Source organism: Gracilinanus agilis, chromosome 3 (genome assembly GCF_016433145.1).
Source record: "Gracilinanus agilis isolate LMUSP501 chromosome 3, AgileGrace, whole genome shotgun sequence".
Classification (NCBI taxonomy): domain Eukaryota; kingdom Metazoa; phylum Chordata; class Mammalia; order Didelphimorphia; family Didelphidae; genus Gracilinanus; species Gracilinanus agilis.
In genome coordinates this window covers 163305242-163435894 of record NC_058132.1, presented here as the reverse complement: position 1 = coordinate 163435894, position 130653 = coordinate 163305242, and the positions used below count along the sequence as shown (strand labels likewise).

The 130653-nt window shown below is 38.6% G+C and overlaps 4 protein-coding genes and 1 non-coding gene across 5 annotated transcripts; 3 read left to right on the top strand and 2 right to left on the bottom strand.

Annotated features, from left to right (window-relative positions):
- The first annotated feature begins 30813 nt into the window (after positions 1-30813).
- LOC123243332 lies at positions 30814-30920 on the top strand. The gene has a single exon (XR_006505880.1). It is a non-coding gene; the product is annotated as a U6 spliceosomal RNA (small nuclear RNA).
- Positions 30921-61381: 30461 nt separating this feature from the next.
- On the bottom strand, positions 61382-65599 carry LOC123238924 (40S ribosomal protein S4). The gene is made up of 3 exons (XM_044666179.1): positions 65570-65599; positions 65259-65355; positions 61382-62577 (listed from the first exon to the last, which is right to left on the bottom strand). Exon 3 carries the CDS (start codon positions 62562-62564, stop codon positions 61773-61775), a length of 792 nt encoding a protein of 263 aa, XP_044522114.1. The 5' UTR covers positions 62565-62577; positions 65259-65355; positions 65570-65599; the 3' UTR covers positions 61382-61772.
- A 285-nt stretch (positions 65600-65884) lies between these two features.
- HYLS1 (HYLS1 centriolar and ciliogenesis associated) lies at positions 65885-83802 on the top strand. The gene is made up of 3 exons (XM_044668350.1): positions 65885-65923; positions 80618-80801; positions 81914-83802. Exons 2-3 carry the CDS (start codon positions 80788-80790, stop codon positions 83040-83042), a joined length of 1143 nt encoding a protein of 380 aa, XP_044524285.1. The 5' UTR covers positions 65885-65923; positions 80618-80787; the 3' UTR covers positions 83043-83802.
- Positions 76364-79838, bottom strand: PUS3 (pseudouridine synthase 3). Its single transcript, XM_044668349.1, has 4 exons — positions 79435-79838; positions 78755-79320; positions 77643-77833; positions 76364-77523 (listed from the first exon to the last, which is right to left on the bottom strand). Exons 1-4 carry the CDS (start codon positions 79822-79824, stop codon positions 77228-77230), a joined length of 1443 nt encoding a protein of 480 aa, XP_044524284.1. The 5' UTR covers positions 79825-79838; the 3' UTR covers positions 76364-77227.
- Positions 83803-88233: 4431 nt separating the features above from the next.
- On the top strand, positions 88234-118617 carry DDX25 (DEAD-box helicase 25). The gene is made up of 12 exons (XM_044666178.1): positions 88234-88296; positions 89090-89153; positions 101257-101301; positions 101845-101980; positions 103464-103556; positions 103643-103745; positions 106918-107032; positions 107385-107562; positions 109912-110149; positions 115217-115379; positions 115841-116029; positions 118556-118617. Exons 1-12 carry the CDS (start codon positions 88234-88236, stop codon positions 118615-118617), a joined length of 1449 nt encoding a protein of 482 aa, XP_044522113.1.
- The last annotated feature ends 12036 nt before the right edge of the window (positions 118618-130653 follow it).

Here is a 130653-nt window from a genome sequence, read left to right as displayed (position 1 = left end):
CACAGTTTCATTCACATTCATCAATAAAGCTGTTGAAGAGGATGGGGTCAAGAACAGATCCCTATTGCAACATAATAGGAAATGTTCTCCAGGTTGACAGAAACTGAAATGCTTTGTGTCTCACATTTCTATACCTAAATATGCTGTACAATATATCACATGCTATCTCATCTTCAAGAATAAAATAAGAGAACATGACACTGCTATGTCTCTGACCTGTGGTTTGTGATATGGAGACCAATTGGGTATAATTCATAGGATCTTAGCTTTAAAGCTAGAAGAGACCTTAGAGGTGATCTAGTACAATCTCTTTTTTCTTGCAGACAAGGAAAATGAGACTCAGAGAGGCTAAGGGAGCTGCCCAGCATCCCAGAACTAGTAAGTGTTCAAGATGGGATTGAAAACTGGTGTTCTTGACTTTCAAATTCAGTATTTTATACCACATACTCTGAAATGATAATACCACTCTGAGAGAGAAGGATGCATTCTGGAGGTGACAGTGTGTGAACTGAGCTGGAGAAAGCATTACTTTTCAAGTGTGGATGGGCTTCTTGGAAAAAGTGACAAAAAAGTCCCTAAGTAGACCCTTAAACCGCTCCCTGACTCTAGGCTTCTAGACAAATTCTCTGAGAAGATAGATGAACTCCAGATATTTCTTGTTCACATCCAACTCTATCTAAGCTTATAACTTTGTGAAATCACAGGAAGACTAGAAGAATGTGAACTTTCTCTTGGCAAACCACTTGGGATAGGCTGCACAAGGAACCAGCTTCTATGGCTAAATACAATCTTTTGGAGAGGTGACTCAGACTGACTTGACTTCCTTCCCACAGAAATTTTGGCATGCATTAGTAGCACTCTAGAAAAATCTCTGGGCCTAACTTTTCTCCATATGCTATTTCTGACCTAGAAATACTATCTCCTCCTGCTTTTGATGCCTTGGCCACGCACTTCTCTAAAACACCACTCTTTCCTATATATCTGAAATTCTCCAGAGAAATTTCACATGTCCTTCCATACAACTTCTTTGAATGGTGGCTGTTTAACTTGTGACATGGGAGGTGGAGGGAGGGGGAAAAGGAAGGAGGAAATAAACCAATATGACTGCGTGAGACCTCATTGCCACTAACTATAAAACTCCTCACTTCCACATTTCAGTGTAAACTTTTTGTATAGGATGGCCCTTGTGCCTCTCACCAGAGGTCTGGAGAAGTGAAGGAAGGCTTGATATAACCTAGATGCCAGAGGAGTTGTCTTATTGATAGCCTTCATCCTGCATTGGTCTAAAGATTATTACCCCCAAGGCTAGGACACTGTGTATCCAACTCCTCCAGAGATGTGGCAATAATGAACACAGCATATCATTGCCATCTCTTTCCTAATCTCCATCCCCATCTACTCTACCTCCACCTGTTAAATACTTTCTCTCGTATGAGGTAAGATGTATCCATAATAAAGGCAATAGTTTCACATCTTAGTCAATTTTTGCTTCTTCTCTGGAAATTTCTAACTCCTCAAAAGTAGCTGAAGCAAATTGAGCCAGTATTAAATAATTGCCCTAGGGCTAAATCATCCATCTTATTAGTCAGGATCAAAGAGGGAACTATCAATAATATGGAATTAGGTCTTGATCAATGATACATGTAAAACCCAGTGGAATTGTGCGTCAGCTAAGGAGGGCTAGGGGGGTTTGGGGGAGAGGGAAAGAACATGAAATATGTAACTAGGGGAAAATATTCAAAATAAAAAAATTTTTTAAATAATAATAATTGCCCTAGGGCTAAATCATCCATCTTCTTAGTCAGGATCAGGGAGGGAATTTACAATCAATTGAGCAGTTCCAAAACTTAGCATGGAGTAGTATGACTAGTCCTCAGTAGCCATGGGAAAACCAATGGATACCATACATGAAAAATGTCTCGGTCACTTCCCAGGTGGAAATAGCAACCACTATCCCCAAATTCATCAAGCAGTTTTACCATCAATTTACTCCCTTTGCCACTAAGAGTAATTGCCTTGAACAAAAGGAACTTATTTTTTTTAACCCCTTACCTTCCATTTTGGAATCAATATGGTGTAATGGTTCTAAGGCAAACAAGCAGTAAGGGCTAAGCAATGAGGGTTAAGTGACTTGCCCAGGGTCACACACCTAGGAAGTATCTGAGGCCAGTTTAGAACCCAAGACTTCCTGTATCTAGGCCTGACTCTCAATCCACTGAGCCACCCAGCTGCCCCCATGAGGAACTTATGAATATCAAAGATCTGAACCTGCCTGAACTTTATGACACAGGAATTTGGGGTGAACATTTCAGTCCTTTCCCCCTGATTCCTAACTTTTTACTCCATATTCCAAGACCTCCATAAAACTTTTTTTATTAATGAATTTATTTCCAGGTATCTCAGCCTTTCCCTTCCTTCCCATACTATAGAAGGCATTATCCAGCAAACAGATATATATGTGTAGACTATGTTTCATGTTTCCATTTTTCAGTTCATTCTCTGGGGATGACATTCACAACATTCAAATATTAAATCTGTATTTTTATATACAGTTCTCTTGGTTCCACTCATTTCACACTTTATTATCTTAATGTAGTTTTTTCCAAGTTTTTTTTTAATTGATCTGCTCATTGTTTTTTATGGCACAGCAGTATTCCATCACAATCATATACCACAATTTGTTTGGCCACTCCCCAGTTAATGGACTTCCCCTTCATTTCCAGTTCTTTGCCATTACAAAAACTGTTGCTATAAATGTTTTGGAATATATGGATTACTATTCTTTTTCCCTGATCTCCTTGGGAAATAGACCCAGCAGTGGTATTGCTGACCCTAAGGGTATATACAGTTTTATATTTCTCTGGACTTAATTCCAAATTGCTCTCCAAAATGGTTAGATTGGTNTTCAACATCACACTATCTAGAAAAATATAGGTTTAAAATCATGTTTAATGTAAAATTCATATAATGAATTCTCCTCCCTACTACTACTACTCCAATCTCCTTTCCTCCTGTCTTGTCCCTTGACAAATAATCTTCAAGGTTTCTCAGGAGCTGATCTTTTTACATGGAGCATGAGCCTCTGAAAAAAGGAACCAAGATTGTACCTGCAATTACTTTTCCCAACCCCCTGATCTTCATAAATGCACATAAACATATATGCATATAGGTATCTTGAGCCCAGGTCTCAAACTCCATATGCTAATTTTTCTGTCCCACAGCTCTCCGATGCAACCACTGTGAACCCAAAATGCCATGTATCACTTCAGTCAATAGCTGCCTGGCTGGCCCTAAACAAGTCTGCAAGACAGTAAAGATTCATTTCAACAGTAAGTGGGGCTGGATTCATGCCAGAGAGACTATCCAAAGCAACTGCATCACCATATCCTACCAGCTGTTTTAGACATGTACTGTGGACATGACCAATTCAACTTACTCCCAGTCAGAGAACCCTTAGAGGGCACAAAACAGAAAATATCGATAGTCACAAACTCTTCTTAGTCTTGGGATCAAGTGAGAGGACATGGACTCACAGAAAGGCATGGAGTATGTCCTAGGACCATGCTGGAGAATCTATGGCATGCATGCTGGAGGAGGCTGCTCCCTTCCCCCTCTCCACACATGCCTGAGGACAATTCTCATATCACCCACCCCTCTGCCCAGCAGCCCAGTGGGAGTGCTTCCTCCCGCCCCTGTCTGGGGTAAGGTAGGGAGCTCACATGTAGCATGAGGGTTGCAGTTTGGGCACTCAGTCTCTAAAAGATCCACCATCATTGAGATCTCACCAACTTCAGGTTCAATACTGAAACATCAGAGAGAAATAGTATCACTCAGGGTTCAGAAACTAGTTACCAATAAAGGGACTGACTTAACTCATTTTCTCTCCTTCCCAGAGGTTTATGTTCATGTGAAAGATCCTTGATAAACTAACTGATATATGACAACAACAACATTCACACAGAACCAAAAGATCTTAGAGTTGGAAATATCTCAAGAGATCATTTGATACAACCCATACTTCAGCAGGAATTCTCTCTATAAGATTCCTGATAAGTGCCAGACTCCTACAGTCTCTTCCAACATTAAGATTTAATGTTTTTTCTTTACTTCCCCTTCCCCCTCCCCCTTAAAGAATGGAATCACACCACCATGCTGACCTGTGCTGATGAATGCAAGCCAAGACTCACGGCCACCAATACCTTTCAAGTACACGTCAAGTGCTGTGAAAATGAAGACTACTGTAATGTGGACTAGAGGGACCAATGGTCATATTCTGCTCTCTCAGAAGAACTCCTAGTCCTACTTTCCCCTATTGCATGATCCCAGCTCTGGAAGGCTACCCCCTCCTCTACCAGAATCCCTTATGCTCTCTTCTCTTCTCCCCTAAACCTTCCCAGGATCTGACCCCTCCACTCCCAAACTCTCTTTTGTGATTTTCTGGTTTTGTTTCCCCACTAAGAATGTCTAGGTGGTCATGTTGAGGTAGAATTTTCCTTTTATAAATGCCTCTTTCATCAAAATAAAGTGCCATTTACATTGCATATGCATTATGTCTTTAATGAAAAAAGACGTTCTGCTTTCACTCTTATCACCAAAGGTACATCTTCTTTCTTCTCTGTTATCCTTTTGCTCCAACTCTTCAGTTCTTGTTCAGCATTGGAGAGACCCAAATTCAGGAACCTTGGAGACACTTTCAGCCTCTGACTGTAGGCTGGGGAGATGGAGTGCTGCTGAGGAATGATAGTCCCTGCCACAAAGTTGACTAAGAATTACCTTTCACATGAAGCTTAATAGCTCCAGGAAAGTAGCCAGAACTTCTTCAGGACCTCCATAGGCTTCAGTTCCCTGAATATGTGAGGAAACAGTTACTTAGCAGGTCTGGAGCTGATCAAAAAGTTGACTTTCCACATTCTGTCATCCTGGGCCTGTCTTAGATATAGTAACACACCTGATGAGCTCATACTAGCAGCAGAGAAAAGAAGAGGAATACAATATATCCCCAGAAACTCCTGTCTTCCAAAAAAGAGTCTATAGTCAATAATAAATAAACATTTTATAAGTACCTAGTATGGGACAGGCACCATGCTAAGCACTGGGTATATAAATACAAAAAGAAAGCCAAGGAACTTATATCTAATGGGGGAAGATAACTTTCAAAAGGAAGTGGAAAAGAGTAGGAATGAGTAAGGCATATAGGGCATATAGAAAAGTCAAAGAAGTCCAAAAGTAGTGCAACCACATGAGAAATAAGGAGATATTCTCAACTGAGCTCCCTCCTTAAATTAGTATTTTTGTGTTCATAACCCCACATTCCAGTCAACAAGGCAGAGAGTAGTGAAGAGGTGGAGGACCAAAGCTAATGAGGTTTGCCCAATAATGAACCTCCTGAGACATGGTGGTGTTATAAGAGAAGTAGGGAAAGTTTAGCAATAGACATAAGTTAACTGGATGGCTGACAGGCAAGTGCTGGAATGTTTTAAGCATGGAATGGTGGGGTGAAAGAGATTTTTTTTTTCTGAGACACTCTGGATGCAACTGATGGCAGTTCGAGGTTTCCTTAGCTGCTGGAGGTGAAGAGCCCAGAAAAATAACTGTCTCCTATAAAAGCATCTACCCTGGGAAAGATCAAGTTGAGCAGTGAATCAGGTTTGATTGGCAGACATATCAAACCAGTTCAGCTCCTTGACTTTACCCCTTTTGTGGATTTACTTGCTGTGACTCCTGGTGACTATGAAAATTGCTAGAACAGAAGCGGACCCCTGCAGTGAGACTCACATTCCCTCCTAACCTTATAGGCTGGACCTGTCAGCCTGAACTTAGAGCTAGTTTAGTTTTGTCCCACCTCCTAGTCCTTGAACTTACCCATTAGATAAGTAGTTTTATTTTGTCCAATCCCTCTATACCTAATCCTTAAGCTCTTAATAAACAATTTTACTTTACTTCCTGTACCTTTCTCTACCGGAAGAAAAGAGCCCACTGTTAGATATCTTCCAAAACTTGAGTTTCCCTGGCTAGGCTGGTGACCAGTAAACTGTCAACTGTCATTCACCAACCAATGTGTTATTACTCATCTCACACATCCCTTGTGTAGGTTCTCAGTTATCTTGTATATCCTGTCACTTGTGGGTGTGTGGGTGTATCCTGGTTGTGTGTGTGTTACCCTTGGGTTATACTGTGAAGACAGTTACCCATTTCAGTGGAAAACTCAGAGAAGTCTCAGAGTAGTTTGGGTCACAGTGAGAAGGAAATTGAGAGGGTGAAGTGCCTAGAAACTTCAATAAAATTCTTATCACTCCATCTTAGGATTTATTCTCCAAGAAGAAAGTTAACCAAAAGGTTAACCATTTGCTTAGGCTCAACCAAAGCAGGTTAAAGATTTGGTCTGAGTGGGTCTCTGTTGAGTAGGAGTGGTGAATGAATGGGGATGACCTGAAATGGACACTAGAACAATGATCATTCTATACTAACTACCCACTTAATAACCTTTCAATTGTGGCAAATACCAATGAGGGCTCACAGAATAAAAAGCATTTGTGCTTGGGAAGTAGGAAGGAGCTAGAATAAGTCATATTTCCCCACTCTTTTCCTGCCTACATAAGTCCTGACTACACCAACCCAAAGCTCTGTGTCTCAATTAAGTCAAGGCAGGATGAGAAGTCATAATTCAAGTTATGACCATACAACAGACCTGCTAATAGACGTGCTGGAACCAGGCATGAGAATCATTCCCTCTATGATCCACTAAAAGAGAGGCAGTAGTATGAGAGAAGTTTATAGCTCTTTTCTAATTCTCATAATTTGAGTGTTACCAGTATATAAAACTTCCTCACATGGAGGATTGGATGACAAGTAAGCAAATTTGCTTGTGACACATAATCTAACTCCAAAAAAATGTTGTCTCATTTAAGTTGGGGATAGTTGAACACAAAAAATCTTAACAATGTTCCTTCATGGCCTGCTATGGTCCCCAGTATCACCACCTCCACTCCTAAACATCCTAGAAAAAAAAGCCCCAATGTCTAAGGGAATAAGAAATTCCCACCAAATCTCAAAGAGTTAGGAGGCTACAAATGAGAAAGATGACACATGGCTATTCTCCCAGAGACACTTCAGCTTTGACCTTCTTAGGAGCTGCTCAGTAATTCACATAATTTATTTGGTCTCTTCTCCTCTCATTTCTTACATATCTCTCCTCACATATATTCTTTCATTCTTATGAATGTGGGAAATGGACCCAGATATCATTAATTCCTAGCCTATGAGAACTTACCTAATGCCAGCACTATTCATCCCCCTGAGAGTACCCAGCCAGCTGTAATGAGTAATTTATGGGGTAAAATAGAAATTTAAGATAAATAGCAGGCAAGTTAAGGTAAAACCTTGGCTGTCAGCCATGGACATTCTGAATGAAACTCAGGTGTAGAGAGAGGAGAGAGTGAACTGACAGACCTGGAGTAAGGAGGGTTTGGAGCTGTTGTCCAGCCTGCTGTGACTCTATGAGCTATGGATATTTGGGAGCTTAAAGAAGATTAGAGATACCATCTATCAAGGCAAATCTAGGTAGAGAGAAGTGTCTGCACCTGGTGGACAGCCTGCAGACAGACTTCCCTCCCTACTGTTCATTTGATTACTGGCTCAGCAAGGATTTGGTTCCTGTACCCTGAAGTCATCAAAGGATCAGCCTGGACCAGCTGTGAGAATCCCAATAGCCTAGCCCTCTCTAGCATTCAACCAAGGTTTTCTGCCTGACTGAAGCTAGTTTAGCAGAGAAGCTGATAGTCATCCCAATCCGTAGGATTCTATTTGTCAGTTAGCTGAGTTTTAGATATACCTCACCCACTTCCCTTACCCAGAAACTATTAACCATTAAACTGTGTTTGGATATTACCCAGAAACTATTAACCATTAAACTGTGTTTTGGAGAGCCCACTGTTAGATATGTTCCTAAACATGAATTTCCCTGGCTAGGTTAGTGACCAGTACAACTGTCAACTGTCATTTTAACAACTAGTATGTTTTACCTAATCCCACATTCCTTGTGCAGGTCCCCAGTTAACCTGTGTCACTTCTGTCACTTGTGGCTGTGTCACACTAGGGGAGTGTGCCCTAGTTGTGAATATCACCCTGTTCTGGCAGTTTATTCTATTGCACAGCCCACTCTGAACTCTTTCCTTATTGTTTTGTCTTAGAAGGAACTGTTCTTGGCCATAATCTAAAGTACCTAAGGGGGAGACATCCCCTGCAGGGGCACAGTGATAATCCTTCCAGGGGTCCTGGAAGATTAAAAATCATATAGCTTGCCAGAGTCCAAGGAACAGGACCCAAAAGGAGATTCCAGTTAATATATAGGGTTTGCTTGGGTTCAAGCCTACTCCATAACACCCTGCCACTTCCTATTAACCTATTTAAGGAAGTTAATGTGCAGGAACAACTCAAGGCCAAAGGGTATATAATTGGAAATTGTAATTGTGTTTATAAAAAGTTCACAAAATGAAAGGATGAATTAACTAATAAACAATAAGATACATTGTTAGATGCTTTACTATATTCACAACTATGTTAATCACTAGGGATAAAAATAGAGAAGCAAGACAGACCCAGCTCCCAAGAAGCTCATATTCCAATAAAAAGAGACATCACAAGCAAAAGGTATCAGCAAACAAAGAGATTGAAGGGCTCAGGGGCCTTTAGCCTTTAGTGTGCAAAAGCAAAGCAGATCAAAATTCACCTTCTAATGTCATTTTCATTGGTAAGATCATTCCCATTTCTAATGAATTAACAGTACCAAGGACTTTGATTGGAACTTTTCTTTTCAGGCCTCAGTAGCCCTGGTTTGCAGAGGCAAGTTTCTTTGTATTGTATCCTACTCATTGTATTGTCTGATTAGGAATAATGTCCTGCAGCTTTCAGCCCCCCCCCCCCAATCTGGCCCACTGCCTGCACTTTGCCCATCACTGGTCTAATATGATATTAAGATGCAAAAGCAATTAACTTGATTAAGATGAGAATAAAGAGACAATAAAGAAGAACGAGAAAAATTGCTAAGACTTCTGGAAGCAAAGCCAAGATGATAGAGTAGAGAAAGCACTCAGCAAAACTCTCCCAACATTCCCTTTCAAACAACTTTAAAAAATTTTCTTCCAATCAACCCTGGTGTTGCAAAAGTCAACAAAAGGTCAGTGAGACATTTCCCCATCTAAACATAACTTGGGGGTTTGAAGGAATTAATCCTTCCAATCTTTTAAGTAGTATTGCCTAGTCAAAGGTCCATGGGAAAGAAATATCAGTGGCAGGACTACATGGTAGTAACAGAAGCAACAGCAATTGCAGGAGATTTCAAATCAGAGATGATAACAGGAACAACCAACTACTCAAAAGAATCTTGAACTCAGTATTAATGTGGCAAAGGTTCTTTTATTTTATTCTCGCATGGGTACTCATGGGTCAGTTTTACAGATATTACAGCCAGCAAGCAAGTACAAGGAATGGGAGCACACTTGCTCCTTTTTATTAACATGAATCAGTCCCTCCCCTCACTCACCATTAACTGGTTTCTAGAGTTATAATCTAGTCACATGAGCCAGCTGATTGGAATGCAATTTATAATTTCCATTATTCCTATTAAAGAAAAGCAATGTCACCTGTTAGCTTAAAGGAGGCTAACCTATCACGACTTGCTGATGTGTTTTATCATTTCTTGATGTTTCATGAAGTAGTTAGCTTGTTTGCCCAATTCTAATTTTTAAAGAATAATTGTCTTCCATGACTTTTGAACCTCCTTTTCCATTTGGTCCATTCTACTTTTCATGATACTCTTTTCTTCATTAGATTTTTGTGCCTCTTTTTCCATTTGACAAATTTTGTTTTTTAAGCTGTTATTTTCTTTTCCCATTGCTTTCATTTCTTTTTTCCATTTCCTTTCCCCTTCTCTTGCTTGACTTTTCAATGATTTTTGGGTTCTTCCCTGAACCTGAGACCAATTCCCATTTTTCTTTGAAGTTTTGCATGTGGCTGCTTTGATCTCACTGTCCTCTGCTGAGTCTGTGCCTTACTCTGTGTCTCCATAGAAATTTTCTTTCACTATTCACTCATTTTCCCAGGCTTATTTTTTTTTTTTTACTTTTACTTTTATCTTAAAGGTGGACTCAGTTTTCAGGGTAGAGGTGGCATTCTTTCCTTGCTGTTACTCTCAGCTCTAGTTCCAGTATTTTATAACATTTAGTTCCTCCAAGGGGTTATGAAGGCCTGTGAGCTGAGAATTCTGAAAACCATCTCCCTCCACTGAATCAATTTCCTCTAGGGACTACTAATGGCTTGCAGTACTCAGAGTACTGTGAGGTATTTTGCCCTGGGGCTAGAGACTTACCCAGGGACTTAGAGTCTCAATGCAGGCTTGTTCTAGGACCTGGAACTTCAAGGGGTAGGCATGGGTGCTCTATTATTGGGCACAGTCCTATGTTGGTTTATGCAAAAGTTCAGAGTCTAGCGCACTCAGTGAGGAGTGCGTGGCCTGTATTCCTCTGTGTGTGTGTGTTTTTCTTTACTTCCAGTTTTTTTTTCCAGTTTTACTTCCAATTCTCCTATATCCTGTGAAAATGTACCCTTTCTGCCCACCTTTCAAGTTGTTTTCTACAGGAGAGTTACTTCACTCCATTCCCTTTTGGTTCTGTGACTCCACTCATTTTGAGCTGCTATTTTAAGATTGTTTTGAGAGGATTCTTAGAGCAGTCCCAGCTTTCACTGCTGCTAATCTGCCACTTTGGCTTTGCGCCCCCATTAGAGGAATTTTGAAATGCAGATAGAAACAAACAAAATTGGGTAGATTTCTAATGATGATAAGGGACAAAAGAGAAGAAGAAAGAACTCCAGAAGGGCAATATCCTCTCCTGGACAACAACATTTCTCCTCCCCACCATCCTCTTAAGCAATAAACTCCTCTCAATACAGACAGGTAAAGTTAAGTTTAAATTATTGTACTTAACCTAATTTTTGTTTTTTATTCATTTGTGTGTATTAATAATGTTTATTTAGTAAAATATAACTCCATTCATACATATAATGTCCTATAAAGTGCCACTGTTTTTAAAGTACCTTAAGTATTTCTTGTATCATAGTTTTTTTTCTTTTTTTTCTTTTTTAAGCATTTATTAATATTTGTTTTTAACATGGTTACATGATTCATGCTCCTACTTTCCTCTTCACCCCCCCCCGCACCCCCCACACCCATGCCGACACCCATTTCCACTGCTTTTACATTGTGTCATAGTTTTTGTAAGTCATTTTCAAGTTGTTTTCCACTGCAGAGTGGAATGTAGGAATGAGATTAGTTTAACCTCATTGAGTTCCTTAAATTTTCTCTTTTTTGTTTTTTTTTTATGCTTCTCTTGAGAGTCTAATTTGATTACTGAATTTTCTTTTCAGCTCTGTTTTTGTTGCCAGGAATCTCTGGAAGTCATCTATTTCATTAAATGTAAATTTCTTCCCCTGGAGTACTATGGAGTATTTGCTGGGTATATGATTCTTGGTTGTAGTCCTAAATCCTTTACTTTGCAGAATATCATATTTCACACTTTCAGGTCCTTTAATATTGCTGTGTAATATCTAAGCACAGGAATTTAAAAAATTGGGAAACTAAGTCTCCTATCCAAAAAGATATAGGTTTATTGGGAGAAGATCAGTATCATAATAAAGCTGAACTTCTGGTCAAGAAAAGACCCAGAGCACTGTGAGAGATTTTCTTTTATACCCAAAGAATATCACAATTTATATACCAGTACAAAAATAATCCAGGACAGTGATAAAAATAGAGAGATGGGCCCTTCCTAAAAATAAGAAATAGTATATACTTAAAACCATCAGCAAGCATCATCTGCAAGGGGGATAAGTTAGAAGCCTTCCCAATAAGATTAGAAGTGAAGCATTATCACCTCTATTATTTAACAGTGTACTAGACATGCTAGCAATAGCAATTAGAGAAGAAAAAGAAATTGAAGGGATTAAAGTAGGTAATGAAGAGACTAAACTATCACTCTTTGCAGATGATATGATGATCTACTTAAAGAATCCTAGAGAATGTAAAGATGAGATTAACTCTTCCCTGCCCATTTTTAGATTTAATCACCAAAAGTATACACACCCCACTTATCCTTACGTATGGGGAGGTCTGTGACCCACATATGCAATAGTGGGTGAAGAATTAGAACCCACTTACTGCCCCCTGGCAGTCCTAAGCAAAACTTTAGCTGTAATTAGTCCATGTAAAAGTGGAAGAAAGGCACAGGAAGTGACAAAATTAATGGTCTTTAAAAGAAGCCAGAGCTTCCTTTGATGATGGCTTTTACCTTCAACTTGACCCTTGTATTAGGTAACTAGACTGAAGCAGATTTTGCAAGCAGGCTAGAGGAAAAACCTTGACTGTCAGCCATGGACATTCTAAATGGAATGAAGGGAAGAAAACTGTTTGCCCTTGAAGACTCTGGTCAAGCTGGGAAAGGGAGAGGGTGTGGATGCCTTTAGCTGCCCAGTGAGGAGGCCAAGGTGTGTGGAGTTACCACTGAGAAGGAAGACCTGCCAGGAAAGATCAAGTGAGCAAGAAGATCTAGCGGGGGTGGTGGACATCCTAGTCTGAGACAAGCTCCTTGATTAGCATTTCTTGGACTTACCTTCCTGTGGACCCATTTCCTATGCCATCAAGAGGAGCTGAATTGTACATGACTTTGTGAGAGACCCATTTCTCTTTTAGTCTGTAATAGTCTGATTAGTGCAGTGTAGGCATTAACCCATTCTCCCTGTTCCTGTGTGGTCTTTAGTGATTTGATTCAGTGTGACCCCTCCCCATTATCCCTGACCCTCAATTATTATTAAAACCCCTGTTTATAAAACCTTTTGTCAGTCTACTCACTTATTAGTTTCACAGACTCCCTGGCTAGGTGGATCAGTGAGGCAATTAAGACCCAACTGTCACTCCTGTTAGTTGCCCAAACCATTCATTGAACTGTATTTCCCCAGCTTGTTAGGTCCCAACCTATTGTCTATTCCTGTCTCCTACTCACCCTTCTGAACCCAGATAAAAATATGTTAGCCCCAGTTTTTACCTTAAGAACCTGGAGGAGCTCCAGCTGAGCATCTTGGACTGCTTTCTGTTTTCTATTAGGAATATCACATGGGTGAGTGAAAAGGGCTAACTCCCTTCCTTAGCTTGTTCTGGACATACTAGCCTCTGAAGAGGCCCCTTGTCTGGGAGGAAGCCTTGTAGCTAAAACTCTTGTTTAATTGACCCCTAGGCCCTACAACTGGGGCTTCTGGACCTGTGCTGGAGTAAGCCAGGGCTTGAGCAAATAGTCTATTAAGCTAGATTTCTTACTCTGCCCTCTTTCTCATTTCTCTACTTTCACTCTTTCCCCCATTTTATAAATAAATTGCTAAAAAATCATTTGGAATTGATTAATTCCTGGTGACCACACTCTGATAAATTTAGACCAACCTTTTTATTTTTACCCCTTATATTTTTGGCCTGTATAAGAATCAACTAAAAAGCTAGTGGAAATAATCAATAACTTTAGCAAAGTTGCAAGATACAAAATAAACCCACATAAATCATAAGCATTTCTATATATTTCCAATACATCTCAGCAGCAAGAGTTAGAAAGAGAAATTCCATTTAAAATCACCCTAGATTTATTTAGGAATCTATTTGCCAAGACAAACATAGGAATTATATGAACACAACTACAAAACATTTTCACACAATTAAAACTAGATCCAAATATTGGAAAAACATTAATTGCTGATAGGTAGGATGAGATAATATAATAAAATTGACAATACTACCCAAATTAATTTATTTATTTAGTGCCATACCTATCAAACTATCAAGAAACTTTTTTATTGAATTAGAAAAATTATAACAAAGTTCATTTGGAAGAACAAAAAATAGATATATCAAGAATATCAAGGGAACTAATGAAAAGAATGTGAAAGATTGGGGCCTAGCAATACCAGATGTTAAACTGTAATATAAAGCAGTGTTCATCAAAACAATATGGTATTGGACGGGAGGTCCTAGGTTCAAATCCAGCCTCAAACACTTCCCAGCTGTGTGACCCTGGGCAAGTCACTTGACCCCCATTGCCTACCCTTACCAATCTTCCACCTATAAGTCAATACACAGAAGTTAAGGGTTTAAAAAATTAAAAAAAAAAAAACAATATGGTATTTGCTAAGAGAAAGAAGGGAGGATCCGTGGAATAAACTTAGGGTAAATGTCCTCAGCAAGATACTGTATGATGAACTGAAAGATCCCAGCTTTTGGGACAAAAACCCACTATTTTACAAAAACTGCTGGGAAAATTGGAAAACTATATGGGAGAAATTAGTTTTAAGTCAACATCTCATACCCTATACCAAGATAAATTCAGAATGGGTAAATGGCTTAAATATAAAAAAGGAAACTATAAATAAATTAGGTGAACATAGAATAGCATATCTGTCAGATCTATGGGAAAGGAAAGAATTTAAGACCAAACAAGAGATAGAGAATATTATAAAATGTAAAATGAATAATTTTGATTACATTAGATTAAAAAGGGTTTGTACAAACAAAACCAATGCAACCAAAATTAGAAAGGAAGCAACAAATTGGGAAAAAATCTTTATAACAAAAACCTCTGATGAAGGTCTAATTTCTCAAATCTATAAGAAGTACAATTATATAAAAAAAACAAGCCATTCCCCAAATGATGAATGGTCAAGTGACATGAATAGGCAGTTTTCAGATAAAGAAATCAAAACTATCAATAATGTTATAAAGAAATAAAGGGGTACTAGGGGATATGTGGATATTAGTGAGGGAAGCTGTGTCTTTGTATTCCTCTAGATTACTGGTGAATGAGGAAACACCAACCCAATCACCTTTGCTTGATGGTATAATTATTCCTTTTTCTAACTAACAGTGCCCAGGTAGGACCCTAAATGGTCAGGTGGATGTGTAACCCATCAGGTCCCACCTGAGGTTGGATCAATTATTAATGCTGGGCTCTGATTAGCCTTGGATCATGTTGTTTATCTGACTGCGTTTGCTCCCTCCCCAAGAGTCATGATATATTGACCACTCAGGAAGGTACTTATTAAATATTTTATCTTTGATCTTAATTAGGAAAAAGGATTATCAGGATATGGATTGGGGATTGGAAACCCTGTCAAACTAATATCTATAGACTATAATCCCTTAGGACTGGAGGCTTATTGATTTATAAAGCTGGAGCTATTGTTCTTCACAACCCCCTCTGATTCAGCTTGGCCACTGCCAAACTAGAGTGAGTTTGTTCTGCTGGATGCAGCTGATGATTTCTCTCTCAGCTTCCTATTTTCAGTTTGTGATGTGTTAGCCTTCACAGCCTTCAGGAAGTAACCACCCTTAAGGAAACCACCCTCTTCTTCTCAGACCTCCTTCCTCCCGAACAACACCCGGACCCAGAGATCTAAATAGCTATGATAATTCAGATCTAGGGATATTCAGAAAGAACCAATGACCAACGGTCAGAGACCCACAGAGACTGATACACCGTGGCACAATCGAAAGTAATGGACTTTTCTACTAGCAGCAATGCAATGATCCAGGACAATTCTGAGGGACTTGTGAGAAAGAACACTATCCACATCCAGAGAAAGAACTGTAGAAATAGAAATGCAGAAGAAAAATATATGACCAATCACGTGGTTTGATGGGGATATGATTGGGGATTTTGGCTTTAAATGGTCACCCTGTTGCAAATATTAATAATATGGAAATGGATTTTGAACAATGATACATGTAAAACCCAGTGGAATTGCTCATCAGCTCTGGGAGAGGGGAGGGAAGAATGGAAGGAAAGAACATGAATCATGTAACCATGGGAAAATATTCTAAATAAATATTTTTTAAAGGTATTTCTTTTGACAGTGCTGTCTGGAATGAAGAATATGTCCTCACGAGGTAAGGTGAATATAATGAGAACATCTCTAGATTTAAGGACACAGATATGGATTTTATCCCTCAACCTATAAGAGTCAGTCACCTGAAGGGAAGTAAAGAAGCTGTAGGCTGGTTGGGTGAGGAGGCTTGAGGGTCTAGAATGAAGATTAAAATGTTTCTGTTTAATTGTACACAGAGACTGATAACATGGCACAATTGAATGTAACAGACTTTTCTACTAGCAGCAATGCAAAGATCCAGGACAATTCTGAGGGACTTATAAGAAAGAAGGCTATCCACATCCAGAGAAAGACCTATGGCAATAGAAACACAGAAGAAAAACATGATTGCACTGTTTGATGGAATATGATTGGGGATGTTGACTTAAAATGATCACTCTATTGCAAATAGTAATAATAAGGAAATAGGTTTTGAACAATGATAAATGTAAAACCCAGTAGAATTGCTCATCAACTCCAGGAGGAGGGAGGAAGGAGGGAAAGAAAAGAACATGAATCATGTAACCATGGAAAAATATTCTTAATGAATTAATTAATGAAAAAATGAAAAAAATATTTCTGTTTAGAAGTTCTGGAGGAGTCCTGGACTGGAAACAGCAAGAGATGGATAGAATTGAGGCATCAATCTCAGGCAGATCTCCATTCTCTTTGGCAGGATAAAATTGCATCTTACACTCCAAAGTCTAGAATTCCAAATGAGTGTGGAGGAATCATCTACCATCTCTATCTGCACCTTGAATTCCTCCATTCCTTAAATTTACAGAATTTAGAGTTTAAAGGGACCTTAGAGATTATACAATCCAATCTCCTCATTTCATAGATGGAAAAACTAAAATTTTTAAAGTAAAATGAATAGCACAAGATCAAATCCACAACTTCTGAGTCTAAATCCAGTGCTCTTTACACTATACCTTTCTGCCTTCTCACCACCTTCCTTCCCTTCTTCCACATATAGATTAACTCCCCTTTGCCTGTTACTCCTTGACAGCAATGAAACTCCAAACTTCATTCCAGTAGGTCTCATTCTGATGACTCCAGCTTATTTCCTTGAGTAGGGAAATTATACCAGTGGAGTAAGGGAGGAGGGGAATTATACCAGTGGAGTCCCACTTTTTATCTCTTATACATCCAGAAGCAGACTCTTGAGTGTCTAGTTTGCTACTTCTAGCCTTCAAGGGAGCATTGCAGAAAAGGTAAAGGCACCTGTATAATAAGAATCAATGAGTCTTGCATGACTATACAGCTTTTCTTTGGTAGAATGAAATAAATAGAGGCAGGATGCTAGAGGACACAACAACAACCCCTAAAATGCTGATCACCCATTATCAATGGGTATCAGTCTGAGACTCTCACTAGAGAATGCAGCAGGTGCCAGGCCCCAGTGACAGGAAGTGCAGGTTAGCCCCCAAACTAGGGAAAGCCCCAGGAGAAGGAGATCCAAACTGGTCCAGGGCACCTGAAATCTTTCTCTACCTTGCCTCATGGTTCTATTGCCCCATGCTGGCACATTCAAGTAATGTGCTGAGGATTTCTTGTGTTTCAAGACCTCTTCTAGGAATCTACGTGACTTCTTGTATATATATATACATCAATTCCTTCAGGAACACAAAAACAGGCTAAGTTCAATATCTAGTTTATTATTAATAATTACTGATTTTAATTTTAATAATATTCCATATTAATGATAAATATTAATGATTAATGATAATTGATTTAAATAAATAGTTATCAGGTTTATGTTTCCTTCTTCCAACAGTCAAACCCCAGATGAGTTCCACCCTAACTCTAACCTATCCTTATTCCCTCCCCATGAAGCCTCTTACTACCTCCTGGTCTTCACCTATAGAGACGATAATTCTGCTATCTCTACTTGGTCATAAAGAAATCTTGTGTGTTAGGAGGCACATATAATATCTAGCTGCTACTCACCTGAATTTGATTTAAGACTTGACTCAAGGATAAATTTCGAGCTGCTTGACCCATAGTTAAACATCTAAGAATCAAGTACACTGAGAAGTATTTTTGTTTGTTTGTTTGGGGTGTTTTTTCTTGTTAAAGATACCAATCTGTGTTTGCCTATATTCACTCAAATTTTAAAAACCAATTCTCTTAAGACAAAGATCAAATCCTGAGATATACAATACCTTGAGATGTAATAGACCTAATAGCCTAAATGAATAGTTTCATGCCTATGAATGGCAGGTAAATAGGAAGAAATGGGGGAGAAACCCATGCTAAGTTTTGTTATATTCAATAATCTGGGAAGAGACAGATGCCACCTTGACTGACAGGGATGGCAGTTGAAAGACTCAGAATGTTCCCAGGTGCCATGAGCCAGGGGCAAACGTCGGTTGACCTCACCCTATAAATACCCCTTATAGCCATTTTGAGGGAAGTCTCTGGACTGAAAAGTCTCTGGAGGTCTCTGCACTCAGAGGCTGAGAACTTGAGATCACAGATCTCTGCCAATCTCTGTGGTTCAATCTGGGCAGTGGGTGGCTGGAAGTGTGGTTTGAAGGGTGGTTGAAGGGTTCCTGGGTGGTGTAAGAAGAGGGTAGGAATAAACCTGAATCTATTTCCTGATAGACTGTGAGAGCTAGTGAATCACCAACACTGGTGATAAGAGAGCTGAGAGAATAAAGACCATCAATACATCTGCAGCAATAGCCTCCCTATTCTCTGGCTTGGCTGTGGTCAGGTCTAGCCGGAGATAGAGGAGAGGTGAAATCTCCAGCCTCCACTTGATCGATAGCCTCCAGTCCTGATTGTTAATTAGTCTATAGATAATAGATCAATAGTTTCCAATCCCCAATCTTTGACCCTGTTATCCTTTCCCTATTTATAGATAAAAGAGTGTTCAACAACAAGTACCTTCCTAAGTGGTCTTTCTATCAAGGCCCTTGAGAAGGGAGTCAAAGGCAGTCAGATCCTGAACATTATCCAAGGCAGATCAATAGCCCAATACTAGTTTATCCAACCCCAGGTTGGACCTGGAAAGGTTACTCATCTATCTAACCTCTCAAGGGTCCTTACTTGGGCAGCTGTTAGAAAGAAGGGGATAACTTACAGCAGCAGTCAGGGTGACAGGAGTAGGTGTTCCTCCCACCAACTGTAGCTAAGGAGATCATAATTAGATACATATCATCACCATCATTATACATCTATATCTCTCTTGCACCCCATATTCCTATAATAGTTTCTAACTGGTCATCTGAAGGAATCTCCTAGAGTGTTATCCTGACTACCATTGTGATACCCATAATTCTTCAACAATTTCCCAAATGAAAGTCAGAAAAGATTCTCAATTGTCACTGCGATTGGAGACATAAATAGATATTGTGATTCTGAGCATCTCCCTGGGTATCGGATCTCATTCTCACCGCTGGTACAAATGAGAGGTAAGAAGGTTGTTCTATCAGCTGGTGACAAAAAAAAAAGTAATCTTTTAAATCCTGAACTCTTCATATACATAAATTTGGCCTATATAACTCCTCCATTCTCCCTCTTCCCTCCTCCCACTCCAACAAAGCCTTTTGTGATTTCTTTATTTTTATTGCTTCTGTAGGGATTAAATTTATGGTTGGACTAAATATAAGAGAATGTGGTCACCGATTTAAAAAAATTAATACAGCTCAAGTCAAAATGACTTTTTAGCAGCTTTATTTACAAAAAGAAGGAAAGAGTGAAAATAGAGAAATGTAAAAGAGGGTAGAGAAAATATCTCACCTAACACACTAAATATTTGCTCTGGGGCCTGGCTCAACTTCAGCAGGGACACAGAAACCCCAGCCAGAGGACCAAGTAGTGAATTAAGCAAGAGTTTCATCCACGTGGCCTCCTCCAAGAGAGAGGCCTCTCCGGGTACTAATATCTCCAGAAGCCAGGAAAGGAGGGTCAGCTTTGTTCACTCACCCAATCTGTAATCCAAAGGGAGAAGATCAGAGAAGTCTTACCAGAAGCAGTTCAAGAGTCAGAATCCCAGTCCAAGCCAAAGTCCCAAACCAGAGCTCCCCCCAAGGCAAAGTCCAAAGGAGAAAAGTGTGTTTGGACAGGAAATTCAGGACTTTTATAATCCTTTTTCCACATCACTTCCTGTCCGTAGCTCTACTTTATGGGGACCAATTGCAGTCTTTTAATTTGTTTAGCATTGACCAGGGGCAGTCAGTTGCTTCTGGAGGTATAAACCACTTTAGTAAGTAGTTTATGAACCTCCCCTACTTATGGCTAAGTAGGGGTGCCTTCCCTTTTGGATGATTAAATTTAAAAGTAGGCAAGAGGAGAGTCAATCCCATCTTCATAGTCTAACACCTATCATAGTCTTTTACACACAATACACACTTAATAATTGAATTGAGTTTTTCAAGACTTATTTCTCCTTCAATTTCCCCTTGAAGATCATTTCTTTTCACCTGATTTTGAAATGGGAATAAGTGGAGGAGCACTCAGATTTCCCCTGATGGTCAATGAGAATGGCCTTTTTGGCAGGAACTTCCATCTATATTTCTCTTGAGGTCCATTATTTTCCACCTATGTCCCTCATTCTCCTCTCTGAAAAGTATCTTCTTTCCCCTGGGAAAATAAAGACAAGGAACAAGGTGTCCAGCTCTCTAAGCACATATCACACATACTAAGGCCCAGGTGCCCATTTCTCCAAATAAATATTAGTGCCACAGCCATGAATGTGTGAGTAGCAATGTTCTAAGTTGAAACTATCTCAATCTGAGTACCCACCTCAGGGAGTCACACAAGAGTAAAGAACAATCAGTCTCCTCAAGAAGCCCCAAGTAGATGGCCTCACTGCAGAACTGAGGACTCACCATAGGAGTGCTCTGTGTTCCTACTGATTTGAGGAGAGAAGTGCCATTAAGGAGTCATTGTCTCATTCTATAATGTGGTTTTATAACCATACTCTTCAGCTCTATCCTCTCATCTTAAGGACAATAAGGAGAGTTTAATTTCTAGAAAAAAAGAGGTACGGGATAAAGGAGAGAAAGGTGGAAAGAGAGGAGATCTCAATATTTGGACAATGCACCACAATCAAATGACACCAAACAAACTGTATACAGACCAGCAAGCTGGAGCCCCAAACTTGTCTGAGGTCTTTTATGTATTTAGGAAGATGGGTGAAGGAAAATCTTCAGGAAACAAAGGAGTAGAGCAAGAAACAAAAGAAGAAAGGAAAGGAAAGGAAAGGAAAGGAAAGGAAAGGAAAGAAATTGCTTCAAAACAAAAGAAAGCAGAAGGGACACATCTCACTTGGGTGAGAAAAGAGAGTGGCCCAGGGAGTGCAGTACCAATAGGAACCAGCAGAATGCAGACCAGCCTAAGTCCTGCTATGCACCAGAAGCAACAAAGCTACAAAGCCAAGGAACAGCCGAATATAAACTACTTGGCCCAAGGCAGCAAAGAAGCAAAGCAGGAACCAGTCCAGCTCATAAGGTAACAAGGGAATGCACAGGGAGTGGAGTCTAGCTAAATAAAACAGCAGAAAGCCTTCCCACAGCAAACAAAGGGCATCCTGGAGGATCCAAAGGTAGCCAGTCCTACCTAAGTGCCAGAAAAGACTATACTTCAGGCTTAAAACAGTGCTCCTTTTATTCCAGGTGGAGAGCAAAACTTCAACAGATAAGTATGGTTAAAAAAAAAGGGGAGGGGGGATGAGTAAAAGACAAAGAAAAAAACCTGACCTTAGAAAGTTACTTCAGTGAAAGGGAAAATCATAAAATGGACAGCCTGGGCATAGAAGGACAATATTGCCAAAAAAGAAAATATGTGAAATCTCAGAGAAAAATGTAAATAGATGTCAGATCCCAAAGGACTCCTGAAAGAACTTGACAAGAAGTTTTAAAACATCAAATAAAAAGGGAATTAACAGAAAAAACTAACAGCTTGAAAATGGAAACACAAACATACCCTGAAGAAAACTCCCTTAATACTAGAATGAGCCAAATGGATATGAAGGCCAAAACACTGCTGGAGCACAACACTTTAAAGAGTAGAACTGGCCAAATGGAAAAGGAAATACAAAAGCTCAAGGAAGAAAATAACTTCCTAAAACTTAGAATTGGGAAACAATAACACAAAACGAAAAGAATGAAAAAAATAGAAGAAAAGCTGAAATACCTCACTAGAAAATAGTTGCAGGAGAATCTCTAAGAATCATTAGAATACCTGAAAGCTACGATTAAAAAAGATAGATAGATAGATAGATAGATAGATAGATAGATAGATAGATACCATATTACAAGAAATGATCAGGGAAAACTGCCTTGAAATCTTTGGAAATGAGGGGGAAATAGTGCCTAGGCCTAGAGTCCAGAGAATCTGGGTCTAAACCTGGCCTCAGACACTTCCTAGCTATGTGACTCTGGGCAAGTCACCTAACTGTGTTTCCCTAGCCATTGCCCTTCTGTCTTAGAGTTGTTACTAAGAAACATTACTAAAAAACAATTTTAAACAATAAGAGGGAGATTAGAACTGGATACCTGTACTGAGAATCATCTGCATATCAATAAGTGAAACAGAGAGACAACCAGGAGAAGAGAAACAGGCTGAGCTGTGACTCTTGCATGACTTTATAAGTCTTTGATGATAAGTTGAAGAATGGTGAAGTGAAATATATAAGAACTATTCAGGTGTTCATCTCACACAAAAGCCAGGCCTGGATGCACAATGGAAACTGGAAGAAAGGCAGAAATGATTCCCATCCTTTTCAGTAGGCAGGAGACAATCTGGAGAAATAGGATAGAATGAAAAAAAGGGGAATATATCATCTCAATACAGCTAAGAATGAATATGTCAGTGAACTCAGGAATAGAGGCATGACCTACAAATATGTCTCTGCAGGAAAGAGGCCAGGAAATCATGGATATTACATATTCTCTATTTCACACCACCAAGGCACAAAAGAGGATGCCAAATTGAGTCCTTGCATGAAGGCCTCAGCCATGTTGCTTATTCTTCTCTGTTTCTGCTAGCTCTACATGATTCTCTAGATTTAGCATATTTAGAGTTCTCATCATCCCTCATACCCAGTCTATTAGAATAGCATCCAAACTGGTCTTTCTGTCTCAAGTCTCTGCCCTCTCCAATCCATCCTCTTAAAACCTACAAAATGACATTAATAAAACACAAGCCAAACCATTTCATTCCCCTACTCAACAAACCTCAGTGGCTCCTTATTACTTCTAGAAAAATTACAAATTCCTCTCATCTAAAAAAGTTTGGGACTTAAATCTCTTTAAAACCTGATTCCAAATTACCTTTCCAGACTTATCCACCATGCACACTTCATTCATCCAAACTGATGCTCTTGCTATTCTTTACATTTCATTGATATCTCCTTGTCTTTCCGCAGACTTTTCCCTTGCCTAACATAAATTCTTGATTCAACTCCCTCTGAGAACCCTAGTCTCCTCTAGTGTTCAACTAAAACATTACTTATTTCAAAAAGACTTTCCTAATCAATACTCCTTACTGTTGGTGTCCAACTCCTAAATTACTATATATTTATTGTGTACATTTCTCCTGCCTTATGTGTTGTCCTGAAGTGAGGTAAACTAAGTCATTGTCCAGAAAACCTGTTTTTCCCTGGGGAAAAGTAGAAACCAGAAATGAGCTTTTTCTGTGAAGGTCAGTTAGCTCAAAATAACAGTCAGAATCCATGAGAAAATAATTCTCTTTACTGCCTCACATAGTCCAGGATAAGATATACGATGGAAAGTCCCAGATTCCATGCTACTACCAAAATAGCTTCCAGATGATAAGGTTTGCCTGATGCTTCCTCAAGGTTATGTCTCAATTATGAACATTTGCTTTGGATCTGCACCCTATAAAAACTGCATTGTAATTTCAATCTAGTACAGCCTTCACTAGAAACAGCCCTGGCCAGTTAGGCATGTTTATTAATCAATAAATTGAAAAATAAATATTGGTTCCACTAATTTGAACTTCTGGATGTCTGGACTCACTTTCTAAGGTAACTCACTTCAGTCCTACCTCTAAGAAATTTAAGATTCTTGAAGGCAAATACTCCTTCGCTTTTGTCTTTGAATCCCCAGTACCTAACAAAGAGGCTTCATAAATGCTTCTTAGTCGATTAAATAAAGATCTATAAAGAGAGTAAAACTGAAGGGGCAGCTAAATGGCACAGCAGATAGAGCACCAGGCCTGGATTTGAGAGGTCCTGGGTTCAAATTTGGCCTCAAAAACTTCCTAGCTGTGTGACTCTGGACAAGTCACTTAATTCCATTTGCCTAGCCTTTGCCTTTCTGTCTTAGAGTTTGTACTAAGAAAGTAAATGTTTTTAAAAAATAAGAGAGAGAGAGAGAGATTAAAACTGGATGTATGGATTATGAATCACATACCAGAGAGTACCAGGAAAGGAGGAGAAGCAGGCTGAGTTTTGAGGGACAACTACATTTGGGAAACAGAAGATGGATGATGATTCCACATAATCTGAAAAGGAATGGTCAGGGAAATGGGAAAATAAACAGAGTTCAAGGGAGAATACAGTATCCATAAGAATGGTGTGGTCAAAGGCTAAAAAGAAATCAAAGAATGAAGAGTGAGAAAAGGATATGAGGTTGATTAGTGAAAATATCATAGCAAAATTTGAGAAAGTAATTTCAGTAGAGTGGTGAGATCAGGAGCCAGATAACTAGTGGTTAAAAATAAGAGAAGCAGAAGAAGAGGAATACAGACAACTCTTTCAGGAAGCTCTACAGTATATGTTAAAAGAAAAGGAATTGGGCAAAGATCTGAGTCATGAAAGCCATGGTCTACAGACGCCTAAATATGTTCTATAACCCTGAGTTCTAGAAGATAGAGATATTTATAACATAAGTATAAGCACAGGCAGTGCTGAGATAAGCATGTTTAAAGCCAACTATTCTTGGGGGGAGGGCCACTATGGGGATTTCTTTTGCATACCAGCTGGTTAGTAAACCATAGGGCAGGCACCCTATACCTCTCCTACCTGAGAGTTCAAGGTGAAAAATACACAGAGAATTAAACTTACTTTAATTACTGACAAAACACACTTTATCTATGATTATTTCTTAATAGTTCTTTTTTTAAAACCCTTACCTTCTGGGGCAGCTGGGTAGCTCAGTGGATTGAGAGCCAGGCCTAGAGACGGGAGGTCCTAGGTTCAAATCCGGCCTCAGACACTTCCCAGCTGTGTGACCCTGGGCAAGTCACTTGACCCCCATTGCCTACCCTTACCACTCTTCCACCTATAAGTCAATACACAGAAGTTAAGGGTTTAAAATAAAAAAAAAAAATTAAAAAACAAAAACCCTTACCTTCCATCTTAAAATCAATACTGTTTTTTGGTTCCAAGGCAAAAATCTGGTAAGGCTAGGCAATGGGGGTTAAGTGACTTGCCCAGGGACACAGCTAGGAAGTGTCTGAGGCCAGATTTGAACCTAGGACCTCCTGTCTCTAGGCCTGACTCTCAATCCACTGACCTACCCACCTGCCCTCATTTCTTGATTATTCTTACTGATTATTATCTCTTAAACACAATTATTCAATGAACTAATAATTGGGACCATCTCTCACTATAAATCACACAGTTAACAAATTGATCCAACCATTCTGGAAGGCAATTTGGAATTATACCCAAAGGGCTTTAAAAGATTGTATGCTCTTTGATCCAACTATACCATTACTTACTGGATTTGTACCCCAAAGAGATAAAAAAAAAAAAGTTTGCACAAAAATATTTATAGCTATTGTAAAAATAAAAGGGAGTCCCCCAGGAATGGATGTTGGTAGATGGGAGAGTGAAAGAGAGAGGGTCTGTGTGGTGACTCTCTCCTCCAGCACTCCCCTGGGGCCAAATATACACTGGGTTGTGCTGTCCTAAGAGTTGGGGGCAAAGCTTCCCTGCAAGAGGAGGTATGTGGCACCACAATCCAATCCTGAATAAAGACGGGATTCACTCAAGCTTCCTCCCAAGTCAGTTATTTTCACAGCAGATGGTCTGGCTCAAAGATGGAGGCTGCCAGACCAAGCTGTGGTTCCCCTCTCCCTTGTTGTCTCTCAGGCACACCGCTATCTGACTGTTAAGTGGCTTTTATTATTCACAAATCAGGGATTGAGGAAAGGTGTGAAGGGCAGAGGGATTTTGGAGGTTCCCTCTTCACTATTCCTATGGGGTCCGTGACTTAGGCAGGAACCCTAGCGGTTCCAACTCGTAAGCTTCTCCCCGCCCTTCCCCTTCTATTTCTATTTTCTATTCTATCCTCTCCTATAATTGTAAGCCTTGGCTGAAAAGGGTCTCTCAGCAAGGATGGATAATGATTGAGGGAGACTAAGAGTTTACTCCCAATGGAGTCCAAAATCTTAGTTGACTAGTTGGTTGTAGTCATGAAGGATGAGTTGTGTTGAAATGGTTGTGATCATGGAATCAGGGTTTCAATTTCCAAGAGAAAGATCCTCAAGAAGGCCTCCGGACCGATCAGAGCTGGGTTTTCTGCCTCCTTCTCCTCCCAGCTCCTCTTCTCCTCCGCCCGGGAAAAAACTGCCAGCAAATGCCAGCAACTGCCTTCTCCTCCTTTGGTTCCATCTCCTCTGCACAAAAAATCCATCCTTACACTATGCTTTTTGTAGTGGCAAAAAATTGGAAAAGGAAGGGGTGTCCATCAATTGGGGAATAGCTAAACAAATTGTAGTATCTGATGGTGATGGAATACTATTGTGCTATAAGGAATGATGAACCAGATGATTTCTATAAAAACTGGGAAGACCTTCATGAACTGATGTGGAATGAAATGAGCAGAATCAGGAGAACACTATACACAGAAAGTGAAACATCATGGGACAATCAAATGTAATAGACTCTGCTACTAATAGAAATGCAGTGATTGGGGCAGTTGGGTAGCTCAATGGATTGAGAGCCAGACCTAGAGACAGGAGGTCCTAGGTTCAAATCCGGCCTCAGACACTTCCCAGCTGTGTGACCCTGGGCAAGTCACTTGACCCCCATTGCCTACCCTTACCAATCTTCCACCTATAAGTCAATACATAGAAGTTAAGGATTTAAAATTTAAAAAAAAAAAAAAGAAAAAGAAAAAAAGAAATGCAGTGATCAAGAAAAATTCTGTGGAATTTATGAAAAAAAAAATGCTATCCACATCTAGAGAAAGAACTGCAAAAGAAAGATACATGATTTATCACTTGGTATATAACCCATATAGGGTATATGATTTGGGGTTGTGGTTTTTAAAAGATTACTCTATTACAAATATGAATAATATGGAATTAGGTTTTGAGTAATAAGACATGTATAAACCAGTGGAATTGCTTGTCAGTTCTGGGAGGGTGGGAGGGAAGAGGGAAGGGAGATTAGAATGCTGAGAAGCTGAACTTGATTGTCATGGACCGTTGGTTGGAGGAGAGCAAGGCATCATGGGAAGGAAGAATCCTGAACTGGTAGCTTTTGCTTCGGGATCTTGGGGTGAGAGAAGGAACTTAGCTGGCTGGTGACTAATCAAGAGCCAGCCCAAAGGGTTTCCTTGGGTTATCTATACCTCAAAGCCTGGTGTTCCTGTCAGCTTCTACTACTCATCTGAGACTGAGGTCTCTTTATTGTGGGGTCTGTGGACTCTGGGAGCCCTGGAGCAGACCCAGAAGAATCTTGACCCATATCTGCCTTGCATAAAAACCCTATCAGATTTCCAGTAGTATAGATTTTTAGATAGGATAAGAAGAGAGGAAGGAAAGGTGAATGTCTAGTTTCAGCCATTTTGACTGGCTCGACAGAAGGACCTTGTGGGATTAGAAATTAGGGAATCCTGAAAAACCTCTACCCTCTCTCCACCTTCAGCTCCCTTAATCTTACCACAATAAATCATTTAATTCGCAGTCAGATAAGGAAATTTATTCAGGGACACAGAGGGATCAAAGGGGTTTGAGAAGTTGGGAAGCTCAAGTCAACCCCCATCTGAGCCAGACCCCTGATATGCGACTTTACTCAGGGGGAAGGCTTGTGTGTGAAGAGAATCTAAGCTTCCCCAGTCAAGGGAAATTCCAACATTATTTACTAGTAGAGACCCTTCTCAAGCTACCCTCACTGGCCATTCTCTGGGGATTCATCTTTACCAGAGAATTTCCCTCTTCGTCCCAGTAATACTTATATATGAAGCGGGGATGCCTGACAGACACATCTAGCCAAGTCTGTCATTTCCCTTTACCTTCCAAACCCTCTCAGAAATACATCATTATTACAGAGAGGACATGAATCATGTAACCATGGGAAAATATTCTTGAAAAAATAAAACAATGTAGAAAAAAATAGATAAAATTTAGTTCAACATTAAAATAAATAAATCACACAGTTACAACTTAACATATTAATTAACAAAATTATTATAAGCCAATTAATTAAATTTCTCTTTACACTCCCCTCTTTGGACCAAAGTTGGACATGTCCCATAACAGGCCAATACTAAACACATAGAGGACACTCCTCTGTGGGTATTTCCACTACTGGGACACACAGATGACAGTTGAAGGGGAAGAAAAGAAAGGGAAAACTTATAACAATTAAATTTTTTAAAAATATAGGTAAGGCAAAGATTTACAAGATCTTCAGAATGAAAGCTGTGACATCCCAGGTATATTCTTTTTTTTTTTAAACCCTTACTGTGTTGTGGCTCCAAGGCAGAAGAGTGGTAAGGTCTAAGCCAATGATTCCCAAAGTGGGCGCCACCACTCCCTGATGGGTGCTGCAGCGATCCAGGAGAGCAGTGATGGCCACAGATGCATTTATCTTTCCTATTAATTGCTATTAAAAATTTAAAACAATTAATTTCCAGGGGCACTAAGTAGTATTTTTTCTGGAAAGGGGGTGGTAGGCCAAAAAAGTTTGGGAACCACTGGTCTAGGCAATGGGGGTTAAGTGACTTGCCCAAGGTCACACAGCTAGGAAGTGTCTGAGGCCAGATTTGAACCTAGGACCTCCTGTCTTGAGCCACCCAGCTGCCCCCAATCCCAGGTATATTCTAATCTTGAAAGTATTAATATTGTAACCTATGTGCTCATGTACCAAACTCATGGTCATATTATTTCTTGATCAATGTATTTAATTGGTACTCTATTAATTCTGACCACTCTCCAGACCTACAGTCCAAAGGTCAAGAGAATTCCTGGGCAGGATATTAGCTGCCTCAGGGTCCTAGCTCCTACCTTAACAGACCAGATTCCCTATCAGGTCATATGTTTGATTAACCTCCTCCTCCTCTTTGATCTTGTGGTTGTCAATTAAGCCAATGTCAAATCATATGCCATGTCACACGATCATTAACTTCCTCCCATTCCCCATTCCTTGATTCTCCAATAAAAGATCGGGGACATGTATAGCTCGCTCTCTCTTTTTCCACCATCAGAGGAGCATGCATGCTGGAGCCCATGTTGTTGAACCCTTCATCTCTGAGTCTTTCTTCCTTTATTCTGTTCCCCACCTCTCTCTCTCTATCCCCTTCACCCATTTCCCTCAGTTTCTAACTTCCCTTCTCAGGTGTCAACACATGAATATATTAATTTGTGGCTGCAGGTAGCTACAAAAGTAGTCACATAAATACAAAATAAGGAAAAAAGTCAGAAGGCTTAAGAAAAATATGAGAGCTTATTTCAAAAGAAATTAAAATCATTTACCTCTTATGGTTAAAAAACTTGGTAGAGATATAAATTTTCATTGTAAGATCACAACCATCAAATAGATGCACATCTGACACTGGCAAGCTTCCTCCTGGGGAAGAGGTAGTATACATAATGTGAGCTGTCCTATGAACAGACAGCAACTGCTGTGAGGAACCAGCAGAAGCTGGAGCTGAGTTGGAAGAAGGGGAAGGCTGTCTCTGTTGGTGGCCCAAAGTAGCAGAGAGAGCCAGGAGAAGCTTCCAAGCACATTGTCAAGTACTCAAAGACAAGTAGAAATTATTCAACAAATACTAACTGCATACATTCAGAGCACTGTGGACTATACACAACATGTAGATAAGACAATATCTCAAATTTCTTTTGTATTTCTTTTATGTTCTAAGACAATGTTGATCAAAGAATACTAAATAAACTTGGTGATTTATATAAGTAACTGGGGATAAGAACTGGATCTATGATTTCATTAACTTAGGGAACTCCCAGGTGAAAAAATTCCCTCTACAAAGGAAAGCACCCAAGCTATGTTCTCTGGAACTTATTATCTAAGAGAGTTGCTTAGGGCACTGAGAAATGACTTTACCAAGATCACATTGCCAGTACATATTAGAGGTGAAACAAACCTATGACTTCAAGACCAGTTCTCTATCCAACACACCACCTACTTTTTAATGATTTATGTAAAAGAAATGGAAAACAAGACATCTGGTCTCTCTTTATATGCCCACAAATAGGAAAAGATGACTAGGCAATATGCTTGGTCTTTATAGAAAGCCCATCTAGAACAAAAGAAAAAAGAAATTTTTGTTTCTCTAGAAATGACATTTCACTTTTCTATACCAGCTATCCCTAAAGAGGTTAATAAAATTGTTAACTTTTCTTAATTTGTTCATTAAAGCTAAGCTATGCTGAGAATGAACTGAGGAAGACATTTAGCAGGAGTAAACTTTCAGAAAAGGGCAATGATAGTACTATGACTTCCCATAATACTTCCAAGAAGTCCCAGGGTGTTAAAATTAATTTCAGGAATGTCAATTCTAGTCATGCAATGTTAATAACCTCCTATACTCCAGTTAGTGAACAGTTGGCCAGTTCTTGCCAAGTGACCCGCTATGTATGTAAAGTCTATAAGAGATAAGATAAAGGAGGGGAACTATATAAAAAAATAGAAGATAAATGCTCATTTCAGCAGCACATATACTAAAATTGAAAGGACACAGAGAAGATTAGCATGGCCCCTGCTCAAGAATGACATGCAAATTTGTGAAATATTCCATATTTCTATTTGGGTATGTGTTTGGGGTTTTGTTTTTATAGATTATTCACATATAAAAATGAAATGTTTTACATGATAATACATGTATAGTCCAGAAAAAAATAATTTTAAAAGAAACAGAAGATAAAGATCTTATCCTTGAAATATTTCCAATGGAACTAGGACCAAAGGCTATGAATTTCTCTTAACAGGACTTTTAAAATTCTGAGAAAAGAAAACCTGATGACACATTTACAACTCTATTGAACCCATCTGCAAGAAATTAAAACTTTCTGGAGCAAAAGCTTTACCATAGTAGGCCAACCACCCTTGACATTCATCCAGAAAGAAGAAAAATGAATGGCTCACTAAAGTTTCCCATATTTGCCCAAAAGGAATCCAGTAGAGAAAATAATCTTCACTCCAGCCTAGTGACTCCAAAACCGAATTTCTTTCCCAAGGAAAAGTCTGATACTAACATTCCTAAAAGGAGAGAAAAAAAAAAAAAAGAGAGAGATCATAAACCCTCTGAAGCCAATCCCCAATACCCCTTCCTTAGATAGCTTGACTGCAAGAAACTAATCACATCTAGTAATTCATAAGAGAAGTCTACCCTTTGGCTCCAAATGAAGTTAGCTCTCCTCTACTGTTAGGACATGATAAGGGATACAAAATGAACTAGAGAGCTGAGCCTTTCAGATTGTGTTCTCCACCCTCTTCTATAAGCCCCAGGGATGTTTCCTTGCCTCCTACTAAGGTATCAGTTGATCAGTCACAGTCCTGCCACACTGATCACAAGCACCTTCCTATTGGTGGAAAGAAGAAGCTACCCATGGGGCATCTGACATTAGAGAGGCTCTCAGTTCCCTTCAAGGTCTACTCCAAGTAATATCCAAAGCCACTGCCCCCTCCAAGTCGGCCAGCTCCAGGACTGAGGACACTGATAGAAGATGGACAAGCTTCTCTTAGGCATTTCTCTTCTCTGCTTCACATGGACTGGGTCTTGGGAATCAAATGTAAAGGATTCAAGTAAATATGCTAAGTCTGGTAAGGAGTGACTACAAGGAACTATTTTCTTCTCTCTAGATACTAATGCCCTTCTCCACACCCATTTGAGGACTACTAAGTCTTTCCTCCCAGACTGTGCTAGTTTTGAGGAGTCTGGAACTGAGGCTGGGCTTACTGCCCTTGGAACTAACAAGGAAGCCATTGGTAGAGAATGGGAGTTGTGCCTTCTTCTACTGTGAGTCTTCTTCAGTCATCTCCTGTCCTCCTCTCTGCTTGTCCCTTCCCATGGTTTCAGCAAGGAAGAAAAATTCTGGGAAAGGACAGACTAGTGTGGTCATAGGTAAGGTTGGTTGCAGAGAATGGGACCCCAGATTTCCCCAAAACAGCTTTCCAGCTTCCATAACAACCAGAGTCACTTGGCAGCTTAGCATTCACACCCTGTTTTCTGTTATGCAGGCTTTACGTTCACTCTGAAATGTACAACATGCAAAATGATGACTCAAAATGGAAAGTGTGAAACAGGCTTTGGTACCTGTATTGCAAAGCCCGATGAGAGCTGTTCAACTATGAAACTATATTATAGTAGGTGGAATAAAGGGAAGGTGGACTGATTAGGTCTGAAGTAATCTTGATAGACTCATGTGGGTTGTGGCTTTGGGCATCTCAGTTCCTGGGCTAGGGAGACTCCTAGTGGTCATGCCGGTGGAGCATCCAGGAATAATCCTGTTAGTTCAGGGATCCCTGGGAGGTGTGTTCCCATGGACAATCCTAAACAAAAGGTAAAAGCTTTTCAAGTAAATTTTCCTATATCATCAGGGCTGGAGGGGAAAGGAATGGAGATGGCCATTGTAATTATCTTGAATTCTCTAATCTAGACCCTTGGAAATGTTTGTCTCCCATTTTCCTAGATGGAATCTTACAAGTTGCAACGATGTCATGTAAAACCAATTGCAGGACAGTAAGAAGATTGATAAATAACAAGGAATATGAATTTCAATGCTGTCTGGGTCGAAACTACTGTAATAGACTCTAGAAGCCCTGACTTTCTCATCCCTCCCCATACACACATTAATTTCTAGGGAATTATGACCTCAGTATGAAAACTCTCTTGGCATTGTTCTGTCTGAACTATGCGTAACTCCCAACTAGCAAGTTGGTGTTTCTTACTCCTACTTACAGGATTCATTGACCAGTTCCTTATCTCTGTCCCTTCCCAAATAGTACATGATGTCCATGTATAGGAAGATGGCTTGAATATATCATACTATAAAGGGAACTTCCTCTTGAATTAGACCTTTTGAGAACAAGATACCTCTCCCTCCGAATTCCTTCATCTTCCCTTGGACACAATTCCTAATATCAAGCTATTGCCAAAGCCTATCAATTTCACCTCTACAAAAACTTTCCTATACCTGTCCCTTTCACTCCTCTGGCACAGCCACCACTGCAGGCCCTCATCACCTCACACATATTACTGCAATAGTCTGCTGGTGGATCCACCTTCCTCAAATCTCCCCCTACTCCAATCCATCATCCCTTCAGCCACTAAAGTGATTTTCCTAAAATACAGATTCAATCATTTCACTCCCCTACTCAATAAAGTCCAGTGGGAATTAACAGAAAAGGAAATCAAAATCTAAACAATCTCATCTCAGAAAAAGAAATTGAACAAATCATCAATGAATTCTCTAAGGAAAAAGCCCCCAGGCCAAATGGATTCATAAGTAAATTCTAACAAACATTTTAAGAACAATTGATTCCAATAATCTAAACTATTTGGGGAAATTGCTGAGGAAAGAACTCTAATAAATTCCTTTTATGACACAAATATGATATTGATACTCAAACCTGGAAAATCAAAAACAGAAAAAGAAAACTATAAACCAGTATCCTATTGAGTAATTTCTAAGCACAGGAATGCAAATAAGAGAATCAAAGTCTCCAAGCCAAAAAGAAATAGGTTTGTTGAAAGAGGGCCAGTCTCACAATAAAGCCAGAGTTCTGGTCAAGACCAAAAGACCCCAAGCCTTGTGAGAGGACTTCTTTTATACCCCAAGAATATCACAACTTGTGAAATAATCTAAGACTGTGATAAAAATAGAGAGATGGGGATTGGTTGAAGTAATCAGAAATACTTATTGGTAGAAGTCACTTGATAGACAAGAGGGAGTTGGGAGCCTGAACCCTTCTCTCTAAGCCTGATGATGACAAGGATGATGTATACTAAGATGGCCAGGATAAGGAGAGGTGCCAAGCCCCCAAGCCAGGCAAAAGCCTGATGAAGTACACTAGGATGTGAGGCAAAAGCCTCTATGATAAAGAAGACCCAGTCACAAGTTCAAGACCATAATTGCTGGGGGTGCATGATATAGTAATTTTAAGGCTAAGGCTAAAACTGAGGCCTATGCTAACAATGATTATCTATATTGAAGCAGTTCTTTACTTTTGGTTCAAAACCTTAAAAACTTATACTAAAATAATCACAAAAGGCCTACTAAAACCATCACTTATGCTAACATTATTTAACTATCTTAGAAATACAATTATGATTATCAAAATACTATGCTAACATTAAAATCTAATCCTCATATAAGGGGGTAAGGATTTTTCACTCACAATCTCTAATGATTATTGATGCAAAAAATATAAATAAAATACTAGCAAGGAGATTGCAACAATATATCACAAGGATCATACACTATGACCAGGTGAGTTTTACTCATACTTTATACTTTACTATATTTACATACTTTACTGTATTTACATACAAAATACTTTACATACTTTATTGTATTTACATACAAAATATTTTACTGTATTTATATACAGGAATGCAGGGATGTTTTAGTATTATGAAAACTATCAATATAATTGATCATATCAATAACAAAACCAACAGAAACCATATGATTATTTCAACAAATACAGAAAAACTTTTGACAAAATACAACACCTTTTCCTATTAAAAATACTAGTAAACATTGGAATAAAGGGGACATTCCTGAAAATGATAAATAGCATCTATATAAAACCATAAGCAAGCATTGACTGTAATGAGGATAAGCTGATGTATAATTGCTATAAAATTCTAGTTTTATATAAGTTAAGAAACTTGCTACCTCCCAGAATCCAGAAAGAGAACTGCTTGGAGAAGTCACCATGGAGATGCCTGCAGAAACCTCACACTGCACCAAAAGATCCAGAATGAACTTTGAGTTGTAGTGAAATTAAACTGTGGGGGGTTGTAACACATTTATTTTGTATGTATACTCTTATGCCAAAGGGGATTGCCCCCTAATTGGCTTTTTGTCAATGCACCCAGCAATCATTGGTTTTGTTCTTTTTTCTTTTATCCATAAATTATTGTAATTTATAAGTTGGTTATGTTTACAAGATCCATTGGGAGGCTGGTCTTCCAAAGGATTTGGGGGGGGGGGGGAATATTGTGTAATTGGAATCTGTTCTAAAAACTACGATTCCCAGCAAAACTACTATTCCCAGAACCCCACTCACTTCCTGTCATTACATGCTGACGTATGTAATTTGGTGGAGTTCCATGTCTAGCATTTTTTTCCTTCCTATTGGTGGCTTTGATGGAGTAGGCATTTTGAGCAGGTAGAAAAACTTAGTTACATGGTTCTATTTTGTCAGATAATAAACTTTAAAAAATAATACTTGTATTTGCACAATTATTGCACATTAAATTAACTCTTACACTAGAAGCCAAGAGTGAAGCAAAGATGCCTATCATCACCAATACAATTAATATTGTACTAAAAATGCTAGCTATGGCAATGAGAGAAGAAAAAATTAAAGGAATTAGAATAGAATGAGGAAATAAAGCTATCACTCTACAGATGATATGATAAAATACTCAGAGAATCCTCAAGAGTCATCCAAAATACTAATCAAAAAAATTAACAACTTTAGCAAAGTTGCAGAAAATAATATAAACCCAGATAAGTCATCAGCATTTATCTATATTATTAATAAAACCCAATAGCAAGAGATAAGAAGAAAAAGCCCACTTACAATAGCTATAAACAATATAAAATACCTGGGAGTCTACCCACCAAGACAAATCTAGGAACTATATGATTCCACTTATAAAACATTTTTCAAACAAATAAAGTCAGACCTAAACAACTAGAAAAACAATAATAGCTCATGAGTAGGCTGATCCAATTTAATAAAAATGACAATTCTACCTGAATTAATTTACTTTTTTGGTGTTACACCAAAATACCAAAAAAAGTACTTCATAGAAGCTAGGTAGCACAGAGGATATAGCACGACCTGGAATTAGGAAAACTTGGGTTCGAATTTGGCTTTAGACATGCCCAAGCTATGTAATCTTGATCAAGGTCAATCATTTAACCTTGATTGTGTATCTCTTGACACTTTTTGATCTTAGAAATGATACTAAGACATGTTATGGTTTAATTTTTGGTAGGAGTTTGACAAAAGTGAGGAGAGCGGTTTGATAAAACACTTAGTTTAATTTGAGAAAAAGTATAGATAGTGTGTTTTTAAAAATTTGTACCCTGGGGACTTCATTTCCCACTATTCTTTACTCTTCCTGGGGTTCCCTTGTCTTGCATCCCTGTGTTGCGCCCTGGCATGGATTTGTTTATAAATTTGCTGAAACCCATACTGTGAGGCTTTTTTGATTTTGGCTTGAGTGCAGCAGTTTTCTGGGTCTCTGGCTTTTTCCTCTGCTCACTCAGCTGAAGGAACTCCTTTCTCTCTCACTTTTGTTGTTATTAAATCCTATTAAATTTAAATACTTGGAGTATTCATTTTTAGTCTTACATATATGGTGACTAGAAGGGATTTCAGAACCTTTAAGTGAGTAGAGAAACCGGGTTTCTTCTCCTGCCATGGGCTTCCCTCCTCCTCTCCCCCTCCAGGGAATTCTCTTCAGAGTTTCCCCGGCTCACTGCCTACCCCCACCCACCACAAAAGCCAGGAAGCCATGTCTCTCCAGAAGCTCAGGGCTCTAGCAGCTCTCCTCCTGCTCCTGCCACTGCTTCCCTGAGGTCTCCTGACTGCTCCCTCCCACGGTCAAGTCCCTGAGTCTCCTGGTCTCTCTGGGTAGAATCTCCAAGGAGAAGGTAATGTATATATTTCCCCTAGCTGAGTGGCTGGTACTACAGCCTGTTTTAAAACTTGCACTAGCCACTTTTCAGCACAGGAACACAGCACAGCCTTGGCTCACCCTCCTTCACCCCAGCTGAGGCTTTGGGCTCCCACCACCCTGGCATAGTAGTTCCTGCACACAGTAGGCATTTAAACTTCCAGTTTCCTTCCCCACCCACTGCCCAACTCCATCCCTAGGCTACTGGGGGGGAGGAGCTTACACCTGACAATTTAGCAGGGGGGGGGGGGGAGGGGGGGGGTGTCTCCTGTCCCAACATCTGCATCCTAAAACTCCTTGCCTCCAAGTACATTGTTTTGTCATTCAGCTAAAATTGAGGAGACAAGATGTTGCAAACCATGCTTGAAACTCTAAAAGAAAGCTTTTTGTCCCCAGCAGTTTTTAATCAATTGGAAAACCTTAGGGGTTCAGACTGGTTCTTTCTCTTGATATTCCTAGGAGGTTTTCTTTTTCACTCGGCTCAATGTTAAACAACAAAAAGCTAGCCAGCCCTGCTTCAAATGCAGACTCAAATGGATGATTTTTAAAAATCCTTGCCTAGTCTCCAGATACAAAAGGAATATCCCTCCTGTAATAGGCAACTTCTGAGAAGAAGATGGAGACCAACTTGAGTGACAGATCATCAGTTATAGAATTTAGAATTTACCCAGATGGCATGAGCCAAGGACAAAAGACAGTTGTTGGAAAAGAAAACACTCCACTCCTTTCAAGTCTTTCACTCAGACAAAGATAGAGAGAGGCAAAGATGTTACCTTCTCTAGTGTAAGGGGGAAAAGGGGGGTTTTGATTTGTGAATATTAAAAGATTTTGTCACCAGGGAATTGAATAATTATCAATTCCCAAGTAAAGAATAACTTCAAGTCAAATTGACTTTTATGGAAGTTTATTTACAAATGAGAGAGAGAAATTAAGAAATTTAGAGAGAGGATAAGGTAAGATAATTAACCTGAAAAACTAAATAATTCGCTTAGGTCCCTGGTTTAACCCAAGCAGATCTAACTAGTCCTCAATCGGAAAAAGACCAAACCTTGAGCCAAGGGCCTAACTAGCCCTCAACTGGAAAAGTTCAAGCCTTAAGCTGAGGGCCAAGCCTCAGAGACGTATGAAGCAAAAGCTTCAGTCACAGAGTCTCTTTGAAAGGGAAGTTCCTTAAGAGAAGTTCAGGAAGATTCAGTCTTTATACTCACCACGTGGAATTCCAAAGGAAAGATTTAAGAACAGTCTCACTAGCTCCAGAGTTCCTCCAAGTCCTGGTAACAAACCAGAAGAGCACTTTCAGGTCCTGTTCACAAACCAGAAGAAGAGCCTGCACTCACTGAACTCTCTTTTTAAGGGGCCTCTTTTGTGTCACTTCCTGTGCCTTCCTCTTAGTTTACGTGTCCAATCACAACAGATGCTTTTCTTAGGACTGCCCAGGAGGCAGTCAGTAAATTCTGATTTGTTACTCACTCTAGCACATGTGGGTCATAGACCACCCAACTTGTGAATTAAGTGGAGATGTTTTCACCTTTGGTGATTAAATCTAAAGATGGGTAGGGTAGGTTTAATCTCATTATCACACTAACCCTGAGAGAGAAAAGATCCTGCTTCTCTGTCAACTGCCAGAAGCCAACTGCCAAAATGCCACACCCAGAGAGTGAAACTGTCATAGAATAATGGTTACAATTGCCAAAATGTGAAATTAACAACTTCTCTACTTCTTATCTCTAAACTAATAAAACAATACTTATTTACTAATATTATCCTTATAGAGGGAAGAACTAACCCAAATAAGGTAAAAATATTCTGTCAGTTTACCTAATTGGATCTTAAATGATCCACTTACCCTTTCGCAAGCACAGAGTATTAGGACCAATAGGGGCAATGCAAGCTTTGTACTATAGGCCATGATTTCCATAAGTGTGACTGAATTTTCCTTGTAAAATGAGTACTTCTATTACTATGTAGCTCTTTGGGAGTATCCCTAGTAGGGACAAAATTTTTTTCCAACAATTGCTTTGCCACTGTAAATGCTGTGATTTGTCTAGCACAGAAGGCTTCCATCCACCAAGAAAACATACAAACAAAAACCAGAAGATTCATAAAACTGTTTGCTGAGGTAGTAAAAGAACTTTAGGAGGGCAGGGTAGGGGGGAAGTGCCCTTCTGTAGGCTTTAATGGTCCAGAGGGATTTTATTGATGGCAAATGATATAGGCAGACTAAGTAGTTTCAGCAGCTCTAGAAAACCATCCCTTGTGTCTTCAGTACACAAACCTGGTCAGATAACAAACATCCTCCACTCCTGCCTAACTTCATTCCTGGTCACTGAGCCCCAGCTGACAAAAGATATAAAAGATCCAGGACATATCTCCTAGAAGGGGGGTGGGGAGTAGCAGCGCAGCATCCCATCTACACTGCCCTCCCAGCCACTTCAACATGAATTCCATATTAATAAATTTCTTTTTATTTCTAAGCAAAGTTATGGAGTCTTGCATTCTTACAAAGGGTGCCTGTCCCAAACTCCAGGGGTTCACCTCAAGCCCCCCCAGAACCCTATGACATGAAAGACATGATGGACAGTGGGAAATGGGGTGCCTTTTCTGTTGTAAGATCTGCCAGAAGAAGAGTGCTTTGTGCTGGCTAATGGTCAATGCTCCATTGTCCTCTCTAAGACCTATGAGCTAATGGGGAATGCCCCCAAAGGCTATTTGTACATTCATTATTTCCCTCCCACCTTTGGTAAACAGAGCTCAGGCTCTTCTGGACATATTGCCTTTGTCCCAAGCTTGTCCTTGAAACTGGGATTCAGGCAGCACAATTGACTCTATAGCACCTTATGGTCAATGGCAGAATCACTAAGACCACAAGAGGAAATGATAATTTTTTGGAAACCCCCAGATTGACTCTTATCCCAGGTTTAAAGGGACTAGGGATATAGTCAGCATACCTCAAGAGGTTGGGGGTAAGGGTTAAGGAGTAACCCAGGGTCTGATTTACAGGAGTGAGTAAACCAGGGAAATTAGTTGGAGAAAATCTAGCACTGAAGCAGAAAAATCTTATGCTTCTCTTTGGCTTCCAGATCTAGAGATCTTGGTGTTAAGGAAAAGGTCAGAAGAGAATAAAACAGCAGCAGTGGTCAGAGAAAAGTCAGGGAGGGTGGTAGAAAGTGAGAGAGAGAAAGGAAAGAATTCTGGACCAGGAGGGGAAGTGGAGAAGACTTAGGACCCACTCAAATCTGTCCCACCACTGCCCCCTTGTCCAGTCCTTTCTCCCCCAACTCCTGTTTCCCAGGCACCACCTGCCTCTGGTCCTGCTCAGGTCTCTGCTCCTGTTCTTATTCCTCCAGTCCCTCTCCCTGCCTTTCCTCTACTTCCCATAGTTCCTCTAGTACTTAAGTGAGAAGCTGTAGCAGCTTTCTCACCTGAGGAGATTAATTCACCCACTGGTGGACTGAAGCAGTGCTCACAGTGGGAAAATCCACCAGGGAAGGGAATTGGCTATGAAAATGTTCCCCTCAGTGGTTCTGAAGTGAGGAATTGTAAGATAAAGAAGGAAAATTTTCTAGAAAGAGAAGATCAGACTAGCTACTACAGAGGTCTAGGATAATGAAAATTCCATAGCCCAAAACAGATCAAGAGGGAAACAAGTATTTCCCCTCTGAAATAGCAATGAATCTGTCCACCACACAAGCAAGGATCTTAGAAAGCAGGAAGTAAGAGCAGCAATGCCCCAGAGCCAGAATCCTAATGAAGTCTATAAGATCAATCAGAGTGAGGAAAAGACTCCCACTGAATTTGTAGGTAGATTAAGGATGGCATTTAACAAGTATCCTGTATAGATCTGATTGAGCCTGGTGTGCCAGATCTTTTAAAGACTTGTTTCCAAAACACAGATGACTGGATGATGAAACCCCTTGACGAATTGCTACAATTGGCTCAGATGATTTATGTCAAGAGAGAGGACAGATGGAAGAAAACTTTATACAACTTTGTACAAGAGGGCTAGAGTAAGGCAGACAGTAAGAAGGGAAGGCCCCAAGATACAGAAAGAAAATAGGATTTACTCTTTCTCAGAAGCAGAAGACTGACAAGGTCAGGGGCTCCTGGAACCCCACCCAGAGCCCTTGATAACCTTACAGGTGGGAAGCCAGGAGGTAGAAACAACCTTCTTGATTGACAGGAATGAAGTAAAATAATGTCCCATTTCACTACCCCAAGGAATTAAGCTGAGCAATCAGAGGCTCATTGTGGCTAGGGTACAGAGAGAGGGCTTTTCTGCCCCTATGACTCAATCAATGATCTTTATAGAAAGAGACAGAATTATTAAACCAAACCTGTATTTGAGTGTAAAAAAGTCTCAGAATAATAGCCAGACCCTTCAGGCAATTCCTCTAACAGTGGAGGAGGAGAATCTAATCAATCCTCAAGTATGGGCAGGACATAGGAATAGGGGCAGGATAGAGGGGCCTCCAACTGCTGCTACAATTTTAACAGAAGGAGGAAATTAAGTGTTGGAGGAAGTCTAGTGGTTAGCACACCCTACCAAGTCTGTGTGATTTCAAATCTGAACCCTACAACGTGTTTATGGGAGGATGGAGGGGTTATGAATGAGTCCTCATTAGTCTTAGACAGAAAAAGAAGAAATGGCCATGTGATGATTGAGGGAAACAAAGAGGTTCTAATGAATAAAGCCACCCTCCAGAGGCCTAGTTAGTTTAGACCAGTGGTTCCCAAACTTTTTTGGCCTACTGCCCCCTTTCCAGAAAAAATATTACTTGGCCCCCTGGAAATTAATTTTTTTTAATTTTAATAGCAATTAATAGGAAAGATAAATGCACCTGTGGCCATCACCACTCCCCCTGGATCTCTGCAGCACCCACCAGGGGACAGTAGCACCTACTTTGGGAATCACTGGTTTAGACTTATAAATTATATGCATTCCACCAGGCTTTGAAGAAATGTAATGACCACTGGGATTGGTTTTTTTTTTAAGTTTTTAAGTTTTAAAATTTATAAACTTGAGATGGAACCTATACTAAGGATTTTTTAAGGATTAAATTTTAATGATTTGGCTAAAATATATGATTATAAATAACGGTGGTGGTTGCAGATTCAAAGTATTATTGCTCAAAGTCGAAATGACTTTAATATATTTTATTTACAAAAAGGTGGAAAGAGTGAAATCAGAGAAATACAAAAGGGTAGAGAAGGCATTAGCCTTTCTAATGTTATGTTGATGTTGTTAGCTAATAAAAAGATGGCCCAAGGTCCTCAGATGGTATGAAGACCTGAGTTGAGTGAGAGCGAGAATGTCTAGGTGAGCACCAATTTGTGGTAGTGAACCCCAAGACTCCACAGAAATATTTGAAACTAAACTAAACACATAGCTCCAACACAATAGTGTCCCAGGAATAAGTAATCAGATAAGAAGCTGTTGGGTAAGATCACACAGCTTCTATGATAGCTTATCCTGGCTTCAAAGCTGATGGATAATGCTATTGACTGTGACTTAACTTTAGTTTGAGCACTCCCTTTCCTTCAGATACCCAAGGATATAATCAATGATGCTTAGGGCAAATGCTATTGACTGTGACTTAACTTTAGTTTGAGCACTCCCTTTCCTTCAGATACCCAAGGATATAATCAATGATCCTTAGGGCAATGATGACATTCATCTAAGTTTAGAATTTAATAATAAACTTAGGGAAAGGGAACAAGGTTGAAGGAAAGAGGTGTCAGGAAAGCTTGACTAAAACTACTGATGATTAGGTGTTGTCCATTAAAGGTAATCAGGTTTGAGACTGTCAGCTGGAGAGGTTTGTCCTCTCTGTAGCAACCTGGCTAGGTCAGGCACCTTGACCTGAACCAGATTATTTTGAGTATTGACGTTACTTCTTCCTTGATGTTCAGTTGATTGAATGTATAGCACAGCTTTACACAGAAGTTGAAGGTTTGGTAGCAATTGGAGCAGGATGCAGGTAACCTAAGATGATTTGGTTTGGCCTACCCAAATCCTAACCAACCTCCCCAAGTCTCTTCTCAAGATTGAGAGAGCTTCTTGTTCAAATTTCTCCCTTTTATAGTCCTGCCAAGTAACTGCTTCTCCTTGCTGGCTCAAGGCAATCTAGGTTGGTTCCAAATTCTAAACTGCTGAGTGTCACTCATCCTGCTCTCCATTTTGCATATCAGAAATGATATTACACTAACTAAATATTGCTCTGGTGCTCAATTCAGCTAGGACTTGTTGACCTTCAATTAAACTCTCTCCAGAATACAGGAAGGGAAAGCCAGCTATCCACTCACCCAAGGCCCCTCCAAGAGGCAGGTCAAGCCAATGACTTGTAAAAGGGATGGGCACCAGGGATGTTAAAATATAATCTAAATGGTTGTGGGTACACACACTGGGTTGAAGGAGAGACAGGACCAGAATAGGGAGACCAGAGTACACAGCTAAGCTGCTCCTAACTGACAAGAAAGGCTGTTGGCCAACTGTCACCACTAGGCCAGAGTCTTTGAAACCAGCAGGCAAGGTAAAAGGTTTTAACAGTTTTAATTATGTTCAACTAAATAAAGGTGGGATAGGGAATTCTACACTAAAACCTAAATGGGCAAAACCACAGGGCAAGAGGAGGACTTGACTTCTCTAATACTAATTGACCTAGGCCAGGCTGGGCATAAAGAAGCAGTAATGGAGTCACTGGAAGGCAGCTTCAAACCTGGTTCTAACCAGGTTTGACCAGCACAGCTAAAGGGCCTGTTGGTGGCTTTGAGGGTTTCTCATGGTCCACAGATGATCTCAGGATGCCAAGAGCCAAAGTGGTCCAAGGTATCCAAGTAGAGAGAGTATGCTTGAGATGCTGTCCACCAGATCCCAAACTCCTCCTCCACTTGGTGCTGCTCTGTAAGTCTTGTCCACTTGTTAGAAACCACCACCACTCAGGATCCCAGGGAGTCTGGATGCAGGGTGTCATCCAGAGTTAAGACTCTGAGATCTCCCAGGGCTAGCAACAGTTTGTGCCAACCACTAATGGAGTCTCTCTCAGAGCACAAGCAACTTCCTGCTCCTTCATTCCATCTTGGAATGCTCTAGTCCTTCCTGCTAGGTCCATCCTTAATACTTAATAACTAATCTTCCTCACAACAGACTCGAGTGGAAGGTGATTCTTGAGGCCGACTTTCTTCCTTGAGCCAACCTTCTTCTAGAAGCTGACTTCCCTCTTGAAGTCCAACTCCTTCTTGAATAATACTTCCTTCTTGGAGTTGACTTCCTTTTTTAGCTCCAGAAGTTCAGGGCCTTTTATAGTGAGTTCTTTTCTCTTCCTATTTTCACAGGGGCCAATCATAGTTTCGAAATTGTCTAGCACTGCCCAGGGGACAGTGTTTGTGGGAACCAGTTCTCCTCTTCTGGAGGAGTGAATACTCATCAAAAGGGTTCACAGATTCCTGGCTGATTGAGTTTCTGAAGGTATGAATTCTCTAAGTCAGTGATGGGAAAACTTTTTAAAGAGGGGGCCAAAGGAAAGGAAATGCTCATCTGTCAGTCTGTTTCTAAAGCAACTCTTTCGAAGTTTCATTGTATTGTATCCTACTCATTGTATTCGTCAGATTAGGAATAATGTGCAGCCAGATAGAACATTTCAGGAGGCCACATCTGGCTCTCTGGGCCGTAGTTTGCCCATCACTGACCTAAGTGGTTTGCAAGCTTCTCTGCCTAGTTCAAGCTTTTGTTGATTCAATCAAAAGGTAGACAAAAGAGAGTTAATCCTATCTTCACAATCTAGTGAGGGAAACCAAAGTGTTAGCTCCAACTAGGCAAAGAGAATAAAGGATTCCCTTTTATAATTTGGAATGTTGTTAAAGGAGGTTTTTTTTTTAGTTTTGACCTAAATTGTGATATATTGACTGTTACCAAAACTTGTATCTTTGTGCAAACATGATTCTGCTAAGATTGTAAATGTGTTTAAATGTAAATGTATGTTTAGAAACAATTTGTTAGAATTTGATACTGTTTTACTATGAATAGTGAATCAAACTTTTTGTCTTATCAATCAGCAACTTTTAAATTAATCTAAAACTTAAAAACTCCTATTTAACACTAAGTAAGAGAATTCCAAAGTCACGTGCTAAAGTGGGTGACAACTCCAGAGACCACTGCCCTACCCGTGGGCAGTGCTGAGCAAATTAAAAGACTGAAATTGGTTCCTGTAAAGTAGAAGAAGGGACAGGAAGTGACATGGAAAAAGGACTATAAAAAGTCCTGAACCTCCTGTCCAGGGAACCTTCAACCTTTGGCCTTGGACTTTTTGCTCCTGGATCTTCTCATTTGGACTTTGGTGTTAGAGGACTTTGCCTTGGGAATTAGCTTTTGTTCTTCTCCTTTGGAGTTTGTCTTGGGTGGATAAGTAACTGGCCTTCTTTTCCTGGCTTCTGGAGAGACTGGTTCCTGAGATTTCTGCTTTGGCTTTGGAGGAGGTTGCATTGGTGGAATTCTAGCTGAAGACACCACTAGATGTGGGGAAGCCCCTTAGGGGCTGAGCCTCACTTCACCAGAGAAGGGCTAGTAGGCTTGTTAAAACCTGTCTCTTTAGCTACATTTTCCCATTTTCACTCTTTCTACCTCTTGTGTAATTAGAATCTATTACCCTAAAAAAAACAATTCCCAGCACCCCACTCTCTTCCTATTGTTATGTGCTGATTTAGACAGGCTATAAATTCTGTGGTTACATCTCTCCTCTCTTGTCTTCCTGTCGCAGCTTTGGTGGAATGGACTTTTTGAGCAGGCAGAAAAACTTAGTCACGTGGTTCTATTTTGTTAGATAGTAAACTTTATAAAATATAATACTTCAAGTATTGGACATTTAATTTAAATCTTACTCTTGGTAAATGAAGCTACTAAAAGTCATTTTTTACTTAAGTTATAATATCTTTAAGTCGGCAACCACAATGTTACTTCAGAATTCTCATATTAGCATAAAAAACTAAATTTGATTTCTTGCATTACTCACAGATGATCTATGATTTGTACTATAAATATTTGGGGTGAATTGGTTATGACAATGCACAAAATATATTAGGATAAATTAAAAAGTAGCTATTTCCTTTGTAAATTTGTAAGGCTTTGAGGAGCCAGACAAAGGTTTGTTGGGACTGTGGAAATTTTAGGAACAAAATTGGGTAATTAGAGTAATTTTTTCTAAGCAGTAATAGGTTAGATTTGTCATGTTTAGAATTCATAGAAGCTGCTTCCTTTTGACTATTTTCAAAGCCTTAGTTCTGAGGTCCTTTGTCATCTCCAAGCAAGGTGGAATAGGACCAACCTTTCATGTTTCAATAATCCTTCCCTGATTCAAAAATCCCTTCAAATATAACAATCAATCTCACTTCCCAGTCTCACTGGGGATCTTATACAGATGAATATGGAGGGATAAAATTGGTCTTTTCACATGTAATTGACCTATTAAAATGTCAAGTCTTTCTAAGATGTAGAATGTCTATTTTTTAGTTAAAGACCTTCCCTTTTATTTTCACTATCTTTGCCTTTTAGTAGCTCTTGACATTTACCTTTGGCTGAAATAATCCCTAGGTAATCACTCTAACACAAAGTAATATAATTATGTGCTGAATTATGTCCTAGTAAACGATTATCATTTCTAAATGCTAAAGAAAATAATAGAAGATCCCAATTGGATTTCAAGCTTCAGCTTGCCTTTCTACTCTGGAACCACAACCAGGGTCTCCCCTCTCCTAAGAGTGATCAAAGCCAGTGGAGCTTCACCTCTCAGCAACTGCATTACCAAATTGTGTTTGTTTAGAAGTCCCTTACTGTAGCTTTCCTCCCTTAAATATGAGTAACACTTTACATATACTTTTTACTAACTTTTCATGTGTTCTTTTATATTATAATTTTTTATTATATTCTTACATATACCTCCTAAAAGTAAATCCAATAAGGACAATGTGAAATTTATTTCCCCCTACTGCCTTGATGCACACTTTTGTTCCCAAAGCTGAATTCTCTCTGTCCTCAAATTTTTCAAAGCACTTTTTCTAAATATTTCCTTTGCTCTTGCCAAACTTGCATTATACTTATACTCTTTCTAAGAGTGTGGCTAGGGCAATGTTTATAAAACTTCTTTTGTATTTCATGTGTTTTCTAGAACAATACTGTACAAAGAAGCACTCAATAAACTTGATGATTAATATAAGAAACTGGAGATAAGGACTAAATATGTGATTTCATTAAGTTAGGGAACTTCCAAGTGAAAAAACTCTTCTACCCAGGAAAATACCAAAGCATACTCTCTGGATCTTATTCTCCAAGAGGCCCTGTAGCACTGAAAATTGAGTGACTTTCTGAAGGTCACATTACATTGCTAGTATATATCAAATATAAAACTTAAACCCAGGACTTCAAGGCCAGGTCTCTATCCATCATACCACCTATCTCTATATGATTTAAATAAAAGAAATGGAAAACAAGATTGTATAATAATTTCATTTTGACATCTGGTCTTTGTTTATATACATGCAAGAAGAAAAAGAGCTAGACAATCAGCTAGTAAATGTGATCTATATAGAGAGCCTATCTAGAACAAAAGAAAAAAGTTTGTTTCTCTAGAAATCATGCCATCTTAGTTTTTCTGTGCTAGCTATCCCTAAAGAGGCTAATGAAATTGTTGTCTTTTCTTAATTTGTTCATCAAGGCTGAGCTATGCTGAGAATGAGTTGAGGAAGACAGTTAGCAGGAGTAAACTTTCAGAAAAGGTCATGACAATACTGTACCTTATAATACCTCTGAAACCTATATTAAAATTTATTTCAGGAATGTCAATTACAGTCAAACAATCAGTCAGTAAATAATTGACCAGTTTTTGCCAAGTGATCTATGTATGTAAAGACTATGGGAGATAATATGAAGGAGGGGAACCATATAAGAAATAGAAAATAAAGATCTTATCCTTGAAATATTTCCAATGGAACTAGGACCAAAAGCTATGAATTTCTCTTAACAGGACTTTTAAAATTCTGAGAAAAGAAAACCTGATGACACATTTCCAACTATATTGAACCCATATGCAAGAAATTAAAACTTTCTGGAGCAAAAGCTTTACTATAGTAGGGCAATCACTCTTGATATCCATCCATTAAGAAGAAAAATGAATGGCTCACTAAAGTTTCCCATATTTGCCCAAAAGGAATCCAGTAGAGAAAACAATTCATCTTCACTCCGGCCTACTGACTCCAAAACCGAATTTCTTTCCTAGGGAAAAGTCTGATACTAAAATCCCTAAGAGGAGAAAAAAAAATGAGAGATCATAAACCCTCTGAAGCCATTCCCCATACCCCTTCCTTAGATAGCTTGACTGCAAGAAACTAATCACATCTAGTAATTCATAAGAGAAGTCTACCCTTTGGCTCCAAATGAAGTTAGCTCTCCTCTACTGTTAGGACATGATAAGGGATACAAAATGAACTAGGGAATTAGGCCTTTCAGATTGTGTTCTCCACCCTCTTCTATAAGCCCCAGGGATGTTTCCTTGCCTCCTACTAAGTATCAGCTGATCAGCCATGGTCCTACCACATTGATCATAAGCACCTTCCTATTGGTGGAAAGGAGTAGCTACCCATGGGGCATCAGACATTAGAGAGGCTCTCAGTTCCCTCCAAGGTCTACTCTAGGACACTGATAGAAGATGGACAAGCTTCTCTTAGGCATTTCTCTTCTCTGCCTCATATGGGCTGGGTCTTGGGAATCAAATGTAAAGGATTCAAGTAAATATTCTAAGTCTGGTAAGGAGTGACTACAAGGAACTATTTTCTTCTCTCTAGATACTAATGCCCTTCTCCACACCCATTGGAGGACTACTAAGTCTTTCCTCCCAGACTGTGCTAATTTTGAGGAGTCTGGAACTGAGGCTGGGCTTACTGCCCTTAGAACTAACAAGGAAGCCACTGGTAGAGAATGGGAGTTGTGCCTTCTTCTACTGTGAGTCTTCTTCAGTCATCTCCTGTCCTCCTCTCTGCTTGTCCCTTCCCATGGTTTCAGCTGGGTAGGGTTGGTCGCAGAGAATGGGGTCCCAGATTTACCCCCCAAAAGCTTTCCAGCTAAAGGAATCTTCCATAACAACCAGAGCCACTTGGCAGCTTAGTATTTGCATCCTGTTTTCTGTTATGCAGCCAATATGCACTGTCTGAAATGTAGAACATGCAATATAGTTCTTGCAAATGGAAGATGCAAAAAAGGATTTGGTAGCGGTGTTACAAAAAGAGAAGAGTTAATTGAGATATTCTATTGGGGTAAGTGGAGGGAGGGAGAAGGTGGACTGATTTATTAGGTCTGAGGTAATCTTGATAGACTCATGTGGGTTGTGGCTTTGGGCATCTCAGTCCCTGGGCTAAGGAGACTCCTAGTGGTCATGCAGGTGGAGAGTACAGGAATAATCCTCTGGGAGGTGTGCTTCCACAGATGATCTCAAACTGAAGCTAAGATCGCTTTTAAGCAAGTTTGCCAATATCATTAGGACTGAAGGGGAAAGGAATGGAGGGTGCCATTGTAGCTATTTTGGATTCTCTAATATAGCCCTTTGGAAATGTTTGTCGGTCTACTTTCCTAGATGGAGCCATTCAGTTTACCAGACTGATGTGTAAAAAACATTGCAGGATGGGGGAAAAAATAAGATATAGCAAGCTGTGGGTATATGACTGCTGTTAGGATCAAAGCTTTTATAATACTATCTAGCAGCCCTATAAACTAGCAGTAATAGGTTGATATTTTCTACCTCTACATTGACCTTATCTTTGTCCTTTCTCAAATAGTAGTGTCCAAGTATGAGAAAATGTTGAATATGTTGCTATTATAGAGAGCCCCCTTTAGACTTTTTGAGATGAAGATACCTCTCCCTCCCATTCTATCATCATTTCTTCTTTTGCTTGTTACTCTATGGCTTCTTTTTCTAATAATAGTTTTTAGTGTAATGGAAAGAGCATTGACCCGGGAGGCCTAGATTTGAATTCTGGATCTAACATTTGCTCACTCCATGTATGACTTCTGAACAAGTCTCTGATCTTAGGTTTTTCATCTTTAAATGGTACTGCTTCTCTAGGTTATTGTGAGGATCAAATAAGATAAGTTTATGAAGTTCTATATGTAACAGTAAAGTACAATATAAATGTGAATTATTATTTTAACCATACCCTGCTTCCTAGTATCCTATCACACACACCCCTACTACCAAAATGTTAGTTTCTGTGATGTTCCAAAATAAAAAGATTTCTCTTAGAAACATTTGGAAGCCAATTATGTATATATATATATATGTGTGTGTACTTATATGTACATATATATAGTTCTTAGGGGGGAAATCATCTAATCATTGCTTTCCCAAAGTTTACTATGCCGCCACTGAATATTTTTTTAAACTTTTACATCTTTGCCTTATTCCACATTTATTTTTGCAAATATGACTATTACCATCATATCATCTTGAAGGAATGAGGTACTTTAAGGATTTGATCTTGTACATGAATATATAACTATTAGCAAAGGGATGACAAGTCTAAGAACTATTTGCATGGGATATGGAATTAACCAGACATAAAGATTTAAAATAATTAAATCTTTCATTCATACTTGAGTCAGATGGTCTGGTATTAATCTATTAATTAATAGAGTTAGTATAAGAACAACAAAAAATATCAATGTTCACCTGCCCAGATTATAGAAATTTGCTAGGAAACAAAAAAGGAGGGAAATAGTCATGAAAATATCAAAACTATTGATATCAAGCTGTTTCAAGAGCAAAGACTGATATGGCACAAGTCATATCAGGGGCAAACTCTCTTAGCTCTGTTTGATTCCAGGTTCCTGCAGTTAGAAATTACTATTGACTTCATGACATTTCAGAAATTTGTGCCTGAAATCAAAATTTGGAAAAATATCCAGTTAGGTCCTTGGAAGACTCCAATGGAGACCTCTTGCCAGGTTGCCATTGAACCGTTAATAACTATTCTTTGAATCCTGCCATCCAATTAGGTCTGAAATCATCTGATTATATTACTGTCCAATCATATGTCTCATTCTTCATAAGAATAGTAGAGGATAATCTATCAAACATTTCACTTAAATCTAGGCAAACAAAAGCCACAGCATTCTTTTTACCTGCTGGTTTAGTAGTCCTATCAAAGTTAATCTAGTATGCTTGGTTCTTAATCAAGACATGTTGACTCTGTAATACCTGCTTCCCTTTCTATTTGCCAATCATCTCTTTAATTCTCTAAAAATTAAAGTTCATTGACTAGAGCAGTGATGACGAACCTATGGTATGGGTGCCAAAGATGGCATTCAGAGCGCTCTCTGTGGGCACATGGCCACTCCCCCACCCCCCAGTTCAATACAAGAAAGGCAGAGAGACTCGGGTGGAGCTGCTTTCTTCCCCATCTCCACAGTGCCTGACAACATTTTTTCATATCACCCACCCCTCTGCCCAGCAGCCCAATGGGAATGCTTTCTCCCTCCCCTGTGTGGGGCAAGGGGAGGGTAAGGTGCACACAGAACTTGGTGGGGAAGAAAGACACAGCACCGGGTCTCTGGTGGGAATGGGCACAGCACTCAGTCTGGGGGGTGAGGTGGGGGTGTGGCCTGGCACTCTGTCTCTAAAAAGTGTGCCTTTACTTCTCTAGAGTCTGCAGACTCAGTTCTCTCTCCTTTTTTGAAAATAAGGACAATACTTTCCCTTTACAGATCTTATGGTATCCCTCTGGTTTTTCATTAGTTTACAAATATCATTTAGTAATCATATCTGCCACTTTCCTTAGGACTCAAAGGTATAAATTTACCTTGACCAAGTAGCCCAAAGTCATCAAGGAGAGCTAAGTTGGTTTTTATTATTTTCCTTATTTACCTAGGGTATTAACTCCTTCCTAGTTGTTTTAGTTCTGTGTGAAAGCCATTCTCCTTTACAGAGGAATTACAGGCAAAATAAGAGTTATACAGCTCCCCTTTCTCCTTTTCACCAGTAATCATCATCTCATCCACACCAAGCAAAAATCCTATCTTTTCTTTGGTCCTTTTTCCTAACATAGAGAAGGGAAAAAACTCATTCTGGCAATTTTTTCAGGACCATGCTGTAATTCATCTTCTGTTACCAGGACTTGCTTCCATTTTCTATACATTTCTTTTTAAAATCAAAGTTAAGTGCCTTGCCCCAGGTCATATAGCTAAGAGTGTCTATAGCCAAATTTTAACACAGGAAGATGTGTCTTCCTGACTCCAAGTCTGGCACATCTATTGCACCATTGTTTAGCTGCCCCAGTGAAATGGTAATGTACATTTTAGGACGACCAATTTAACAGCCAAGTTGAGGACAGATTAGAATGAGGAGGCTTAAAGCAGTGAGATCAATCAGCTGCCTATTGCAAAAGTCCAAGTGTGATGTGATCCAAGGGCCTGCACCAAGATGGCAGTAGTGTCAGAGGAGAGAAGGGATTTTTTAACTAAAGATGTTAGAAGGCTTGAAATGGCAGGATTTGACCACTGACTGGATATGGGGGATTAAAAAATCAGAGTCAAGGATGACATCTAGGTTCTGAGCCTGAGTGAGTGGGAGGATGGTGGTACCTTTGAGAGTAATAGGGGAGTTAGGAAAGGTGAGAGTTTGAGGAAAGAGATAATGAATTCAATTTTGGACATGTTGAATTTGTCTACAAGACATCCAGTTTGGGATAGTCATACAGTCCAATGGCAGAAAGAAGATATAAGACTAGAGGTGAGCAAAGAGGTTGGGGCAGGACAAGTAGACCTGACAGTTATTTATATAGATATAATAACTTAAACCATGGGAATGGAGAAAAAGAAGAGGGCCCCACAGCCTTCTCAAGTTTAGCCACAAAAGGGAGAAGAGAAATCACACAACAGATAACAGGGATGTACAGAACAAGTGGAGTATTGGAGACATGGGCACATTCATAAGACAGTTGGGAAGAAGCCAGTAGATAAAGAAAAATTGAAGATAAGTGTGAGTGGAGATGATAGAAGAAGCAATCAGTTGGACAGGACAGGACAAAATGGAATGAAATCATCTGTGCACATAAAAGGGTTTACACTGGCAAGGAGAAATGCCACTTTTTCCTGAAATGGGTGAATAAAAAGATTGTGGCAGAAGGTATCTGAGTGAAGTGAGTTGAGAAGGAAAAAAAGATAAAGCACTCTGCAAATTATCTCAATTTTTTTCAGTGAAATGAGATAAGGTGCTTAGCTGAGGAAGGTTCTCAGAACAGGGGAGGGGGAACTGTGGGGCAGTTTCAGAAAGGATGGAAAGATTTGGAAAAGCCACTACAGTGAGTGGATAGTGAACCAATTAGGGAAGTATGAAAGGACTGTCTTGCCATCGTAAGGACCCAACTGAAAATATATAATATAAACTTGTTGTGGACCTAGACAGCACATTTTGTGATATTTCTCCAGCTTACTATTATCTTCAGCAGGATATGAGTAGGAACCAAGGCAGTGTAGAAGTGTAGAATTAAACTAGTCCACCAAGAGATCAAGACAGGAAGAGGAAGATAGCATAGGTGGGATAGCTTTGGGGAAAAAAGATACTGGAGGTCACAGTAAGGACGGAAGAATAGGGTTTGGATTTGCAAGGCAGAGAGAGATGTGAATGACAACTGAATATGACCAGATAAAGGAACTTCAGAGACCTTGAACATGGATATAGAACATTTGTGTATGACCTTCTCTGTGTAAGCCAATGTGTAGTAGGGTGGAGGAATAAGTCATGGGAAATGAGTAAGACAAGGAACTAGAAGGTTAGGGTATTTGAAGAGGTATGGGTATGTATGTGGAAATCCCTAGTAAGAAAGCAAAGAGTTATGGAGGAGAAAAAACTGAGTCAAACACTAAAGTCATTAAGGAGAGTGTCCCAGAGGTCAGTAGACAACAGCTACCAGAAACTTGATAAGGTGATACATACTGAATGATCTCAAAGCAGAAATTACAGTGATAGTAGTAAAGGAAAAACCTTGAGGTGGCAATGGGAAACAAAGAGTAATCCAACTCCCTCACCACAACCAGGAAATCTGGGTGAATAAGTGAAAATATAAGCAGTGCTGGAAAGTCAGGGAAGCTGTGTCATTAGGGGGAAGTGAGGTTTCAGTGAATGCAAAAAAGATGAAGGGAATATGAGTTTTCCAATGAAATCTAGTGTTGTCTATTAAGCATTCCAAGAATTGAGTAGCTTTAGAGTGGGAATTTGAGGGAGTTGGGTTATGGAGGATGGAAATGTGGAAGCAATAATTAGAGGATAGAGGTTTGAATGATAGCAATTTAACATTCATAATCACTGAATTGGGGTATGATGGGGAAATGTTAAAATGGGAGAGGAATGGGGAATAAAAAAGAGGGTGACATGCAGGGGTACAAGGCAGGCTCCGATAGGTATAGGTGGCCATGGATAGTGTTTGCCTAGAGTTAGAAAGGTAGACTCACAGAGAAATCTTTTCCTGATCTCTGATCCCAACAAGCATACACATACACAAAAATACAAACACAATATCTACTAGGGCCTTCCCATTAGCAACTGGCAAAAAATTACCTTGAACTTATTTTTTCCTATATTTAATACATACATACATGTACAAATAAAAGTACACAAGAGGATAGCAAAGGCAATTACATTGAAATAATTATTAAAGTAAAAATTTTTAAGTTCACACCCTACAGGTTAAGAATTCCCATCCTAGAGGAAGATATTTAAGATTTTTAAGCAGGGGAAATCCCATGGTCAGTTCTGTACCCTAGGAAGATTATTTTGGCAGCTATGTTGCGAATGGTGCATAGATGACAAAGGCTGGAAGGTTGTAAAATTAAGAGATTGAAAGGATAGTGGTCCCCTCAAAAGAAATAGAATATGGAAAAGTTCTGTCCAGAGCTTGTTTTCTCATTCTTTTTCTATACTTTCTTTTGATGCTTATCAGGTACTAGCAGTTCTATTATCTCAACAAAGATGATTCTCAAATGTACAATCCAGCTCTAATCTCTTTCCTAAACTCCATTCTCTATCTGGATTTCCCAATGGATAACAAATAGCATGTCAAAAGTGGAACTAGTTTTCTTAAAATCTAAATCCACTTCTCCATAAGCTCCTCTTCATGTACAGCAGGAAGTCAACTAAGTCAAAAACTACAGAAAGGTGTAGTAAGATGAAAATGAAGAAAAATCCATTGGATTTAGCAAGTGATAAAGAGCATTAGTAATTGGAGAACTTAATTTTCATTTTTTATCAGGGCTCTGGACTATAAAGGCCCAAATCAATTCCTACATATTAGGGAGAATTCCTGAGCCAAGTCTTAGACCTACTTCCATCCAGCTATAGATTTCTGCATTCTTTTTGCCCTTAGGAATGTGATCCTTTCACATATTTCTGGCTAACTATAAGTTTTTATGATGATTCTTTCCCTGCATACAATCAAATCACTTGTCCATCTCCTGGTATGGGAAAGTGCTAAGAGTGTGATAGGCCATCTCCTAATTAGCTGATTACCAATTAGAGATGCTTTGGGATGTTAAAAGGGAGTTGCTGAATAATGAGCTCCCAAAAGGGCACCTGGGCCTGAAGATTCCAGAGTCTTTGAAGAATTTAAGAAAACCCTTTGGCCATAATTAGGATGTCTTGATCAGGCACATACTAAATTATTTTAAATTGAGAAATACTATCTTTTGAGAATTTCAATGATTACAGTAACATGAAAGAAAATAGTTTCAGTTGAGTGGAAGTCATAAAAGCCAGATTATAAAGGGCCCAAAGTGTCCATCCCTATGGAAACAAAAAATAAATTAGACTATGTCAGAGTCATAAGTCAGGGAAGTTCAGTACCTTGGTAAAGGATAGGGCAGAATTAGGGATTTCAGAAACTATTTTGGGTGCCTCCCTACTTCTAGTACTTTTCCACAGAAGACAGGTACATCAAATAATTGCTTTAAACAATGCATTTTTTAGTCAAATGGATGTCCTGAATTCTTGTCCCTGTTTTAATCACCTCCATCTTAACATTAGGATCCCCCTGTTAAGAAAAAATCCATGCAATTAGTTTGGTGTGTGATTCAGAAGAACCAATCAGATTCTATCTTGTGCTACCACAGGTACTCTCCTCCATTTTGTTTTTTTTCTGTTATGCAACCAGAGGAAATTAGAATGTATAAATCATCTCATTTCATATATATAGGTGAATATAATTAATCAACATCCTTTCATTTTATGAAGAGAACCCTAAAACCAAAAAAATCTCCTCCCAACTGGGCTGAAACCTACTTCCCTTTCCCAACTTGTAAAGTCTCTAATTTTTCCTCAAATTAGAAATCAGATTACCTAATTTTGTATCCTCAATTGTATCCTGGTTGTTTTTCTTAGAATTAATTGAACTTTTAGAAATATTTGATTTGGGGGGAATATAATAATTTGCTTTGCTCTGTATTTGCAACCTTTGGACTAACTAATGAATCCACTAACCATTGCTTTCCAACTGCCTAGTCAATATATCATTTATAACCAAAATGCCTCTACTATTTTCACATTATACCTTTCTTCCTATACATATATGTAAAATATATGTAAAAAGGTCATCTGTGGCCTTAGTTCTCCTAGTCCCACCCTTGATAAGGCAGTGACATTCTTATAGGTTCATAACATTTAGAACTAGAAAGGACCTTGAGATCATCTAGTCCAGTAGTATCAAACTTGAAAAGAAATAAGGCCCACTAAACCATATATAAGAATCCGTGAGGGCCACATACTGATTTAGAAAATCACAGAGTTACATAATTCTTTTTAAAATTAACCCATAAGTATATTAACATCAAAGAACTATATTTTACTCTGGTTCAAGCCACACTCAGGAGTGTTATGGGTGGGTCACATATAGCCCTCAGGCTACACATTTGATCCTTATCTTCTGGCCTAATACTCTCATTTTTATGTTGTTGGAAACTAAGGTTGAGAGATGAAGTAAATGAATTTAATGTTTTAAAATCCCTTCACTACTTAGTTAAGGATCTTAACTTTGAAAAAGGTGAAAAGTGATTAGATAGAAGAATTAAAATTTTTATTTTACAGTTAAGGAAATAAAAGCCCAGAGCAACGAAGTGATTTGTTCAATAGTTATAACCAATGAAGAATATTGTTTCTCCCTAAAGGGTAATTACTAAACTCTTTGCTGGCTAGAGGGAATATAGAACCTTGACTGACTAATTTGGCTATATGTTCCATTTTTTTAAGATTGAGGAACTAACCCTTGTAAAATCGTACCTGACTATCCCATCAGCAACCAGCAATGGCAACTGTGGAATCAGTCAACAAATATTTAAACACTATTTGCCAGGCATTGTGCTTACATCTTAGACATACAAAGGTAAAACAGTCCCTAAACATATAGTCTGAGAGGGGAAACAACATAAACAACTATGTACAAATAATTTATATACAACATAAATTAATATTCAAGAGAGAAGGCACTAGTATTAAGAAAGACTGGGAAGGCTTCCTATAAGAGGGATATTAGATAGGGCTTAAAGAAAACCAGGGAAGCTAGGAGGTGAATGTGAGAAAGAATGTTCCAGGCTCTGGACAACCAATATCCAGAGTTGGATCACAGTATACTTGGTCTAAAGTATAAGACATTGGAAAAGTTGGCAATGTAAAAATAAGATGCTAAGATACCCTTCTGTGTAAGGATCTGGCTTTATTGTGTGCAGATTAGTCATAGGGCCAGAGGTCTACAGATTCCCCAGTTGATTTTGAGACCTTAAATTGTAAAACACACACTTTTATAATTTCATGTCTTTCCCCACCCCCATAAAAGATCTCCAAGAAGTCTTGGAGACCATTCCAGACCTCCTGGTCTTCGTGATCTTTGGACAACCTTCTGGTCCCTGTTAACTTCTTATATGAATTACTTTGATATGAGTACATTATAAATTAGGTTCACACACTTAGGATTAACATAGTAACTTACTTATGATTAATATAACTATAACAATACACTTGAAATTATAACTTGGGTATTTTCCTAGGACTATGTTCTTAATCTAGTTACAAACTCTAGTCTGGGACTAACTTCTTACTACAATTACAGTTGCATTATATAGTCCTAAAAATCACACTTCAAGCATTGATTAAAGTTATTATTTTGGGTGAGATGGTTTTGGATATGAAGGATTCTGAACACCAGAAGACTTAATAACTTCTCCTGGTGGTGTTCAGGGACCACTAGAGTTTACTGAGTAGGGATCTGCAAAGAAGAGATTGAAAAGGGGAGAGACTTATGGTAGAGAGATCAACCAAGAGGTTATTGCTAGTGGTCTGGGTATGAGGTAATAAAGGTGATGGTAGTGTCAGAGGAGAAACAGGAGTATAATATGCAAGGGAAAACTTACAAAGGTAAAACTGATAGGCTTTGGCAACAGATTGGTTATGGGAGAGGGGTGAGAGAGAAGAATCAAGGACAGCACTTCTATATTGAAGCTTAAGGAACTGGGAAGATGATGATGCCCCCAAAAAACTAAGTTTGGAAAGGGAAAATTTTGAAGGAAAAAATTTATGAGCTCAGCTTTAGAGATTTTGAGTTTAACATATGCATGTCAGCTAGTTTTGAGATGTCTAATAGGCAGTTGGAGATGTAAGACAATAGAGCCATCAATAGATTAGGGATGGATTCGTAGATTTGAAAATTATCATCATAGAGATGATCATTGAATTTATTGGAAATTAATGAGATTGTGAAGTGAAATTGTACAGAGAGAGAAGACAAAAGAGCCCAGAATGGAGTCCTGTGGGACATCTGAATGAAAATTCAAGGGGACCAAGAAGCAGTCAGCTAGGTAAGAGAATCAGGAGTAGCATCATGAAAACATAAAGAGGCTAATCAACAGCACTAAAGGCTGCAGGGAAATTAAGAAATATGAGAAAAAAACAGTAATCTGACAATTAAGGGATCAGTGGTAACTTTTGAAAGTACAGTTTGGGTTGAATGAGGTAGAAGCAATTAGGTGGCACAATGGATAGAATCAGATTTGGGAATCAAGAAGCTTCAAATCCCAATCCCACATCAGTCTCTTAATAGGCCCATGTTAAGTTAACTTAACCTTGTCTCAGTTTTCTCATCTGTAAAATGGAGATAATAATAGGGCACCTAACTCTTCAAGGGGCTGTTGTGAGGATAAAATATTTGTTCAATGCATTTGTATTAGGAAGTGGAAGCACAAAGTAAGCCATTTTCTTGGGAATATGGCTGAAAAAAAGAGATGACAACTAGAATAACTTGAAGAAATACCAAAGATAAAGTTAAGGATGGAGATCTGGGTGTTTGTGGACAGCAAGAAATGAGAAACTGTTTGTTTCTGAAGAGCGAAAAAAGTATTTATCCAAATCATAGCAAAACAGAAATCAGAGAAAATATACTTAAAAGTTATACAATACAGAATGAAGGCACTGTCTCATTGGAAGCAAGCTAACTTAGTTCAACCATAAGTCTTAGATCTCACCAAGGGGAAAAGATCTCAGATCAAATATTGAGATAGGATCAAGGGTATGGAGAGGGGTTGGCCTTGGCAATATGACCTTCCTCTTGCTCAGACTGGAATAAAATGAGAGAATGGGGGAATAATGTGAAAGGAATTTGAGGTGGATATGAGATGAGGAAGCTCACCACAGATAGTCTCAATTATCTCAGGAAAAGGTGAGTTTCTACTTCAAATAAAGGATAGGGGGAAACTAGTGGTTTTAAGAGCTTTAGAAAACCAGGACAGCTGATGGAGGAAAGTAAAAGAATTCCTGTGGTGAGTGGCCCAGCTGAGGTTAAATACCACAGATCTACAGCTGTACCAGTTGGCAAGGTATGATCTTCAATTGATATTAATCAATTTAAAAGCTATGAGATTTGAGAGCAGAAAATTCTCTATCTGTATCTCCACTGCTTAACACAGTATTTGTCAATTGAGTGTTTGATAAATGCTTTTCTATTTAATCATGTCTAAGGGAAAGGAAATTTGGGGTTCAGAAAAATGCATTTATGAATGCAATAACTGGCCAAGTCAGAAAGAAGTGAGACCAAAGCATAAATGATGAACTAGAAAGAGGAGCTATCTCATCTGAAGGGGAGTGATTAGAAGACATGATGTATACTAACTAACCCTGTCCTAGAGGGAGATATTTAAGATTTTTGAGCAGGGGAATCCCTACTTAATATTCAATCTTGGAACATATCTCCAACTACCCTATTCCTAGCCTCTCAATATCCCAATCCTTCCTTTGTTCTTCAGTAACAGATGTGTAGGTACCATTTGAAAAGTCTATTCCCTTTTGAGCTAAATTTTAGATGAAGAAAAGTTGCATAGAAGCAGGCAAAAGATGGGTCTAGATTTGCATCACTGATCTCATTATATTACTTTACATACTTCCCCCAAATACATTCCTTTTCCTAACTTTCCTATTACTATCAAAGGCATAATCTATCCTTCTAGTCACTCATGTTAAAAACCTAATTGCCATCCTTATTCACATTTACAAATCCAGTCAGTTGCTAAATCATAGTACTAGCTTCACAATAGCTATTAATATAGCTAACATAAAGAGCCTCCTATGCTCCAGATGAGGTTAAACACTACAATTATTTTATCCTCACAACCACTCTATGGGGCTTTATCAACCCCATTTTACAAATGAGGAAACTGAGGCAAACAGGTTAAATAACTTGCTCAGGATCACATAACTATTAAGGATCTGAGACATCTGAACTCAGGTCTTCTTGACCCAAGGCCCCCAGCTCTAGTCATTTACCATCTAGCTGCCCCCTAACATCTGCAACCTTCTCCCTAAGTCATCACCTTTAAGACCTATTACTCTCTACTGGACTATTATTAACCACCTAATTGGTCTTCCTGTCCCAGGTTTCTCACTATTCCAATAAATCCTTACAGTTCCTGGAAACATAGTATTCCCCAAAGGCAGGATTTGGGATTAAAAAAAAAGATAGGCTGCCAGTTTCAGTCTCAATCCCACAAAACCAGACAAGACAGCTCACATTATGTTCGGCCCTCAAGCAGACCAAGCATACATGGCCCTAGTCCACAAAGTCTGGAACCCCACATCATGAAACCATTTATCTGGCTTATTGTTCAGATGGTGGATTAGATAATTGGCTCCAAAGACTGCAAAACCTTTCAATTTCATGCTTCTCTATAATGAATATATGCACTAAATCAAAAGATATAACAAGGTTTTGAAAGTGCTATGCGAATTGTAAAACCCTATCATAGAACATAGCAGATGCTTGATAACTAAAACAATCCAAACTTTTTTTTAAAAGCAGTTTTATTGATAGCTTTTATTTTCACATCAGCCATTTTGGGATGTCCTCTCCCCATCCTCCAACCAGTGAGCCTTCTCACATAAAAAAAGAAAAGCAATTTAGCAAGACTAATACAGCTGTATCTTTAACAGTTTATACAACATTCATAATAAATGAACTTGGATTAGGGTATTATGGGCAACCCATAATACCCTAATCCAAGGAAAGATGAGAAAGGCATTTATGGATTGTTCAATTTTACTTCATCAGACTGAGTTGTTTAAAGCTACCTCTTGTTTTGCTTATGTATTTTATATTTTTGTAGGGTAATAAAATTTTAAATCATATTCTAATCTCAACTTGATTGATACCCTACAAATCCTTATCTGCAATCATTTAGCCACTGCTCTGTTTAGCTGCCAATCTCTTGTCTCTTTCTTCAGCAATTGTGAGGCGGATACCCTTTCCTCGTGGAAGGGAGATCCAAGGCTTATTACCTTTGCCAATAACAAAAATGTTTGAAAGCCTAGTGGCAAAACTATTGCCATTAGCATCTTTTACATGAACAACATCAAAAGACCCAGGATGTTTCTCCCTGTTTGTGATGACACCAATTCGACCCAAGTTAGCTCCACCAGTCACCATACATAGATTACCAGTATCAAACTTGATGAAATCAGTGATCTTGCCAGCTTCTAAATCAATCTGAACAGTATCATTCACCTTGATGAGAGGATCTGGGTATCGGATAGTGCGGGCATCATGGGTCACCAGATGGGGAATGCCTTTTGTACCCACAAAGATTTTTCTCACTTTGCACAATTTATACTTAGCCTCTTCAGCTGTGATACGATGAACAGCAAAGCGTCCCTTGGTGTCATACACCAGACGGAAATGCTCTCCTGTCTTCTCAATGCTAATGACATCCATAAACCCAGCAGGGTATGTAATATCAGTGCGGACCTTGCCATCAATCTTGATGAATCGCTGCATGCAGATCTTCTTTACTTCATCTCCAGTCAAGGCATACTTGAGTCTATTTCTCAAGAAGATGATAAGTGGGAGACACTCTCTCAGCTTGTGGGGACCTGTAGATGGTCTTGGAGCAAAAACTCCTGTTAACTTATCCAGCATCCAGTGCTTTGGAGCTGCTACACGCTTCAGATGCTTCTTGGGACCACGAGCCATGATTATACTGAACCTAAGGAAAGGAATCCAGTTCCTTTTAAATTCTCAAATTTTGCAAACATATGAAGTATACAAAAAGGTTCTAAGTATTTCTTTTTAAAACCTTTTCCTAGACAATAGGGGATAAGTGACTTGCCCAGGGTTGTATAGCTAGATTGGAGTGGGTAAGGTCGCATTTGATTCAGGATTTTGTATCTCCAGGACTGACTCTCAATTCACTGAGCTACCTCACTGTCCTTGATAATTTCTTTTTAATTTCCTCTTTCCAACTTGTTCATTTTAAGTAAATCAACTCCCTCCCTAAGTGATTCTCTTTCACATTCCACAGAGGCCATTCTAAATCTCCTAAATTTGTCCATATTGCCTACTCTCCCTAACCTTTTTTTTTTTTTTAAAGCCTTGTACTTCGGTGTATTATCTCATAGGTAGAAGATTGGTAAGGGTGGGCAATGGGGGTCAAGTGACTTGCCCAAGGTCACACAGCTGGAAGTGGCTGAGGCCATCCCTAATCTTCTTAGCCAAGAACCGTATCCCTGAGAAAATTGAGGCCCTGTTCTCCCATTCCCTTCATTTCAAAACCCCTTGGCATCATCCCCTACTCCTTTCCCCCATTTTTGAATAAAGAAATATCCCTTCTTGACAAGGCTAAACCCACTGCCTGTTCCCTGGACTGAATTTCCTCCCTTCTTCAAAAGACTGCCCCATTCAATCTATCTTCTAATCCTATCTGCAGATTTCCTTCCCTGATGCTGTCAAATATGCTCAAATCTTCTCATTCTTATAAAAGCTTCACTAGACCCTACCAGCTACCCTCCCCCCAAAACAATCATCCTCACTTCTTCCCATCTCATCTACATTCCAGAAAAAGACCACAATAGTTTCTAGCTTCATTCAATTTAAAGTGCTCTCTCCAAAAGTAGCAATCTTTTCACTTAAACATCTGATCAGCTTTTCTCATTTCTCATCCTTCTTGACCTCTCATTTATATCTGATGTTGCTTACCATTCTACTATCTACTCGTAAACCCTCTTTCTCTCTTTGTGCCCCTCTTAATGATCTTGTCAGCTCCTAAGTGTTTAATTGTAACTCTATGCAGGTGATTCAGATATACTAGACCTGGTCTCTAGGCCTCTAGTCTCTAGTCCCAAATAAGCACTGTCCTTTGCACATTTTAATATTGGGTTTTGGTCCTGAGTTCAAATCAGACCTCAGACTTCCTAGCTGTGACCCTGGGTGAATCACTTAAAACTGAATCACCTAACCCGTACCTTTTTTTCTGTCTTGGAACCAATACACAGTATTAATTCTAAGAAAGGAAGGTAAGGATTTTTTAAAAGTAGGCATCTCACAAATCTCAGATGTATCAAAACCAGAAATTTTTATACCTAAATACCCCAACCCTCTACCAAACTGCCTCTGGAGATGGCAAAAACAGAACTCTTCTTCAAGGCTCCCAAGATTCGTCCTGACTCCTTACTTTCCCTCATTTCTTATGTCTAATCAACACTAAGTCTATTTCTACCTCCAAAACATTTCTTCCATGTCCCTATCTCTTTTTCTCACACAGGAATCCCCGTAATTCAAGCTTTCATCACCTCTGACTTGGACCACCGCAATAGTCTCTAACTGGTAAAGAATCAAAGGAGACAACATATGTAAAGTGTTTTGCAAACTTTAAAGTGCTTTACTATTTAGTCATTTCAGTTGTGTCTGACTCTTCATGACCCCTTTTGGGATTTTCTTGGCAGATATTGGAAGTGGTTTGCCATTTCAGTATCCAGTTCATTTTTACCGGTAAGAAAAACGAGGCAAACAGACCCTGGATCACATAGGTAACTGTCTGAGGCCAGATTTAAACTCTAGAAAATCAGTCTTCCTGATTGCAGGCACTGCACTATATCCACTGCACCAACTCCCCTTACAAGTGCTACATAAATGCTTATTATCATTATTGTTTTTATTATTTTATTCTCCTTTCTTCATTCCAAGTCAATCATTCCTATGACTGCCAAAGTTATTCTCCTCAAGTAGATATGAGACCTAACCTACTCTACTCAAATTCTAGTGGCTCTGGCTCCTTGTCTCTACTCAAATAAAAACTCCTTCAAAACCCTTCGAAACCCACTTCTTCAACCTCATCATATTTAACTCCTCCACCCACTACCCACTTCCCACTTCCAAGAGCCAACCAAATTGGTCTCTTCCTCACATGTTACTTCTTCATCCCTTTCTCTGCATTTGCAATGCCAGCCCGATATACCAGTAACATACTTGCCCCTTTTACCTCCCCTTCACAGAATCTCTACTTTCTTCCAAGATTCAAGATGCCACCACCTTTTTACAGAAGCTTTTCCTTATTTTTTCCCACTAACTGCCTTAAATTTTGTATTTGCTCTGTACCTATCCAAGCGTCAAAACTGCACTTCTGGGGCAGCCAATATATGTAAAACATTGTCTCGCAGGTTGATTTATGATTAAGGTCTTTGAGACCTAAGTGTTTCCTCATCTCTGTAACCCCAGAACCTGTTATATAGTTCCTGACATAAAAAGTGCATAATAAATACTTGCTTGCTTAAAAACGTGGAAACTAAAGCTCAGGGTTGGAAAATGAGTTCACAAGCAAAAAATAATACACCATAAATGGGGTGGGAGGAAGGGAGGATAAAAAAATTGTTAATGACTACTTGAACTTACCCGAGACAAAAGTGGGAAATGTACTGTAGTCAGAAGCTCCGTCTATTTATAAACTGTATTTAGCTAAATCACTTTACTTAAGCCTCAGCGTTTTTACCTGTAAAATCAAGGATAGGATTAATCCATCTCTCCAGCATGCACCTCCCCAGGGCTGCTCGGGCCTAGCCTCACCACTGGGCCGGAGGAATGATGGGGAACCAATTCTTAAGGTTAAGGAAAACCTGGGTCTGCGGCCAGTGTAGGTCTCTAGGCACCCCGATCGACCTAGCCCCTTCCACCCCACCAATCCTTAGGAACCCCTCCGAGCTCACCAGCAGCACGCCTAGGTAGGGATGGGGCCGTGCAGTAAGAGATCACATGCTTCCAGAAACGGGGCTCCCAAAGATCTTTGCGAAGTTACAAGGCGGGAGGATAGAACAGTTAAACCAATAGGAGGGAAGATTCGAAGATGACTCGGCTATGGGACCAATGGACTTGGTGAATGGGCGGAGAATAAGGAGGAAGTTAGAGAAGATCCCATATCCGGTTTAAAACCCATACAACGGTTAACGGCTTCTGTGAGCGTGGGCTGTCTGCGCTTGCGCCGGGGTGGCTGGCTCCACCCTAACGGCGACTGGCTCCGAGGAGGCTGGTTGCCGATTACTGGACAGAGCCGCAGAGAACTGGTGAGAAACTATTCTCCGGAAAGGTTTGGGTCGGGCCGAGACAGGATTGGGCGACTTTCACGCTTCCCATGCTGTCTTTGGACCAAAACCTCGCACTCTCCGAGGCTGGGTTTGGCCCAGAGATCCCCCGAAGGACTCGTTGAATAGAATCGCTTAAGACTGAGGAGGCAGTGTGGGGTGCAGTCGGAAGGATGCTGGACTTGGAACTCCCGGCCCTGGGACTTTGATTTGTTGTATAGGTTTTTGGTTTGGTTGTCTTTTTAGGTGAGAGGAAGGGTAGCACCAGATCCGGGACTTTGATTTTGTAATCAGTATCGGATTAACTATGTGACTTTGGCTAAGTCGCTTCTCCTCTCGGGACCCGAGCTTCCTTCATGGATAAAAATAAGGGGGTTGAACTAGTTGGCTTACATATAAGGTACTGTCTCCTCTAAATTTTGGATTCAGTTGCCACCAGCTTCCTGCTAGTTTCTCAGGATCTGTTGCTCCTAAGGCCCTGAGAGGCAGGTTGGGGAGAGTAAAAGTTAGGTCGTCCCCTCTCCTATTTGCATGGCATAAACGCTTTTAACAAAGAACCATTCTAACTTGAGCCAGGGCATTGGGTCTTTTTGCTCTGGTTACCTTTTGGGACTGAAGTTGAGACTGCAGGTGGAGGGAGAAAGAAAAGACAGATGTTGTGGAAAGAAATGAGGTCTCTAGGGCTTTTGTGGTTTCAAGACTTAAAGACAACAATTCCCAGTCAAAAAAAAAAAAAAAAATTGAGATTTTATTCCCCAAAATGCAGGAGAAAAGCATTTGTTGCCTCCAGGACCCACCTGTTTTGAAATTCTCTTTTTCACAGTCTTTCCCCTCAAAGGATGAGATCTCATACATAGTATTTGTTTAGTAAATGTTGATTTGAATTGAAATTAACCTTACTGCATGTAAGTTAAAGCTAGGGTAAGATATAAATTTGAGCAGAACTTTAACCCAGATTCTCTTAACTTGACATTTTCTATCCCAAGATAAGGTTTTATTGAAACTCTTGGAACTATAAACACCAAAGCAGGATGTGTCTCTTGTTTTGGAAGATGCCATCAACTTTTACAACATAGTTATTCAGTCAGTAAAGATTAAATGCTTACTGTGTGGTAGGCATTTTGCTAAGCACTAGAGATTTAAAAAAAAAAAAAAAAAAAAAGGCAAAAAACTGTCCCTCTCAAGGAACTCAGTCTTAAAGGGAGAGACAGCATGCAAGCTATATTCAGGTCCCCAAATGGCCCCAGTCCTTTTGCCCCAAGTTCACTCCAACCTACAGCCTGTTATCACTTATTTTGCTTTACATTTATGAAGCCACACTCAATGCCATTTATGTTCTCTCTTTCCCAAACAGCTAAAGCCTTCTGGTTTTGTATGATTTACTGGGACACTTAAAAGGATTGCCCATCAGTCAACAAACATTTATTAAGCAGTTAACATGTGCCAGGCAGGTATTTCTTTTTTTTTTTTTTTTGCCTGCACCTTTCCTCTGTTTTTAACTCCTAAGCCAAAGAAAATTAATCTGATCTTAAGATGCTAACATTTTGCATAACAGTAGTTTGCCATGGGAATTTATAGTGTTGAAGGTGGGATAGATAGAAGACCTGAAATCTGATGCTACTTGTGTGACCATGGGCAAGTCACTTGACCTGTTGGTTTCCTCATTTATAAAATGGGAAGAATAATAATACCTCTCATACCTACCTCATTAGGCTAGTGTTGTCTCCAATGAGCTAATATATTTTAAGTGCTTTACAAACACTAAACAAAGTGCATGTCAGTTGTTATTTGAATACCATAGAATTAGAAAGCAACAAGTTTTTCTTTGTATTCCTAGTACTTAGCACACTGCCTGGCACATAGTAGGAGCTTAAAAAATGCTTAATAAACTGACTGAACAAGGAGGATATGGGGAAAAGCCTAGACTTGGAATCAGAGACCAAGGTTCAAAACCATGATCTCCTATATATAACCATGGGGAAATAATTTACTTTTCTAACCCTTGATTTCTTCATCTTTAAAATGAAGATAAGGATTAATTTCCTTAGAAATTGTTTTAAGTAAGTTTTTTTTATTTTTTTAGGTGAGAGGAGGGGTGGCACCAGACCTGGGATTTTGTTGGTGTAGAGAATTATCTAGTATGCAGATTACCATTTATCCCAGCCATTCTTAACAAAAAGGGAGCTCTTTCCCAAGTAATTTGTTTGCAAGTTTATCAAACACTGGATTTTTGAATTCTATTATTTCTGATTCTCTTGTCTAGTTTGTTTCATTGATCTCCTTTCTATTTTGTAAGCAATACCAAATAGTTTTGAGGATTGATGCTTTATAATATAGTTTGGGGTCCAGAAATACTATCAGAAGACTGTAATAAATATAAAATGCTTTGAAAACCTTAGTGTTATTTAAATATTTGTTTTTGATAGCTCTTAGCATCACAGGTTTAGAGTTGGAAAAGACCTAGCTACTTATTTTACAGCTAAGAAAAATGAGATTCCTGGAGTTTAAATAACTTGCCCAATATCACATAGGTAATAATAGTCAATAAACATTTATTAAATACCTATGTGCCAGGCACTGTGCTAAGCATTGGGCATACAAATAATGAAAAAAAGACACTTCCTACATGCAAAGAGCTTACTATCTAATGGGGAAAGACTACACAAAAGAAAACTAAAAAGGGCTAAGATGGGAGAATGGTAGAGAAGGGAAGAGTAGTAAGTAATGGAACTGAGATGTGAACCCAAGGCCTCAGATTAAAAATCTAGTATTTCTAACTGCACTATGTTGCCTCTTAGAAAGAAAACTATAGAATACCTAATTAGAATTCAATTTAAGAAACACTTATGAACCTCTAAGTAATGTGCAGGATATTACTATACTAGACCTAAAGAAATCTTTAAAAATAACTTCAAAAATAAATATTTTGAATATACTTGAAAAGGTAATGAACTTATGAAGACCATTTTTTAATAATAGCTGACATTTATATGGTATTTTTGTTATCAGTTGTTTCAGTCATGTGACTTTTCATAATTACCCTATTTGGGGTTTACTTGACAAAGATACTGGAATATTTCATCATTTCCTTCTTCAGCTCATTTTACAGATGAGGAACTGAGGCAAACAAGATTAAGAGACTTCTCCAGGGTCAATACAGCAAGTGTCAGGCCACATTTGAACTGAGGAATCTTCCTAACTTAAAGCTCAGCATTCTAGCCTTTGTGACACCTAGCTGCACATTATAGTACTTTAGAGCTTACAGAATGTTATACATCTATTATCTCATTTTCATTTCCTCACAACCTTTTGAGACAATTAGTAGTACAAGTGTTATTTTCCATTTTAAGGATCAGGAAACCAAGTTCTAAAAAAGGACAATGACTTATCCAAATGATCACACAGCTAGTTAGTGGCAAGAGTCTGGATTCAAACCTAGCTATTCTTATTGAAAATTCAGAGCTCTTTTCACTAAAGTAGGACAGAAAACATAAAACACAGAGGAGTTATGATTTGAATAGGTGAAAAAGGTACCTATATTAATGAAATCATGTCTCTTAAATATTTCAAGTAAGCCAAATATTGTTAGTGGCTTCTTGCTCTTTGTTTCTCTTCTGTAGTTTGGTATGGTTTGATCACCTATGGTAGCTGTAAAATTAGCTGGAGAAGGAAATAACAAACCACCCCAGTATCTTTGCCAAGAAAACTACAAATGGAATTATGAAGTTGGCCACAACTGAAACAACGGAACAACAAAAATAGTTTTAACATGAGGTAGAATTTCCCTCTTGTATCTTATTTCAAGCACTAAGTGTTGTCATAATAAACCACAACCTAATAGACTGTTTAGCTGGCATAAAAGATCAATCGCCATAAGAATGGGAATTTACGGGGTTATGTAGCTAGTCACGTAGCAAGAGTTACAGTTTGTGTGCTGCGCTAGTACCAACATAATCAACAGGTTTACTAGTGCTTATTATGTTTTTTTGTGTTTTTTAAACTTGGAGGGGAACTTCAACACATTGGTTGACCCTTAAATTAAATGTATGGGAGAATTTGAACATAATTACAAATGTAGGACAAGAAGAGGGGAACAAATTATAATCATGTTTTGGTGTTTTTTTTAACCCTTACCTTCCATCTTGGAATCAATACTTTGATTCCAAGGCAGAAGAGAGGTAAAAAGGCTAGGCAATGGGGGTTAAGTGACTTGCTCAGGGCCACCCAGCTAGGAAGTGTCTGAGTCCAGATTTGAACCCAGAACCTCTTGTCTCTGGGCCTAGCTCTCAATCCACTGAACCACCTAGCTACCCCTTATAATCATGTTGTAAAGCAATTTTTTCCATAGCTAGAAATGTCTTCACGCCTTTATAAATGTTAAGTTTGATATAGGTGCAGTGCTTTTCTCACACTGCTATGAAGTAGGTTAATTCAAGTATTTCTTTTATAAACAAGAAAATAAATTGAGAGGATAGGCAACCTAATCACAGTCAATGCAGTTAGTAATCATCTGTGCCAAGATTTGTACTCAGATCTTTCAATTCTAAATCTTTCTGCTATACTGTCTTTGATCTAGATTTAAAATTTCATAACCTATAACCAGCTTTGAAAAGCTGTATTTCATTTGTGATGCAAAACTTTGGTTTAGGGTCAGTTTGATGATTTACAGTGTGCATAGATTATATAAGAATAAAGCATGTTAGAAGTACTACTTAAACACTGCTCTTTTCTAGGTTTTTCCACAGCCAAGAATTCGAATGTCTGTCAAAGTTTATTAAAAACAAGGTAAAAAGTTGGGGGAGGTAGGATCAAATATTATTGTAAGTGCCAGCTAAAGGTGTTTGAAAACCTCTCTTAAATGTCCAAAGTCATTCTCAGACCCCTTTCCTTCAGGAAATATCCCTTGCCTCTCATTTTACTAAAGAAATCAAGTCTGACCATTAATATCTCCTTTACTTCATTAATATACTCCCTTACTCTTAACCCATTCCCTACTCCTTGGGTCTTTGAAGAAGTATCCCCTCTCTTTGTCGAAGGCTAATGCTTCTTGTTCACTTCATTCCATCTTCTCCAAGAGTTTGGCCCCATCAATCATTGCCCTCCTCTCTTTCATCTTCATTCAACTAGATTGAGCAGTGAATAGAACACTTGACCTGTAGTCAGGGAAACTTGAGTACAAATCCAGCCTCACTTCCTAACTGTGATCTTTGAAAAGTCACCTAGCCTCCATTTGCCTCAGGTTCCCTGGTTGTAAAATGGGCATAATAATAGTGCCTATATTGTAGTGTTGTGAGGATCAAATGAGATAATATATTGATAAAGCACTTATATTAATGCTAGCTGTTGTTACTCTCCCTGTCCTATAGGCAGCAGAGAAAGTAAATATACCCAGGTCCTCAGCCACCTTCACACCTGTCACTTTACATTGCCACCACCTCTTATTTCCCTCTACCCTTCTATGGACAAAAGTTCTAGAAGCTGTTTGTGCTCAGTTACCTCCTCTTGAAATAGTAGGATTTTTGATCCCCCCACTCTACTAACCCCTCATTCTCATAGATGTCCAGTGATTTCTTAAGTGCTAACTGATGACCTTTATCTTCTCTAACTTCACAATAACTTTTAATACTATTCTTTCCACCTTTGGCTTTTATAACAGTTTTCTCCTGTCTGACCAATCCTTCTCAGTCTTTGCTACACCACTGTCCACCATATCTGCCAGTGTTTGACAAGATTGTATCCTTAACCATCTCTCTATACTCTTTCCCTGGTAAATCTTGACTGTTCATGTGGGTTTAATTACTGTCTCTATACAGATGATTCCCAAATCCATATACTTAATTCCTTTCTCCTGAAATTCAGTCCCTTGTTGCTAGCTGCTTGCTTCCGGGATATATCTACATGTGTGTCCCATCACTCTCTCAAACATGTTCAAAATTGAAATCATCTCTCCTACTCAAATGGATATCTGATCTCATCATTTGTGAGTATTCTAATGTTGCAGATTGCAATTCATACAAAACTTCTCTATTCTTATCCATTTCTGTTCTCTTAACAATATGAAGACACCAATGAAGAACAAAGGTCATAGCAGCCCATTTTACTTTTTGCTCATATATTTCTTTGTAATTCTTTATTTGTAATGTGTTGGAGCTAATTTGTACCCACCATGCTACTAACCATTGCCCTCTTGAGTTTCATTTCTAAGAAAATAAAAAATGTTCATTTCTTTGGAGACTAATGCTTCACAACAGAGGCATACAACCACACTGGTAGAATATCAGTATTAAAAATATTAGCTTTTATTTAGGGAAAAGTTTAAGGTCATTAAAAGAACTTTGCAGTTTCCCAAAGACAACCTAGCAGTCATACAATTGACAGAAAAATATGAAGAATACAAGATCCCAATGTGGTTGTTGTTTCTAATTTTGATTTTTTAAAACAACTGGAACACTACCTTAAAAGTTCCTCTCTAATGAGATGTCTCCTGTGCATATCAAAATGTGATTCCCTAAAAGATAGAACAGAGAGAACCTTGTTTGACCTTTTGAATTAATATTAGGTGAAACATTAAAACAGACAGCTGTGCTCATTGTCAGAGTTCAAATCCATTCCCTTAGAGATTCCTATAGAGAAATGGTTTTCAAAGGGTGTGTGCTGCAGGTGCTAGGTATGCCCTTATTTAGAATGCCCTTAAATGGAACTTAATATTTGCAATTGCCCTTGTATTCATGAATTTGCTAACCTTCTTGTAGTGAGAATGCCCCAGTTTCTGAGTTAAAAAAAATACTATGCCATGAGAAAAGGTGGGGGAAAGTTTTGAGATGGGAGAGAAGAGAGGAATTACATTTTTTACTTAAACCCTTTAAAACTTTGTCTTAGAATCAGTGGTATTGGTTTCAAGGCAGAAGAGTGGTATGGGCTAGGAGCACTTGGGGTTAAGCAACTTGCCCAAGAGCACACAGCTGAAGAGTGTGAGGTCAAATTTGAACCCAGGACCTCCCATCTCTAAGCCTAACTCTTTACAACTGAACCACCTAGCTAACCCTCATTTTTAAACTTCTAACTGAAATCTGGTAATTTCCTTCCATCAGAATAAAGTATTTGTAAAGCTCTTGAGAAACCTTCAAGTACTATATAAATGGCATTATTTTTAGCATTACTATATAAATAGACATTACTCCAAGAAGGAATCAAGAGGCAGCTAGGTGGCTCAATGGATTGAGAGCTAGACCTAGAAACAGGAGGTCCTGGGATCAAATAGGGCCTCAGACACTTCTACCAGTGTCACTTAAACCCCATTTGCATATCCCTTACTATTCACCTTGGAATCCATACTTAACACCTAGTCTAAGACAGAAAGTAAAGATTTATTTAAAAAATATTTAAAAGAAGTAGAAATCCATAGATTTTACCAGATTACTAAGAGAATTCATGATACAAAAAAAGGTTAACCCTTGCTTGTGGATGATGAGTTCCTCCAGATGCTTCTCTTTAGGGATGACAATACTGACTCTTATCTTCCCCTGTTAGATTATAAACTCATTGAAAAAAGGATTTGTCCTTTTTGTGTGTGTGTATTTATATCCCCAGTACTTAGCATAGTGCCAGACATGTAGTTGGCACTCAGTAAATGTTTGTTGGATGCATCTGAGCCTTTAGATGAGATCCATGACCAAGTAATCAATCCGTTCACTAGTATTTTTTTTTTAAATTTTTTTAAACCCTTAACTTCTGTGTATTGACTTATAGGTGGAAGAGTGGTAAGGGTAGGCAATGGGGGTCAAGTGACTTGCCCAGGGTCACACAGCTGGGAAGTGTCTGAGGCCAGATTTGAACCTTGGACCTCCTATCTCTAGGCCTGACTCTCAATCCACTGAGCTACCCAGCTGCCCCCCACTAGTATTTTTTAAACTCCCACTCTGCTTCCCTAGGGATACAAACACAAAGAAACAGACAATCCCTACTCCCAAGAAATGTGGGTTCTAACAGAGAAAAAAAAAGTATAAGTATATGCATAACAAATATAATCTAAAGAGAATCTAAATTTGGTAATAAATAAGGGAAAGTACTATAACAGTTGTGAAGATTAGGAAAGGCTACCTTGAGGTGTTGCTCAAATTGCATCTTGGGAAGAAAAATAGCAGGGGTGAGGACAGCTAGTTCAAGGCATAGAAATGGAAGATGTAAAGAAGTTAAGAGAGCCAATTTTACTGGATTACAGAGTGCAGGAGAGGAAAAGTAATAATCGGTGAGGCGGGAAATGTTGTAGAAGCTATTCTATAAAGAGCTTTAAAAGCTAACCAGAGATGTTTGATCTTAGCAGCAATAAGGAGCCAATGAAGTGTATTGAATATGGGAGTGAGAATTTGATCTATATTTAAGGAAATTGCTTTGGTATCTGGAAGGATAGACTGGAGTAGGGGAGAAACTTGAGGTAGTAAGAACAAGGAAATTAACAATATGGAGCAATCTGTGGCAATAAATAGAGAGCCTGAACTAAGATGTGAATAGAGAGAAAAGCACAAATGCAAGGCATGTTGTGGGAGGATTTGTGCTGGACTCTGCCAGCCCTACTGGCTTGAAAGGAATACTAATCTGATTGAGCTTTTATAAATGTCTTGCTTGGTTTCATGTACTTGCTGTGTGTCCATTTTGACTTTTGGGGGGAGCTAAAAGGTTCTAGGGAGAAGGAGATCTATAATGGGAGGCAAATATATCCTAGAAGAATGGGGTGGGCTTTTTTTTGTTTGTTTTGTTTTGGGTTTGGGTTTTTGGATTGGTTTTTTTCCCCCAGCCAAAATCAGAACCTTTAGAAAAAAATATTAATTTGACAGGAAAAATAAGGTCATTTCTGGACATGTTGACTTTGAGATTTCTGGTACGTATCCAATTCTATTGTCCAAAAGGCACTTGATGATGAAGCTTAGGAAACTGAGGTTTAATCTAAACATTTGTAAGTCACCTATAGGAGGTAAAGAGTTTCGACAAATTCGAGTTATTAGTATGATACAGATGATGAGCTAGCAAAAAAGGTTAAAAGGAATAGTTGGGCAACATCACAAAAACCCTGAAAAGAGTAAGTGCTCAGCAGCTTTTAGGACAGGGGGATTCTTGGGCATTTTTGAAAAACAGCAAGAAAAGAACCAATAGCTTGAAAAAGTGACAATTGAGAATGATTGAAATAGCAATCTACTGGAGCAGATAGTAATATCTGCTTGAGATCAAGGACAAGGAAAAGGGTATATATACCTTTTCATCAGCCTGGATTGGGGGGGGGGGGAGTGATAACAAATTTTGAGATGAAAAGAAAGGGAGAAGTAAGAATTCACATTATATAGCTTGTTTTCTCAGGAAAGAGACTAGATCCTCAGCTGAAAGATGGGCTGGAGAGAGGTTATAAAAGGTTTAAGATGGATCAGTTACTGTGGGGAATGAAATAAGGAATCAATTAGGGAAGAATAAAAGAATTATGAAGGCTTAATTAAATTTTGATAACATTTAGTTAAGAGTGTTCCCAATCTGCTGACTTCCAAGTCTGTGTGGTAGCACATGAGTAGGAACAGAGAAAAGATATGGTGGAAGTAATCCAGGGCTGGAATTTGGTAAAGGAATAGCAGTGATAAAACAGCAAGTTATTTAATGACTGGTGGCAGTGTGATGTTGTAGTTATGTAATTAAAGAGTAATGATTGAGAAAAGCAATCAAAGTCAGGATAATGACTTAAGAAAAAGTACTGACGGGTGGAGGGATTAAAAGTCACAATGAGGGGCAGCTAGGTAGCTCAGTGGATTGAGAGCCAGACCCAGAGATAAGAGGTTCTGGGTTCAAATTTGGCTTCAAGACACTTCCTAGCTGTGTGACCCTGGGCAAGTCACTTGCCTTACCACTCTTCTGCCTTGGAACCAATACACAGTATTGATTCCAAGATGGAAGGTAAGGGTTAAAAAAAATGTCACAATAGATTTAGGAGGGCTGAGAGATAAGAAGAAATGGCCAGATAGAAGAGTATCAGATTTTAATTAAGGAAACTTTGTATGACCATCCCTGTGTGGAGCTGAGGAATGGACATGGTTAGGAGTTTGAGGAAGTATCAATATGCACATTGAAATACCCCAGTATAAGAACACAAGTTAAGGGGAGTAAGACTGAGCCCAGCAATGAACTTGAGCAAAGAAGAATAACTAGGGGCCCAGACACACCCCAATCACCATGATTTAAATAGGGCCAAAGATGTTAATGCAGTAAATTTACTTATAAAAAGTTTTTTACCTAACAATTCACATAGGTAAGTCCAGTACATAAAGAAATTCTAAATAAGCCCTTATATGGAAACCCTATAGAGGACATTGCATGTGTCTTTTAGAAAAGACATGGTAAATAGACGATACGTTGAGCCTAGAATCGAACCAAAAGAGGTCAGGCTAAGATTGTTTTATTCATCATCTCTATTCCCGATGAAATTCACCTCCTTCAAGCTTTTTCTCCTAGGTTCATAATCTGAGTCGATTTCCTTTCTCAACACCCTTCTTCTGTAGTCAATAAGATGCCAAACCCTCCACCATCCATCTCTTTCTCTCCACTTAACAAAGTTCCCAACCTAATTTAGACCCTTACCACCTCTTACAGTAAATATTAAGCTTCTTCCAGCCAGGCCTCTCTCCAATCTATTTTCTACACAGTAGTAATGATTACAGTCACAGAATCACCATGTCATTACCCTGCTTATAAACCATTAGTGGATTTCCATTACGTTTAAAATACATTAAATGCCACAGCTTGGCATTTAATAATTTCCACAATCTGGTTCCTACCAGTCTTTTTAAACTTATTTTTCCCTTTGTGCTCTTTTCATTCCATTCAAGGGAAACTCTTATAAAGCTCAAATAATTAACAAAAAACAGACAGTAGGATCAATTTAGAACAATTCCCCCCCCCATTGTTTCTTTAATGAATTTGAAAACAAAGGCACAAGTCTCTAGCTGTGGCAAATATTTACATTTATATTCCTACCCCAACCCAGTTCCCATTTGTCCAAGTTGTACTTTCTTCAACCACGCATTCATATGTGGAACACAGGTGACTTCAGCTTAAAATTATACAGTTTGGATATTGTTTTTAATCTGAAGCCTTATGAAAAACCTGCAGATAAAATTATTTGACAAACTCTTACTTTAAAAAGGAGTTTGTGTTCTGTAGCTCATTAAACACTGATTTTGGACTTTCTTTGCTCTAAACCGACTTGCTCCTCCATGTTCCATTGACTTTTCATAAGATTAGGTGGTACTTTTAATTCCTATTAACACAGACCTTCTTTGTCAGATTTTCAGAGGTGTTGCTTTCCTCCTCCACAGCATCACCATGGTCCCTTTTGTTTTTTCTTTTCTCCTCATGGCATACCTGTGGCTGCTTAATTCTTCCCCTTCTAACAAAGTGCTGGATCCGGGATTCTAAGCCTTCACATCTAGGACGATCCAATAATGGCTTATAGGTTCGTGTTTTCACTCCCTCAACAAAGGCACTAATCTGCTTCTGGACGCAAGGTTTGACATCTCTCCACTGGACCACTTCATTTCTCTTTGATCCTGTACAATTAGCAAGTATATGAACATTAACACAGTGCAACTTTCAGTGGTTTTAATAATCTACCTCCACCCAGTATAAGTCATGGTTTCATTTTTTTTCATGCATTTTTCCCACATACCTGACCCAGGAGATATAGCTGCAGAGTCCAGTCCCTGTAGCATGCTGTATAACATGTGAGTTTTAACTGCATAACTAGCCCACAGTTGCTGCAAGTGTGTTACATTGAACTCCTGAACCTCCCGGTCATAGATCCATTTGATGTTCTCAAATTTACAATCATATAGAACTAAAGGAAATTCCACTGCCATGCTGCAAAGAGACAAGACAATTCATTTCTTCTGTTCCCTTTAAAAATTAATAGTGTTGGGGCAGCTGGGTAGCTCAGTGGATTGAGAGCCAGGCCTAGAGACGGGATGTCCTAGGTTCAAATCTGGCCTCAGACACTTCCCAGCTGTGTGACCTTGGGCAAGTCACTTGACCTCCATTGCCTTTACCACCATACCCTTACCACTCTTCCACCAAGGAACTAATACACAGAAGTTAAGGGTTTAAAAATATTTAAAAAAAAAATTTAATAGTGTTTATTAAGTTCCCGTTGCAATGCAGAGTACTTTCTTAGATGCTGAGAAACAAGGCAATTAAATTTATTCCGTGCTTTAAGTATTTTATAATTAAACCATTTTGAGGGCATTTTGGATTTGATCTACATTAAAAGAAAGAAAATCCAGTATTTACTAACCCAGATGATGTAAAAATGAATTAATGGGACAGGTGAAAGGTAACTTAATAGATTGAAAGCCAGGCCTAGAGATGGAAGGTCTTGGGTTCAAATCTGGACCAATATACGTCCTACCTGTTTGACCCATAATTGGCCAAGTCACTTAATCCTCATTGCCTAATCAGAATTTCTGCCTCGGAATGAATATACAGTACTGTTCCTAAGATGGAAGATAGGGTTGTTGGTTTTTTTTCAATAGAGTTATTAACACCACAGGAGCTAACTTTTTAGAAACTCAGTTTAAAATACACACATTCACATTTTATACCATTGTTATTTGAAACCCAGCTATATACAAGCTGGCCAGAAAGTGGAGTTGTACATGCCGAAATCTAGAGCCTAGAATTTGTTCTGGAAATCTATTTTCCCATGACTAACAAGTAGGAAGTACACATTAGGAAAGAGTACTAAAATAGGGATGGTAGTATAACATAAGTGAATTTTTCCATTACCTGTACTGTGGTTTCTGGGGATTTTTGTCTATATTCAGCAATTCATCAATGATTTCTGCTTTCTCCATTCTCTGGCCAATCAGGAAGAGAATGGCCATCATACATCGTACTTGATGGTAAAGAAATGCCTGACCAATCACTTCAAATTGGCACAACTGGAATGGTTCCTGCTGCTGAAGTTTCTCTTCTGGGCCCCCAAAGGCCACAAGCTGTACTTTAGCAGAAAGGATAGTTCTCTGGAAATTTATCACACCATTGGCCACATCCATTTTACACAAGTTCCTGAAATCATGAGTACCAACATATTTCTGGGCTGCGTCATTCATGGCTTCAATATCTAGATTAGCACAGGGGAAATAGTAGCGATAAGTCCGTTCAAGGCAACTAAACCGAGCACTAAAGCTGGGTTCTATAGGGGCCCAAGCCAGCACTCGAATATCTGGAGGGAGCACTCTATTAAGAATATGTGTATAGCGAATCTCTTCAACGGAGTCTGTATCTTTCAAGCTTTTATCTTCTGGCTCTTTGCCCTTTGGAAGTTGGGAGCGAAGGGTAAGAGAAATCACCTATGAAATTTAGGAAAAGATCATTTTACTTGTACAATTAGCCTGACTCCACAGCAAACACACCCAGCACCCCCAACATTTTGCAAGAATTAGAAAAAAAATACTGCTACTGACCTGTCCAAAAGCACTAACTCCTTTGTCTGTTCGCCCACATCGATGATAGTTAGATGTCTGTCTGCTTTCTATTAACCGAGTCTTGGTTAATGCCTCAAATAGTTTTTCTTCAATGGTGTTGTTTGTGTTTTCTTGACTGGCAAAACCCTGGTATCCCCAACCCAAATAAGCTATCTTTAGAGCTACATGTCTTTGGCCATATGCACTGAAGTCAAAAGCACGCTGTTGCCGTTTCTTTGGTTTCCCAACTTCGGTGGAACTTTCTCCTTTGGTGTTTGGACTCTTCTTGTCCGCCTGTTCCTTTTGAAGCCTCTGTACCTCTCTCTCCAATTCTTGTATTCTCTTCAGAAGTGTCTCAGTCTGATTTGTCTCTCTGTTTCCTTCCATCATGGGTGGCTCAAATGTAAAAAAGTTTATAGTTTCTCTTTGCCTTCAATAAGAATTTAGAAACAAAGCACTTCATGGTGATTGTTCTGATGATTTTATCACAGTTATTACTACATACATACTTGCAAAAATATCCTCAAGTTTCATTAGCATGTGTGTGTATGTGTGTGTGTGTGTTTTTTAATAAAAACCCTTACCTTCTTGTCTTAGAATCAATACTACATATTGGTTCCAAGGCAGAAGAGCTATAAGGGCTAGACAGTGGGGGTCAAGTGATTTGCCCAGGATTACACAGCTAGAAATTGTTTGAGGCCAGATTTGAACCTAGGACCTCCTGTCTCTAGGCCTCGCTCTTAATCTAGCTGCCCTCTAGCTTCTATATTTTGAAGAATCCTGCCATTTGCCAGTATAAAGAAATCCAAGAAATTAACCATTATGGAGTTGTTACCCATCTTGTTAACTATTTCAGGCATTCTCCTTCCTACGCTCTGTCTTCTGGTCATTTTTATCAGGCAAGAGACAAAAAAAAAAGAATACAAACTAGGAAAATGCCATTGCCAAACTAGCTTTGTAAGATTTTTTTTAGAAATGGCTAAAAGATTTTGAGGTTTTCCCAACTTCACCTACCTGTTTTATTTATCTGGATTTTGTTAGCAGAGTTCATTCTACTTGGCAAAAATGTATATTTAGTTATTAGACCTTATAAGAACTTTTCTTTTTTACTTATAAGAACTCATTACATATATTCATAAACTTGTCTCCCTTACTGAGGTGTTATCTCTTACCAATATTTCAGATGAAGATTTCTGAGTGCCTTGATCCACATCATCCCTCACGAATTCAGTTCCATCTTCAAAGTGATACAATAGAAGGCTAAAGTGATTGAAAGAACTTATCAATGATTATATTTCACATTGGAAGCAAAGCTCAGAAGCAGTTCAAAAACATTCACCTTAAGTCATTTCAATGGCAGAAAAAAGGTAATTTAAAGTGTTATAAAAGACTGCTAACTACTAATTTTAGTAACAACCTCCAAATAATTCAATTTTCCACATTTAAATTTCTCCCTCAAAAATAGCAGATTCAGAGGAAAGTAAGACTGAAGGGCTGGTTAAACAGGGGAAGACACTGAACCACAATCACTGGTAATATCCAGCATGATGGTACCAGATGCTGGCAACATATTTGGACTATTGGACTTCCTCAGTGGTTGTACAGAATGAGATGAGCAGATAAGACAAGTGACCACTTTACACAGTAATAATATTGCAGTGATGATCAACTGTGAAAGACTTAGCTATTTTTGTTAATATGTTGATCCATGATAATATCAAAGGACCTATGATGAAAAATGCTACACCCACCTTCGTTTTTTTCTTGCTTTTTTTGTTAGGGGGCGGGGAAGCAACATGGCTAATAATAGAAATGTTTTTCACTACTTCAAAAAAAGACAAGGTAACTATAGATCCAAGTTGCCTGCTTAATTTTTCACATACAATTTTAGTATTTTTCTTCCTACACTATGAATCTCGAGATTAAATCACTTTTGAAACATATTCTTTTGAAAAATACAATACCTAAGTAAAACAATAAGGACTTCTATAACCTTAAACATTGTTTTATCCTAGGAAAATTTTGGCTTCTTATGCAGCATTCACCCATTCATCTTCTTTAACAACTACTGATAGGAAAACAAAGCATCGTTGTTTAGGTATTATGAGTTAGGAATATATGAAAAATCGAGATTTGGCAAAAATCAGGAACTAAGTTTGAAAAAGAATAGCAATGTGATACATCTAGCAGGTACAAATGGTATTATAATGAGATCAGTGTATGAAAGGTGGACAAATAGCCTACAGAATCTGAATTTTAAATCAATAAGAAACATTGCCGACATTAACATCCATTCTAAATATGTAAATTGTTGACTTGTCAAGGGTACAAAAAAACCTAGAATGCTTCCTTCCCACTTCCAAAGTATTAGATATGACTACTAAAAACATTCTGTCAGAAATAGAAAACTGACAAATTCATGAATATAGTACATTAGATTGGTCTTGTGAAAAAAACTCTTCATTGATTTCTTTTACAGAAATGCCTACCATATAGAGGAAGCAATGGACAAACTCATGGGGTCTGATAAAAAAAAATGGGCCACTATGGATCCAGAAGAACGTATGGCAGCAGCTGCTATAGCCTTTACCCAGATCTGTGCAGGGCAAGGTGAGGGGGATACCATAAGGGAAGCTCGGTCAAACCAATATGATCCTTATAGTAAAGCTTCAGTGACAGTGGGCAAGACATCATCTTTACCTGTACATATGCGATACCCACAAGAAGAACTCAAGACACCCTTTGTACCTGCGCATTTGCGGTACTTACAAGAAATCAAGATACCCTCTCTACCTGTGCATTTGCGGTACTTACAAGAAGAATTCAAGACACCCCCTTTACCTGTTTATCTGCGACACCCACAAGAAGAACTAAAGACATCATCTTTACCTGTGCATCCAAAGCACCCACAAGAAGAACTTATTGCCTCAGAGACTGGTTCAGACACCTCCCAAATAGCCCGAAAGCCAGTAATGAAGAGGAAGGTGCTTCGTAGGAAGCCAGATGGTGAAGTACTGGTTACAGATGAATCTGTTATAAGTGAATCAGGGTCCGCTATAGAAAACGAGATGGAGCTCTGGGACTTGAGGCGAAGACTAATGAATTTGCAGCCCTGTCAGGAAGACGAGTCTGATGCCAAAGATGTAGATGACTCAGGAAAGTTTTACCCACAACATTCATACCATGATATTTCTCAAGAAGAACAAGAAATCATCTGCTACCTACAAAGAGAAGCAATGGAATCTCCAGCTTATGAACAAGATCTGATTGTTTCTAACCGACCTAAGTCATTCATCCTCCCAAAGCTGGACCAGGTAGGCCGAAACCGGGGAAAGGTTGACCGAGTAGCCCGGTACTTTGAGTATAAAAAAGATTGGGATTCAATGAGGCTCCCTGGAGAGGATCAAAGGAAAGACCTGCGTTGGGGTGTTCGAGAGCAAATGATCTGTCGAGCAGAATCTCAACCCAAGCCTCAGCACATATACGTCCCCAATAACTACTTGGTACCAACCATGAAGAAAAGATCTGCCTTACGTTGGGGTGTGCGCTGTGACCTAGCAAATGGTGTCATGCCCAGGAAGGTCCCTTCCCCCGTTTCTCCTTCTTAGTGCTTTACTCTCTAGTTTGCTACTCTAGTTTACTACTACTACTTAGTTTGTTCACCTTCTCCATAAAGAGAACAAGTGACTTTTAAAAAACAAGGATCATTTTTGAGAAAGGACTTCATACATCACTGGCTTTTTTCTTTCTATTCCAGTGTCAGATGCCAATTAACTTCCAAATTACCATTCACAAACCCAGCACTCTTAAGACAAATCATGCCAGAGAAAGAACCAAACTAGTAGTCTTTTTGTCACATTTGATGATAAGCACTACTTGTATTTTGCACCTTTTCCCATTTGGCCAGGCTGAGTTGTTGTGTGATTTTATTAGTTAATTGTTGGCTGTGTGTGATTTTTATAGCTGCTGGGAGTTAAACCTGTCTTAATAAAGAATATTTTGGGAAATAAATAAGCTTGCCCATATCTCTACCCAATACTTCCTAACATAGATTATATGTTATAAACTAGAAGTCCTATTCATAGGGTTCTACTCCTGCTACATTTCCCACCAAACAGCTCTCCTTCCTCCTAATTCTATAAAAGCTGAGAGAATGGAGGTAATATATAAGAACACAAGACCTGCCCTCCTCAATAGCTTCTGAATAAAGGAAGTAAGGGTAAAGTCAAGGTCAAATTTCATGTCACTAAAGGAAAGCTATTAATATATCCAGTCACTAATGAGAGGCTTTAAAAAGCAGCTTTTTATGATGTATAGATGCACTAAATGTGTTCTAATCCAGATCTCTGGTCAAGAATTTCTTGCACAGAGTAGGCACTTAATAAATGTCTGTTGAATTTAATTTGAATAAATTGAAGAATATAATTCATCAGCTTGGTCACTTCAAAATTGGTGACACTACTGTGATTCCTGTGCCCAATAGCATAGTATAGAACAAATTGTACTACATTAAAATTCCAGAATACTGTTGGATAACTTCTACTACAAATAAAATCTGGATTTAGAAACAAGATTTAAATCCAGTTCATTCTTGTGGCATGGGATAGAAGCGACTTCCCATAATTTAAATTTAAATTCCCATAATAATAGCTCTTCCCATAATTCTAAATGGTAACTCTTTTAACCTTGATCTCTTGGGGGTGTGAAAGACAGAGAATGAGAATCCTCGTCTATTTATAAAAGCACCTGAAGCCAGTTGAGTTTAAGGGCTCATTTAAACCCTCCTCTTCATTTTTTGTCTTTACAAATACAGTTTGCATTCTTTAACTCTGTTAAGGTCACAGCCTAGGCTCTGGGTTTATCCGGTATTTTACCAACATTCTTTTCCCGCATTGTTCCTGCTTATGTTGTGACCACGTTTCAATTAATATTCTGGTTTGTAATAATCTTACTACAGGAGCTGTTCAAAGGAAGTTTTCAAATAAAGACCTAAAATAATCCATAATCTAGTTTTGCATTTGAGTCAATTTCCATCCAGAAGCATTATGCCTATTAAATTTCCCTTTCTCCACAAGATTTCATTTAAAATTAAGAACCACATTTCCTTCATAATAATACTCCTCTAGTTTTACATTCTTAAGACCACTGACTAAGTTCTAGTTTTATTTCAATTTAGTCAGATCTAAAGCCTTTAGTGAAAAGGAATATTCCATGTAACAAATTTCCTCGGGGTAAAATCTGTTCATGGGGAATGAATGTGATAATTTATTTGAATGACAAAGGAGTCTTCATTTGCATAGCTATAATCAAAAGCGAGGAAAACTTACCGTGGCAATTTTAAGCGGGTTATCTACAGCTCATGTGCTGTTCCTTCTCAATACATAAAGAGTTCCTTTCACTTACGTCTCCAGGAACTACCTCTGACTTTTCTGCGGGTGGAACTCTATAGGAACGGCTCAGTTCCCCCAAGCTGGGGCTCCTGGGTATGCACCTACCGCAAAATAGCTAGAGCCCGTACGTCTGGCAGAGAGAAGGGGGCCAAAATGTGAGGGTAGCGCCTGACGGTCTTCCCAATCTCAATTCCCTATCCTAAAACCAGGGAGATGGAAGTAAAAGGGAAGACACATGCCCAAGAACTAGCCCGTAACAAACTTACCTTTCAGAAGCACAACACCCCAGGAAGCAGTCGGATCTGCAGGAAGTGATTTCTAAGCTTCAGCCACGTGGTGCTCTTGAGTCTTGATGGGAAATGTAGTTCAAAGAACCAAAGCGGCAGAGCTGAAGGGAAGAGCCATACCACCCGTGATTTTCTAGCGGAGGACAAACCCCTCGTCCCATCTCCACTCCTAAGGTAGCGGGAGGTTAAGGAAAGAATTCTTGATGCTACTTTTTGTTGTTTTTTTTTTTAAAAACGGGTAGCTTCAGATTCCTGCCTTAAACTGCAAGACTGAAAGCTGAGAAACATGGGCTATTTGTACAGACGAATAAATGAATGTAAGGCTAACTTTCCAAGATAAAGGCAAACTTTAATCTGTGTTAAGATTAAAAACAAATTTAGGGACTGAGAAAGTCTTGTGGTTAAGTAGTAGGAAAGCTTCAGTACCACGGAGAGATCGTGTCCACATTCTATCACAGGGCCAAGTGACCTATATTTTAAAACGGTACCATCAATGGTTTACAGAATACTAACTCCACAACTCTCTTCGCTGAAGCATCTGCCTTAGGTGATAGCTTCTGCCTTAAAAAAAAAAAAAAAAACTGCCTCTCAACATAGTAAAAATGAAAGCACTTTACATTTTTGTTTCATTTCATTCATTTCATGTATGTGCCTGATATACAGCAGAAACTGGGCAACAAAACTGTAAGAATTCAAATTCTACTTTCCTCCAAAAAGTAGTCTGGCAGAAAGTAGCCATAGACCAACATTCACACCATATTCCAAGATAAGCTCCAATGGGTGCATGACTCAAACATCAAGAATATTATAAGCAAAAAAGTGGAGCAGAGCAGAGAAGTAACTACCTGTCATACCTATGTAGGGAAGGAGTATTTCATATGAGGTCAAATTAATAATTTTGAGTATACAAAATGAAAAATTGCACAAATAAAACCAGTACAGTTAAAATTAGAAGAAAAGTAGAAAACTGGGAGTCAGGGTGGGAATCTGTGTAACAAATATCTCTGCTGTCATCTCTAAAATAGTAAACTGATTTAAATATATAATAAGAACCATTCAATTGAAAAAATGTTTAAAGTATATGAATAGACAGTTTTCAAAGTGAAAAATACTCAACATTATAAATAGTTAAATGAAAAAATGAACAATGCAAGTTAAAACAACTCTGAAATACTACCCATTAATTTGACTAAAATGGCAAACAAGGGAAATGACAAATGTTAGAGGACATGTAAGGAAACATACACTAATGCATACACTCGTTAGTTCAACCTTTCTGAAAATCAATTTTGAACTATGCTCAAAAGGCTATTAAATTCTACATACACTTTGACCTAGCAATACTGCTACTAAGACTATACCACAGATTTAAAAAAAAAGGAATAGAACCTATATATACAAAAATATCCGTGGTGGCAAAGAATTGGAAAATGAGATGACTATCAGTTGGGGAATGGCTGAGCAAATTATAGTATATAAATGTGATGGAATACTATTGTACTATAAGAAATGACAAAAAAAAATTTCAGCAGAACCTAAGAAGACTTGTAAGAAGTGATTCATAGTAAAGTGAACAGAACCAAGAGAACCAGGTATATAATAACAGCAATGTTGTAAAGATAATCAACTTTGAAAGACTTTGTAACTGATCAATATTGACTCACCACACTTCCAAAGGATTTGTGTTGAAACATGCTGTATACCCCCAGATAGAGAACAGATGGATTTAGAGGGAAGACTGAAGCATATTTTTCTTGCTTTAACATACTTAATGCAAAATTTTATTGTGCATGACATATATACATATATTTAATAGGTTTTGTTTTTCTTGCTTTTTCATAGTAGTAGAGGGAGGAAAAGAATTTGGAACTAAAAAAGAAAAGAATAAAACAAGTTTGGTGCTATAACAAAATCAACTTCCTTCTGCAGTTTATTGATCACTTTGATCCTTTCATATTCCATGCTTTCTTCACTTAGAGCACACTTTATACCCCTTTTCCTCCAACCTTCTTACTAGCTATTTTGCATTGTGTGAAGAAAATTGCCTGAGTCTATAGTGTATTTGTAGATGTTTTCTAATAACCCACAGTCACTGGGTCAAGGAAGAAGCTTAGGCACAGATCAAGGTCATCACCTGGTTCTAGGTTTGACATTAGAGAAACTTTTGGGCAATGTCCAACATATTCCCCTACCCAATGCTCAGTGGCCAATATGGTTACCAAACCTCTGGGACTGATTGGTTTATTCAATACCTAAAATGAAGAAATTGGACCATATTAGATTTTCTTTTCTTTTTTAAACCCTTACCTTCTTGTCTTAAAATTAATATATTAGTTCCAAGGCAAAAGATGGGTAGGAAGCAACTGGGGTTGAGACTTGCCCAGAGTCACACAGGTAAGAAGTGAATGAGTTTAGATTTGAACTCAGGACCAACTGCAGTTTTTTAAATCGTGTGTGTGTGTGTGTGTGTGTGTGTGTGTGTGTGTGTGTGTGTGTGTGTGTGTGTCAGAGAGAGAGAAAGAGAGAGAGAGAGAGAGAGAGATCCCTTGGGCAATCTGGTGAAACAAGTCTATGGACCTCTTCTCAAAATCATTTTTTTTTTTTAACCCTTGTACTTCGGTGTATTGTCTCATAGGTGGTAGATTGGTAAGGGTGGGCAATGGGGGTCAAGTGACTTGCCCAGGGTCACACAGCTGGGAAGTGGCTGAGGCCAGATTTGAACCTAGGACCTCCCGTCTCTAGGCCTGACTCTCACTCCACTGAGCTACCCAGCTGCCCTCAAAATCATTTTTTAAGAAAAACTAAAACACAAAAGATTGTTTTAGGCAATCAATTATACTGAAAGATGATCATAAAAAATTATTTTTTGAAAGAAAGGAAAATTCAAGGTTTTAAGTAAGGTATCCTAGTTTACATGATCTCTAAGGTTCAACTCTGAAAACTCAAGAGCCTGTGAAAACGAAAGGATGACTCCAGCTGACCCACGTGTATTTCCACGCATGCGTCCTAGTGAAATTTCGCAGGCTCCTGTTCATTGGCCCAGGCACGGGGGTGGGGCACGTCCTCGTGCCTGTGTTGGAAGCACGTGCTGAGGGGCGGCAGCAGCGGCCAGCGCAGGAGCTATGGCGTCGTTACTTTGGGGAGGCGACGCTGGGGCGGCGGAGAGCGAGCGGCTCAGCAGCCACGTAACGGACCCCCTCCCCTCGGGCTGACACAGAAGTGGAGTTTGTGGTTGGGTGGGAATGTGAAAGCAGGGACCACAGGCTAGGGATTTGAGGGCACAGTGTAGGCTGAGAGGGCATGAGAACCCTTGAGGGAGAAGAAAAGGTTCAGGGAGAGGAGGAGGAAGAGAGAGGGATGGTTTGAGGACTGGCCTGGAGACCCACCCAGAGGCCAAGAGAAGAGCTTGGGTGGCAGAGAGACCTCCGTGGAGGCGACACCAAGGGGTGGAAAAGAGACGTTCAGGAGCCAGCTTTCGAAGTCACCTGGGGAAGAGGAGAAGGGAGGGGGAGAGTGAGGCTGGAAGTCCCAGGGAGGGACGACCAAAAACACTTGCTGGAAAGAAGCTGCTTGTCCAGGATCCAGAATGTAGAAGAAGGGGTGCATACAGGAGTAAACAGGGTTCCCGTTTATCTGCCAGGTCTCTTCTTAGTTACACCTTGTAAACCAATAGGCAGCGGCTGCCTGCAATGTTTAGCTTGTTTAGCACCTACCTAGCCCTGTCCCCAAAGAAAAGATTCCCAGCAATTTGGGACCAATGGCATAATAGAAGAAAACTATGGACAGCTGTTTAGGCCAACAGAGCTATCTCTCCAGATTTAGGATAAGGGGGACCACAGCCCACTCCTCAATCGATGATATAGGACCACATCAAGGTCATTGTGTCCTTGATGATTTTTAAGTACAGACCCTTCCAGCCCTGGGTACTGAGCTGACATTCTCTAGTTGAGACTGCTTGAAATTTATGTTTTTCAATAGTTGTCAAATCTCATTCCCCGGAAGAGTCTTCGGGGTCTTAAGAGTACTACGGTCCCTGGCCTAGGTGAGTGGTGCTAGGATAAAGCTTAGTGATATGTGTAGTCAAATGTATTGACTATATGATATGTCTCTCAATTAACCAGGTGAGAACGTCCTATGTGTAAGACACTGGAACTCTAGTTAATGTCTTCATAGCTCTAGTGTCCATAAACTCTTAATATTGTGTCCTCAAAGAGGCTAACTGTTGTTGAGGGGAAAAAAAAATGACAAATATACATGAAGCAAGAAAAGGTTTAAGAAGCAATGCATCAATAAAGACTTAAATATAATAGATTAAATTGGGGACTAGGGTAAAAATTAGTCAAAGGGATTGGAAATCATTTCCTAGAGAATGAAAAATGAATGAAAAAGCATTTACTAAAAGCTACTATGTGCTAAGCACTAGAAATACAAATGGAAAAGTAAGACAACTATGTGTATTTATATGTATTTATAATATATAATAGGGTAATATAGTACCTATGTATATGTTGCATATAATTATATATTTATTGAGTGGTATACATATAGCTTTAAAATGTTTAAAATACATTAAAACTTTTGGTAAACCATGTACTTTTCTTAGTTTTCTATTTGTATTACATATTCACATGTATTTTAATAGTGATGTTAATAAATTTCTATATTTGCATAAATTACATTGTACATGTATATATATGTATATGTATATATATTTATTATATACACATATGTATATATACATATATATAGCATATATGAGTATCCACAGGAGAAAATGACATTCTAGTTGAAAGGCAAACATAATAATAAATGTAGAAATAGGCTAGGAAATGGACCTGTGATTGTGATTTTACTGATATAGGAAACTCCATGCTGAGGAAGCTCCCTCTACCAATACAGGTTGGTACCTTCTTTGCTACTTATAGCTTTAGGGAGTTGCTTAGAACACTCTATTGTTTGTTTTTTTTAAAGGATATTTTATTTTCCCAATTACATGTAATAATTTTCCAAATTACAATTTCTGAAGTTATAAGATGCAAATTATCTCACTCTTTCCCTTCCTTCCCCTTCCTGGATATGGTAAGCAATTTGATCTGGGTTATGCATGTATTATGAAGTAAAACATATTTCCATATTATTAATTGTTTTAAGGGAATATGTACACATTCTCTTATATAAAAGTTATATAAAACCAAAACCCTAAAATAAAAAACACAAACTAAGTGAAAATTAGTATGCTTTGGTCTGCCTTCTGACTCCAACAGTTCTTTCTTTGGAGGTAGATAGCATTCTTTGTCCTTCAAAATTGTCCTAGATCATTGTATTGCTGAGAGAAACTAAATCTATCACATCATATTTACATTCATTCCACAATATTGCTGTTACTGTGTACAATGTTTTCCTGGTTCTACTTATTTTGCTCTGCATCAGTTCATGTAGGTCTTTCCAGCTCTTTCTGAGATCATCCTGTTCATCATTCTGACAGCCCAACAGTATTTCATCACCATCATATACCACAATTTGTTCAGCCATTCCCCAATTGATGGACATCCTCTCAATTTCCAATTCTTTGCCACCACAAAGAGCCGCTATAAATATTTTAGTACAAGTAAGTCCTTCCCCTACTTTTTTAACCTCTTTGAAATGCAGACCTAGTCATGGTATTACTGGATAAAAGTATGCCATTTTATAGCTTGCTGAGCATAGTTCCTAATTGCCCCCCCAGAATGGTTGGATTAGTTCACAACTATGACAATGCATTAGTGTCTCAATTTTGCCACAACCCCTCTAACATTTATCACTTTCCTTTAAATGTCATACTGGCTAATCTCATTGGTGTGAGGTGGTACCTCAGATTGGTTCTAATTTGCATTTCTTTAAACAAGGGATTAGAACATTTTTTCATATGATTATCGATAGCTTTTATTTTTTTATCTGAAAATTGCTTGTTCATAATCTTTGACCATTTGTCAATTGGGGAATTGCTTGTATGCTTATAAATTTGACTTAGTTCTCTAAACATTTGAGAAATAAGACCTGTTATCAGAGAAATGGGTTATATGAATTTTTCCCCAGTTGTTTCCCTTCTAATCATGGTTACATTAACCAAGATATATTTTGTACAAAACCTTTTTAATATAGTCAAAATTATTCATTTTGTATCTTGTAATGTTCTCTTTCTCTTTTTGGTCATAAATTCTTCCCTCCCTCATAGATCTGACAGGCAAACTATTCTGTGTTCCCCTAATTTACTTATGGCATCATCCTCTATTCTAAATCATATACTCATTTTGGTCTTATTTTGGTATAGGATGTGAGATATTGCTATGCTTAGTTTCTGCCATACTTTTTTCCAGTTTTCCCTGCAGTTTTTATCAAAAAGTGAGTTCTTATCCCCAAAGCTGGGATCTTTGGGTTTATCAACACTAGATTACCAAAGACATTTGCCCCTGTATATTGTGTATCTAATCTATTCCATTGATCCACCTTTGTATTTCTTTTGATCTGCCCTTCTATTTCTTAGCCAGTACCAGATTGTTTTGATGATTATTGCTTTATAATGAAGTTGAAAACATGGTACTGGTAAGCCACCTTCCTTCACATTTTTTTCGTTAATTCCCTTGATATTCTTGACCTTTTGTTCTTCAATGTGAATTGATTATTATTCTAGCTTTATTTAAAAAATTTGGTAGTTTGATTGGTATGGCACTGAATAAGTAAATTAATTTAGGTAGAATTGTCATTTTCATTATATTAACTCAACTTACCCATGAGCAATTAATGTTTTTCCAATGGTTTAGATCTGACTTTATTTGTATGAAAAGTGTTTTGTAATTGTATCCACATAATTCCTGTTTTTGTCTTGGTAAATAGATTCTCAAAAAATTTTATGTTGTCTAGAGTTATTTTATTTATTTATTTTTTAAACTCTTACCTTCTGTCTTGGAACCAATACTGCATATTCGTTCCAAGGCAGAAGAGTGGTAAGGGCTAGGAAATGGGAGTCAGGTGATTTGCCCAGGGTCACACAACTGGGAAGTGTCTGAGGTCAGATTTGAGTCTAGGACCTCCCATCTCTAGGTCTGGCTCTCAATCTACTGAGCTACCCAGCTGCCTCCTATCTAGAGTTATTTTAAATGGAATTTCTTTTTCTATCTCTTACTGCTGGACTTTATTGGTAATTTATAGAAATGCTGATTTATGTGGGTTTATTTTGCATCCTGCAATTTTGCTAAAGTTATTAATTGTTTCAACCAGTTTTTTGGTTGATTTTATGGTATTCTCTAAGTATACCATCATATCATCTGCAAAGAGTAATAGTTTGGTTTCCTCATGGCCTACTTTAATTTCTTCAATTTCATATTCTAATGTTATTGCTAAAGCTAGCATTTCTAGTATGATATTAAATAATAGGGGTGATAACGGGCATCCTTGCTTCCACCCTTGATCTTGGGCAGGCTTCTAACATATACCTGTTGCAGATGATACTTGCTGAGAGTTTTAGATAAAAAACTATCATTTTAAGGCAAGGCCCCTTTATTCCTATGCTTTCTAGTATTTTGAATAGGAATGAGAGTTGTATTTTGCCAAAGGCTTTTCTCACATTTATTGAGATAATCATGTATTTCTTGTTAGTTTTGTTAATGAAATGGTCAATTATGCTGATGGTTTTCCTACTCTGAAACCAGCCTTGCATTTGTGTAGATAAAATTTACTCCCCAAGGCTCCTCTGACTCGGCTTATCTTACCCAGCATCCCATTTGCATGCTTACATTGCCTGAATGCTGTGTGAATGGTTGGAGGATAAAAATTTTTATGTGGCCCTGCCCTCTCTCTATTCCCTTAGAGGTGATCAGGTAGGACTATGGCTGAGAGAGACAGCCATGTGAAAAACCACATGATCAGATTAGATTAGGCTTAAATATACTTTCTCTACTTTTAGTGATTATTAATAAAACTCTATGAAAAATAAGAACATGGAGTTATTGATAGTAATTTAAATTTAACATTTTTGGCAACCATGAAGGGAAAAAGAATTCTCAATTTTTTTTAGGAAAGCCTTTGAATAAAGGATAGGGAGTAGGTAAATCTCACCTGATTGAATGATCCTTGTGATACATTATTGTAGTCTCTTTGCTAGTATTTTGTTTAAGATTTTTGCATCTATGTTCATTAAGGAAATTGGTCTCTAATTTCCTTTCTCTGTTTTTGGTCTTTCTGGCTTAGGTGTCAGCACCATATTTGTGTCATAAAAAGAATTTGATAGGACTATTTTGTCAAATATTTTATATAGTATTGAAATTAATTGTTCTTTAAATATTTGATAGAATTCACTCATGAATCCATATGGCCCAGGGGATTTTTTCTTAGGGAGTTCTTTGATGGCTTGTTCAATTTCTTTTTCTGATCTGCAGTTATTTAAGTATTCTATTTCCTCTTTGATAATCTGGGCAATTTATATTTTTCTCAATATCCATTTCACCTAGATTGTTAGATTTATTGTCATATAGTTGGGCAAAATAGTTCCTAATGATTGCTTTAGTTTCCTCTTCATTGTTGGTGAATTTACATTCTTTTCATTTAAGTGTTCAGAAAAATAAATTTTCCCCTAAGTACTACTTTGACTGTATCCCATAAATTTTATATGTTGTCTCCTCATTGGCATTCTCTTTAATAAAATTATTGATTGTTACTATAATTCGTTCTTTAACCTACTTTTTTAAGAATCTGATTAATTTCCAATTAATTTTAAATTTGTCTTTCCACGGATCCTTATTGATTATAATTTTTATTGCCTTATGATCTGAAAAGGATGCATTTATTATTTTTGCTTTTCTGTATTTGGTTGTGAAGTTTCTATGCACTAAAAAATGGTCAGTTTTTGTGTAGGTGCCATGTACTGCTGAAAAGAAGATACATCCCTTTTTATTCTCATTCAATTTTCTCCAGAGATCTAATAAATCTAATTTTTTTATTTTATTCACTTTCTTTACTTCTTTCTAATTTTTTTTGTTTAGATTTATATAGTTCTGAGAGGAGAAGGTTGAAGTTCCCCACTAGTATAGTTTTGCTGTCTATTTCCTCCTAAAGCTCATTTAATTTCTCCTTTGAAAACTTGCATTTTATACCATTTGGTACATGTATGTTTAATATTGATATTACCTCATTGTCTATAGTACCTTTTATCAAGATGTAATTTCCTTCCTTATCTCTTTTAATTAGATTTAGTTTTTCTTTAGCTTTGTCTGAGATGATGATTGCTACTCCTGCTTTTTTTTACTTCAGATAATGCACAATAAATTCTGTTCCAACTCCTTACCTTTACTTTGTGTGTATTTCTCTGCCTTACATGTGTTTCTTGTAAACAACATATCATTAGATTCTGGTTTTTAATCCACTCTTCTCTCTGTTTCCATTTTATAGATAAGTTCATTCTATTCACATTCACAATTATGATTACTATTTGTTATTGCTCTCTATCTTATTTTCCCCTTTCGATCTTGTTCTTTCCCTTCATTTTACTCTGTTGCTCCTCACAAGTGTTTTGCCTTTAATCATCACCCCCACTTCCCTCTTCCTTCTATTATTCTTCCCCCCCCCCCTTTATTCTTCTCCTTTTTCTCTATCAGGTACAGTAGGATTCTACAACCAAATAAGTATGGCTGTTATTCCGTCTCTGAGCCAGTTCCAATAAAAGTAAAGTTAAAGCATTGCCCATCACCACCCTTATGCTCCCCTCCACTGTAATGTTTTTTTCATACCTCTTTAGGTGAGATAATTTGCCCCATTTTATCTCTCCCTTCCCTTTTCTCTTAGTGCAGTCCTCTTTTTCACCCCTTGATTTTTTTTTTGCAGAACATATCAGCCTATTCTCATACCCTCTATCTATGTATACTCCTTCTAACTGCTTTGATAATAATATAAATTGTAAGAGTTACAAGCATCATCTTTCCATGTAGGAATATATAAACAGCTTAACCATATTGAAACCCTTAAATTTTCTTCCTTGTTTACCTTTTTTTAGGCTTCTCTTGAGTCTTATATTTGAACATCAAATTTTCTGTTTAACTGTGATCTTTTCATCAAGAATGCTTGGAAATCTTCTGTTTTATTAAATGGCCATTTTCCCCTGAAAGAATATACTCAGTTTTGCTGGGAAGGTGATTCTTGGTTAGAAACTATGTTCTGTTGCCTTCCAGAACATCATAATCCAAGCCTTCCAATCCTTTAATGTAAAAACTCTTAAGTCCTGTGTAATCCTGACTGTGACTCCATACTATTTGAATTGTTTCTTTCTAGTTGTTTATAGTATTTTCTCCTTGGCCTGGGAGCTCTTGAATTTGGCTATAGTATTCATGGGAGTTATCATTTGGGGATTTATTGCAGGAGGTGGTTGATAAATTATTTCCATTTCTATTTCACCTTCTTTTTCAAGAAGATGAGGGTAGTTTTCTTTGATAATTTCTTATATGTGTAGAAGGCCGATTGGAGAAATAGGGTCTGGATAGGGCCTGTTATCTGGATTCCCTACATGACCAATCCAGGCTGAGGCAGTCTTTGTGTTTGGTCCTGGTCACCTGAGCCCTGAAAAGCTCTGGTACCAGCAGGTTGGTTAATCCAAAAACAACTTGACCCCTCCAGAAGGCTATTGGAAGTCATTTAGAGAAACAGAGTCTGTAATAGATATTTTATCTGGATCCCATTACAAAATCTTTGGCAAGTAAAACTGTGTGTATGATTTTTTCTGTATTGCATGTCAGGACGCAGGCAGAATGGGCCTTCTAAGGTAAAAATCTGAGACTCCTCTTTTGACTCGTTTTCAGATCCCCACCTTTTCTTAATATTCTTATTGGAAAGCTTTGAATCCTTAGCAAACCAGCAGCTACTGGGTTAACAGTTTTTCTCCTTGATAATTAAGAAGCCTGAATTCCAAAAAGATATATTACTTAGATAATCAGGCCAAACACAGACAAAGCTAGACAAGACTTTATCTGACCAGGTGCAATCCTGTAAATCAAGAGGACAGAACTCAATTAGTAAAATTCTCTATGAAATATATTTCTGCTCCTAGAATTAACCCCCTACTAATTGGTGGTTGGAATTTGGCCTTTGTCTCTGGACCTATCTCTCTACTTTTTAGACTTTAATGGGTTTTTGTATGATTTGTTACCCCTTCACAGCTAGTGATTCTTTCCCTTTGTTCTTTGTTTGAAACCAGTATATAATAAACTCAAAACTCCATAGCAGTTGGAGCAGCTATGGGCTAACCACTAGTCTGGCAGTTCTCAGTTTTCTGTTTCTGGTCTTTTCAATCTGACGCCACTAAATGCCACTCAGGACCCCCAAAAATATAGAGCTGGCTCTCTATAAATATGGTATCTAGGTTTGTTTTTTTTTTCAATCATGACTTTCAGGTAGATCAGTAATTCTTAGATTATCTCTCCTGAATCTATTTTCCAGATCAGTTGGTTTTTCCTATAAGATATTTCATATTTTCTCCTATTTTTTCATTCTTTTGGTTGTGTTTTGTTGTTTCTTGATCTCTCATGAAGTTATTAGCTTCTATTTGCCCAATTCTAATTTTTAAGAAATTTTTTTCTTCCATGAGCTTTTGAACCTCCTTTTCCATTTGGCCAATTCTGCTTTTTAAGGAACTCTCTTCTTCATTGGATTTTAGTGACTTTTTCAAATCCAGTTCTCCTTTTTAAGCTATTACTTTCTTCTAGGCTTGCTTTCATTTCTCTTCTCCATTTTTATTCTGCCTTTCTTATTTAATTTTTTCATTCTTTTTGGGCTCTTCCAGAATCTAAGTCCAATCTCCATTTTTTAAAGTTTTATGTGTAGCTGCTTTGATCTCACTATCCTCTTCTGAGCCTCTGCTTTGCTCTTCTTTGCCTCCATAATAATTTCTATGGTGAGTTGATTTTTTTTGTTGTTTACTCATTTTCTAAGCCTTTTTAAAAAAAAAAACTTTTACTTTTATTTTAAAGGTGGGCTCTGTTCTCAGGGTAAAGGGGAACTCTCTTAAACTTCATATTTTCTTTGCTACTGCCCTTAGTTCTAGTTCTAGGTTTTGTCAAATTTCACTTCTTCCAAGGTGGTATAATGGTCTGTGGGCTGGGAACTCTGAAAGCCACCTCCCACTGCTGATTCAGCTTGCCCCAGGGACTACTGATGGCTTGCAAGGCCTAGAGCACTGTGAGCTACCTTGTGTTGATGGGGCTTAGGGCCTCACCACAAGCCCAGGAAGGGGCGTCATGTCTTTCTCTGGACTTAACAAAGGCAGGCATACTGCAGACTACCTTGCTCTGGAGCTTGAAGTCTCACTGTAGGCTTGTGCCAAGGCTTGGAACTTCAAGGGATGGATGTGGGTGCTCTACTCTTGACATGGGAAGGGTCCCAGGGTCTGGAAATTGGCTTGGGCCCAAGTTCAGAACCTGTGGGGATTGGCAGGGCTTACTCTGCTGTTGGTTTGCCCTGGTTCCACTTTGCTGCTGGCTCTGCAGCTTTAACTATACTCCCCTCTCATCCCAGAGAAATAGATTTTCTCTGTCTACCTTCCAAGTTGTTTTCTGCAGGAAAGTTGCTTCACTCAGCCCCCCTTGCTGGTTCTGCCACTCCAGTATTCATTTTGAAGCATTATTTTAAGGTTGGTGGGAGAGGATTCTTAGAGCAATTTGAGCTTTCCATGCTTCTACTTAGCCATCTTGGCTCCCCCTCCAACACTGAACTGTTAAGTGACTTGCCCAAGGTCAGACAGCCAAAATATGTCAGAGGTAGGACCTAAATCCACATCTTTCTAGCTTAAAAGTCAGATTTCTTTACACCATACCATAATGCCTCTCCAGTTGGGATTAAACTTTGTTCTCTAGTTGAATCAGTTCCCCTGGTCATTGTGTCAACTTGCATAGCTCCCAAATGATTTTCTTTTTAACCACAATCATTTATGCTACTATCCTATATGCTTTTCAAAGAGAATTGAAATGTATTATCTAATGTTAGTGGATTGAGGATAAATTGAAATTAAATAATGTCATTAAATTCTCCTTTGAAAGCATCAAGAGGGAAGTTAGGAGAATTTGAGCACTTGACTCAAATATAGAATTTTAATATAATCCCACTCCAATGCTTCAGTTCCATAAGAAGGTAGCCAAGTTCTCAAACTATGCCATTGGAGCACAAGTATCAAAATAAAGACTGTCTGTTGTCTGAGGAACAGCATAACTAGTTTCAAAAATGTTCATCACCAAAAGGTTGGCAGCAAAATGATATATATTTTGGCCAAGGTATTTCATAAAACAAAAACAACCATATACAAAGGTATAGAGGGGTTACAAATGGAGGGAGCATCCAAAAAAAGGGCCCTTGAAGTATTTAATATTTAAGCCGTTAATAAATTTGATCTGTTAACAAAATGATTTTCAAACAGCAGAGCTTAAATTGTTGGAAGAAAAGAAAAGAAGCATCCCTTATCCTTAGATTACTATATCTAGATGCTAGTTCTTTGAAAGGAAGTAGAGGTTAACCTTAGAACCTTCTGTAAGCACTTGAGGGATTCTACTACTTCTGCATACAAGAGCCCACAATTTACCCCAACTTGGGACCTAAGTTGTCCTACTTTGAGCTCCATACATCAGAAACAGCTGCTGATATTATCAGTGAGTTGGAAGAAAAGGAGGAGAGGGGAGAAACAGATTAACAGACCTAGCTAAAAGTGCACTCCAAGCTTATATAGTTCCTATGCTTAAGCAAACATTTTTAGAAAATACTCTGTGTGTAAGGATAAATGGTAACTAAAGTGTTCCTGATTGCATAGATTATTGTTGCTAGAATAAGAAAATTAATAAACTTTAGGACTTAAATGATTAATCCATGGCAATCAGTGTAGGAAGGCCTATAAAAGATGGCAGATTAGGAAGAAATTCATTTTATGTTGTTTAACATTTTTTAGGAAGAAATGTTTCTGGGGAAGTTTGTTGTGTCCTCAAGGAAAATGTTTGTCCAAACTGCAAAGAATAAAAAAAGAGTAAAGACTAAGGTGACAGTCTTGGCAAATATAAGGGAAGCAAATATAAATTTTATAGATGAGTGAATTTTTCTTTATGCAAGTCTAGAATTTACTCATTAGATGCAATGATGTAAGTTGGAAAAAATGCTGAATTTTGACTCAAGAGCTTCATTTGAATCGTGGCTCTAGAACTTATAAACCATGTGCATAGTGTCCTGGACAGTGATAAGAAAAGCCAGAAAAGGAGGAAGGTTTGGAGGGAAAAGGGAAAAAAAAACTCATTCTGAGTTCTGTTTTCATGTTGAATTTAAAGTAGCCAGAGAACATTCGGTTGGAGCTATCCAAAAGGTGATTGGTGATAAGAAGCTATAACTAAGGAAAACTACTAGGCCTGGAAGTATAGATCTATAAATCATGTGCAGAAAGAAAAATAATGAACCCAAGGAAACTGATGAGATTGCCAAATTAGATATAGAGTCAGAAGAGAAGAGGGCCCAGAAAAGAACCTTGGGATACACTCAGATAGTGGGCATAATGCGGATGAAAGTCCAGCAAAGGTAGCTGAAGAAAAGTAGATAGGCAAGGAGGAGAAAAACCAAGATAAAAATGCTGTCATAAAAAACTTAGATAAAAGAGAATATCAAGAAGATGATGATCTGACATGTCAAAAGCTGCAGAGAGGTGGAGCTAGGTAGTTCAGTGCATTGAGCCAGGCCTAGAGATGGGAAGAACCAGGTTCAAATCTGGCCTCAGACACTTTCTAGCTGTGTGACCCTGAGCAAGTCACTTAACTCCTATTGCCTAACCCTTACTTCTCTTCTACCTTAGAACCGATACACAGTATTGATTCTAAGAAGGAAGATAAGGCTTTTTTTTTTTAAGCCGCAGAGAGGTCTAGAAGGATGAAGATTAGAAAAAGATCATTAGGTTTGGCAATTATGAGATCATTGGAATGTATGTAAAATATTATATGTAATTGGGAAAATAAAATGTTAAATTTTTTAGAAAATATCATTGGTAAATTTGGAGAGATTAGGACATGATGACTTATTCAATGGGACATAGCTATTGCTATATTACATGTAAACCAGGTGTGTTACTTGCGCTACCAAACTCCCAAGGTTTATATGAAAGTGCTTTATGTCCTTAAAACATAAGTGCAAGTTATTCATTCATCAGAAATTTGAGTATCCTTCATATATAATGTATGTCATTCAAAAAAGCATGCTACGTAGCCCATGGAGGAGCATATAGTCCAAGTGGACAAATAAAACATTCCTATAAAATGTAAATAGCAATAAGAACAATACAGCATGTTATAAGACAGTCACAATAAGTTTCAAATGCAAGGCACAAATAGTAAATAGGAACAAAAGAGAGATTGTGTTGGTCAGATGTGTCTTCACATAAGAGACTGAAATTGAGCAATTCCTTGAAAGATGCATAAAATTAGGCAAACAGAAAGTGGGAGAACAGTTCCAAGAAACATACAGAAAAAGGAATGTGCATGGCATGTTCAGATTATACTGAGTAAACCAATATAATTGGAGTACAGATTTCATACAGAGTAGTAGTGGAAGATTTAAAAAAGGAGGATGGGGCCAGATCAGTGTAGGTGTTTTGTTTTTGTTTTGTTTTGAGACTGGGTCTATCTCACCTAGGCTGGAAGTGCCACAGCCACTCAGATGCACAGTCCCAAAACTGATTGGCACAGAAGATTGAACCTATCTTTTTCTGCCCTGGATCAATTCACCTCTCCTTAGGGGTCTCCTAGGGGCTTACCACATTGGTGTTGGACTTAGTGTGGACACCTGATCAGTTTTAGCCCTCTTGCAGCTCAGAACTCCCAAACTCAAGCAATCCACCAGCCTCCACTTCTCCCAGTAATAGGGATTACAGGTATATACAACCTTGACCAGCCCAGTATAAGTGTTAAGTGATGAACTAAAGAATTTAAACTTTATCATTTCAGTAATGGGGAGAGATTAAAGATATTTTAGCAAGAGGGTGACATGAAAGCAATGTTTTAATCGGCTTGTAACATTTGTTAGAGGGGAGAGCCTAGAGTATATCCTTTCCTAACATTTATATATCTTACCTCCCCCTTTGGGGAGGGGGGAATATTTCTTCCTTTCAGGTGCTTCCATTAATATTTCTGAAGAGGATGAAGAAGAGGATATGGGTAAAATGTTTATTTGCATAAATATATTTGGCATTTGCTTTTAGTCCATTTAGTTATTTTTCATAGCCTTGTGAAAGAGGTTAATATAATCCCCACTGGAGATTCCTTTCTGACTGATATATATCAGAGAAATTGCTTAGGAAGGGAAAAAGAGAAGAGTAGGGGGGGGAAAACAGAAGTGACCCAAGTGTATTTGGAGGAAGAAGAATGGAATGACAGTGAGAAAAGCAAAAGTAGGTTTATGGATCACTTATTAAGGGAAAAAATAAGGAAGAGGTAGGTCTCAAATGGATGTTGCCTTACTTATGGTGAGAAGTAGATAAATGTAGTAGGAGCATCGAAAGCTATGTAATCTCAGAAGGGAAGACAGCTTGTTCCTAATTCAGTGTCAACCTTTCCAGTCACTTTTCCCATTTTAATTAAGAAAACAGGTAACCACAGGTGCATTAACATGTAAACTGTCATTTTCATGCAGTCTACTGGACATAGTTCAGTAGGTTTGCTATCACCACCAGCATCTCATTCTTGTTTTGTTTCCCCCAGTGGATTTGGCTGCCAACTCACTCTTGAACAAACTAATCCGGCAGTCCTTGGTAGAATCCACTCACCGTGTGGAAGTCTTACAGAAGGATCCTAGCTCTCCCCTCTATTCAGTAAAGACATTTGAAGAGTTGCGACTGTGAGTATTTAATTGCTGGGTCAGTTTTGGAAAGTGTCCAAAACTATAGCTCAAGAAAGATTGTGTCAATAGCATGGAGGGATAAAGCATCAAGAAGGGATTTCTTTGCTTTCTGACATTCTTTCAAAGTTGAAATGAGAAACATATGTTCAAAATAGTTACAACATAACTAAATGAGAAACATTTAAAAATATAATTTCAGACTCTGTTTTGCATAGTAATTGATAGGGAAAAAATATTGTGCTTTGCACTCTTATGATTATATGATGGGCTGGAAAGAATGCTAGACCTGGAATCAGGAGAAATCTGAGTTTAAATCTTGCCTCTGGTGCTTATTCATTGTGTGTCCATGGACAAACCACTCTCTGATCATCAGTTTCCTCAGCTGTTACATAAGGACAATACAATTAAATAACTGTCTCATGAGAGTCACTATGACATATTAGATAGAGGGCCAGCCTAAGAGTCAGGAAGACCTACGGTTCAGTCCTACCTCTGAGACATGCTAGCTGTGTGACTATATGCAAGTCACTTAATTGTTCATGCCCCAGGAAGCTTTCTGTAGTTATAAGCTATACCTGGGTTGCAGATCTGCATTAGTACAAAGAGTTTCCACACAGGGAGTTCACCATACCAATGAAATCCCAATTCCAGTCAGAAAAAAAAACTCCCTCCTTAGTCTGTTTTGAAGAGCAAATAGATAGTGTGTAAAATATTCTGTAACTCTTAGTGCTGTGTCATTGCTTATAACTGAGGTGAAAATTCAATTATGCCTGCTAATGGAGGGAGATAGTAGCATTGATAGTCCAGAAATAATTTCTGTTGAATTTTGGAACAGGACACGTGATCCTGGAGCAGGAAGAATATATTGATCTTCCCAACTCAAGTTTGTAATGGCTAACTTTAAAATGAATAAATAAAATAAGTTTTCATATCCTTGCTCATGATGGGAAGCAGCCCAGGTGCCTGCTGAATGGTAGGTAAGGAAGCTTCTCTCAGATTCAAAACTGCTTTCCAGTAATCCAAGTGAATAATTTATAAGCAATTACAATACAAGTAATTGAGAAAGTACAAATATTCTGGTCTTCTGCATTGAGCTATACTTATGTATATTGGGGTTCTCAGGAACAAATACTCTTTTGTAAAACAAGTCACAGTTCATGGCCATAAAAAAAAAAACAACTTGGCAACACTTAATTGTTGTTAAGATGTACATTTCTAAAATCTTAACCGGTCATGTAGTAAGAGGTAGAATAATAGGTTAACAGGCCATGTGCTGCCTCTACTCTCCATTCAGTGTTAGAAGATCTCAGGCATGTTGGGTAGATCCTCTATGGGGGATTTAGGAGATAATAGGGATGGGAATCACACAGGATGAGAAGGAATAGGTAGGCTGTGATGTATTTTAATATAGGGAATACCTATAAATCATTGATGTATAAATTAGCCACAGACTTGTAAGTCGTTGATTTATTTTCAATAGAAAGGAAGAGTTACTGAAAGGGATTTATGCAATGGGATTCAACAGACCATCAAAAATTCAGGAGATGGCCCTCCCCATGATGTTGGCACACCCGTGAGTCCAAAAGGCTATAAAGTGGCTTAGCTTGTTTTCATCTCTTAGACTGGCTTTAAGCTTAATGGTTTCCTGTTATCCTGTAGACCCCAGAACCTCATAGCACAGAGCCAGTCTGGAACAGGCAAAACAGCTGCTTTTGTCTTGGCAATGCTAAGCAGAGTTAATGCCTCAGAGCTGTTTCCACAGGTAAGAAAGAGGTGAGAGAGAACAATTGTGACCCTTATAGTGCATATGATGTCCACTCAGGGACAAAACACAAAGCCTTCTTCCCCTGTCTCAAACTATAGTCACTCTTTCATTTCTTCTCTCTTTACAATCCCTCCTGGTGACTCCATCAATTCCCATGGGTTTAATTATCATCTCTCCACAGGTGACTCTTAGAGTTACATATCCAGCACCAGGCTTTCTCCTGAGCTTTAGTCTCATATCACCAACTGCCTATTGCAGTGATTCCCAAAGTGGGTGCTATCACACCCTGGTGGGTGCTGCAGCAATCCAGGGGAGTGGTGATGGCCACAGATGCATTTATCTTTCCTATTAATTGCTATTAAAATTTTTAAAAAATTAATTTCCAGGGGGCTAAATAATATTTTTTCTGGAAAGGGGGCGGTAGGCCAAAAAAGTTTGGGAACCACTGGCCTATTGGATATTTCAAACTGGATGTCCCAAAATCATCTTAAACTCAACATGTTCAAAGTAGAAATTACCTTTCCATGCAATTTGCCTATTTTTGCCAAAGGCACCACTATTTTTCCAGCTTCTCAGGTTTATAACCTTGGCATTGACCTTAATTCCTCTCTCCCTCACCTCACATATCCAGTCAGTTGTCAGATCTTGCCACGTCTACCTCTCCAACATTTCTTATATCTAATTTTCTTCTATCTGTTCATTCAGCCACCACTTTAGTTCAGGCTCTTATCACCTCTCATCTGGGACACCTAATTGGTCTCCCAGCTTCAAATCTCTCCCCAGTGAAATTCATCCTCTACGCAGCCACCAATGAGATTTCTAGAACATTACTCTCTTCTACTTCTGCTGTCTGATCACTCCTCAGTTTTTTTTTTTTGCTAGTTCATCATTCTTCTACTATTCCAGAAATAACATTTTTCCTTGTGGTTCTGTCTTTGACCCTCTTTACTTTTCTCTTAATGTTTCCTCCTTTGGTTATCTCATCTACTCCCATTCATTTATCAACCCTCTGAAGATGTACTCCTAAATCTACATGTTCAGTATTGATCTCTCTGGAGCATTCCAATCCCACATTATCAAATGACTGTTGGATGTCTCCACCTGAATGTCCCATCAGAATATTTTTTTTAAACCCTTACTTTCTGTCTTGGAATTAATGTGTATTGGTTCCAAGGCAGAAGAGTGATAAGAGCTAGGCAATAGGGGTTAAGTGACTTGCCCAAGGTCACATAGCTAGGAAGTGTCTGAGATCAAATTTGAAGCCAGGACCTCCCATCTCTGGGCCTGGCTCTCAATCCACTGAACCACCAAGCTTGCCCCGCTCCCCCCATCAACATTTCAGGTTCAGCCTTTCTAAAACTAATTATCCATTCCATGCAAATGTGCTCCTCCTCTAGACTTTCTTGTTTCTGCTGAAAGTATATTCTTCCAGTTGCCAAAGTTCATAACCTCAAAGTCATCTTAGACTCTTCCTCTGCATTATATCCTGTGAACACTCAGTCACCATGTCCTAGCAATTCTACCTTCACAGCATCTCTTATCTTCATCCCCTTTTCTTCATTCATATAAATATTTCAGGCCTTCATCACATCTCACCTGAACTATTGCAATAGTCCCCTTAACTGACTTCTCTGCTTCCTGTCTTTAATCTCTCCATTTCATCTATACAGCTGTCAAAATAATATTTTTAAGGCATGAGTCTGACCTTATTATTCCCTGGCTCAAAACCTATATATAACTACCTAGAGATTCCTTAGCCTAGCATTTAAAGCCCCCTGCAGTATGAATGCAATCTGTCTTTTAGCCTTCTTTCACAAATTTTACTAGACTGATAGCTATTCCCCAAATTTGAAAGTTCCTTCTTGAAATGCCTCCATGTATTTACAAAGTGTACTGCTTAGTGATCTCTGCCTTCTGAATCCTTATCTAGGCCTAACTTTGGTGCCTTCTTCTCAAGTGCTCTCTCCTCAAATTGTCATATTTTTGTTCATGTTGTATCATCTCTCAGAGAACACAGATTTCTTGGGGGAAAGAATTGTTTTGTTTCTATCTCCCTAATATCTTGCACACAGAAGGAAATTAATATGTGTTTCATTGGATAAAAGTTAAGCATAAATATCAAATATCTTTCACCATCTAAACCCATTTGTATTAGGACTATAATATCCTGGCTGGAGCAGCCATGGATTTACACATCTGTTTTCCTCCACCACCATCATCATCATTCCTCCTAGACCTAGTCTGTGCAGAGTATTGTGGTTGGCATTGGGAAAATAGGCCTAATGTTCTTTTCTAACCTCCAAGGCTTACAGTCTAGTTGGGAAGGTGAGATGTAAAAGTACAAAAATTGATAACAGTAAAGGGTAGCAAAAACTAAGTCTCAAATGATGCAGATACAAGGAGCTACGGATTAGGAAAGTTGAAAAAGGGTCTCAGAATCACAGTGATTTTGAATGGAACAGTGGAATTTGAATTTAACTTTGATGGCCTTGATGTAAGAATAGGACTTAAATACAAAGAAGGAAGCCAACCCAGGTAAGGGCCTGTCATAGTAATAATGGATATCTGTATGCCATGTGTCGGAACAATGAGTAAATCATATTGGCTGGAATAGAGGAGTCATATGGAAGATAAATAAAAAGTAATGTTTCCACATTTGGAAGACCTTTAATGTCAATCTAAGGAGTTTGGACTTTATCCTTTAGGCATCCGGGAACCAATAAAGGCTTTGGGTTAGGAGAATGAGTTACAAAACAATGAAAAAGGAAAATAAAACTGGAAGTGAGATGTTGGGAATGATTGATTTAGAGAGGGAAAAAAAGGCTAGAGGCAGAGAAACTAGTTAGAAGATTCTAGTAGTTCATGGATAAAGTGATAAGAACGTAGGTTTATATTATACCTTCCTAGTATTTCACCACCTCAAATATCAGAGTAACCAGTCCGAATCCAATGTTGTTGAATATTCTTTTTTTACTCTTATTCCTTATCTAATAAATCTTGCCCCAGTCTGCTATCCATTAAATGCATTCAGCCAAGGTTGACATTTTAAACCCAAATTCTACATCTAGATATTTTTCTTCCTCTTTTTAGCCCTAGTTCCCAGCCACACTGACGCTCAAACTATCAAAAGGTTTGCTTTTATAAAATTTTTTCCTTATTCTACCTTAAGTGTCTCTGCTTAGCTCCAACTTATGAATTGGCTCTGCAAACTGGACGTGTGGTTGAGCAGATGGGAAAATTTTGTATTGATGTTGAAGTGATGTATGCTGTTCGAGGAAACCGAGGTATGTGCCAGCTAAGGAAGTCTTGGCTAATTTTATAGTACTCTCAGATGCTCCTAGATGGTTGATTTCATTCAGACTGGCTTCTAAAATAGGCTCAATATCCCATGGTAGAATCAAATCACATCCTATGCACTGTTTTTTTTGGTTGTTATTATTAACCCAACTGACTTTCCAGGAGTTAATCTTGAACATTTACAAAGCCAAAAATGGCAGCATTTTTTTAGTGTTTAGATTTTGGAATTCTTTTCTTCAAGTTGCAGTTTAGTGCTGTGTGCCCTCTGCCTTAAGCAGTTGGATATTATGGAAGTTGAGATTTTGCACCTAAGAGAAAATTTAATCTTTTTTCCTCCAGCTCCGAGAGGCACTGACATAACCAAACAAATTATAATTGGCACTCCTGGGACTGTCCTAGATTGGTGTTTTAAACGAAAAGTGATAGATTTGAATAAAATTCGTGTATTTGTCCTGGATGAAGCAGATGTGATGATTGATACCCAGGGATTTTCAGACCAAAGCATCCGAATTCAGAGGTAAATCCCAGAGCTTTGTGTCTTCTCCTCTGTCTTAATACATGTGTGTGTATGCTACTCCTTGTTATGTGGACTTCATCTTTCCCCACTTCTCATTACTGTCATTCCCATTAACACCTTTTCTTCTCATTTTTCCTCACATTTTTCAGGGGCCTTGTAGATTAAAGTGGTTCTTGAGATGCCTCATTTTATTTTGGCTCAACTAGGAAAAAGGTCTTTGCAAGGCTATTCCAGTTTTGCCAGAATGTTGCCACGTGGGGGCAGCAAAGACTTGAGCTGTAGCTGATTCACAAGAGTAAAGATTCAGGGGATTCATGTCCTTGTGCAGAATTTATTTGTGTTTTCATTTCCCTGGGCAAAGATATGAATAGAGGATTCTGATGCCTAACTACCCACTTTTTAAAGAATATTGTCAGGGTATAGTAGATAACTGAGAGGCCACATGGACAGAGGGCTGGCTTTCAAGTAAGGAAGACCTGGGCCCCATCCTGTCTCTGATGCATGCCAACTATCTGTGTGCCTGGGGGCAATTTACTTAACCTTTCAACACTCTACCCTATTTTCTTAGGTTATTAACAATTCTAAAAGGCTATTACATATGAATTACAAATCTGCACTAGTGGAGTTTACACACCAGGAATTACTTATAGTCACAAACTCCCTGTGCTATATCAAAAAAGCTGTAGACAGTGAAGAGAAAATGTGAACAAAGAGCACTGGACAGGGCATCAGGAGACCTGGGTTCGGGGCTATGGTCCTAACTAGTAGTGTACCTTCTGGCATCAATCTCTAGAATCCTGTTTCTTCTGTTAAGTGAAGAGATTGGACTACATTGGGGCTTGAAAAATCCTAGGTACCAGCTGACCATAGTCCCTACTTATCTCATTATGTACCTAAATATTTCCCATCCAATTTTACTTGAAACTATATAAACCCATTTTGAACTCTTTCTATTCATGCATGTTAGCATTTTGTCATCTTAATAACATTTTTTAAAAAAACGAACAGGAGACTAAACAATGCCCAAGAAGTACTCAGTTGTTCTGAACTCTTCTGAGCCTTTTCAGTGGGTTTTTTTCCTAGATCCTTCTTGGGATTCTCAATCACTCAAATTAAGGTCTTGACGGGAGACTGGTAATCAGTATCCTATGGTAACAAATTACCTTTTTTTTCCTCTTGTCTTCCTTTCCTTGAAAGCTATTATATGTGGCTGTCAACGCAAGTGTATTGAACCCTGGACGACATGATTTCTAAAGGTTATTTCCAACTTTTAAGATTCTCCATTTCTAAATCAGGGCTTAGAGTCAGGGAATAGTTTCACCATAGTTTATCCTTCTCTTACAATCCCAGTTCTTATGATACTCCCTTCCCTTCCCCAGTTTTGTTCATCCTTCCTAAGAGAGCAGAAAGCAAGAAGGGAAAAGCTGTAAAGGTAGTTTTTAAACTGTTCAAAAGAAGTGGCATCAAAAACTCTCCAAGAAAGCATTCCTCCTAATCATTGTCCAATTTTCATGCCACATACTTGAACTCATGAAAAGAGGAGCAATCAGTACTTCTTTCTGGCTCCTCTGTCTGCTTTCTAGAATGTGATACACAAAAACATTTTAGTCAGTCTTCCATTTTTGTTACTTAGAATACTTTTGGTCTCATTTATATTGTTTGTGTAGGCAGTACATCTTATGAATAAGGTTAGTAATTGTTGTCTTTCCTCTTCTAAATTGCCTCTCATTTTCCATTAGATCTGATTATCTTTTTAGTTTCCCATCTTCCTTCCTTAACCTTAACTTCTTCCTTCATATCTGATTTGGCTCCAAAGGCTGACTTCTTTTTAGTGGAAATGTCAATAGATATAACCAAATTTTGTGCCTAAGGAGCTCATGAGTTTCTGTGTCCCATAGCAAAAGCAATGTTATTTGGGATACTCTGTGATCTTAAAACAAAGCATTTCATCTTTAGGTATCTCTCCTCCTCTCTCTAGAAAACAAATGACTTTGTTGGGAAGAGAGAACTCAAACCTCACTAGTTCCCAAAGGGGCTTGGCATTTTCTTAACCAAAAATTAATTACTGAGTTTAACAGGTCCTTATGACAAGGAAATCTGACCCTGTCCCACAGTGCAGATGAGACCTCTCAATTCTCTCGCTGTATTTCCTGGTTGGCTAGCTTGGTACTTTTTGTGGGACATTTTTGGTTGTTTTATCCTTGGCTCTTTCTATAGAGGTATCTGCCTCTCCCAAAGCAAGAGAGAGCATTTATTGAACAGAGGGTCAGGGGGGCTCAGCCTTCTTCTTGCTGCTTCAAGAGGTGAGAAGGGCAACAACACACAGGTAACTAGCCTCTTCTCTTACAGAGCTTTACAGCCCGAATGCCAAATGCTGCTCTTCTCAGCAACTTTTGAGGATTCCGTGTGGCAGTTTGCTGAGAGAATCATTCCTGATCCTAATGTGATCAAGCTACGCAAAGAAGAGCTGACTCTGAACAACATCAGGCAGTATTATGTTCTGTGTGACAGTAGGAAAGACAAATACCAAGCCCTGTGCAACATCTATGGAGGCATCACCATTGGTCAGGCCATCATCTTTTGCCAGGTAACACTGGCTGGGTTGAATCATCTCAAAGGGGTATGAGCACATTTTCCTAGTTCCCCAATGTTGAGCCTTGTACAGAGTAGGCACTCAGTATCCAAGGACATACCTGGCCCAAAAACATTTACTAAATTTACAGTCTTGCTAGAACTGAAAGAAAGTCAGAACTAGGTCATTTTTCATCTGAGAATTCCTCCTCAGTTCAGTTTTCCTTCTCCTTTCCCTTTCTGCTATTCTGTGGGTTGGACTATCTCCCGTTCAACTAGTTTAATGCTTCCTCCTCCTTCCCAGAAAAGAAAAATAGGCTGACTTGTTCATAGCCATATCTTTAAGGACTCTCCTTACCCCCCTGCAATACTTGGTGAGAATAAGAGACACTAGATTCTTTATCTCCAGTGTGTGCAGCAAAGTAGCAAATAGTCTGATGCCTCAAGGTCCTGACTGGTTTGGATATGTAGGAAGGATGACATCAGGACACGGAGGCAGCTTTTAAATAGGAAGCTAAAATGGAGCCAAACCAGCCCAAGAGGATTGAATAGGAAAATCAAAGATTAATCCCTAAAAAGGGGTTTGGTGGCAGGAAAGGCAGCGTAATCTAACACAGGTGTCTGTGATTGTCAACTCCCTGAATGGGCCCTTTTACCCAAAATGAACATGTATGAGTCTGCATGTTGACTCATCTCACCATGCAGCAATATAGAATATCAGAATCAAAAAGCACCTCAGAGGCCATCAATTCTACATATTACCTAAACAACCAGTCCTGCAACCTCCCCAACAAGTGGTCAGCCAGCCTTTGCCTGAAGACCCCTAGGGAAGAAAAACCCATTACTTCCCATTTAGCTTTGAAGTGCTCTCTGTTTAGGAAGTTTTTCCTGACATCTATCCTAAAACTGCCTCTCTGCAGCTTCAAAACCCATTGCTGATAGTTCTGTTCCTTCTTCTATTAACAAAACCTTCCTAAACTTGAAGAGAACTTCAGCTCTTCTCTTTTTCAGACTTCAATGTCCCCAGTTATTTCATCTGTTCTTAGAATGATTTGATCTCTTAACTCCTTTGCCTTATTAGTCACATTCCTCAGCATCTTTCCTCCTTTAATACAATGTCTTTCCTAAAACGTGGTGCCCAAATTGTACCCAGTGTATACTTTGGTTTGGTCTTCATTTTCCTTTGTATCCCCAGGGCTGAGCCCAGGGCCTTACAATGAGGATTACTAAATACTTGTTGAATTGCAGTCATGCCAGACTAATCATTTCCTTTCTTTGACGGGATTACTAGACTGCCAATTAAAGGAAATACTCTAGGCACCATAGTAGATCATAAACAGTAGGCCAAGGGATTGGATATTCCTTCCCAACATCTCAGGAAACAGGATGGAAACTACATACAGTGAATTGTCAGCCTTGGAAGCAAACAGAGTTTACCTGGTGCTCCCTATCCAAAAGCCCCCATAGGGGCTTCCCACCTGGATTCTCTTCTCTATAGGTACTCAGTTCAGTTCAAAAAGCATTTATGGAGCAGGTACTTTACTAAAGACTCTATACCAGGCATTGGGAATAAGACAAAAAGTAGAAAAAGTCTTTGCCCTTGAGGAATTTACCTTCTACTGATTGCTACCTCTATCTGGCAGTCTCCCACCCCCGACCTGCTTGCTGCTACTGTGCCTCTTTCCTGCCTTATATCACAAAGCCATGCTTTCCAAGCCTCAAAAATGACAAGCAGATGATCTGATAATTTGTGTAATGAAGTACTAATGGGAGAAAAAGCTATGGTTTTTCTTTAGGGCTCTCCCTCCATTTTCTGTGTCATACATATACATTATAACAAGGTCCTCAGGGATAACATTAACCCTTTTATTGTATCATATTATCATATACATAAAATAATGAAAATCCATAAGTCAATGCAGGTAATTTTTCATTTTATTTTTTATGTACAATATCCTATTTGAACCTCACAACAGTACTACAAAGCAGACAAGTATTATCTTCCCCTCAATCTTAAAGATGAGGAAACAAGCCCAGCAAGGCTATCTTAACACAAATTCACATGGCCAATAAATCACAAAAAGAAGGCTCAAACCCAGGCCTCATGATTCAAGATCCATTGTTCTTTCTATTACTCTAAAATTGCCTCTAAATAAAGTTAGTATACACAATCTTCTAACAATTAAAAAAAAATTTCTATTTGTGCATTTTAAAAGTTTTCTATCCCAAAAATGTCCCTCCAACCTTAAAATTATCAGTTAAACCTAGAAAACATCAAATGCCTACTGACCAAATGACAATGTACACGCAGTGCTATTATGATTATTAGTGTGTGAAAAGCAATGTGCTGTTTGGTGTGAGAGAACATGTTAACTAAGTTATGATCCCTGCCTTCATGCAGCTTCCATCCAGTCCATAAAGGGGATAAGAAAGTGTTATTGATAATACAAAATATATCAGAGGTGCAAACAAAGAATTCTATGAAGTCTGAAGGGCGAGGTTGGTATTGACTAATGAGGACCTAGGAAGGTTTAAAAGACTGTCATTAGTGCTAGAAGGAGGTTCTAAATGTGGGCTGAGCTCTACTACTCACCATATGACTCAAGGCCAGGTTTTAGGATGTCAATAGAGCTTTAGAGAGTAGGAGGCTTTGTTGGACCAGTTCCCACATGAATAATTTTCAGGGAAAGGAATTTCACAAGCTTAGTGCATTCCTCACCCTCACCTACCATCTTAGTTTCAGGAGATTCTTTTTTTTTTTTAATATTCTGACAAGCTCTAAGCATAAAATAACATACAGGCACAAATAAAAAGTGCTAATTTATAGATCTCACATCTTTCTAGCAAAAAAGCACAAAACGAGGGAAGATCTCGGTCTCATAAGCAGCGAAAACAGACTTCAGTGCCTATGAATTAAAGATAGATTTCATGGCTGAGAGCCCTTGAAGAACCTTAAAAGAGGAATGGTTCAAAGAGCTCCAGAAGTGGAACATGTTCCCTCTGTACCACCATGTACACCAATCCAAAAAGGATTTCTGTAGAAGCCAAGTCTTGAAGCAAAAGCTGGTATATCTCCCCAGCCTCCCAGGACAGAGGATAAGATGAGGAGGCAGGACTCTTACCCTAGAGAGGGCAACTGTGGTGAGGACCAGATGAGAAGAGGGCACCTGGCACATGATAGGTGACTAATAAATGCTTGTTCCCTCTGCCCATGGACAAGGCATGCTAAACCTCCCCAAGCTTCACCCACTATTCCTCAAAGTTGTTGAAATGTTTTGTAAATGAATCCCTATGACATGGCAGGAAACAGAAGACCAGGCACTTGGCCTCATGAGGCTTCAATAGCCTCCTCAATAAAATCTCCTTCAATTCTAACATTATAGTATATAAGTTTAAAAGGGGGTGGGGGGTAAATAAATAAGTGAAAGCAATAATTATTATTTCTGTACTAAGGTCCTACTCCAGCACCATTTGGAGATGAACCTGGGTTCTCCAAAACTTTACCGTTGACTCTGGTAGATCCCACCAGGCTGGAAGGGCTTTGAATACAGACCTAATGATAGCATTCTTAGCTAAGCTAGCTCATTCTACTCTGCATTGACAATACAAAGGCAAAACCCAACAATTCTTATGCTATTGTTTATCTTTTGTTTTTATATTGCTTTCAATTCCCAAAATGCCTCTTCTCTGGCCATTGCCCTTGTCAGAACCATTCACTGTAACACAGTGTAACAAGAAAAAGGAAAAGAGGATGAGAGGGATGGTGGCACAAGAGGGCAACTCAGCAAAACTAGCCAATACATTGTCGGATAGTGTATGCAGTGTTCTGTACCCATAGTCCCCCTCTCTCTGCCAAGAAAAGAGAGAAGTATATTTTCCCAATACTTCTGAGTCAAGTCTAGTCATTATTATTACACAGTGTCCAGGTTTGTTTTATTTTTTCTTTCATTTATGTCATTGTCACTATATGTTGCTTTCCTGGATCTACATATATCACTTCATCAGTTCACATAAATTTTCCTGTGCCTCCCCAAATTCTTCATATCATTGATTACAGCACATAATATTCAAACATATTTATGTACCATCATTTGTTTAGATATCCCCTAATCAGTGGGCACCTATTTTCTTTGTTTCTAGTACTTTGCAATTACAAAAAGTGTTACTGTCAATATTTTGGTGTATTTGGGACTTTTCCTTCTATCTTTGACTTCTTTTATATTGGTATATATTTAGCTCTATAATCTCTGAATTGAAAGGCATGGACATTCTTTTCAGATTCATAGCATAATTCCAAATTACTTTCCAGAATAGTTGGCCAATTCACAGCTCCACCAAAAGTACGGTAGTGTGTCTGTCTTTTTTTTTTTTTTTTTTAACCACCCCCACCCAACACTATTCCCATCATTATGTCCTCTTTCTGTGTATATGAATTTCTCTTACTAGTGATTTGGGACAGTAAGTGGTCATTAAAAGTTTATAATTCTCTTTTTGAGAATTGTTCGTTTATATCCTTTGACCACTTATCCACTGGAGAATGACTCTTAGTCTTATATGTGTATAAGTTCCTAATAAATCTTGGATATCAGATCCTTATCAGCAATATCAAATGGGATTAAATTTTCAAAACATTTCTACGTCTGTCAAACTGAATATAAATGTAAGGTGTTGTCACATTGGTACTGTCTTTTATTCTCTCTTCAGAACTGCTATAGGAAAAAGAAGTAAATCAGTGCAGGGGTAGCTAAGTGACTCAGTGAATAGAGAGCCAGGCCTGGAGATGGGAAGTCTTGGGTTCAAATTTGACCTCAGACACTTCCCAGCTGTGTGCCTCTGGGCAAGTCACTTAACCTCAGTTGCCTAATCTTACTACCTTGGAAATGATACTTAATATTGATTCTGAACAAAAGGTAAGGGTTAAAAAAGAAAGAAGTAAATCAGTACAGTATATCCTAAAGGGTTTATAATAGTTAATAGGAAGTTAAAGAATAAATCTTTCTTCCTTTCCCTCATCCCCTATCCCATACAGCAACTATACCTTAACCTTGTGGATTGTATTTTTTTTTGGTTTATTTTCCAACAGACTCGTCGAAATGCAAAGTGGTTAACTGTGGAGATGATGCAGGATGGCCATCAAGTATCTTTGTTAAGTGGAGAGCTGACAGTTGATCAGCGGGCTTCAATCATCCAAAGGTTTCGTGATGGGAAAGAAAAAGTCCTTATAACCACCAATGTCTGTGCTCGAGGTGTGGGTTTTGTTTGTTTTTTTTTTTAAGCAATTCATTCCTTCCTTCCAGGTTTGTCCTCCCCAAGGTTAAGTTTTTTTATCTCAGTTACCTCCAGTCTCCCCATTTATCCCTCTGAAACCTCTGAGTGCATACTTTGAGAAAGGAGAATTTAAGTTTTGATGGCTGCAGGCTTTTACTTCAGCACTAGAAGAGAATTTTCTAATAGATTTGGCTTTCTAGATGTAGTTAGGACTTTCCACTCTGTATATGTTCATCTTAAAAACAGATTCAGCAGTTGTTTATTTGGAATCCAGCTTTATTAAGGATGTTATCCCAAATAGACATTTCATTTGTTTAAAAGCAAGCTTGTTTGGCCAGCAATTTTCTCCATTGTATGGTCATTCATCAGCTTTTATTCCTGCAAGAAATTATGGGACTTGTCAGTGTTTCTTTCTCTCTCTCTGTCTATTTCTGTCTAGGAATTGATGTGAAACAAGTCACAATTGTTGTGAACTTTGACCTTCCTATAAACCAAGCTGGTGAACCAGACTATGAGACTTATCTCCATCGAATAGGACGAACAGGCCGCTTTGGGAAAAAGGGCATCGCCTTCAACATGATTGAAGTTAATAAGCTGCCCTTGCTCTTTAAAATTCAAGATCATTTCAGTAAGTAATCTTTTCTATAAAGTGAACTATATTGACCATATTGGTTCGAATATATTTTTCCTTTCCCTGCTGCCCCTATCCCCAAACATAGTTCACAACCCCAAAATAAGATACTGCTGAAAGGAACAGATATGTACAGCATATACACTTATCCAAAGTCCAGAAGTACCCAGGGTGTTTGCATCCAGTTAGAGACAAAAGACTTTTTTTAATTAGTAATTAAATCTTAGAGATGCCATGGCTGATAGGAAAAACAGAGTGAATGTTATGAAGGATTTTAGGCATGAGAGCCAACAGAGAATTAATAATTACTCAGACCAAGATGATCTGATTTTTATGTGCTAGTTCTAATTCCATAACCTATATAGATGTTCATGGCCTTGTAGGAAGTGTGTGTTGTCCATATAAGTTATATTTGTCCATGTCTCAGGGACATGTGGCTAGATAGATTCTAGAATCTCCTTGGTCCACTCCTCTCCAAGAACAACTTGAATTCCTGCCAGTCTGGGGGCAGGTAATTAAAGCCACAAGACTGGTCACTCTGCCCACCTGAGAGGAAGAGTACTGGGTTAGAATTATATTTATAATCCACTTCCATTGGATAGGATGATCGAGCCACTTTGGCAGGGAAGGGACATCTCCTTCAAAATGATTAAAGTTATTAAGTTGCCCTTGCTTTTTAAAATTCCACAACCCCCCAGAATTGCTAATCTAGGAAGAATAATTTTAGGTTCAAGATACTTTCCTCATCTCTTATCACTCCTTCATTAAGGAATGTGAAATCTTCCTCTTCTGACTTCCAGCTTTGAACAAGGTAACAGTTCCAAATTCTCTTCAGGAAGAGCTCCCTAAAGAGAGATAGACAGATAGATACTCTGGGAAGAAGCCAACCTATAGAGGACCTAGAGTCTTAATCATATCCGTCTTCAGTATACCATGCTAGAGACTTTGAGGAATTTTTCATTTGATGAAAATTTTCTTTAGGACAATATCTTACTCTCAGTGGGAAAGCTTATTTATTCTCTCTATGATCTGGTATATTATCATCTGTAAAACTTGTTTGGCTTCTGTTACCTATCACCTTGGACAAATGAATTTATTTGCTGTTTCACTGTGTGAGCATTTGGTAGGAGAGCAATCAAACCTTGGATATCATAATCCTGACCTGTTGAGGGATAATGATCAGGAGCAGCTTGCCCTAAAAATATTTCCTTTTAACTAGCATATTTAGCAGGGAGGCAAATGGATAGGATTCTAACCTAGTGTGCTCTCCTTGAGGAAAGCAGAGGGGCCATCCTTGTGGCTCCCTTCCTAGCAGGAATCAAAGCCTCCCTTAGAAAAGTGCAGATGGAAGAGCACACTCTAGAGATAACTCTTCATGCCTCCCTGTGAGCCACATCTAGACAAATCCATGAGGACACATGTAACCTACATGAATGGCACATACCCTAAAACCTGTAGAGAACAATTTTTTAGGCAAATATATTTCATATCCCCTGTTTCTTGCCCATGGCATCCTCTCAAACAATGAAAAATGCAAATGGCCTTTAGTCCTGTGCAAACCCCATTTGCTTCTGTTGTGATGGCGTATAAAAAAAAGGGCAAAGTATGCTAAGGATCATGGTTTTTAGACAACAAACTTTACTTCAGCTGCCAGTCTAAATGATGTAATAATTGGTTAAGTCCTTACGAGGTAGGGGGCCACGTGGTCATCCTCCCATCCTCAAAAAGCACTTTGCTCCTATGAAAGGATCATCGTTGGAGGCTTAGTTAGGGAACATACATGAGCCTGTGTCCCTTCTCCTAGAATTACCATGAGTCCTACCCTGTCCTTAGCACATGCCAACCTGACCACTTCTCTGGAGATCTTTCAAAAGCCACCTATTGTCATTTCCCTCCCTCCATTTCTGTTGCCTTTAATCTAACTTCATCTTTCCCCTAAGGCTCCAAGATACATACTTGGGGGAGGGGGGTTTGAAGTTGTCCTTATTTAATTTTAATCGGTTTTTAACATTTTTTGTACCATGAACCTCTCCTTTTGACCTTACTCCATTTCTCCTTCATTGCAGCAGGGAACTCTGATTTTTGTCAGCAATGGCATGCTCACCCCAGACTCAATTTATGAGCCTCCATGGCCAAATTTTTCATCACTGCCCCCTGTGCCTCTTTGAATTTAACTAAACCAAACCTCAGAAAACTGCTTATAGTCTGTGCCTAAGCCCAGATTCAAAGCTTTTCCAGCTTGCTGTTAGGACCTTCCAGAGCCTCTACTGCATGGACAAAAATTCATAGCTATTTCCTCAACATAGTGCATTTGAACTTCAGTGATGGAGCATATCCCTATGCCTCCCCCATTATTCCTAATCTTTATTGCAAAGTTTCTGACAAAACAGTTACCATAAGGGCATCTTGTTGGTTAAAAGTATTATTACTGTGTCATCAGAAATGGGTGGATGGAATCCATGGATTTTCTGCCTAGAGACAATAGTCTTGTCTTGACCACTGTGTCCTTTCACATTCTTTCAGACAGCAAGATTAAGCAGCTGGACCCAGATGACATGGATGAAATTGAAAAGATTGAATATTAAGGCGAAGACTTTGCAGGGGCTTATTCCCATGTGTGTGAGAACAGGTTCCAGAAAGCTACAATTGTAATTTGGTGTTTGGGGCTTTTTCAGAAGGAAAACTGTGTTTGTCATACAGCGAAATAAAGTTCCTAGTGGTTTTAAGTTTTAGACCCTAACTCTTCTTCACATCATTTAAAATGTGGCTCATTGGATGGTGTTGGCCAAGAAAATTTTCTAAACTGGATTTGTCTTTTTTTTTTTCCTGGCAAATATATATGTGTGGGGGCTGCCACATATTCCAAAGTGCACTGATGAATCTAAATAAATAAATCCTTTACAAGAAAATTATGTTGGAGACCTTGAATTTTGCCAGTAGATGGCTGTAGAGTCTTACTATTAGTTCCTTTATCCTTGGGACAAAAGCAACATGAACTTTGTGGCTGAAATGAAAAGACTAGTACAACTAATCTGAGAACTAACCTTTTGTGTGCCTTTTCTTCCCATCATCCTCACACACCCCTCTGTTTTTGGGGTACTTTCAGTAATTTTGGTTTACAAAAATAATTCACATTTATAGAGCATTTAAAGGTGTGCAGTTTTACCTTCCTTCCAGTAGACCTGTGAGTAGAATTCAAATGTTAAATGCTCTTCTTCCTCTTTTAAAAATGTCTAAACTTAGAACCTGAGAGGACAAAAGTGTTTTGCACTGGCCACACAACCAAGGAATTCACATCAACATCTCCTGGTGCTGATCCAGTACTCTTTCCACCATTTCATGTTGCCTCTGTGTTTCCATTGAATTATTATCAAGCACATATTGTGTGCAAAACTCTGGGCTATGAATTATGACAATCTAGTATTTCATTTTAATTTCATTTTAGTCATTTTCTGTGCTTCCAAATGGCATAGCAAACAGCAAAACATTTTTTCCCTTTTCCTCCAATTATCTGATTGGAAAAAGATGGGCCAGTAGGATCATTCAAGTTAGGGACAACAACTAAGACAACCCAGGTTCTCTCCTGATATGTATAAAATGTTGAAAGAACTTGGGTAGATCCTTTGTAGGAGGAACATGAACAAGAATCACATAGAATGAGACAAATGGATCACAATATGTACCAAGGAAAGAAGTCCCCCATTCTGATGAGATCACCCATGTCCTGAAGGATTAAAGAAACAGTGGCTGCTTCTCATTGGGCTTCCAGTTCTAGTGAAGATGATATGATAGTTTAAAAAACACTGTCACAAACATGATCTCATATAAGCTTCAACTTCATGTGAAATAGGTTCATCCATTTTTTATAGTTTAGGCTCATCAAGGGAGAAATGACTTGACAAAAATCCCAAAGCCATGAAAGGCAGAAGGAGAGAAAAGAGCAGTCTGAATATTAGAGGAGTACAGTTGAAAGACTTAGATTTCAAAAAGGTTTAGGGTTTCACTTAGGAATCCCAAGTGTTTTCCTGAATCCTTGCAATAACATTTATTTTTTGCATGTATTTGCTATTTAAAATCAAAACTTCACCAGGTTCCAAGAGACAAGGTGAAATTTGATGCTCCCCAGGAGATTTTGCCAGCTTCCCACCCCAACAACACCCTTCCTTCCCATGATAGGTCCTCCGACTCCCAATGCAGGTGCCATAAACGGTCAGTTATTACTATTACCTGATAGCTACAATGCCTAATGAGCGCAGTCTTATTTTGATATTCTGTGGCAGAATGGACAGATCTTTCTTTTATGCCTATAAGAACATAAGCATTTCTGCTTTGAAATATTTTGTAATTCTTTGAATTTATCTTCCACCCTCATTTTTGAGGACATAGTGGGAATGGCAGGTGTTTAGCCTTTCCACAATTTTTTATAAAAAGTTAGTTATTAGTTTCTTAGTCCCACCTGGTTATCAGGCAGACACAGTACCAAAGAGTAGAAAGAGTGGTTTATTGGTTATCACAACCTCTCTGAGCCTCAGTTTCTTCATTACTTAAATGGGAGTAATATGTGCATGACATCTCAATTTCATGTTACCACAAATTGGTTGAAAGACTTAAATGACATAGTGCTCATAACTGAAGCAACACATCAGTTAGAAGGGAAATGGTTATTCTTGTTATAAGATGAGGCCCTTTGGGGGACTCAAAACCCATTACATTTATACTAAGCAATAAATATCGTTCCTGTCTTAGAAACGAGAAAGGTCCTAAAGCACACAATATAATTAGGAAGACAGGAATTGAGTTGCAGGGACAGCTCTCTATTTGTATTTGTTTTGTTCCTAGGCATTTCTCCTGCTATTCCCCACTTATAATTTCTGAATCCTCAATATCAAACCAAAGTTAGGAACTAGTATATTATGGGATCTAAGAATTAGAAGAAAATCTAGAAATTACCCATCCCTACCTTTCCAGTGCAGAAATCCCTTTTATATCTCCAACCAAGTAGTCATCTAGTCTCTGATGGACTGAATTAGGAGTTCACCACCTCACAGATAGCCAATTCTACTCTAAGGCAGGTTTAATGGTTTTTAAGTTATTTTTTCAAATAACAAGCATTCATTAATAAATTCCCACATTAGCCATGTCCAAAACCATCTCAATCTTTGCAGAAATTTTCTTAAGACCTAAGATACATCAGAAACTGATTCAAATTTATAAGAATAAAGGTTATTAACTAGTTGATAAATGATCAAAAGGATATGATCAGGCAGTTCTCTAAAGCAGAAATCCAATCTATCAATAATCATGAGAAAATTTTCCAAATCACTAAGAATCAGGGAACGTCACTTCTAAACATTAAACAGTTCTTATCCTGAGCTGAAATTAGCCCTCAGTGGTTTCCCACACAGTGAGTCTCATTCTCTGCTCAGAGGTGTAATAATTTAAATTGATTACCAAATGTAATAGTTAAAATTTTGGTTTGACAAAGATAATAATGGTTTAAAAAAAAAGAATTGTGGTCACCGTATATAACATCAACTTCTTAAGTCAAAATGCTATTAGTTGCTCTTATTAATTTAATTTAATATAAATATAGTAAAGGAGGGAAATGTATGAGGGAAGTAGAAAATATTTCCTAGCCTATCAGCCTAGAGCTCCTATCCAAAGAAATTCAGCTCACTCCCCAATAAAGTTTCAACCTCCATGTGAAAGTCTAGTAGCCTCTTCCTTCAGATCAGTCACAATGCTGAATCTATGCAGCACAGACTGCTTCTTCAGCCCACCAATGCCAAATGTAGCTTTGTAAAGTGCCTCACAGAAGGAATCACAGAAAAAAAAGCCCCCTCTTCAGCCAAATTCCTCCTAAAATGCCTCCTCAGGAGTCCTTGGGCTGGCTTTTTATAAGCAGTTTCTCCATGTCACTTCCTGTCTCTCTCCCACTTCACAGGAACCAATCACAACCTCCCAATTTGCCTGGCACTGCCCAGTGTTTGGGGATGTTAATTTTCTTTGTTAGTGACTTACTAAGTGTTAAGTAGGGATACTTTTAAATTCTTGATTGACTAACTTAAAATTGACAAAGGGAATAAAAATTCAGTTTCACAGAAGAGAGTAAGACTCTTCTTTCTTCTAGACTGACATCAGTCATAGGACATCCTGAACAAAATTTGACCCGTTTGGTTTGGTTTGGTTTTTCTTCCCCAATTTAAAGCTGAGAAAAAGCTGCTACTGACTGTCTATAGTTACCCTCCCAAATCCCTCTAGTAACTTCTGTTTAGTGACAGTTCTCACAGGGTCTGCAAACAGTGGACATTCTTCTCACTTCCCCTTTGCCCTTCTCCTTACATCCTTTTGTCTGGCCACCTGGGAAGCAGCAAAACCATGCTCCTCTCTGTGTGCACTCCAGCTGTCTTAACATTGGTTGTCCAGTCTGGTCAGTCAGTACCTCTCTGGGTTGTCTCATTCAGCTCAGCTCACTGCCCAGAACTGGAAGCAATTTTCACATCTCCACAGTCAAGGTCATCCCCCTCAGTCACTGAAAACCTGGAGAAGAATTAAGTAGAGAGAGGAGAAATAGCCAGATGACTTCAGTACATCTGTGAGCTGAGTGAATCAGCTGTGTGATGTTTGGCATTAAACATTAGAAACCAGTCCATTAAAAACCAGTGGGTGTTTCTCTTGGCCAGCTTGGTGCTGTTAACATGTTGGAATTCATTATTGTGTTGGGCAGCAATGGAGATTTCTAGTGGGGGTTTTAAGTGAGCACCTAGCAAGGGGCTGAACATACCATGACATTAGGAGCAGGAGTTAAGTCTTCTAATAGGAAAGGCAAATACATTGGCCATAGTCTAGTGGTGTGGCGGGAAGACTCTTGGACTGAGTAATTGCTCTTGGTTTTTAGAAAGTGTCAATCCTCTTCAGCTAGATGACCATGAAAACTGCTGGCTGTTGGTCTCCATGTGGTCAATGATGGAAAAGGTTAGAAAACTGTTGGGGAAAAGGAGCAGTTCTTTTTCAAAAGCAGAGAGACACAGTTTTGTCTAAACTCAAAAAGCTGTTTCATTTTTTGAAGAGAATTTCTAAGTAGAATCTCTTTCCCATCACATAGCAAGAAAAAAAAACTGGCTAGTTAATGCCAAAACAAAAGTGAGAATTCAAATTCTTTCGTCAGCTCTGGACTTTCACCCCAGAGCCAGGATGCAAGGGTTCTACATCCCAAATTCTATTCCCTGCCAATACTTTTCAGAGTTCCTCACATTGCACTTTGAGGACATGTGTTAGGAGAATTAATGATTTTCCCAAAGGTCAACAAAGAAATCACACCTTTTGAGAAATTGTAATGTCTAATGATTTGCGACACAGTATTGAAGTAAATTGATAAGCTTGCACAGAAATATGAAACCCCATAGATTGAATTCAACAGCTATAATATAGGACCAACTCTTAGAAAGTGGATATTTGTGTATTCAACAGACATTTTTTATGTGCTTGCTACATGAAGAGAATTATTCTTGGTGATGAGGAAGATACAAAATTTAGATAAATGTTTCCTACCCTCATAGAACTTGTTATAATAAGGGGATAAGACTGAAATAAAGATAATTCAAAGTAATATAATGTTTCCAGGCAAAAACAAAGAAGAAAAGGGACCTAAAAGGATAGAATGGAGTCTTCATTTGAATTGGAGGTTGGAGGTTAGAAAAATGGGGCAGAGAAATCCAAGTTGTCAGTACTTATATATATATATATTTTAAAAATTCCAAATCATTAATCATTGGAGAGAAGCAAATTAAATAAATCCAAGATTTTACCTCATACCTACCAAATGGGCAAAATTGGCAAAAAATGAAAACAACATATTGGAAGGGCTACCGGAAAAGTCCCTTTCATTGTTGAAGGACCAGTGAATTTGATCAATCAAAGCAATCAAAAAAAATTTTTAAGAACCTACTACGTGCCCAAAACTGGGTAAAGCATGAAGATACAAAAGGAGGCAAAAGAGAGTCCCTTTCCTCAAGGATAGGGCAGTGAGGTGGTATAGTAGATAGGGCATTAGGCTTGAAACTGGGAAGACTCATCTTTATCAGTTCAAATTCAACCTCAGACACTTATAGGAAAGGGAAAGGAGCAATACCATATTTTTTCAACAGTTTTTTAAAAGGCAGAGAAAGCAATAAGAAGAAGTTACTATTCTGGACATAAATATAGCCCACAGTATAAAACTATTCTGCTGAAGTAGATTAGAAATGACTGGGAGGATGAGGAGGAGAGGGAGAGGCAAATAATGAGTCTAGTTTGGAATTTGTGAAGGAGAAAATATAAGCATGGTCTAATATCCCATATCAGATTGCAAAAAAGTGAATTTCAAAGTGTCTAGAAACAGGATTGGTAAGGTCCTACAGCCTAAAATTTGTAAGGGGGAAAAAGGGTTTTTTGGTCGATATATTAAAAGATGGTTGCCACAAAGGATTGAACAATTTTCAATCCTCAATTAAGAATAATCTCAAGACAAAATTGACTTTATGAAAGTTTATTTACAATTGAGAAGAAAGAAAGGAAATAAGGAAATAATAATCTAACACAGTAGTTAAATTACTATGATCCTCTAATTAATCCAGGTAGATCTAATTAACCCTCAGCAGAGAGTCAGAGGGCCAGAGGCTATTAAAGGGAAGTTCCTTAAGAGAAGTTCAGGAAGATTCAGTCTTCAAACTCACCACATGGACTTCTAAAGAAGATATTGAAAGCAGTCTCACCAAGGTCTCAGCATTCCAGCCAGCACTCCCCCACGGACCAGAAGAGCTCCTTCATCAGCAGCCCTCTTCACCAGACTCTCCTTGACTCACTCAATTCTCTCTTTTTAAAGGGTTCACTTATGCGTCACTTCCTGTGCCTTCTCCCTTGTTTGCGGGTCCAGTCACAATAGATGATTCTCATAGTACTGCCTAGGGGACAGTCAGTTGATTCTGATTTGTCACCCACTCTAGCACACGTGGGTTACAAACCTCCCAGAATTAGAGGTGTTCTCACCTTTGGTGATTAAATCTAAAGATGGGCAGTGTAGACTTAATCTAATTATCACAAATTCTACAGAGGAAGTAGACCAAGGACAGATGGCAGAAACTGGGAAATAGAATTCTGAAAATACAGAAAAAACGGTTCCAAAGAGGGAGAGATAACAAGAACAATAACTGATACTGAGGTTTTGCTTTAAATTTATAAATTATTTTCCACACATAATCACCCACAAGGTATGCAAGCCAGCCTTTGAAGCAGCAAAGCAACAGATCCCATGTTCCAAGTGGTTCAAACCTCTGATCCTGACCCTTGATCATTACCTTCTTTCAAGACCTAGTAGAGTTAACCCAGAACCCAACATTTGAGAACCCAAGGAATTGTGTACCCTTCCTCCAACTAGTGGTCCCACTGTAGCCAATTCCCCCACATGTTGAGGAGAGCAACCCTAGCAAAGAAGGGCCCTTCCATGTGTTATGATCAGTACCAACTACCACCAGTGGGAAGTTAAGCCTCTAAACCCTGAGAATATCAGTATTTCAGATGAAAACCCCTTCTATTTGCTTCTCCACTGCTGCTGCCATTATCTAAGGAAGCAAATCTTATAAAAATCTGACTTGTCACATGCAGATCCTATAACCCTCAACCTGTAAAGGGCAGCTAGATGGTACAGTAGATAAAGCACCAGTCCTGAAGTCAGGAAAACATGAGTTCAAATCCAACTTTAGATACTTCCTAGTTATGTGACCCTAGGCAAGCCACTTAATCCTATTTGCCTCAGTTTCCTCATCTGTAAAACGAGCTGGAAAAGGAAATGGCAAACCACCCCCAATATCTTTGGAAAGAAAACCTTATATGGGGTTATGAAGTTTGATGTGGCCAAACAACAAAGGCTTGTAAAGAACTTTGCAAATATCTGTTTTTATCTTCACAACAACCCTGAAAGGTAGATACTATTATCTCCATTTAACAGAAAAGGAAATTCCTTCATTAAGTCACATAGCAAGGGAGAGATGGAGCTAGGTCTTGAATCCGGGTTTCTTTGGATGCCACCAGACCTATTGATTATTCATTACACTATACTGCCTTCTATCTTTCACATTTTGAAACTTCATTTGTAACTTCAGATAAGACTGATTATGCTATGAATGACCTACTTAGTTAAGGGAGAATGCCTCTATCACTTGGGATCTGACCCTGTATCTTGTGTGTTGGTATTGTATCTGTGTTAAAAATTCAGAAAAGTTAGATTAATGTGGACCAGTGATTGGGAGAAGATTCCATGCAGGAGATGGATCTTTTTATTTTTTATTATAAGCTTAACAATTGTTGGCACATTCAAACAAGGAAGAACCAAAAAGAGTGTTACAATTGGGTTTTTTTTATGCATATAAACTTTAACAATTTGATAAAACTATCTTGTTTATGGAACTTTCTGAACTTTTTCTTTTCCCCTCAGTATTTTTTTTAATGTTTTAAGTGTTTGGGGAGACATCTCTCTTACTTCTTCCTAACTTGTCCCTCACCATCCATCCACCAGAGAAGTACTTCTTCATAACAAATGTACATAGTGAAATGACTAGAAAAATCAGTTCACTGGTGGTATTTGAAGATGGATGTCTAATTCTGAACCTCTAGTCCAGCACCTCTCTCCAAAGATGCAGGAGACATGCTCCATCAATAGCCTTCTAAAGTCAAGGTTGGCCTTTACATTCATAAAAGAGTTCTGAAATATTTCTTCATTGTTTTCCCTCACATTATAGTCATTAGATAATTGTTGCCCTGGTTCTTCTTTTTTCTCTTTATATCTATTCATATCAGTTTTCAAGATGAAGCTTTTAGAAGATGGGTAGAGGACATTAATACAATGATGGAACTATGAACTGATCAAATCATTTTGGAGAACATTCTGGAATTGTGTCTAAAGGGTTGTAAAACTGTATATACCCTTTAACCCAGGAATACCACTATTAAGTCTGTTTCCCAAGGTGATCAGAAAAAAAGGGAAATAATTTATATGTTTTTTAAAAATTGTATTGATTCTCTTTGTAGAAGCAAAGAACTGGAAATTGAGGGGATGCCTGTCAGTTGGGGAATAGTTACACAAGATGTAGAATATGATTATAATAGAAAACTACTGTATCATAAGAAATGACAAGAAGGTGAATTTTTTTTAATGGAAAGAGCTACACGAAATTGTGAAGAACAAAATGAGTAGAACCAGGAGAACATTATATACAACAACAGAAATACTGTTTGAAAAATAATTTGGGAATGTCCACCTCCAGAGAAAGAATAGATAATAAAAAATGCTCAAGACATAATTTTATATATAATATAGAAAAGTAACATCAAAATGTTCATGGCAAGTTTTTTTGATAAAAACCTCATTTCTCAAATATATACTGAATATAGAACTGATTCAAATTTGTAAAAATAAGAGCCATTCCCCAATTGATAAGTGGCCAAAGATACGAACAGGCAATTTTCAGAAGAACTCAAAGATATCTATAGACATATGGAAAAAAATGCTCTAAATCACTATTGATCAGAGAACTGCAAATTAAAACAACTCTTAGGAACCATCTCATTCCTAGCAGAAATATCAAAAGGTGAGGAAAAAATAGGTTTCACTAATGAATTGTGAATTGTGAACTGATCCAACCATTCTGGAAAACAGTTTAGAACTATGTCCAAAGGGCTATAAAACTATGCATACCCTTTGAACCAGCAATACCTCTATTAGGTCTGTACCTGAAAGAGATCAGAGGAAAAGGATTTATATGTACAAAATATTTACACTAGGAATAATGAACTGGAGAATTTCTGTATGAAATGAAAGAAATTCAATAAACTGATACAGAGTAAAATGAGCAGAACCAAGAGAACCTTGTACACAGAAAGTGAAACATCATAGAACTATCCAGTGTAAAGGACTTTACTACTAGTAGCAATGTAGCCAAGGGACTTATGAGAAAGAATGCCATCCATATTGAGGGAAAGAACTGTGGGAGTAGAAACACAGAATAAAAACATATGACATCACTTGTTTATATGAGTATATGATTTGGGGTTTTGGTTTTAAAAGATTGCTCTGTTGCAAAAATGAATAATATGGAAATAGGTATCAAGTGATAACATTTGTATAACCACAATGGAATTGCCTGTTGTCTCCAGGAGAGGGGAGGAAAAGAAAGTGAATCATGCAAACATGCATAAATAAAAATTTTAAATGAAAAAAAAATATTTACACTAGCTCTTTTTTCAGTGGCAAAGAAATGGAAATCAAGGGGATGCTCATCCATTGAGCTAAGGAAGTTGTGCCATATGATTGTGATGGATTACTATAAAAAATGATGACAGGGTTGGTTTCAGAAAATCATAGCAAGACCTAAATAAACTGATGCAAAGTGAAATGAGAAGAACCAGGAAATCATTGGGCATAGAAACAGCAATGTTGTAATGATGATGAACTGTGAAAGACTTTTTTTTTTTTTTAAATCCTTTTACCTCCCATCTTAGAATCAATACTGTGTATTGATTCCAAGGCAGAAGAGTGGTAAGGGATAGGCAATGGGGATTAAGTGACTCACCCAGGGTCAAACAGCTAGAAAGTATCTGAGGTCAAATTGGAACCCAGGACATCCTGTCTCTAGGCCTGGCTCTCAATACACTGAGCTACCCAGTGCCCACCCCCACCCCCATAAATTATATATATATATCTATATATATATATTAAGTATAGCAGGGCTTTTTATATTCCTAGAGCCATAAGGTAACCAGGCTTCCTGGAACACATTGGTTCACCTGGAAAGGTAGCACGAGATAAGTTCGGATAGCAATGTGGCCATATCATGAAGGATAGTAAATGCTAAGCTGACGTGTAGGAGAAGCGTTTGGCCATCTAGATGCCTCCTAGGTATCAGTCTCTGTTTGCTGTTCATTATAGACTCCTAGAAGCAATTAGATTATAATAGACAATAATAGATATAAACAATTATATCTGCATAATGTGCTTCGTTTAACGCCCTGCACAATGCCAGAAATCTATCGACAAACATTTATTAAGGACCTACTGGGTTCCAGGCACGGGGCTAAGTCTGCAGACGCAAAGGGAAGGGAGACAGTCCCTTCCTTCAGAGAGCTCGCAATCCCGCGGGAGAAGGCTGCATGCAAGGCAACAGGAATCACTGGCCGCTGGATAAGGACTTGGAATGGCGAAGCACTGTGATTCTACTAACAGTTTTAAGATGATTTTCTCCTGGTGAGGGGAAATAATTTAGGTCAAATACCTTTAAAAGCATCTATCTTTCTATAAACAGAGACTGATATACTGTGGTAAAATTGAATGTAATGGACCTCTGTACCAGCAGCAATGCAACGACCCAGGACAATTCTGAGGGATTTATGGTAAAGATGCTACCCACATTCAGAGGAAGGACTGCAGGAGAGGAAACATATAAGAAAAACAACTGCTTGAACACATGGGTCGGGGTGGACATGACTGAGGGTGTAGACTCGAAACTACCACACCAATGCAACTACCAACAATTTGGAAATTGGTCTTGTTCAAGGACACATGACAAAACTAGTGGAAATGCGCATTGGCCATGGGGTGGGGGGGGGGTTGAAGGGGAAAGGTGGAGCATGAATCATGTAACCATGTTAAAAATGAATATTAATAAATGTTAAAAAAAAAAAAGCATCTATCTTTAAGAAAGAAAGGGCAGTCATTGTCTGTGCGCTATGGCACCAGGCAAGCCTAAAAGCAGCGGTAAAATACCGCCCCCGCCCCGCCCCGCCCCAAACACGTGAGCGCGCGCACTCCCACCCCACTCTGGTGCATGTTTTCAGCTTCTCCTAATGAGGTAAGTTTTCTCTCTGGCCAGGAGGTTTTCAAAATGTTTTCCAACAGCATGTGTGAATGTCTCTGGTTCAGAAGGGTTTCAGGTTCTTAGCCACACCCGAGAGGGTGAGATGTGATGGACTGTCTCACCCCAGAGTTCAAATGTAACCTCCCTTGGAACTGGGGGGAGGGAGTGCCTAGGGGCTAGAAGTGGTTGTGTGGGGGTGAGGCTCCCCAGTCCCCACCGCTACAGTCACAAATGGTGACTCTGTATGGGGGCAGAATCCCCAACCATGCCTCTGGCCCCACTGTCTCCCCTCTCCATCTACCCCCCAACACACTCCCTCTTTCTCTCTTTGTCTCTGTCTCTTGTCTCTCTGTGTCTGTCTCTTTCTCTCTTTCCCTCCTTCCCTCCCTCCTTTTCCTCTCTTTCTCTCTCTCCCCCTCCCTCCTCTCTGTCTCTGTCTTTCTCCCTCCTTCCTTCTCTCTCTCTCTGTCTCTCTCTCCCTCCCTCCCCTCCATTCCTCTCTTATTCTGTCTTTCTGTCTCTCCCCCTCCTTCTCTCTCTCTCTCCCTTCCTCCTTCCGGCTCTCCCTCCCTCCTTCTCTCTCTCTTTCCCCCTCCCTCCTTCTCTGTCTTTCTGTCTGTCTCCCCCTCCCTCCTTTTTCTGTCTCTGTCTGTCTCCCTCCCTCTATTCCTCTCTTATTCTCTCTTGTCTCTCTCTCCCCCTCCCCCTCCCTCCTTCTCTGTCTGTCTCTCCCTT

What these genes read in the sequence shown, in the direction of transcription:
- LOC123238924 (XM_044666179.1), bottom strand. Translation starts at nt 62,564, where the DNA reads ATGGCTCGTGGTCCCAAGAAGCATCTGAAGCGTGTAGCAGCTCCAAAG.
- PUS3 (XM_044668349.1), bottom strand. Translation starts at nt 79,824, where the DNA reads ATGATGGAAGGAAACAGAGAGACAAATCAGACTGAGACACTTCTGAAG. An exon ending in CCCCAGAAACCACAGTACAG is followed by an intron (nt 77,834 to 78,754) that starts GTAATGGAAAAA and finishes GTCTCTTTGCAG; the next exon opens with CATGGCAGTGGAATTTCCTT. An exon ending in AGCTATATCTCCTGGGTCAG is followed by an intron (nt 77,524 to 77,642) that starts GTATGTGGGAAA and finishes CTAATTGTACAG; the next exon opens with GATCAAAGAGAAATGAAGTG.
- DDX25 (XM_044666178.1), top strand. Translation starts at nt 88,234, where the DNA reads ATGGCGTCGTTACTTTGGGGAGGCGACGCTGGGGCGGCGGAGAGCGAG. An exon ending in GCGAGCGGCTCAGCAGCCAC is followed by an intron (nt 88,297 to 89,089) that starts GTAACGGACCCC and finishes GTTTTTCAATAG; the next exon opens with TTGTCAAATCTCATTCCCCG. An exon ending in CCCATGATGTTGGCACACCC is followed by an intron (nt 103,557 to 103,642) that starts GTGAGTCCAAAA and finishes GTTATCCTGTAG; the next exon opens with ACCCCAGAACCTCATAGCAC.